Raw genomic sequence first — 108578 nt, forward strand, 5'->3', positions numbered from 1 at the left:
AAGAACTAGTTTCATTAAAAAAAAAAAAAAAAAAAAAAAAAAAACAAAAACAAAAAAAAAAAAACAAAAAAACAAAAAAACAAAAAAAAAAAAAAAAAAAAAAAAAAAAAAAAAACAAAACAAAACAAAACAAAAAAAAAACACCTATAGTGATACTTGCGGTGTTGACCCAAGTTTGCTAGTGTACGTTGATTGAAGCTGTACTACTACTACATATATAAGTTACTAACTAAAAATGGAAAATAAATGATTAAAACAAACAAAACATAATGTAGAGGATGCAAAACAAATAATAAAAATCAAAATCATTCTACTATTTACAAGTACATTGTACAAAAAAATGGGGTTTACCTTTTTGCTCCAAGAACCCTTCCTTAGGTAGATGTACTTTAGTTGTGTAAGATTGAAGTGTAGAATGAAAGATTGATAGAGAAATTTCAATTTCTTGGCTGATTTCCTATGTTTTCCACCTCTTACAGTTGAAATAAGGGGGGGGGGGGAGAGAAGTTGATTTTTGCAAAATGAGCTTTGTTTCCCAGGAAACAAGCCATTTTTATAAGGGGTTGGTTAGACCAAAATGGTCGAAATGTGTTGAAATGGGTCAAAAATTGGGGATTTCTAAAAATACCCTGGTATATCGTTTTAGGCACTTGCGATACGGTCCAAATGGTCAAAATTGTGAACCTAGCCACAAACAACTTGAGTAAGAGTGACAACATCTCACTATAAAAAGAATCAATGGAAATCTTGCTTACGCGATTGATGAAAAAATTAAGAGGGAAAAGAAAGGTCCCCAAATGGTCTTTATTGACTATGAGAAATTACTCGAAGAAAGCATATGACAGGATACCTAGAAGAGATCATTTGCCAGATCTTGGAGAATAAATAATGTTTCAAGAACATGTAATGATGCAATATGGAGTTGATTAAGCTAGGGAGTCAGCTAAATCCTTACCTCTTCACACTAGGTATGGGTTGACTAAACACATACAAGATGCCAATATTATCTAATTTTGATAGGAGAGATCAAAGAAGAAGTTTGACCAAAAAAAAATCAAATAAGTACTAAGATTTATGAAAAAAAGCTTTATATAAAAAGGTTTATAGATAAACAAAACTAAAATGCACATAAAGAGTACAATTTTAGTAAGAATGGCATAAGAATGATAGATTGACAAAACTTGGGGACTAAGTGGTGCAATCCTGTGGTCAAAATACCGTTGGGTTCGCTATGGGCACGCCCCAAAGCCAAATACACAAATACCCAAGTTACTAGGAAGAAGTGGCAAATGTAGTTTATCACAGCTTTTGAAAGGGAAGTGGCAAAATTGTAACAAACCGGAATTTGAAAGGGCTATTAGGAACTTAATAGGAAAGGATACAAGTGGCCAGTGAGGATTATATTTATTAAACTAGGGTTAGACTTGGAATAAAGTTAAAATAAAAGATAAAAGGGGAATAAGGGGTTAAGGGGAGGGTGATGCGGACCCGAGTTCCAAAGACTGAAATCGGATCACTTAGGGCCCACAAGAATGACTAAAAACTCAATGTAATGGTTGAGGGGTATTCTTGTAATTTCAAAAACAATTTAAGAGCTTAAAAGAGAGGAAAATAAATAGTAGGGTCAAACTGGAATAGAAAAATAGAAGAGGGGGGGCATTCTGGAATTACTAAAGTAAGGAGGATTTATTAGAACACAATTTCCTGAACAAAGGGGTTTTCTATAACTATAAATAACTGTCCTTACTTGTGATTTTAGGAAACCAGTCTTTCTTCCTCCCTAGGTCACGATAGAAATAAGAACCAGCGGCAATAGGAGAAGGCTTGCGATGGAGAACTTTGTCACCACAGCTCGAATCACTTCCAGATTTCAGTCGAACATTCTTCCCATTTGAAGGTATGAAGATCAATAGCAGTCTACCCCAAAAGGTGAAGCAACAACTGAGAACCTGTGACACAAACCTGCTACTGGTGGTGACCTGCAGAACCAGCGACGATTCCTTGTGGGTTCTCACATCAGAGAAGGATTTTGGAGGTGATACCCTAGGGTTTGAGTCGTCTACAAGGTACCACCCTTCAACCCAAATCTCAGAGTCAACCGGTAAGAGACAAGGGTTCAACAAGCTGCCCTTTGGTGCTTGGTGTTACCGTCCAGCAGAGAAGATGAACAATATCCAGCAGTTGAAAAACAAAGGAAATATAGAAGAAACTAATGGAGAGGAAGAAGAAGAACTAAAGAGGAAAATAGGAGAGGGAAAAGAAGAGATTAGAAGATTTCAGAGAGGGAGAAAAAAGGGGTCGGCAGCCATGGTTTCAAAACCAAAAATATTTTCAACCAAATTTCTATTCATCAAGTCTAAAAAACTGAGTTCCTCCATCCATTACATGACTAATATAAAGGAAAAATCAAACAATTAATGGAAACTACTTGAAAACGGAAACTAACCTACATAGCAACTAAAATAAAAATCAAATCTAAATTAAAATACCATCAAACTAATTTCTAAACCAAAAAGGAAAGTAAATAGAAAAATTCCCAAATCAAAGATATCTCTTCAATCGCCCAACTGCATCAGCTCTCCTGGTCTTAAAAGAACTCGACTCAATCAAGTTAGGTCGTGCTCCCAAGATACCCTTGTAAGTTGTTCGCCGATGAGGTGGCACATACCTCGAAGTAGAAGACGGGATCATAACACCAAGAGGATGGAGAGTAGGCTGATGGGTCACTGGAGTAGGAGTCAGTCAACGACGTGGCATGTCTGATAATGCGTGTGGCCTCATTAAATATATACGACCTCCTTGCTTCACCTTGATGGTGTTCCGTGTGCCATCATAGAGAATACCAACATATCGTTGCCAAGGTCGCCATAGAAGAATGTCGCAGTGCGCCAATGGGATGACCAAACAGGTGACATGGTACTATAATGGCCCAAATTGTAAGTGTACTCGAACAACTGTAGTGGCCTCTTCTCGAGCTATGGGTCCAAAACCTCACAAGTGAATCTTCTTAAAAAGTTGCTTCTGTGAAAGATTATGTGCTCGAACAAATTCAGCAGGTATAAAATTTACTTCTGCCCCAGTATCAACAACTATATGAACATCAGTAGGTTCAGAACCGGGCAAAAGAGTACCCTTCTGTCTAAAGAGAGGAGCTTTATCAACTAGTCTATTTGAAATGGATGAAAGGCTAGTTGAATGAGCTTCTACATCCTCATCTTCATCATCGACAATATCATCGTCCTCAAGGGGATAAGGATATAAATGAGATTCATCTTCATTCTTCTCTGTCAGTTGTTTCTCTACTATGTTCACAGAACGAGTCCTGTTGGGACACTTGTTGGAATAGTGACCCTTCTCGCCACAACTATGACATATAATATTCTTCACCCCAACACTATCCTTGTTGAACTCTGACCTTTTCTCTTCAACTCTAAGAGCTTCAGGCTTCTTTTCCTCCATACGTGGTGGAGGTCTATAAACTGAAGAAGTCTTGAGCATACCCTCCGATAAATGGACTTCTCTTCAGTTGTCTTGGCATGAGCCGCTACCACATCAATAGACCTGAAATCAGTGCTAGCCAACTCAAGTCGAATCTCAATACTTAGCCCACTGATATATCGCATCACCCGTTGCTGGTATGTTTCCTGAAGTCAACACCTTGAAGACAGTTTGTGGAATTCGAGGGTGTAGGAATCCACATCTTTGTTCTCTTGTTGCAAGTTAAGTAATTTATAAAACATTACCTTTTTATAATTAAGAGGAACAAATTTTTCAGTCAAGATCTACTTCATGACCTCCCAATTGGTAACGGGTCCAAGTCTTCTGAAAAACTTTGCATGCAATACATCATCCCATCATGAACATGCATACCACATAAACTTGATGAGGATGAGTGATGCAGATGCACGATGAATTTAGGATATCTTTTATTTACTTTCCATTTTTAAAGCTAGAATTAGTTGGTAGTAATTTTATTTAGATTGAATTTTTATTTTAGTTGCCAATTAGTTTAGTTTCCATTTTAGTGAACTCCCAATTTTATTGCTTTGGTTTTCTTTTATAAACTGTGTAATACACTAGTAACAGACAGATTTTTGGAATGAATTTGAGAAATTAAGTTTTGGTTGAACAATGGCTGCCGACCCTCTTTTCCTCCTCTTCTGATTTTCTCCCCTCTTCTGATTTTTCCTTATCTTCTTCTTCTTCTTCTTCCCTCTTTATTTTCTGTTTAGTTTTTGAAAGAGAGTGACTTAAGAGTAAGTCGGAGTGTGATTGACGATCCAAGACCAGCCACGTAGTTCAGGTTGAAATACAGGTACAAGCCCAAGATCGGTCTCCATTATCAGGGTTTGAGCTACAGTCGACCTTGGCTGGAACTCTCCAACTGATCAGCCAAAACTCAAGCCCTTTGGAAGGTTTCTTAAGGACCACTAGGGGGCCCTTCGACCAGAATTACAGAGCCATCCAAGGCTTGTTGAAGCAATGGCAGGGAATTTCCTTCTTGCCTGTGAAACCCTTCTCTGCCTAGATCTGATTCAGGTCCTTCGATCTCTCTCACTATTGGATTGATTGGACTGAAGCTTTAACCGAGGAATTTCCACCTATAGGCGACCCCCCTCCAGAAATTCCAGACCAAACCGAGAAGCATTCAAGGAGTTCTCTCCTCTTTTGGTTTTCCCTGGTTCTTCCGCCTTTGCTGGTTAGCATCGTGAGGAAGAAGAAGACTATGTTTATACACATTAATTCTGGTTATTACAAATAAGACCCTCCAACTTCTGAACTCTTAATTAAAGACACCCCTCTTTATTAGTTTGCAAAATAACCCCTCACTCTTGGTTTTATTTCAGTTTAACCCCACTATCATCTTTATTTTCAGAATTGATCCTTCTCTTTGGATTTAATTCCTGTTAAGTCCCTATTCACTTATTTCGCTCTAAAAGGGGTTTAAATTGTACCAGAAATTACAATATTGCCCATGGTCTTGTCTAAAGTGAACTATTTGGTTATTTAGTGGGCCCTAAGCGATCCGATTTCAATCCTTGGAACTCGGATCCGCATCAATGAGTTCACACTTCTTCACGTCTAGAAGAGACTTATATGCAAAAATCCTCTAAACTTTGGTAAGCCAGTCAAGAAATTCCTCAGGTCCTTTTTCACCACTGAACTCTGGAACCTCAACTTTGATGTCATAATCTCTATCAGAAAATTGCCGGGTAACATCTTGGGGAACAACTGGATCACGTTGCACTTGGTGAGGTGTATTTTCTATCCGTAGGGCATTAAACTGAGGAGGTGGTGTAGATGGTCCTTCATCAACTCGTGTTTCAGATTATTGCATAAAGGCAAGAATCTTAGTGAGGGCACCTTGAATCTCGTCCATGAACTTGTCATATTTGGCCTCATTCTTCTCAATCCTAGCATTAGCTTTCTGTTGGTTTTCAAGTACCTCACGATACAATTTGTTTAACTCAGCATTGGTAACGTTACCTGTCATGGTTAGAGAAGTGCAGGAAATTTGCTCTGATACCGCTTGATGCGGATCCGAGTTCCAAAGACTGAAATCGGATCACTTAGGGCCCACAAGAATGACTAAAAACTCAATGTAATGGTTGAGGGATATTCTTGTAATTTCAAAAACAATTTAGGAAAAATTACATGATTACCCACTTTTGGGTTTCTCTTTATAAAATTACCCACCAAAAGTTTCAGATAACAAAAATACCCAAAATTAGGTTTTCCTTTACAAAATTACCCACTTAAAGTTTAAGTTAACAAAAATACCAAAATTGAGTTTGAGTTTACAAAACTACCCACTCAGAGTTTCATTAATAAAAAAAATACATGATTATATGTGGAAGATGAAGACTCATTATTTTGGGTAGTTTTGTAAACCCAAACTTGATTTTAGGTATTTTTGTTAACTGAAATTTTGGGTGGGTAGTTTTGTAAACACAAACCTAATTTTGGGTATTTTTGTTAACCAAAACTTTTGGTGGGTAATTTTGTAAAGGAAAACCCAAAAGTGGGAAATCATGTAATTTTCCCAACAATTTAAGAGCTTAAAAGAGAGGAAAATAAATAGTAGGGTCAAACTGGAATAGAAAAATAAAAGAGGGGGCATTCTGGAATTACTAAAGTAAGGAGGATTTATTAGAACACAATTTCCTGAACAAAGGGGTTTTCTATAATTATAAATAACTATCCTTACTTGCGATTTTAGGAAACCAGTCTTTCTTCCTCCCTAGGTCATGATAGAAATAAGAACCAGCGGCAATAGGAGAAGGCTTGAGATGGAGAACTTTGTCACCACAGCTCGAATCACTTCCAGATTTCAGTTGAACATTCTTCCCTTCTGAAGGTATGAAGATCAATAGCAGTCTATCCCAAAAGGTGAAGCAACAACTGAGAACCTGTGACACAAACCTGCTACTGGCGGTGACCTGCAGAACCAGTGATGATTCCTTGTGGGTTCTCACAGCAGAGAAGGACTTCAAAGGTGATACCCTAGGGTTTGAGTCGTCTACAAGGTACCACCCTTTGACCCAAATCTCAGAGTCAACCAGTAAGAGACAAGGGTTCAACAAGCTGCCCTTTGGTGCTTGGTGTTACCGTCCAGCAGAGAAGATGAACAGTATCCAGCAGTTGAAAAAAAAGGAAATAAAGAAGAAACTAATGCAGATGAAGAAGAAGAACTAAAGAGGAAAATAGGAGAGGTAAAAGAAGAGATTAGAAGATTTCAAAGAGGGAGAAAAAAGGGGTCGGCAGCCATGGTTTCAAAACAAAAAACTATTTCAACCAAATTTCTATTCATCAAGTCTAAAAAACTGAGTTCCTCCATCCATTACATGACTAATATAAAAGAAAAATCAAACAATTAATGGAAACTACTTGAAAACGGAAACTAACCTACATAGCAACTAAAATAAAAATCAAATCTAAATTAAAATACCATCAAACTAATTTCTAAACCAAAAAGGAAAGTAAATAGGAAAATTCCCAAATCAAAGAGATCCCTTCCATCGCCCAACTGCATCAGAGGGTACTTTTGGAAACTAAGAATGAAAGGTTTTAAAACAACAAGAAGAAGTCTTCTTCAAGATGGAAACACCAAGGTGGCAGGCCAAGTCTGTGAGGAAGACTGTAACTTCCTGAAATTAAAACAAATAAGAGCAGGGCTTCTCCAATAGTATATCCCAAGCTTAGAAAGTGATTCCAAATAAAATTGAATTCCAAAACAACCATGGACAATCGATGGGTGAATTACAGAAAGTTTAGAAAACAGAGCAATTATTCTTTCTGGATAGAAACAACTGATTAAATAGAGAACTAAAGCTAGGATCTAATGGGGCAATGCCAACAGAAACCTATCCACCAATACGGAAACAAAAAGCAATTAATCTGTTAGATATGAAAGGCATAGTTGCCATGGCACCAAGGCGTTAGAGGGTTGTCTAAGCGCTTAGGCGAGAAGGCGCCCGCCTTAAGGCTAACAAGGCAACTAATTGTTATTTTCCCCCCCTCTTTTCTAACATTATTTAGTAAGTTACATATACCTTATATCATTAACAGGAAAAAAAAAAACATTAAGCCACATCAAGTCATTAAAAATCATCATTTCAGCCACATCAAATTATAAAAATCAACATTTAGAGAAATGCTCTTGTTCTATAATAAGTTTGACTAGTCAAATGATTTTATTTTTGTATGAGACTTTTTGTATTAGGTATAACATAAAACCAGCTTTCCAACAAGTCTAAGATTATATAAATTTGAGTTGTAATGACAAAATTATGTTCCGATCAAACTTATTTTAAAGTGCACGAATGCTGTTAAAATCACTTTTTATTGTTTCAATTTGTGACCAATGCAAGTGGAAGCCGAGTCAGACGATACCCCATCAGATGGTTGTATAAGGAAAATGGTAGGTAATAGAAATGAATGAAAAATTCAACAAAATTCTTGATTGGATCTGGGATCCCATTTTGGATTCGGTATGGATAAAAGATCTTTCTAATGAAAATAATTTTATGGATATCAAAACAAAATATTTTTTACCAGACTTTGGTTTTTTGGAATGTTTTAACATGATAAGATTTATAAAATTTCATAATTGAAAGAAACCCAACATTTAAAAGTTGAAAATCGCCCCTATAACAAAATTCAGTTTTTGTTCTTGGACTGGGGAGATGACTTTTAATCCTTTTGGAATTTGATTTTTAAACTATTTTTATTGGATTCAAATAAGGGCATTTGCTTATTTACGAATAAATGATATTTTGCATAAATATCATGACAAAACACAAGGCAACATGTAATGCAATAAGGCAACTGTCGCCTAGGCCCCAGGCAAACCGCGACGAAGCCAAGGCGACGCCTTGACAACTATGATGACAAGATTAAGGATGCTGTAATCTAACCCAAAACAGGGGATCCGCCCAGCTCTGAAGAAGAAATGTAAAGGAGACGAAACAAAGGAAGAATAGAACAAGAACGAAGAGTAGTAGAGTAGTTCACACCTGATCGGAAAAAGCCATGGTTTGAAGAGAACCAGAATAGAGAGAGCTCAAATCTGAAATCAGCCAAGAGAGAGGGAGGGAGATGACTAGTTGGGTAGCCTCAAGCTTCATCCAATAGCAACAGCTAAGCAAGAAATAGACCTTGCATTCCATTTTCAAATCTGTCTTTCCAATCGTTGGGTACAAATATATATAAATATATATATATATAAAGACTCCTATACAAACTCTAAAACTAAAATGGAACTCTACTTCCTACGTAACCTATTTGAAGTAAAAGAAAAATGAAATGATACACATAAACCCAAATACATAAATAAACTACTACCAGCGCTTATAAGACCAAAAACCCGGGTTGGGCCAATTCCGTCAGAACTCTGGTTTCCAAACCCGGTCATGTTGGTCTAACCACTATAGTGCCACTGCAGCACTAAGTGATACCTCAAGGTGACCATTTCCAGTGTCTTGGTTCAATCATAAGGATAAAGGAACTCAAAAGGACATTGTCCACAGAATCATATCCGGAAAGAGAAGTGGAGAGGACCTTCTAGATTGTCGAATGATAAATGACCATTAAAACAAAATGAAAAATCAAACCACGGCCATAAGACCAACAATACCATATGGATCTAAACGCTGAAGGCTAAAGAAACACCACCTCTATAAATTAAATGTAATTGAAATAAGGATGTTGAGCTGGATGAAGAACAAGATTAGGAGGGATAAAAAGATTTTAAGTATGGTTGAGGAAACCAAAGAGCGTATCAATAGGTGAAAAGATAAGAATATCATTTGAGATGGTTTAGACATTCAATATAGTGGAATAGCACAAAAGATTCGTCTAACCAGAATCCCAAGCAGTTAATAACCAACAAGAAAGCAAGGATCTTCAAAGCAAGGTCATTCTCACTGAGGGGATTCGTCTAACCAGAATCCCAAGCAGTTTATAACCAACAAGAAAGCAAGGATCTTCGAAGCAAGGGCATTCTCACTGAGGGGTTTGTTTTCAACCTCCAATATCCAAGTCTCCTTTATGATTAACAGAATTGTCTAAAAAGGATGAGGTTGCATAAGTTGAAGTTCCACTCTGAATGTCCTCCTTTTGACCACTTGATGGAGGAATGGAAGTCTTAAGCACCATCAGTATCTAGGGGAACCCAAAGATGAGCAGCTAAGGAATGCCTTTACATAGAGGAATACCTGGAATGTGGAACAGGATGTATGGCAATGAGTATCAGTAGTCGGGTAACATCTAAACTTCCTGCAGATGAATTTCGACCCAATTGTTAATCAAATTACCTTGCTTTTGCAGTCTAGACAGTAAACCAAATTTTAAAAAATTACAGACTGAAACACAAAACTCTTAGTTCAGAAGAAGTTCTTCTGGACTGCAGGATAATGCTGTCAACCACACCCTATCATCTAATACCAATCCAGTTTTTCTAGTCTAAGCATGAAGTGATGCAAATATAAAGTATCCATGGAGGTTTTTTTATCCTTATTTTCTCAAATAAGATTGTTTTCTAAATACCATGCTGCCAACTATAGGCTAAACCATAAGCACGAGGGATGCATCACAGAAACCATATATGAGAAGCAATTTCCAACAAACAATATATAATAGCAAGCAGTAAGTACAGTAGAATTTTCAAAAACTAATTCAACTTGATATAAATTTTAGTTCAAAGATTACCCATTTTCCGGAAGTAAAAGAAATTTGTAATCAGGCGCCAGAACTCATACTGCTTAACGACGAGTTTTGGGTTCAAATACAAATTATATGGGGAAATTATCTGCAACGAACAAGAAAACTATCATTTTATCACAACAATAAGAAGTAAACAAGATTGTAACTTACAAAACACATTTTTGATAACAAAATGTAAGAAATAACCAAAACCCTAGAGTTCATCAAAGATTGAAAGAAATAGAAAGGCAATAGTAGTAGATCGAAGACATAATTAGAAAAAAAAAAGAAAATGAATAATGAATGAATTGATCAAATGTGCAAATCCAAACCTCTAGTGAGCATCCAATGGTTGTGACGATAGCAGCTGTGAGATACGAACGAGTTATGATGGGCATTTGCTTATACCATTCCTCGACAGCTTGAGCCATCCCAAGATTTCAGAGATTCAAAAATGTAAATTCGAAGACCTTACACCCAACCACAACTCTCACAAAAAGCCTAAACAACAATGGAGAGACGAAAGACGCACAGCGAGCGAGTCACAGAAATCAGATGTCGGGAAGAGAGAGAGAGAGAGAGAGGAGCCACGCGGGACGAGCGAGGGGACCCAAAACCAACAGCTAGAGCTTCCGATTGAAGAATCATCTGACGTGTAATATAGTCAATAATATTCTTTGATTTGATGATTTTAAATTTGTACCCATTATTTTAAATTACTAAAGTAACCTTATCATATGCCGAATTTCCGATGAGGAAGAAAAGCAAATCAGAATGTACCTATCTAGTTACGATATGGGGAAAATGGTCATTTCGTAGTAAACTTTCAGGCCAGAGAATCCAGACTGCGGATGACTGCGGCTAGGGGTGTCAACGGTCCGGGTCGGTGCGGTTTCGGTCCGGTTCCACCGGTTTCGGTGTGAGTTTGGAAGTGACCGAAACCGACCCAATAAGGATTTATCGGTTTCGGTGCGGTTTGGGTTCGGGTTGGTACCGGTTTGGATTTATTAGGTTCATTTCGGTTTGGATCGGTTTTTTAAACCGGTATGGAGCCATTAGGAAACAACCAAATGATGAATTGTTGAACTTCGATTTCTTAAATCGATTTGTAACCGGGTTGGTTTTGATTTTTGGTCTAGTTTGAATTCGATTTTCCATACAAATGTATACAAAACTATTCAAATTTTAATTTTTTTAATGAATTTTGGAGTGTTTCGGTTTCTTACCGGTTTGGTTTCGGTTTCGGTCCGGGTTTTGAGCCGGTTTGGTTTCGGGTTCATCCGGTTTTCGGTGCGGTTCGGTTTGGTTTTGGGGTTACAATACTTGAAACCGAACCGAACCGAACCAATAAGGCTTCGGTTCGGTTCGGTCCGGGTTGTTATCGGTTCGGTCCGGCCGGTTTTACCGGTTCGGTTTAGGAATTGACACCCCTAACTGCGGCTAACACTTCTGCTGTTTCGGTCGCTTCATTTGATTCTCACTTTATGTAGAGCTGCTGCTGCTGCAGCATGCCTGCATGTCGACATCGAAGGGTCATTTTAATATCCTTGGGGACACCAATTTACGTAAATACCCTATATTTGAAAGGAATTGGAAGTATGGTTTGTGGAATGGATCAGTTTGAATCAGTTAGATTGTATCAGAATCAACATTGTTCGATCACGATCCTCGGTCAATATCGTATCGGTTGATTATAGTCTGATTAGCCTATTTAAGCTCATTTATCCCAATTATAAATCCCATAAAAGCTCTATTATATCCCGATTAATCCAATTACCTTGGACCCGATTATGATTATAGACTAGTGACCGATCGATTGAATAAAAATATGTTCATGTTCTGACCTACGAGGCTTAATTACCGAAATAGACAAATAACACACAACCTTAAATTCACAGGGACTGATTAAGTCCAACTGAAACCAATCCATCTAAACTTAAGTTTTGCATCAACTGGAAATATATTTTGATTAATTTATCTTTGAAAAAATGGGGAAAAAAAAAAAGAATGCTAGCGAGATGTAATGGAATTAGGTATACTAACAGTGTAGTGACCGTCAAATGAAAAATAAAAGATCTCAACCGTTTATAATCGTTGGCCTACAAAACCGTTATCAATACCGTCACTCCAGCGTCTTTTTTCCTCTTCTGTTTTTTCTTCTACCTTTCCCCTTCCTCTCCATCTCCGACTTGACTCTGCCTCCCTTCCATTTCTCTGGCCTGATTCAATTTCTCGGGGCTATCAAACCACCAACAACCATACCTAAAACAGTATGAGAGAGAACGAAGAGTTGCAGGCTTTTGCTGCAGCCATGCCTCCTAGTTGCTCAGCTCCGACGTCGCACCGAAATGCGGCAGAACAACGTAAAAGCGTATGAAAGTAGAAAAATCCTGGGGTGATATTGAAATCTGAAACCACTGAGACCCTGCTCATCTGTGTGTTTGAGTATCAATTCTTCGAACAACCATGGCCTGCACAATAGTATCAAACCCCTTTCAAATTATGTTTGGCTGCTTAATGGATTTGTAAATTTTTTCCTATTGATTTCTTTAAAAAAAAAAATTAATAAATAACGAAGAGTTGCAGAACTGAGTGACCACTCAGTGTTTATAAACCTCTGTATATCTTCCCTGCGCTCTGACCCCAATAGCTAAGACAAACCTCACGGGCTTAGCTTCGATCTCAATCCGGTAAACAATGGCAACCATCGTCAACATGTCAAGTCAAATTACCAATTTTCTCAACACCACCATCTCGCTAGCAAATCCTTACAAGTCTCCTCCTCTCCACATATCCATATCAGAAGAAAACATTATTTTTCTCTCTAATTTTTTTTCCGAACTTCATCGTTTTTCTCTGAGCTTCGATTCTTTAACTTTGAGATGATCGTTTTTTATTTTTATCCCATTCCCACACTTCAAATCTCTAATCTAGGGCTTCTAGTTATACACATTCTAATAATTAGAACCCTATGATTTCACAATACCAAATTTCGACTAAATGCAAAGCGCCAGTAGTTATGGTGTGTTGTGCCAATAAGGTTTTTTGGTTGATGCTACCAATCCCTCTTTGCTTAGAGACAGTAATAACAAGTTCACTCAGTTATGCAGTAATGCTTTGTCCATCACCAACCTATTGGATGGTTATGCTACCTAATTCCCAACTCCTAATCCTACCTCCATACCCCCAAAAGTGAAAAAAAAAATAATAACGAAGAGTTGCAGAAAAGAGAGAGTGAGGAAGACGAAGCGGGATCTGAGCCGAGCGAAATAGAGGAGAAGGAACCTGAAACCTAAAACCTAAAACCTGAAACTTGAAACTGAGGGCGGGGAGGGAGATCCACGATAGGGCAGCCGTTTCACCGGTCAGGTGCAAAGGGTAGCGGGAAGAGGGGAGAGAAAAGGTGTAGCAATAGTGGATTGAAAGTTTGTATATCTTCTCTCCATCCAACGGTTTAATTATAATTTTTCAAATTCTACGGTCAAAATCTTGCTAGCATTCATAATTCCTTTGTATCCCGTTAGCATGCCCAACCCTCTCTTTTTTCTTTTTTTAACAAAGATAAAAGAGAAAAACCTTAGTTTAAACTCATGTTTAAATCAATTTTCATGATGTATCTCAATCATATGATCCATCTTATGTTAAGTATATCGTATATTGTTTATTTATTAAATTGTAAAGTCAAATTCACAATGTATAGAATCAAATTCTTAACCATTTAAAAATCATAATCAAGATTGACATACTCATTCCAAGTTTTGTAGTCATTATCCTTCACAACAAAGAATTGCATTCAATGATGGAATCAATTTCAACAAAAAAAAAAAATCATTTCCCACCAAAAGATCAGTCGAATAATACCACTCATTAGTGAATAACATAATACTTTTTTTGTGAATATTTTGCTATTTGAATATGGAACATTATAATAACAAATAGAAATGAAACTACAATAACTCCTATATGACTACTGGGAAAATCATAGCAAGCCTTAGCTAGTGATTCAGGTTGTTTCCCTCTTGACAATGAAACTTATCTTCTATCGTCTAGTCTATCATATGTTATTTATTTATGAAGTTATAAAGTCAATTAAACTCAATCCTATAAATTCACTATGTACAGATTCAAATTCTTGATCATCTAACAATCATGATCAAGATTGGTTTATTGATTCCAAATATTTTTTTTGAAATTGATTCCATCATTTGATGCAATGCTTTGTGGAGAAAGATAATAATTGTTACAAAACTTGGAATCCTATCCAACTGCCATGTATCAAACTTTATTACCATTTGTTGGTCTTTTGGTGGGCAAATGTCAAGATGCTAAGCCCTTTTATTTTTCAAATGAAAATCAAGGTAGGCAACCACTAGCGGTGGAATTTAAGAGTCCACATCCTTTGCAGTGAGCAGTAAGGTGCAATAAGAATCAGACAGCTAAAAGCATATGGACACGCGCCCTAAGGGGCTCCCAGCCACCCAATGCTCACTGCACCAGTACAACCACTGCAAATGATTTTTACATGGAATTTAATTCCAATAAAGGGCTTACCAGCTTATTGAAACAAGTTGAATAGATGGGAGAGTTAAATAGATAACACGTTCTCCTAGTTTTGTTCGCTGAGTTGGACAAAAGGGAGGTAGGGTCCACAGGAAATCCCCTTACTCAGGGGTTTTAATTCATGGTATCAGTTAGTATCAAAATGAAACCCACATTTATCATATTACATCAGATGAAAAAAATAAAAAACAAAATACGATCTATTTCATCGATACATGTCGATATTGATCACAGTCGATATTGATACCTTAATCCATGCCGGTCCTGCTGAAGGAAAAAAAAAAAAAAGGCAGATCATCCCAATTGCATTTCAAGAATATCATATTCAACAAGCAAAATACTGTTTACATTTAGACGTACTTAGAATGTAGAATCTTATTTTGATCGCCATTTATCGGTATGGGAATCCTAAAAGTTTTTTATATGGGGGGTGAAAATTTTTTAGAAATTCCTTACCAAAAAAGAAAATTTTTTAGAAATTAAATAGTGTCTTTAATACTCTATCATTTCAAGCCCGAAAGAGAGAGAGAGATAGGGTTCTGGTCCCGAGGGAGCTGCACGTCTGCAACAATGGTGGTGAAGCCGAGTAAGGGTGGAAGAAAAGGAGAGGTGGTTACTAGAGAGTACGGAAACTTCATCCTTAACTTATTAGAAACTTTGCATAAGACAAGGCATGGATTTCTGAAGCAGAGCCTTGGGAATCTTTTCTTTCTCTGATCAATTTCTTTTCTTGATCCAGATAGAGTCTCAGCTCCTTTACCTTCCTTTACAGGAAAATGATCTCTTCTTCAACCATTTTCAATTCTGCAAGAAGCACATGCACCTGCATCAATATCCTATTTGTTATTCTTCCCTCCTAAGGCAAGCAAATAATTCATGGGGTCGAAACAATTACCTGAAGTGGTAGCAACGATGAAAGTGATGGACGAGAAACAACATGTCCATGTAATGCACATTGAATAACCCGATTCAATTTCTGCTCGTCATCTAATTCTGCTTCGAGTACGGCAACCTGGAGATTGCAAAATTGCAAAATCAATTCCTGTTAGAGGTGAACTTCCAATTTTGGTCCATGTAGTTCAGAAGCTCCGTCCTTAACTTTTTTTTTTTTTTTCCTGAATTTTTTTAGATTAATTTTTTTTTTTTTTTTACCGATCCTAGCCATACCATGACCGATCCGAGAAAACGGTACGATTTTGGATCCTTGACCGATCCTGACCGCCGAGTTTTGATACCTTGGTTTCGATTCATTATCTTTTCTCTTTCTAACGATTTGTCTTTCTCGTGTTTTAATCAGAAATATTTGTTGAGGTATTGGTTACGGTTCTATTCTTTTCTTAGGGTTTGCAAATAGGGTTTTGGGGTGATGGAGTAGTGAGAGATCTGAGCCGAGAGTGGAACTTCATGTTTCTTTGGTTTCTTCGGGTCGATTCTGAAACTGCATTTTGAGGTGACGGAGTAGTGAGAGATTGAGAGAAGAAAAGAGGGAGAGATATGGACTGGCAGAGGTTGAGGATAGTTTTGATAACTTTGCCGATAATCTTCAGATTGCGTCGGATCATTTCAGATCGACTCTAACCACTTAGAATACATCTAACTGGTTAGAGTCGATCTGAAGATGATCCGAGGCGAGAGTGGTACTTCATGTTTATTTGGTTTCTTCAGGTCGATTCTCGAACTGCATTTTGAGGTGACGGAGTAGTGAGAGATTGAGAGAAGAAAAGAGGGAGAGATCTGGACTGGCAGAGGTTGAGGATTATCGGCAAAGTTATGAAAACTATCATGAATCACATTGATGCACGGATGGATTCCATGGATCACAATGTGAGTGCGAGGACCACCAAATACACGGATGCCCCTCCTTTGTCAAGGGATGACTTCAATGGGATTGAAGAAGCTGAAATTGATTAGCTACTCCAATTCTACGGCTTACTAATGGCTTGCTAATAGGAGGAACATGTGTGTCCGACTTGGGAAATTTATAGGGTTTCTTTTGACGATTATAGGGTTTTATAGGTTTTTTAGGTAGACTGGAGATTTATAGGAGGATTCGAGTGTAACTTGTGTTGTCTTTACTAATTTCTTTTAATGATTTAGGATTGTTAGGATTTTCATATAACTTGTGTTGTGTTTATTAATTTCTTGTGCTATGAGACACTGGTTATCCCTCTTATTAGGATTTTTTTTTTTATATTTATTTTTTATCTCTTTGCTAAATTCTTATAGTTATTAAGATTGATGGGCAAGAGAGAAAGAAGTAAAGAAAGAAATAAAAACAGGGGGAAAAGGAGAGGGATCTCATTGGTTTGCTCTCATGTTGATAATATTGATGTTCATCATTAAACCCTTGTTGCACACTTGAACTCATTAGCCCACGGCAATAGACTAATATATCAGTCAATATAAGGATTGTAGAAATTCTTTATTTGGCTTAATAAAAATGATATGGAGAGAGTACCATCCCATGTAACAATTCAAATTCCTGATTGTGAACTAAACCAATTCAAACTCCTGATCTGAATACGAATTCAAGTCCCACTTGATCTACTTTCAAGTTAGGCAGATAAGAGACTTTGTGTGAAGGTCTAACTAGAATTGAGCAAGCAATATTGTTTTTATTATTCTATTAATTTTTCTGCTGCCATGCATTATGAGGAAAACCTGAACCCAACCCCTCAGTTGAGCATAGGTTCTTACCAGCTGCCCTAGCCGGCAACTTCCTTTTCATTTATTTACTAAACTGAGAAACCATAAATTCTTTCACTGTTTCTGTCCATTTGGTTCTGGCAGTAGTATGTGCCATTGATTGTTTTTGAATTTGTTTTTATAGGTTGGATATTTCAGAATATAAATTTCTATAGTACTTTTGGGATTGTTGGAACCAGTTGAAGGTACTGATTTGTTTTTCAGTATGGCCTTTTTTTTTTCAGACTTTTAATGGTAGTCTAAATGGATGACTGCTCACTAAATAAGTATTGGGAAAGAGTACACTACCCGCTTGTGTTCCCCACGCTCAGACATATGGTATTAAGAACATATCAGATATATTTCTTCCCAACAAGACTGACCAAGTATGCATAATTACTGAAATGTCACTGATTCTATTAATTGAATCAATCATTATGAATTCAGGAAGTTCATGCAAAAAATCTCCTAATAGAAACCAACAAAACTAAGCCAAAAATACTTGTTGTCTGGCATGGATTTCACATTTTCTAGGGAAGCACCCATGTAGGCCCCCAAAAATCTTGACAGCGTCCAACAAAAATATTAGCCTCAGTTTAAGGTCTTGATGCTTCATTCTACGAAACCTTGGGGGGGGCTGGTTTCTCAAGGTTCTGCGTTATCTCCAGCTTTAAAGCATTTACAGACAATGGGGTGTCTCAAGATGGGTAAGTTGGAATCTTCTCTTTGGGACAGGGTTTAGAGATTGAGTTAGAAATTGTGCAAAACCTTACTAATTACTTCATGATGTATACTTACTGGGTCATGGGGATGAAAGAATAGTTTCTTTAGTTCCAAATATTTATTTTTTGTTTAGTTGAAATTGCTTATCAAGATGATCCCGAGAACCTAGGTATCTTTCTCCTTGTAATGCTAGAAATTCAATGTTACATTGAAGGTTGGGGCATTGGGGTGGGAAGTCTCTCATAGAAAGATCTTTTGATTTCTGATATGTACCAGAACAGATATCCTGGGTGATACCTCCTTTCTCATGTATGTTATATGTGCAAAGAGAATGGTGAGCGAGTTGAATGGTTGTTTTCTTTGGTTTTTCTGGTGATGTCCATATTTCATGTTTAATTGTGGTTTCTTGACTCAGTGGCTAAATTTTAATTACCTGAGTGGTTTCACTCAAAACATTATGTTTTCCAGTTGGTTGCAGATTGAAGACTTATTGACCAGTGCCCCCCTCTTAATAGGAACTCTTATCTTTATTTAAGTACTTTTAGTCTATCTGATCTTTGTTCTACAATCTATTCTCTTTTATTTGTTATGGATTTAGTGTAATTCAATAATTTGACAACTGTTTGTTTCTTCATTTCACTTGTTTAGAAGAAATTATCTTTCCTGTGAAGAATTGTTGTTTACTATCTTATTGTACCCCATCATTGAGAGAAAGGTTGGCTGTTGATAGGTTGATGTTGCAATTATTAAGGTTGGTCTTTGGGGGAGGTGATTTAGACTCAACAAACGTGGTGTGTGTATATATATATATCTTTTCCTTTGGATCAATTAGGTTGATGATTGTGAATTTCTTTCCCCTTCATAGAATATAATTTTTTAAACCTTTGTGAACACAACAGAAGAGTTTGTTGTTTTTCTCTAGACTATAGAAATTGCACAAGTTTGAATTCCATGGTCATGGAATTAGTGGTAAAACTTTACAGATCAAAGAGACTCTTGTTTGTGGCATATCTTCCTTGGGGATGGATCATACAAAAATTTTGAATACGGCTCATTTCTTTTCTAGAATTCTCATCCTTAGCAATTACTCTCATTATGCTTATTTACTGATGTCAGAACCTCATCTTAGTACTTTATTTGTGACACCTTAATGGTACATTGGTATGTCGTTGGGGTGGTACATTTCTGTGCATTTATCAGATGTCATGGTTCTAAGCCCACTTGAATTTTGTTTTGCTTTCATTTTTCTGACTCAACGATGGAACTGTTAGGATGGCAAGAAAACTTGATCCAAAATGGATAATCTGAGGCTAAAAAATAGAAGAGAAGAAAAGGGAAAGTGAGAAAGTACAAGAGTGTAGATTTTGGTGTTCAGTTGGCAAGTTTATTCATTTATTTATGATCAGATAGGACAGAGTTTGCTAGAAAACCTAACATTGTAGGCCCAACATCCATCCCACACATTGGTGTTAACTGGATCTTTAAATATGACAACCATTTTTAAACATTGTGGGGTCTTATAGATGAACAAACTTATGGAAACAGAGGGATTGACGTGATTATATCAGGAGAAAATCTAGATTTTAAAATTTTGAATGGGAAATTTGGTCAAACAACTTTTGGCCATGCTATAAAGTTATTATTTTAGAGAAGGTGCTACTTCTTCAGTAGACAAAACTTGTTGAAACTGTTCTCTCAGGAAAATTAACTCTCTTGCCCAATATCGACCCTAAGCTCAACTCTCTAGTTGAGAACTTTTGGCGATGTTTTTGACATTTTCGAGATCTATTTGTTTGATACATTCTTTTATCTTCTGCATTTAATTGGAAGTTGTGCAATAGTATCTCATCTTATGAAGTCAACTACTATGATATTTGTGTATATTTGGTTTGCTGGGAATGCACCTTTGAGATGTTGTATTTATGCTAGGGACTGCAGATGCGTGCACATTCATTGTTAGTTTTGTCATTTGAAAAAACAAGGACCGGAATTGTTCTTTGCATGGAGAAAGGCTTGGCTCAATCTGGGCTAGCCAGAGAAGACGTCAATTACATTGATGCACATGCTACATCTACCCCTACTAGTGACCTGAAAGAGTAACAAGCTCTAATTCGTTGTTTTGGCCAAAATCCCGAGGCAATATGAATGCAATAATTTATATATCTAATGATGTTCACTTGTCATCACCATATGCAGTGCTTGATGGGATTTTTTAATTTCTGGAGCTGCGATTGAACACTAGAAAATCCATGATTGGTCATCTATTAGGAGCAGCTGGTGCTGTAGAAGCTGTTGCAATAGTGCAGGTAACCAGTTTCTAGCTTTCGAATTTAAATAAATTTGGTGAAATCCTATAATTTTCAAATGATGCGGATCCGGATTCTAAGGACTAAAATCGGATCACTTAGGGCCCACAAGAATGACTAAAAAACTTAATGTAATAGTTGAGGGGTATTCTTGTAATTTTAGAAACAATTTTAAGAGCTTAAAAGAGAGGAAAATAAATAGTAGGGTCAAACTGAAATATAAAAGTAGAAGAGGAGGGGTAATGTGTAATTGCTAAAGTGAGGGGAAGGAATAATAGAACACAATTTCAGGACAGGGGCTTTCATGTAATAACAGGGAATAAACTCTTTTAAAACAAAAGAAAAAACCGGTTTCTTCTTCTTCTTATCGTGAGAACCAGAAACCAGCGGAAACTGAAGAATCGTCAGTTCGAGAGAACTTCTTCACCAGGCCTCGGTTTGGCCTGAAACTTCAAACGAAGGCAGCCAACCCCGTGGCCTCTTGATTCCGGCAGATAGATACCTCAAACAGCAAGCTTCAGTGAGGTAAAACAAGTTCTGAACTTCTCCAGGCGGCAAGCAAGAACCAGATCTGAATCTGAGATCGATTTCTCACAGCAGAACAAAGTTTTTTTTTTTAGGTGATGCTTTAGGGTTTGAATCGCCTATTTATAGCAAACTTACTCACGACCTCTGGTTCAGCAGCTTGGGAGAAAGGTCTTGTCAGTCTGCCTTCTTCAACAATAATACCACTCAGCAGGGTTGAATGGAGTTAAACTCAGGGATTCCAGCAAGGGAAGTACAGCAGAAACAGTAAAGAAAGAAGAGAATGAAAAGAGAAAGAAGAGAAGAAGGTCAGGGAAGGGAAGAAGATCAAAGGGGGATGGAGGGAGTTGCAGGCCTGTCGGCATCCATGGTCCAAAACCAAAAACCTTAATCAATTCATTCATCAAATCTAGCCACCGAGTTCATCCATTATATGACTAATAAAAAGAAAAAATCAAACAATTAATGGAAACTATTTGAAAATGGAAATTATTCTAAAATTAGAAGCTAGCTAATTTAAAAAGAAATTATTTCTAAAACAAAATAAAATCAAATAAGAAGAATTTTTTTTTTCCTAAGTCCATCGTGCAACTGCATCATCAAATATATTGATGAGGTGGAGTTTCATGCCTCTGTTTTATGAGTGGTTTTGATGACCTGTGTATAACTACAGTTGCATCTGGCCTTGGGAATAGTTACCAGTAACTCTTTATGTTCATGATTTTAGTGGATAGCTGCTTACATAAAGAATTTGTATAATCTCTTTTTGGAGAAGCAAGTGACTTGATCCATTATTTATGGTTTTGTAGAATAATATTATTATGTTCTTGTATATAATCACCAAGGCTGGGGATGTTGGTTTCTCTTGGTCATCAGGTGCGGCACAAAAATTCTAGCAGTTCTTGCATCATTTCTCATCTTTATGAAAATGAATCTATCTTCTGTTAGCAATGTAATTATCCATGACCACATTTTGGCTAGAAATTTTGAAGCACAACTCTGATAGTTGCTGGTTGTTTAAGGATAGATATTGTGGTTGATTGCTAACCCACCTTGAAGGATTCAGGCTTAATAGGGATAATACACTCCACTGAAGCTAAGGCTTTGGTCCTTTGTGAGGGATATGAGGGCCCTCTTTGGATTCAAGTTGAGGCATTGTTTGCTTAGATTTGGAAGTAGCTTTATTGCTAGATTTTTTGTTTATTGTTTTGGGGGGGTTTTTTTTTTTGGTGGGGTGGGGGGGGGGGGGGGGGTGAGGAGGGAAGGTGCTATGGCCCCTTGCAAGGCCCTTTGATGATTTTCCTTGGATGGAGGTGACTTCTCTGGCCTTTAGTTATTTATTTATCTGGGCTGGAGATTGATCTGTAATGGTGATCTGTTAATAGGGGCAACTTTTTTGTGAGAGACTTCTAACTAATAAATCTCAAAATTCTGAACAAGGAAGAAAATTCAATAGCCAGGGAGGAGGGTAGCTGGTATCCTTTTATTTTGGATTGCCTAAAATTTTCCCTTTTTGGGAAATTTTGTCTTTAAATTATTTAAGAGGTCTGGATAACCAGGTCTTTTATCTCAGGTCTTTTATATTTTTCCTGTCCAAATTTAGGAGTCTGTAATGGTCATTGCTGATATAAGGGGGGCAGTTATGTACAGTTTTCATAAGATTGTATGGTAAAATGTTGAGAATTTAGCAGCAATTGTGTTAGGCTATGTCAACCCATGGTGTTGAAGGTGGATTCATTAAAATTCTAGTTGGTCTTCTCAGGATCTCCTCAAATCAATGCTCTCCTTTACAACTTTTATGCTTTGGCTATAGAAATCAATCAGTTATAATCTGTTTAATTGACTTTGTATTTTCAATCATTCCTATTGTAGACACCATCATCCTTTACAGTTTACCTCAATCAATCCATGTAACTGCCATCAACAGATCCTTCAAATATCTCAAGAACCTACTAAAACCTTCCAAAATGCGAGTGGGTAAGAGTGTAATCCCACGAGCTCTCTTCCTTTCTCTCACTTTTTTTTTTTTTAATAGCTATCAACTTTATTGGAAAGAGAAGAAAAAAGAGGAGAGAGAATATACAAGGACCTGGAAGAACACAGATCTCTCAGACAAACCCGAGGGACTAAGGATCCCCTGAAACAACGAACTAGAGGCATACTACAGAAGCAAACAACCAGTTAGGCAAACACCTTGAAGCAAAGGATCACAGTCTCAAACACACCATTGAAGATGATTAGTTCCAGTTCCAAAGAACACGAGAGCTCCAACTAGGGATAAGGGAACATGTTAGAGGAAGTCTCTTCCCTTTTGAAGATCACATCCTCGCATTGGTTAAGAACATCAACCCAGATATCTTTCACAACAAGCGCTCTTCTATTCTTCTTCTTCCCTTTCCCTAAACCCTTGACACAAGGCTGCAAAATGAAACTGTGAGACCTTATCACAAACACACGATAAACCTCTTTTTGGCTTATTCTATGGGCATTAGGACTTTTATTTTGGGTTTATTATTGTAATGGGTCTCTTTTATAAGCCCAAAAGTTAGGATTTAAGGGGTTACATGGGATTATCTATCTGGATGATATTGTGTGGTTCCCACGTGCTGTTAAGTAAGTTAATTCAGTTTAGAAAGAGTTCTTTTTAGGTAAGTATTTTGTGTCTTACTGTTCAGGTCTGTTTTCTTTTAGTCAGCATCAGTTTTTTGATATGTTTCTATTCTGGAATAATTTCTATTTTCAGTTTTCTAGGAGGTTTAGGTTTAGGTTTAGATTGGGTCCATGTTGAGTTACTAATATGGGTTGTTTCTATTTTGTTGAAGGACTGCTCACTCTGGTTTTAGAAACTCAAGTTCTGGAAAGTTTCTATTTTCAGATTCCTTGGTTCTTAAGTTTAGGAATTTAGGAATGTTTCTAATTTTTGAGTTTGTGTTAAGAATAAAAAGTTGAGGGATTAGTTAATCTATAAATTAGTGGTCTGAAATGCTATATAATGGAATGATTTGATAATGGAATGAGTTGAGGTTTAGTTTTATTTTGAAATGGAGGTTGGTACCTCTCTCTCTTTATGACCTAAAGCAAGCTGACCTCACACAAAAGAGGATAGAAACTAGAACATATCAGACTAGGCATTGGATATCACATCTCTGCTACCCTATAATCAAGTTAGCATTCCTCACCTTTCCCTAATTTGATCTCTTTCCCAAACCGTATCCTCTCCCCTCTTTTTTTCTTCTAAAATTACTGTTCACAGCCCCATATCTTCTCTTTCTTCTTCTCTTATCCTCTCTGTTAAGCCTACAACAACATATCCTTCTTGATCTGGCATTACATGCCCAACCTAACAGCATGTCTTTTAGGAAGCTCCAAAACATCTACCCAACCAACTGAGACGCAATTACTGGCTATGTTTTATGAGATGAGATGATTTACCTTTGTGGATTCTTTTCCAACATACGATTCCCCTGGTAGCCCTTCCACACCCTCCAAACAATGACATAATTTGTGCTCCCCTCTTCTTGATTGTGTTTGTTCCTCCAACATTTTGAAGTAACTAATGCTACCCCACCCGTCAAGGCCCTCTTTGGTATCATTTTCCTTTTTGATTTTTACCTATTTAACAAAAATCATTAATGAAAACCATTTTTATTAAAACTTAAAAATGGTTCCGTAACTACTTGAGAAAAATGGTTTTTTGTGAGAAATAGTTTGGTATCTTATGTGCAAAATGGTTTTTTGAAGAAATAGGTGAAGAGATGTTCCCTTCACCCATCTTCCTTATAACTTTCTTTCTCCACTTTGGACTGAATGAAGAGGGGGCAAGAGGCTTGGATTTCTAATTACAAAGCAAATTACTACTTTATCTCTCCATATTGGGACTTTAAGCACATGCGCATTAAAGTTCAGCGCAAAGATAACTGAAAATCAATTTGGGCCAAAAGATATAAATGACTCTTGATCTCTTTTTTGTTTTTGTGTTTTATCAATTTTTTTTTTTTAAATTGAAACAAGCTCCATAAATGATACCAAAAGCAACCAAAACTGTCTTAATAAAAAAGAAAAATGATACCAAAGAGGGCCTTATCCACTCCTCTAAAACTATTCTCCATGATTCAACAAAAATTGCTTAAAAACAAAACTATCAAAACTTGAACTGTTACTACCAGTTAATCGTCTCAACAATTGCTACCATGTCCATATTTTCACTGTGGATCCGCCCTCTGTTTCATACCATCTTTTCTGTTTACTTTTAAACTCTTAAGTCGTGCGTTATTTTGATATTATTCTTTGAAATGTTCAAAATAGTTCCAGTTTCAATCTTATCTATACTTACGAGTTGAATTAGGAATGTGTATCTGCAATTTGATTCCTTGATCACAAGTAATTCCTATTCTTATTTACCATTCTCCATGTCTTCACAATCCTCAGACTAATATCCTATCAACCATGTATTTGAGTCCCTAGCCTTCCCAGCTACTGCAGTCAAATGATTCTTTCCTTCCCTTTCCCAGGTCTGTAATATTTGGGTTGTGCTTGATCTCTGCATTGGCTTGGTGCCACCAATTGGACCTGACAACCATGAATCTGAACCTGAGTTGTCTCTAGAAGCACATGTATTCTATAGTTACAAAAACCATGATGAACCACTAATACTATATTTTCACAACAATAGAATGATATCTCTCGACTGCCACCGATATAAACTATATAGAGCCCTGGTTGACAAGAATATCCCTCTTAAACCTAAACACCAAAACTTTACTTTTCTGTCATACTTCCTTTTTAAGTAAATTTATTAACCCCGGAAACCTGGAAAACCCGTCTAACCCTTTCCTTATGAGGTTCTTTGTAGACCAGATGAGTATTCAAAGTTTGAGGCACTAGGTTCTGAGATTGCTCATAAGAAGGCTATGACTGTGGACACTTACCAGCTGAGTAAGTGGGATGATTCCTTTCTGCTGACACTAGTCTCACGTGTATAATGAAATGGAGAAGCTGTTGATTATATGTTTTCTGATTGCTCCTTTGCAACAAGAGTTTGGTTTCCCCTTCTTGGTGGTTAGGATGGATTGTGTGTTCCCGCAAAGATGTAGAGGAGCTGATGTGGTCTAGGCAATTACTGCCCCTTTTAGGGCAGGGGGGATTTTTATAGAAGGTTTTGGCAGACCCATTATACAGAAGTGTGTTACTGGTTATTTAGAAGGTGTTGAATCATTGATGTAGTCCTATTCAGGAGAGGAAGGGGGAGATGTGGACCCCACCTCCCAGAGGTATGGTGAAAGTAGATTTTGATGGCTGCTCTATTTATGATCCTGGCCCATCAGGTGTAGGGGGAGTAATCAGATTTGGAACAATCAAGAGAATATCTTGATGGAGGGAAATTCAACTTAGATAATAGCTTGGATGTCTTCTAGGTAGGCGGGTTCTTGGAGATTTGCACATGTGATCAGATAAATCAGTTTTTTTTCCTTCATGAGTCAATGCTTCCCTCTGTTGGAACCCAAGTGCACCAAATGACTTGGCTAACCTTTTTTGGGATACCTTTTCCTTGAATCGGTTTCTATTTTTTCTCCATCTATTTTGACCCTTGTCCTTTTTCTAGAAGTATTATATGCTTCTGCTAAATAACAGTTGTTACAACAACAACAATCATAACCTTATCCCAACTAAATGGGGTTGGCTACATGGATCCGACATAGAAATAAGAATATAAAGAAGCAAAAAAAAAAAAAAAAAAAAAAGGAGAGTCAAGGACGCATCACAGAAACATTCTCTATAAGGTCTCGGCAACACGGGTCCTTGTCCTCCACAAAAATCTATTCGTGGTCATACTAAAATCGAGCCCTACCATATGCATATCTTTTCTTATCACTTGTTTATTAAAAAACAGTTGTAGTTTATTAGAAAAGAAAAATTAATGCCTTTATTACTGCTACCAAAAGTTCTTGCATCAACAGCCTTAGTTGTCACAACGTGAAGGCAAACCAAGGCGGTGGAGGGTTTTTTAAGCGCTTAGGCGAAAAGGTGACCAAGTGTTATTTTTTATTTTCCTATTTTCTAACATTATTTAGTAAGCTACATATACCTTGTATCATAAAAAATCAAGATTAAGCAACATCAAGTCATTAAAAATCAACATTTAGCCATATTAAATCATAAAAAATTAACATTAAGTCATATTAAGTTATAAAAAAATCAAAATTTGGAGAAATGCTCTTGTTCTACAATAAGTTTGACTGGTCAAATGATTTTATTTTTACATGAGACTTTTTGTATTAGTTATAATATAAAATCAGCTTTCCAACAAGTCTAAGATTACTTAAATCTAAGTTGTAATGACAAAGTTATGCTCCGGTCAAACTTATTTTTAAGTGCACGAATGCTGTTAAAATTGAATTAATGAAAAATAATTTTATAGATATCAAAACAAAAGATTATTTTTTCGGACATTTTACCGGACTTTTAGTTTTTAGCAATGTTTTAACATGATAGAATTTATAAAATTTTCATAATTGAGAAAAATCCCAGCATTTAAAAGTTGAAAATCGCCCCTATAATCTTACCCCAAAAAAAAAAAAAAATCGCCCCTATAACCAAAATCCAGTTTTTGTTCTTGGACTGGGGGGGGGTTGACTTTTTATCCTTTTGGAATTTGATTTTTAAACTATTTTTATCGGATTCAAATAGGGGGTATTTGCTTTTGTTAAGTTTGCCTCGAATTCTTGACCTGTTTTGAAGTTTGACCCGATCCGACATATTTTGGTGGTGACCCAAATGGGAAGTTTTCTGAGATCTGTGATGGAAGCAGAGGGGTTGAGCTGTGACTTGGAGTCTATATAATGTACTGTTGTCATGTTGAGAAAGTCATTATATTTTGGGGGTTTTCGAGTTAGGGTTTCAGGGCGAGTTTTCTCGTCGCTGCTTGGGTGTAATCTCTCTTTTGTATAGTGAAACATCTTCTTCGCCCGAGGACGTAGCACACCACCCTAGTGTGTGAACTCCGTTAAATCTCTGTGTTGTGCAGATCTATTATCTGTTTATTTTCTTATTTTCTTGGTGTTTGATCTAACAGTTTATTTATGAATAAAATCTTAAGTAAATGAAATAACAAATGATATTTGGTATAAATAAGTGCCAAAACACAAGGCCGCATGTAGTGCAACAAGGCGACTGTCGCCTAGGCCTCAGGAAAACCGCAAGGACACCTAGGCGATGCCTTTACAACTATGGCAACAGCCAACTCTAAAGGGGGTATTTTTAACTAATCACTTTTCACAAATAGGGGGTCACTGGGAACCAGAAGGTGGTTGGTTCTGGTCCAGTTTTAGTGGCTAGTCTCTTTCCTTTTGCTTGTCTTCCTTGTGTGTGGGGATGGAACTAACCATGCCCCCGATTCCAAAGGAACTGGGTTCCCTTGAGCAACCAGCTAATTGAGTTTGATGGAAGTCTCTTTTGACAAACCAGGATATGTTACTAGTAACTGCAATAAAAGAGAGATGAGAGAAGAGAGAGAAATTTAGGGAGAGCAAGAGAAGGGATTGTCAAGAATAACATGCATAGTCTGGTTCTTGTATCAGGTATGACCGCAGGTAGAGGCCCTATTGAAGAGCAAGGATCCATGTAGCCGACCCCATTTAGCTGAGATTCTCCCATCTTGCTGGGCTGTCCTCTTATCTTTTACTTTCGTCTTTCATTTTTCATCTTGCATTCTTCATCTTTCTTTTGTCTTTTCAATTTTCATTTATCATCTCATTCCTTATCCCTATTTTTTCATCCCTTCACCCTCCTTTTCTGTTTAGATCTCAGTTTCTTACTTACTTTGTTTGGTCTGGATCCATGTAGCCGACCCCATTAAGTTGGGATAAGGCTGAGTTTGTTGTCGCTGTAAACACTAGTCTACTAGGAAAGAGTAAAACCAAAGATAAGCATAACAACTAATCATGATAGGGACAAACCCCCCCCCCCAATTGTGAAACATGTTTTAACATCACTAATGGGCAGTCAGTGTTCTAAAGTCAGTGGGAGGTTTGAGAAGAAGGAATCTTCTATATAATTGCGCATGGCAGCATTTACTGGAAAGCCTTTAAATATGTCCATACACTGGATGCATGGTGCACTGCACTGGTCATGAATGGCCATACAAGTACAGACTGCCATCTGTTAGGATATTTTTGTCCCCAACACTGTACGAATGCAAGATATTTTTACGAATATACAGTTGAATCTCTGTATTAAAGGTAAGGTTAGGACAGTCCAGTAGTTGCTGATCCCCACTGAATTCGTAGGACTTTGTGCAAACTGCTAGAAATTGGGGATTATTAATTATACACTATGAAGTGGAGTCTGATCTTACAATATCTGTATTTGAGATGAACATGGGGGAGTCCTAATTGTACACACTATTTGAATGGATTCAAGGGGAATATCTGTTTATGTACTTATGAAGCAAGAGGGTGAGGGAGAGGGCCCAAGGGTGGAGTGAAAGCAAAAGGGTCTTTGAACATTTATGGATTCAATAATCAACTACCATTTAATGAGTTGTAATTTTGGTGAGAATTTGTTACTATTATTGAATCTTCTTTATGGCACTGGGTCATTCCGTAGGGCATTTTGGATTTTTTCTGAAGCCTGTTAGGTTTTTTGTAATCAAAAGGGTAAAGCTTCTGTTCAGGAGGGTGGTTCTCCCATGGGAGATAATTTGATATGGGAGGGTGACAGTCAAGGTTATTTCAGAATAGCTTCTGCGTAATGCAGTAGGTGCTACATAGATAATTGTTAGAGTCATTCTATGACAGTAACTTCAGATATTCTTGGAGATCTTCTGAACACTTTTATGAGGAACTGGTCTGTAGGGGTCAAGTCCATCTTCTCCACCTCTGAATTTGCTCCCTCACTTGGTTAGGAAACGTGGAACCCATAGGTATGGGTTTTTCTTTCTAATGCCATATATGTTTTCTCAGTCCCTACAGCAATCATAAGACTACATACACCAAGAGTCTAGCCCCTGTCAAAGGCCTTTTATGATGTAGTCCATGATGTAAGGCTAGATCACATAGGACCTAACCCAAACATGATCTGAAAATCTGGGTTGAAATAGGAGAAGTTTGAGAACTCACACACCGGGGCTCGGATGAGCCTGAAATTTGGGACGAAAGTGGCCAATAATATCCTCAAACTATTCCCACCAAATTTGGTTTGAACCCACCAAATAGGCACGGAACCAATCATCATCACAGATACCACAGATAGGAGAAAATAGGGTTTAGGATCAGACTTGGGAGAAAACTGCGGCTAGCTGATGGCGTCCCAGATGGGGTTGAAACCTTGATCGAAGGAGCCTCCTAGGATGCTCTTCAAACCCTCCAAAGGCCCTTGGAAGATGGCAGCTGGATTGGAAGATCTAGCCAAGGTCGATCACTTCACAAAACCCTGATAGAAAGCTGATTTTGATTGTTCTTTTGGTTGATGTTCAAATTGGTTTGGTTGATGGTCTTCAGGTCTTCAAGTCTTCAAATAACTTGTAACAACTGTCAATCACTCAATAAACAAAGCTGAAACAGAAAATAAGAAAGGGAAGAGGGTAAGAGGGTAAGAGATTGTAGGGGAATGGCTATCTCAGCCTGGGTCTCTCACCCTCAACTCCCTCGGTTGATAAACAAACCTATCTCAGGGCTAGGAGTAAGCAATTTTCACGATTAAACTTCATTATTCTTGTTTAAAGCATTAAAATCAATTCTAGCCTCTTATATAGGCTCTGAAACTTATTACAAAGAAGAAACTTCTAAATTAGGCAACTTTTGGAAAATAGAAAAAGAAAAACTTAAAAACTTCTTCCTAAACCAAATTACTTGATAACCAAACACACATAAATGGAAACTAATATTAGTCTATTATCTTCTAACAATGGAAACTAACTTGCCATCCAAGACAAACCCAAAAAGGAAACAAATCCTAGGAATTAAACTTCCGAGATTGATGGGCAGATCTGCTTCTTATGGAGACTTCTTCTTTTCAAATTGCTGGGACAGATTGTAGGTTTCTTCTAGAAGGACATATGAGGCACCAGCACTGTTCACGCGAATAGTAATCATGAACAGTATTTTCTGTTCACTCTTCCTTCTCATGCTTTGATCTACTCAGTCCAAGCTATCAGAGACTTACGGTGGAGTATTTCTCATTGGTCATGGAGTCGTTCACTTGGGTTAGCAATCATTCTGCCTCGGCTCTGAATATCTAGAGGCCAATGCTTTACCTGATTTCTCTCATCCTAGTGTCCTAGTCTTAGTTGTTGGCTATTGTTTAGCCCAATATGATTAATTCAAGGCTCTTTTATTTATGCCTACTTGTTGGGCTGGTGCTTCTTTTCTCTTCTATAGATGTGCTTTTCTGGGCTCTTCATCCATTGATTTTCTCATGATCTTTGGTTTTTTCGTGATAAACTATGTTATTTAACAAAATTAAAACAAAAAATAAAATTAACTTCACTAATATTCCTCTCTGAGGCTTGTGAAGCTCAAGAAAACTCACCCACTGATCCCTTTGCTGGTCCAGCTCGTATGGTGATCCCTGTCTCAATGGTTCCCATTGGTGGCACCCTGTCACAATTTCATTTGGGACCATTGACTGTAGAATATGGATCTACACAAACAAATGTTTGTTCTCCTATGGTGGTGAACCTGCCTCTCCCAATGAACCAACCCCCATCAGATAGTGACATTGCTTTAACCCCCTTCCAAAACCTTACAGCTGATGAGATCTTACTGTTGCAGCAACTTCTCTCCATGGACCCAAAACCTGGCATTCTCCCTTACCCTTCGATGAATTTACTAAACACTCCACTTCGACCTAGCCCTATTGGAGGTGATATCCCTTTCGTCGACTTGACTGGTGCAAACCCCAATGCCTCAACAACGATCCATGCCCCAGGTTTGGCTCCGGTTCCGATTGATGCCACCCGCACCTCAATACCACAGACCTTCCACCCTACTGAAGACACCAACCCTGCTGCCATAAACCCAAGCAAAAATAATCCCATGTATGATGCAGTTGCACGATGGACTTAGGAAAAAAAAATATATCTTTGATTTGGTTTTCTTTTGTTTTAGAAACAATTTCCTTTGAATTTAGCTAACTTCTAATTTTAAAATAGTTTCCTTTTCAGTAGTTGCCATTAATTGTTTGATTTTACCTTTATATTGGATATGTAAACGATGGAGAAGTTTAGTTTTGAGATTTTTGAAGTTTGAAGAATATAAATTTTGATATGAAACCATGGTTGTCGTGAATTATTCTCCCCTCTCCTGACTCTCTTTTCTTTTCTCTCTATCATTCTGCTTCTTTATTTCTTCTTCCTTATTTCTCCATATCCATTATTTTCTGGTTAGTTTCCCTACCCTGTTTCTGGCGACCGTTGCTGTCTCCTTGAAGCTGATTGATCTCGCTCATGCATGGGTTTGTTGGACTGAGACTTAGGGCGTGAGAACCTCTCTCCTAGGCGGCCTGAACCCTAGAGTTTCAGCCTCAAAGGTCTTTCCAATGGTGGGGAACAAGACCTGCAATTAAGCTGAACCCAAACCTGCCGCCTGATCTAAGTTGCAGGTGCAATTGAACCCCTTTGTGTGTTGTTTTTGTGACACCTGCCTGTTGGATTCAAGAGAGCACTCGGTGCTCAGCCTACGCCTGAAGTTTCATGGCCAGTCGACAAGATTTGAAGGAGTTCTCTGCATCAAAGCCTTGCTGGTCTACTGCCCTAGCCTGGTGTTCCATTGAGAAGAAGAAGAAAGGTTCTCCTATGGGTTTTAAATAAACAATTGCTGTTATTACAGATAAGCCCTCTAACTTTAAGTTCTTTATTAATACACCCCCTCTTTACTAGTTTGCACAATTACCCTTCATTCTTGGGTTTTATTTCTGTTTAACCCCACTATTATTTTTATTTCTAGAATTGATCATTCTCTTTGGGAATAATTCCTGATAAGTCCTTAGTCAATTATTTCATTCTATAAAGCTCCTCAATCTTATCAGAAATTACAATATTGCCCCTGGTTTGTCTAGAGTGAACTATTTGGTTATTTAGTGGGCCCTAAGCGAACCGATTTCAGTCCTTGGAATCCGGTTCCGCATCAATGTGCCAATTCACCAAGGCCAAAAATGTAACAATCCAGTATGTTTTTAACCCACCTCCACCACAAAACCCTACTCCCATCACTGCCTTCAACACTTTTTGGGAGGGATCATCTCGAGCTAGGCCTTATAAAAGGCCACGGTTGGACACCATGGAATAGCCCCTTGTTGAAAGTGTGTGTGACCTGGTTCTGGAAGCAATGACACAAATTGAGGACCCAAACCGATTTATGACCCAGCTACTTGATCGGCTTAAGGAGTGGGATGGTTTCACTGGTCATGCTCACACCCAGATTGAGGAAGACAATAGTGAAAGGTGATATTAATCAAGACCGGGTAATCTTTATTCACTGTTTTCATCCAAATTCTATTTATCTTTCATGCTTTTTCTGTGTTCTATTGAGCTTGGTTTTATCTTGGTTTGATCTTCATTCACGTTACATGTGTAGAGAGTTTATTCCAAGGTACTTGTAGTGCATATCTTTTGATTTCATTTGTTTTTTTGAAATTCCTGTCTTAAGGCGCCCATCCTAAATCCCTTGTATATAAACCACCTGCAACAACACACTCACCCGCTTAAGGATCTTATTGTTTTAGCTTTCTTGGTTTTTCTACGCACTGTTCGTATATGTTAAGCTATGTACCCCTACTGAAGATTTCCTACTGATACCGTTTTGAGTGAGACAACATTTTCATTCCCCGTGTCACACCCTTGAACTAGTGGCAGAGGCATCATGAAGATTCTATTTTGGAATGAGGACTACATACCAAAACCACAAGAATGTGTCTCAATAAACACATTTCTGATACCTTGACTGACTGTCTCTTCCTATGTGAAACAAAAATTTCTGACCATGCCAATTTCAATCCACTAAAGCACTCAAGCCACTTTGTCTTAGACATTTTTACCAATAGTTTTGGCTCAGCGGGAAGAAAAGGTGGGATCTAGCTGCTTATCAAAAAGCATGTGAAATTCTCCATTTTACATATCAACCAATAGAGCATTTCAGTTCAATTCGAGCCCTCCATAGATCTCCCTTTATCCTGGACCCTTGTCTGTATTTATGCTCCACCACAACCCGCATGTAGATTAGAATTTTAGCATGAACTTGACCTTTTCCTGCAAATGCTTTCTTCACCTACCCTTCTTCTTGGTGATTTTAATGAAGTTCTTTCACAAGAACACAAGTTTGGAGGAAAACCCTTTAAACACTCACCATCATCCTTGAAACTTGAAGAGGTGATTTCCAAGTACAGCTTCCAAAGTATCCCACTGAAGGGGAACCCATACACCTGGTCCAACAGACAGCACCCACCGAATCTGATCAAAGAAACCTTAACAGAGCCTATGCCAATAACCTGTGGATTTCCCTGTGCCCAATGGTCACCCTCACCAAGAAACCATCCTTGGGATCAGACCATAACCCCATTCTCTTAAACACTGCTCAAGCGGCCTCATCTTGTAGAAAGTTGTTTCATTACCACCATGCTTGAAGACATCACCTGGAATTCATGTCCTTCTGTTCAAGCAAACGTCTCTCTCTCGACTCCAATGACAATATCATGACTAAACTTGCCTCTCTAAATCGATCCCTCTCACTTTGGAACTGAAATGTCTTTGGTCGCATTGAGCACATTAAGAGCAACCTGACCTCTCAACATCTTGTCTCTGAGAACAATCATTGCACTCTTAATCTCAGTGACATTGAAAGTAAATTCTCATGGATTGTGGATGCTGAGGAGAAATTTTGGTGCCAGAAGTCTAGACATGACTTCATTCTTTTAGGTGACCGCAACACAAAATTCTTTCACACTATAGCCAAGGTCAACCAATACAAAAGACAAATCAATTTCATTCTAGATCTAAATGGGAACAAAATCGAGGATCCTTGTGGGATGGCTGCGACCTTTGCGGCCTTTCCTAAAGAACTAGTCACAACCTAACCCTTTGGATCCTCACTTTGTAGAGTGTCTTTTCCCCCATTAGATGAGTTGGATGTGACTTCCCTCATTGCTCCACCATCCTTGGAGGACATTAAGACTGCAGTCTTCTCCATTGGCCCTTTCAAGGCCCCAGGAAATGACGAATTCCAAGCTATATTTTTCCAAAAGTTCTGGGGCCAACTCCATGTTGACATCTCTTCCTTTGTCCAAAATTTCTTCCAATCAGGATCCCTCCCCCCCAAATGTCAATCACACTCTGCTCTGCATGATTCCAAAAAAGGATAATGCCCTGGAGGTCACTGATTTTTGACCCATCAGTCTTTGTAATGTCACATACAAATTTGTGGCAAAAATCATGGCCTCTCGTTGAAAGCCAATTCTTTGGAAAATTATTTCCCCATACCAGGCTGCTTGTCCTTGGGCGACAAATCACTGATAATATTGTCATTGTCCAGGAAATCTTTCACTTCCTCAAAAGGAAAAAAGGTAGGTCAGGATTTGTTGCCATTAAATTGGACATGTCTAAGGCATATGATAAAATAGAATGGGGTTTCCTTACAACCATTTTTCACTTTATGGGTTTTGGTAAAATGTAGACCAAGCTTGTTCACCACTTGGTAAGTACTTCTTCATTTTCCTTGAAATTAAATTGTTCAGCTCTCAATTTTTCTCAAACCATCAAGGGGGATCCGATAGGGGTGCCCCTTAAGCCCTTTTCTGTTTATAATAGTGATGGAAGGGCTCTCAAGACTCTTGACAATGTATAGAGAGCTAAACATGTTTAAAGGTATCAATATTACTAGATCCGCCCCTGAGGTGTCACACTTATTCTTTGCGGATGATACCTTTATTTTATGTCGGGCCACTAAAGAAGACCTTACCACAATAAATGCATTCTTGACCTATTTTTTGATCTCTCCGGGCTAACAATTAACTTTGACAAAAATGGCCTTCTATTTAGCTCCAATTTGGATGATCGTACAAAAATTCCCTTTGTAAGATAATCGGTATTCGGGAAATGGGACCCGATTCACAATATTTGGGTACATGTATTGTCCATTCTAGAAATAAATCTAGGATTTTCACCAATGTTGTAAAGAGAGTAAAAAATAAGCTTGGTTTGTGGAAATCAAAATCATTGTCTTTTTCTGGTCGAGGTATACTTCTTCAATCTTCCCTAGCCTCTATACCATCTTATCTCATGTCATGTTTTACATTTCCTAAAAATGTCTGCAAATCTTTAGACTCAATTCTATTACATTTTTGGAATGGTGATGGTGAAAACAAAAGGAAAACCCATCTTATTGGATGGAACAAGATCTGTCGACCAAAAAATGATGGTGGCCTTGGATTCAGAGATGCTGAAACTTAAAATAAGGCACTGCTACTTAAACTTGGTTGGTGGCTCCTCTCCAACATGAACAACCTTTGGGCGAAAATCCTTAAATGTAAGTACTTTGCTAAGAGATCCATCTTTCACCCCAAAACTTTAAAAGCTAGGGGATCTCCATGTTGGAATAGCATCACCATAATTCTCCCAATACTGAAAACAATGGTTGTTCGAAAGATTGGGAATGGAGCTACCACCTCTTTCTGATTCGACCCATGGGTCCACTCACAAAACAAAACAAAATTGAATTGCATGAAACTTGTATTACCAGCAATGCATCCAACCTTCCTAACATCCCCATACGTTCTGTCTTTCTGGACAATACTTGGAATTTGGATCTGTTAAATACTATGCTTCCTGCCAACCTTACCACTATAATTGCTCAAACCCCATTATCTCGTCTACTTGACAAGAGGTGGTGGTCTCCTCTCGAAGGATGGTTCCTTCTCAACTAAGTTAGCAGCAACATTTCTTAAAACTGGATCACTAACTAGCTTCAATGGCTGCTCAAACAGGTGTTGTTGCTCTTCTCCTTGCTCTCGATGATGGCGATTCTTTTGGAGAATCAATATCCACCCGAAGTTTAAGTTATTTTTCTGGAGAATGATCAACAAAGGACTCCCGACAAAGGATATTTTGTCAAAATGGGTGGATATTGACCCTCTTTGTTCCTTTTGCCTCTCTCAGAGAGAATCTACTTTTCATATTTTGTTTGAATGTGAGCTAGCAAAAAAGATCTGGACATCAGGGACCCTAGGCTTCAAACCGTTTCGTCTTCCATGCAACTCCACTAACGAGTTAATCTCTTTTTGCTTCTCATCAGGTTTTATCCCCAAAAAAGATCTGAAATGGTTTTTTTCTGCACTAATAATAACATGTTACTTTATTTGGAGTTACAGAAATAAAACCTTGTTCTCCACCCATAAACACGATGTCACAGGAATCTCTAAGGAAATCGAATTTTGGATTGCGAACGGTACCACAATAAATTCAAAAGCCCAGGTGGTATCAATTCCAACCCTTTTGTCAGCTACTCTATCAAGCCCATCAACTTTACAATACACATCAAATGTTCTTATCATCACAAGTATCAATGATGAAAAATCAAAGCTGTCTACATGGGCTTTTATATTTGTATCTCAAAACACCGATATCTTATGGGAAGCAAATTATGTGTTGACAGGAAAAAGTGGTGAGGCGGAGGCTCTCGGACTCCATCAAGGAGCGAGAATAAACAATTGGGTCGTGGATCAAGTATGGAGTGATGCGATGGAGATTGATCTCCTTTTTGCAAAGCAATTTCAAGAACTTTTGGAGTTATGGCCTACTATTCTAGTTATGCTATGCCATGAAATAGAGATTCACCCCAAGTACCCTACATTTTGTAATATAACGGGACACTCGTCTCTAGTTGAACTTAAGTATCTAGCGTATGAAACTATAACTACTTGATCACCTATAGTTAGATATGATCCAGTATGTAACCTAATTTCTAAGAACTAATGCTTGCTTTTCTTTTGCTTATCAAAAAAAAAAAAAAAGTTAAATTTAATGACCAAATATGGAATAATTTGAAGTTGATGGTATAGTCACATGGGTAATGATTATGGGCATTTCTTTTTTTAGTATGAAAATTTTACTTTCCCTTGCAACCAGATGGAGCCTAAACAATTCCAAGATTAGGATTCAATCTCGTTAAATAATAGGGTTGTCCAACTCTAAATTTTTGGACTCCTTAACATTGGTTCTAGGAACTTAAAATACTATTTTTTTGTTTTTTTGTTTTTTTGTTTTTTTGTCTTTTTGGGGTGAAGAGTGGAATATATATGTTAAAAAGGAAATATCATTCCCCTCCCCTGAATTATGGTGAAATATCAAGTTTCTCCTACACTTTTTGAAAATATCATTCCCCTCCCCACAAATTCAAAGGTTCTTTCTATCGTCCTTCACTGTTATTGACTGTTAAGTCATCAAATAAAAAATTTTATCACCCAAATTAACCCCACACATCCTTAACAATTTCCCTTTTTTCAAGTCTTTTTCAGTATTCCCTCAACGAATGGCGCTAATAGGTTAATAAGGCTTCTAAGGGACTTGCTTCTCTGGTTCGAGGATCTCTTCGATGTACTGGAACTTTTTCGAATTGGCGAGTTGACGAACAATGATCTCATAGACACGGGGATTGCAGCGGAATTGGTAGACTTCGCAAGAATTTTTTTAACAACTTGATGAGTTTTTTGAAGTTCCATACCTTGACGACATGTTGAAGGAGAATTTTGTTGAGAATAGATGAAGATGGAGATAGGCTAGCAATGGCAGGTGAAGTACAGAAGCTCCGATAGAGAAGGTGAGTGAAAGATGACATTTTGCTTGATGAGGAGTCTTTAACCTCCTGAAACTTCTCCCCCTGCAGTGCCTCCTGTTGCAACCATTTTTGCTTCTTCACGTTCGGATCTCTACCTATGTGAGGGCTCCCTCTTCTAGGGTACAACCCCTTTCTGTGCGGAGCACTGCCATGTCATGGGGAGGGGATGCGGTGAGAGAAGACCATTCGCATCATGGAGTAACAATACTTTATGATACATTTTATTTTATTTTTTTTTCCATTTTACTTGATGATTTGACAAATGTGGAGTTATATTAATATTTAATTAATAAACGACTAGTGTGCTTGGGTGAGAGTGGGAGGGGCGGATAGCCGATGGGGGATGTCGGTGGGATGCACCATAAGAGAATGAGGGGGTATAACCTTGGTGGGTTTGATCATACTAGCACTAATGCACTTGATCCCATTAGACCTCTGCAGTTAATTGTGTTTGAGCGAGAGTAGTACTAAGATGGATGACTTGGGAAGTCCTCACATTGCACCTTTTTTTGTTTTTGACCATTTTCTGTGCAGAGCACCGCAGTGTCATGGTGTGGGGATGCGGTGGGAGAAACCCATTCGTGCCATGGAGTAACAATATTTTATGATATATTTTATTTTTTTCCATTTTATTTGATGATTTTACAAAGGTAAAATTATAATAATATTTAATTAATAGGCGACTAGCGTGCTTGGGCGAGAGTGGAAGGAGGGGATGGCCAATGGGGGATGTCGGCATGATGCACCATAAGAGAATGAGGGGCATAACCTTGGCAAATGCGTTCATACCAGCACAACTAGAAGAACTTAAGCCTAAATCCACTATGCCACTAAATCTCCATGAACCTCTTATCGTCACATGCATGAAAATAGAAAAATAAAAACCATGAGACTTCATTGGTTCATGTTGGAAGATTTTGAAAGGAATTGATACATTGAGGTTCATGAAACTTCTTGCATCAACAATATTATACTTTAGGCTCCAGTTGAAGAATCATCCAACATAGAATATAGTCAATATTATTTGCATTGGAAAAATTACATCCCCCTCCCCTATAGTTTGTTGAAATTACATGTGGATCCAAGGGTTTGAAGGAATTACGCCCCCTCCCCTGGCTATGACGATGTTAGTATGTTAGTTTTAAATCTGAAAAGACAATATTACCCTTTAATGAAAAAATAACTTAATCTTGAACGACCATTATACCCTTATGTTGTCTTATACCCAAACACTCAAATCCCTTTCGTGAAACCCTAAACCAGGCCTAAACCAGGGAGAAGAGCTAAGATGTTAGTCAGAGAAATCACTTGCAGGTGGTGGTGCCGCCACAATTGCTCATCTCCCCTACCACCTTCAAACTCAATGTTGCATACCATAACAATCTTGGTCCGAATAAAAAATGAGGAAATTGTGATAACCATGAGAGAGCACTAGCAGTCGGCAAAGTGAATAGCTCGTTCTCCTTCTTCTCATCTTCCGCCTGATTCTAGTCGTTATTTTGAAATCGCTTGGTTCACCGCTTGATATTCCCCCCTCTCCAAAAGAACCCGATACTGAGACCTGAACCTAGAAATCACTTGCATCGACATCAGCTTTCCCCTCAAATTTCCCTTCTTCTTCTTTCTTCTTCTTCTCCTCCTCTACTTCTACCTCATATTCTTCATCATCATATGCAGGTGCTCCACCTTCACCCTCCGATTCACCCTCCAAACCGGTCCTAGGACTCAAATCCTTCCTCAGCAGCCTCTCTCTCTCCTCTCCATCTCCTTCCTCATCATCACTCGCTTCCCCCCTTCGCATCGCCTCCTCTGGGTCGCTCTCATAATCAACTTCTTCCTCACATTCGACCGCCATCTACTCTTCATTTAACCTAAACCAGAAATCTCAAATCCAATCCAACAGAACAACACCCTCAAAATACGAATTTTATACCAAAAAAAAAAAAAACTCACAACTTCTTAACAATTTCACTAAAAAGAAACTCTAAATTTCTTGATTCAGAACAAATGGAAGCCAACCTGGAAAGATTGAAAACCAAATTTAAAGACCTAAGTTTTAATGTCTATATTTTGCATATAAATGCACATGAAGCAGATAGACGATGCTTCCATAGCAATTTCATCATATAAAATTGCTAATTGTAGTGGCCATATGGTTAAATTATCCAATCCATAGACCCTTGTATAAACAATCCCTATAGACAAGCAATACAGGGGAGGGGTCCATCAAGGCCACCGTCGGAGAAACTGCTGAAACCCTTGGCCCATCCAGCCAAGGCCCTTAAGCTGCAATCAACATTGGCGTAGGGAAGAGAAGCCATTGAAGTTAATGTTGAACTAGGCGGAGGCTGAAAACCAGAGGTTGAAGACGATAAGGGAGGTTGGCTTCCTTTTTTTGTTTTAGTCGAAGGGCACATAGGTAATTTCACCTATAAAGAAGGGCATTTTGGGTATTAAATGTTAGTGATATTAGGTGATGTCATCAATTAACAGTCTCATTTGACATGCACTAAAGGATTGGACTTAATTGTAAGAATTTTATAAAATTCAGGGGGGGCGTAATTTCCGTCAAATCCTTGGATCTATGTGTAATTTCGATAAACTACAGAGAGGCAATTTGATTGATGATTTTAAATTTGTACCCATTATGATTTAAATTACTAGATTAACCTTATCAAATGCTGAATTTCCAACGCGAAAGGAAAACAAAATAAGAAGGTACTCATATAGTTACGATATGGGGAAAATGGTCGTTTCGTAGTATACTCGCATCATCTCATTCTCACTTTAGTGCTGCTGCCTGCACGTCGACATCGAAGGGTCATTTCAATATCCTTGGGAGTTGGGGCAACCAATTTACGTAAATACCCTCTGTCGTAAATGTATAAGAAAGATCTAATCGGTCTGAATCAGTCACATCGTACCAGTATCGGCCCTGTCCAGTCATGATCGATTGATTATAGTCCATGGTTTCAAATATCGACCTGGGATCGGTCGTATTGACCAAATCGGATCAATATCAGCTGAGACCGAACCCCAATCCAATACCAATCTGAATCGATTATCCAGATCATTTCAAGGGTAAAATAGTAAAAAAATAAATAAATAAAAAGCAAGGGAAAAATAGATCGATACCCTAAATCCTTGTTATAGTCAGATTTTGGCATGTTTAAGCCCATTTATTCAGGAAAGACTCATCTATTGCACACAAGAGGCCGTAGTCAAATCCATCGTCTTAGAGCACCTCGAAGTGTGTGTTCGTGTGTTAGATTTCATGACAAAATGCTTCAGGGCATTGGATTGAAGCTGCCGCCTCTTGTGCATAGTAGAGGAGTCGGATCCCAATTATAATTCCCATTTAAAGCCTTATCATATCCCGATTAATCCAATTACCCTTGACCCGATTATGGACTAGTAATTGATCAACCGAATAGAAATATGTCAATGTTTTAACTTACGAGGCTTAATTACCTAAATAGACAAAAACAATACAAAACCTTAAATTGGTGGGACCGATTAAACCCGACTGAAGCCGACCGATTTGGACTTAAGTTTTGCGTCAGCTGGAAATATATTTTGGTTAATTTATCTATGGATTTTTTTTATTTTTTTATTTTTTTACCAAAGATAAATTTATTAAATTATAAAATCAAAAATTTTTTTTGGTAAAGAATTGTAAAGTCAAATTCAACCCCATAAATTCACAATGTAAAGAATCAAATTCTTAACCATCTAAAAATCATGATCAAGATTGATTTATTGATTCCAAGTCTTGTAGTCATTATCCTTCGTAAGAAAGCATTACATCAAATGATGGAATCAATTTCAACAAAAAATAAAAAACACATTTCTCACCAAAAGTTCAGTCTAATAATACCACTCACTAGTGAATAGCATAATTCTTTTGCTACTTGAATATAGAATATTATAATAACGAATAGGTATAAAACTGCAATAACTTCTATATGAACTACTGGGAAGATCATAGCAGGCTAGTGATTCAGGTTGTTTCCATCTCGACGATGAAGCTTATTTCCCTTCATCTAGTCTATCATATATTGTTTATTTATTAAATTGTGAAGTCAAATTCGACCCTATAAATTCACATTGTATAGAATCAAATTCTTAACCATCCAAAAATCATGATCAAGATTTGTTTTATTGATTCCATATATTTTTGTTGGGAAATTTACCGCGTCACCCCCTAGAGAATGCCACAATTATAAGACCCCCCCCTCTGTTTCACCAAATTATTTGCAGATCCCCTACCGTCAGTCATTGTTAAGGAATATACTATAGTTGCTGATGTCAGCAACTATATTTTACTTTAAATACTAAAATGCCCTTATGAAATAGGAAGTACCAAAAATACCCTTACCATAGATTAATATTTCTTTTCCCAAATCGATAGCCCATTCCAAGACCTATTTCATCTTTCTCTCAAATCGCCGTAGTTGGACCACCGGCGATCGTTCATAGCAGCGGCAACATCATCAGCGATGGAGGACGACCTTACGACAATTAAAGGGGCCTCGCGGCGACCCGTAGGACCTCGTGGCGACCTATTGGGCTTTGTGGAGGTGTGATTGTGTGTGTTTTGTACATATAATTAAAAGCTCTCTCAATCCTCTTAAATTACCAAAAGCCTGAGAATCTAAGATTGAAAAAGCCTTTTCCTTTGATTTTGCTTAAACTAAAAAAGAATGAATGTCGATGAGAGAAAGAAAGTTGTGCATCCGAATATGAAAGTTCGCCATCACCGGAACAAGGGAGATCACGGCTGAGGTGTGCGTGCATGGCCGATTCTGGGTCGATGTGAATCTGTGCCGATTCCATGACCGATTTCTGGTTTTAAAACCCAATATAGCAACGGTCATCTTTGACCTTCTCTCTCTCTCTTTTTGGGGTACTGGTTCGTCTTTGAGCTTACTAGGAACGAAATAGAATGGAAAGGAAGGGAGGGTTAGGCGTGTCGAGGCTGAAGAGAGAAGTTTAAACGCACCAAACACGACTCCATCTTTTCTAAATTGAAGGTTTGTTCTTCTGCCTCTAAGCTCTCTCTCTTTCTCTGAAATTACCATCGTAGATGAGACCAACCATCAACCAGATCTTCTCCGCTGCTTTGCTTCCATTCGGTTTCTTAAACTTTGCTTCTGTTAAGCCCTAATCTTTTACTCATAAGGCATTACCAAAGTGAGTGAAAGAGAGAGATACCTCGCCGGTGATGAACGTTCTTTCTCAGTCCTTCATCAGCGATGGGAATGTCATCGTCTCTTGGTGAAGGTAAGTATAATGGGTTAAAAATTGAATCGATAGGTTTTTTTGGTATAATGGTTAAAACAAGAGTTTTTTAATGGTAAGGATATAATGGTCATTTTAACTCCACACTTAACATTGACGGGCGGTGAAGGGTCTGAGAATAATTTGGTGAAACAAAGGGGGTGATCTTATCATTGTGGCATTCTCCAGGGGGTGATGTGGTAAATTTCCCTTTTTTTTTTTTTAAATTGATTCTTCATTTGATCCAATGCTTTGTTCGTTGAGTTGGACAAAAGGAGGTAGGGTCCGATCCCCATTGGACATGGAAACCCCTTACCCAGGGTTTTAATTCATGGCATTGGGTAATATAAATTTTCAAAAATTGAATAGTGTCTTTAATATTATATTATTTTAAAAACTGTTATTATGTCACACACATTTTAGTTATAGATATGAAATGATACGATATTACATTTGTTAAAAGGTGTGTAACGTCAAGAAAGCAAAATAATAATATCACAAATTATTTGACGATGAGGTTCCATTTGATTGCAACAGAAATTGAAGGAAAGGAAAGTAGAATCTCCAAATCTGATGTAAAAATTTTTGTTATCATTATCCCCACATTGTCATGTCACTAATTCCATATCATTCCATATTTACTGATTAAATTTTACATTTAAAAATCTTTTGGATTCAAAAAGTAAGATAAAAATTGGGTAAGAAATCGTTACCTAGCCACGTGGCACATGGATCAATGAGAAAACATGTAGGGATATCAACATGAATGGGATTTTGATTTAACATGGGTTGGATGATAAGTTTGCACGTCACCATGTCAATGAATGGGCCATACGATTATGCAATTTTTTTTTTCCCATAAAATAATGCATATAAAAATTATCATTATTAAATATGATAAGAAATTTAAGTAGTCAGTCAATCGTGTTGAGTAATGATTCCCTTCTAAGTTTGAACTTAGAAAGTTTTCTCTTTCTTCTAATTTTCTTGCAACCGGTCAATCGTGTTGAGTAATGATTCCCTTCTAAGTTTGAACTTAGAAAGTTTTTCTCTTTCTTCTAATTTTCTTGCAACCAAACAGAGTAGTAAGGGTTGTTGTTAAGAAGAAATCCCATGAATAAAAGGTAAAGTGCTTGCCGTGTCATATCACTGATTTTTTTTTATTTTTTTTTATCTTTTTATTTTTTTATTTTTTATTTTTTTTAATTTTTTAACTTTTTATTTTTTTATTTTTTTATCTTTTTATTTTTTAATTTTTTAATTTTTTAATTTTTTTATTTTTTTATTTTTTTATAGAAGCAGTAAAGGCACTAGAAAAAGTTAGAAACAGTTTACATCATTAGTTAGGGCGGCCTAGTTGGGAGTAATGATTATCTGTCGTGGGTGCGACGGTGCAATGAGTATCGGACGATCGAGAGGACATCGACACGTGCTCTGATATCGTTTTGGCCATCGGATGTTCATTGTACCACCGCATCTGCAGTAGAGAATGTTTTCACCCTAGTTGATGGTATTACTTGCCGCCATTGCATCCCTAACTAAGGATACAAAATGTAGAACTAGATTAGAATCAGGAATATATCTACAAGTAGTACTCTGTAGTGACTTATATACAAACAAAAACAGTGAGGCCACACTAATGGGCCAGCAAAAAGTGTCCAAGTCGAAAGAAAGACTCTTGATCAAATCGGAATTGGTCCATATTTCCTTTAAAAACCATCCTCTCCTTTGTGCATGTTGTGCTCCAATAAGAATGGCCATGGTGCATCCTTTAATATAGTTTATTGTCAACAAATAGTGTTATGAGTAGTTGAATTTTCCTTTGAACCACAATGCCCATAGCTAGGGGTGTCAATCGGTCGGTTCAACTCGGTTTCGGTCTGGGTTGAGTCGGTTTCGGTGTGGGAAAGCTGAAACCGAAACCGAACCAATAAGGAAATTCCGGTTTCGATTTGGTTTTGGTGCGGTTTGGTATCGGCTTGTTTTCGATTTCTTAAATCAATTTGTAATCGGGTTGGTTTTGGTTTTTGGTCCAGTTTGGATTCGACTTTCCATACAAATGTATACAAAACTACGCAAATTTTGATTTTTTTTTAATGAATTTTGGAGTGTTTCGGTTTCTTACCGGTTTGATTTCAGTTTTGGTCCGGGTTTTGAGCCGGTTTCGGTTTGGTTTCAGGTTCATCCGGTTTTTGGTGCAGTTCGATTTGGTTTTGGGGTTGCAATACTCCAAAACAAACCAAACCAATAAAGCATCAGTTCGATTTGATCCGTGTTGTTATTGGTTTGGTCTGACCGATTTTACCAGTTTGGTTTAGGAATTGACACCCCTACCCATAGCCCAACATGTAGTATTTTCGGAAGTGTCAGTCAGGATGTCACATACCAGAAATTAATGCTTCGGAAAGTGTTTATCGATTGTATTCGGTTGGTGCAATTTGCAACCAAGCAAAAACATTTCTTTTTTGATAAACAACCGAAAAAAGAAAATGTTAACATGAATCATAAAACTCATAAAGGCGTGATTATCGCTTAAATACAAGGATTAGTGGATAACCATCGTTGTATATTAAAATCACTTCTTAAACCTAAAAAACTGTGTACACAACTAGAAGATATTTAAGTCTAAATCTACATTGTTATCTCCATAAACCTCTTATGGTCACATGAAAAATAGAAAAATGAAAACCATTAGACTTTATTGGGCTATAGTCATTTTGGAAGATTTCAAACGGAATTGATACATTTGGAGTTCATGAAACTTTCTTGCATCAACAATATAATCCACTAGGCTCCACTAAATTGCAAGAAAAATAAAAGAAAAGGAAATCAAATCATCACAAATAATATTATCTCATATGAAATGATGTAGTTAACTTTAAAACATATCAAATTTGGTTAATAAATTTTATTTAAATTTCAATCAAATTCCTTTGATATGGAAATTAAAATAATTTTTACATCTATAATTTTTTTTTTTTTTCCTGAGGGCCATTGGCACTGGGTCATCTTTATATGGGACAAATAGATAAACCCTATCATCAGATTGTTTTATACCGATTCTTGTACCGGGGTTCTAACCGGATATCAAAACACGGTAAGGGCTCATATAGAACCTTAAGCATGGTGAGAATTGGTTTGTTTGCCCAACTTCCATTAATTTCCTATATCCACGTAACTCAACCCTCATGGTTTATCCCAAAAGCAAATAAAATGTATCCTTTGACCGTTCTAAAAATTGTGCTTAATAATATCCGATCTATTTCATCGATACATATCGATATTGATCACAGTATGTTTACCATTGATGAATGATAATGTGAACACTATGTTCATTAAGCTTAGAAACAAAACAAATTACGACATTACAATGGATTTAGGTATTAATACGTATCGATTGTATTGGTATTAGTGATACTTGATACTAATACATGATTGATACCTTCAGAGTTGACTGTATCGGTTATGTTATCAAGCATATCGGCCGGATCATCCATGATGAGCTGATACAGGTTATAAACATGTAATAAATTTCGTATTTTTAATTTATTTTTTACTTACTGGTACAATAGTTAATATAATTAATGGCCAATCCTAAATAGTGGCCCACAACAGCCATATTGCATCAATTCTAATATTCCATTGATACATATTGGTATCGCTAATGATATCGGGCTTCGCCGATACCGTGATTTAAAACCTTTGCCATAATAAGAAGATTTTAAACTTGTGGATTATATAATTCCTTAATCTATGGCTTGTTTTTATCATCTTATAAATGAGAAATCAATCTTAGAATGCATTCCGAAAATGCATACCATGTTAGGTCATGGTTGACATTGAGAGGGGGTGAATATGTGTCAATTTATTTTTCTTTTTTCAGTTGTATCCCTAATGTGACAATCATTGTTGGCACTTTAACAAATTTACACAATATACTGATGCTGCCCAAAGCTGCTACATATACTGTTGTTTATTCTCAATGCTGCACAAAGTTCACTCACACAATTTGTATTGTTGTCTAAAGTTGTCTCACAAACCTTATACGACAATCATTGTCGTATACACACAGTCGTAAGTATATCACACTGCAACTACCAAGTGGTCGGGTCAACCAGATGTACACACATATCCTATAGACAAGCCCATAGTCAGACTCAGTTACCTACATGCATATAGTAATGCCCATAGTCAGGCTTAGCATCTACTCAATACCAATTATAACCACACTTATAACTAGGGGACACATTCATAGTTTCCACCCTTAACATACAAAGGCTAGGTCTTTACTCCTGTTTTCCCATAATGATCTAAGAAGCGACACCCATGGAAAAAAGGTTTAAGAAACACATTTCCCTATGTCCAACACCCATTGGACACCAAACACAAAATTAGGGTTGGGCTTATATCAGTGCCATACAATGAAATCTCATATAACATAGGTCTATGACAATATAATCTAGCCAAGCATGCAATGAAAGTACAATAAGTCAAATGCACAGGTCAATAAGTGTATAATAGTTTACAACCTTGCATGTCTTTGATCATTGGTTTCCAAAGATAGAATCAACAACTCTGATTGCCCATCGGAATCTCCACTTCACCCAATTCGACAGAGAAACTAGAATATTCAAGTGTACTCTCTCTCTCTCTCTCTCTCTCTCTCTCTCTCTCTCTCTCTCTCTCTCTCTTCTTTTCTTCTCTTCGTCCCCTTTACTTTCTTGCAAAGGAAACATTTTGTTATCAATTAATTCACAAACACTTCAAGGTGGCTTCAATGGATTCTATGAATGTCAAGGAAGATAGGTTAGTAACGGCAAATGCATCAAAGCATTTCAACCAATTTCTTCTTCAATTTCCACACTTGCATCTCTCCCTTCTTTTCCCTTTCTTCCCCTATTCTCACTTTCTTATCTTACCTGCAAAGACACATTGATGGAGCATCAATGGGCACAACCATCATCTCCAACCTCCATAAATGAAGCTTAGGCACCCTTCTCTTGAAGTGAAAATAAGCATACATAAATACACCTTCTTGTCTTCTTCTTCTTCTTCAATGCACAAAGAGACATAACCCTAACTCCTCCTCTCTCTTTTTCTTTCTTCTTGTTTTTATTTCAATAAGCATTCATTCCCACACTCCTACTATCACTAACACTATTAATGGAAGTGTGAAGCCTCTTTTAAAGTGAAAATGGGCATTCCAAACACAAACAAAGAAAGTGGGAGCTTCTTCTCTATTTTCCCTTTTATTTTCTTTTTTCTTCTCTTTTCAATCTCTTTTTCTTGGCTACCACCAACGGAGGTTGTTGCCCTAGTTTCCAACAACTTCACAAGGCTCCAGTGGAGGCATTAGACCAAATGCATGAGGTTGAGTGTATTTCTTTCAAACCCAAGGCCTCACACGAGATTCAACTTGATTTTTTGGACGCCTATGCAACACCCCACTTTGATTTTTCATTCAGATGTGTAGAGCTTGGAGAGATGAAGATTCCCCAACTTGAATCACCAGCTCGGAGTTAAGATGACCAAGTTATGGCCTTTTGAAGTCAAATCAATAAGAAAGACCTATCTAGAATCTTCTCTAGTGGCGTAGGGTACATTGGCAGTGTGCAGGTCACAGGGAGCATCTCAGCCATTGGATTAAGTCTCAAAGGGGAATCCTTGATCTGATCCGTTTGATGAGCCTAACGGACAATAAATCTTGGCCTTAGGATCGGTATTAGATCTCTGACACATCTGTCGAGCTGACATCATGAGGGGGTGACGTATCAAGCTTCTATTGGTGGGTAGGTGCGAAGATCATCAAGGCCATCAAATCAAGATCTACAAACTAAGTCTTCAAAAACTATTTCTAAAAGTCCCAATCACAATTTACATGTAGGTCCCTCCGCCATTTGAACATATCTATTAAGGGTAGCTGACTTTTGAAATATTACACATGCCCCCTTCTGATCCGAACTTTGACTTCACAAACTCCCCAAAATCCTTATGATCCAATCTGGGCCACCAAATCCAAATCTGATCAATTTTTTGGAAAATACATAAAAGCCTTCAAGTCATAGGAAAAAGTGCTAAAAACCCCTAAGGTTATCAAGAGCACTTTGCAAATTGGATTTTTGGTTTTTTGAACTGGTCTCACACAAAATGCCATGACTCCCTCATATGGATTCAATATGGATCACAACTCGAATCTCTACGAACTTCCCAAACATCCCATTAACATTCTTGGCCATATAAAAGGATCAAAATTCCACTGAACTTTTTATAGGTCGTAACTTCTTCATCCGATATCAAATTGGGAAAATATGTGTGTTGGAAAGAATTTTTTATATTCTTAAAGTTATACACAAAAGTTGACACCAAAAAAAAATTATCTTTAATGCTGAAAATGCCCCTAAGTGAAAATAGGCCAAAATTGATAAGATCGGGTTCAGAAATCCGCACCACACACCGTGGCTTCACCCATATCACTTAAACAACTTTACACACTCCAAATAACAATTTCATGTCATTGGAAATACCATATGCTACCACATAATCTATTCGCCATGTTATCATTGCCATGTGGCAAAGCTGCCAACAAGTGCAACCATAAAACAATATAACAAACATAGGCAATATGATAACAATCGCATATGTTTTCTATCCCATCATAAGTCTTATTAACAAAATATTACAAACAAAAAAAAAATTCCTATTAATAAAATCATATTTTAAGTAAACAAAAAACACTCTGAGAAACTTCCTGTTGACTTGCTGCAAAATATACAGTCCATTTTATCCGTAGGTCAGCAGTGCCAAGGAGATGATCAAGAGAATCAATCAATCCATGACAAGATGAAATCATTGATAATGGCACCTATTGTGGTAAAAATAAATGACCATTGGGAGCGCCCCCGGAAAGGACCGAGCGGACCATGGGTCCTGGCGCAAGGGAGCACTGGCGAGCGGCCTAAGCCCGATGAGGTCACCCAGCCTAAAAGCCTGGGTTAGAAAACTCAATTGGTCGGCCCATCCTCTCAGAGTCACTTTAATAGTCAAACGGCTAAGCTAACACCGACACAAGGGAAGTGTCACACAAAGAACCCATCGCATGGTTATCTGAACTGTTGGATAAGCCAACCCGTCACTCGAACATGCGGCTTCGAGATCAAGCCGCATGACTCAGGTCAATCGGCCTAAGATTCCTATAAGTTTCACCCATCGAGACATGCCCAAAAAAAAAAAAAGGCTTTCCAAACCTAGCACGTAACTAGAGGGTATGAACTACTACTAGTCCATAAAGGACTCTCAACAACATATCAAATCTTCGTTGAAAGGAAGGATATCCCACCACATCCTCCGGGATATGGCCAATACACGAAGCTCCCATAGCTGGGACGCCATCCATGTTCACTTTCTTACTATAACTCTTGCTATATTCAGACTCCCACCAGCATTAGGAAGCTGCCAAAGTGGGACTCTCACTCGATGGCTAGTATTATCAATTATAAATATCCAGGTAAACCTCTTTCCAAGGGACCGATCATTTTTTCCATTATTACTGGAATTGTCTGTTTGTTGAGAAGTCTGACTTAGGCATTAGAGAGTCCCTAGCTGGATCAGCCCCACGCTCACTCTCTCATGTTCATTCTTCTATGCAAGATGCGAAAACTGCCTAGGGCGATTTCTTGTCGCATCAGCACCATTTCAAAACATTGTCGAGTTCAATAATAATGCTACCAAGAAATTCAACAATTTTTTAACAAGGCAAAGAATATGCATAAATCTTGATGACTCAATTGGTATTTTTCTATCATACTTTACTAGTTACATTGCATGAGTTAGTTGGCATATTAGAGTAAACAGAATTAGATTAAAACATTGAGATTTTTTTTTTTATCACGAATACAATTAATTAACATATTTGGGTAGAGAACAAACACTACAATAAGAAATAAGGTTTGAATCAGATTCACTGCAACCCACTAAGTCAAACAGATTAAACAGATATTTTGAGATGAAGAACTCTAGTGGTGTAAGTTTGGTGCATGAACCAACCCTAGCCCGCCCTGAGCCCAAACCCTATCTAACCTGGTTATGAGGGTCAACCCGACCGGCCCAACATGGCTTGATTTTAACCCTGATCTATTATTGTGTTTAGTAATAGTGTTCCCTTTCCCCTAAGCCCACGTCATGTGTTACACAAGTATTACACAAGCTCTTTGTATGACTTTAACCCATATTATGTGTTACACAAGCCACGAACTCTTATCTATTGAGCTATGATGACCAAATGGCCAAACTATTTCTCCCTTTTTCTTTACATAGGTTGTTTTTGTGTCTCCTGTCATGTATTAATATGAACTTTAGATACAGTAGCAATCGTGAAGAATTTAGCTAAAATTTGGCTTGTCCAGATTCTGGGAGATGTAGTGATGTCAGGTGATTAAAATGTCTATCTTATAACCAAATTGACAACCTTGCTTGCTGCAAATTTATGGATTAGGAGTGGACAAGGGTTGGTCATAGTCTTAACATCTCCCCACCCACCCTTTGGCAAGTATAGGCTTAACATTTGTGACCTTTTGTAAGAAAAAAATAACAAAAAATAAAAAAATGGGACCAACCAGGGTCAACCCGGTCCAACCCTGAGCCCGACAGGGTTGGGTTGGGCTTGGGTTGAGTTTTGGGGACCTAGGATTGGGGTGTTAAGAAACACGACCTTGTTTCACCCCAAAAGAAGTTTCCGCGCTTTCTTGTTGACTGCATTTCTCTCTATGAAGAATAGAGTTTTTAGGATTGCAGAGAGAACCTGTACGATGGAAGAAGAGAATTCTTTGGTCCGACAAGATGCGATTCTAAATGATGAAGAACTCATTACCCTTTCTTACTACTCATGTTTCTCTTGACGAAGAACATAGTTTTTAGGATTGCAGAGAGAGAACGAACTTGTATGATGGAAGAAGAGAATTCACCATGGTCCAACAAGGAATAGAGTTTTACTCTTATTTTATTTTATTTTATATTATTTTTTATTGTTTTTATTAACAGTTCTGATGATAGAATAAAACTCCTATGTAATTGTTATTATATTACATTTTTTCTTGCAACCCTTTGATCATCTCCAGTGGCTGGCGAGGGATCATTGGAGGATCCCCAGCCCCCTAGCACTTGAGACTAGGGATGTCAATCTCAATCCTGCATAGGTTGGACAGATTGGCTCGTTTATAAACATGTAGTTCACGATGCAATGGTAAGACCGACGAACTCCCGACCGACCCATTTACAAGCCTGACTGGCCCGACCATATAGAAGTGTATTTTGATTTTTTTTTGGATAGAATAAGGAATATATTGATATTTTTATCAATTATTGAATGTAATTAAATGTAATATTTTTTTTTATAAATTATTGAGCATTTAATAAAATATATTCAAATTTCTTAAATCTAAGACAATTAAAGATCGATCAAAGCTTTATTGGTACATTATCCCATTTAAGTCCCGATTACCTCGATTATGAAAGCTTGGTTAGAGCTCAGAACATGACCGAACTCGACATGAGATCGACTCATTTCTTAAATAGGTAGGTCACAGTGCAAGAGTATTGGCCCGCTAGCCCAGCTAGGGCTGATCGAGACCAGGCCGACCCGACAAATTGACACCCCTACTTGAGACTAGGGGTATCAACGGGTTGGTTCAGCTTGATTTCGATCTAGGTCTAATCGATTTTGGTGTGGAAATGGTGAAACAAAAACCAAACCAATAAGAAAATTTTGGTTTCAATTTGACTTTGGTTTCTTCTATCGGGTTTGTTTGGGTTTGATTTTTCATACAAACTTATACAAAAACCGTGCAAAACTTGGTTTTTCTTAATGCATTTTGAATTGATTTCAGTTTCTTACTGGTTTGATTTCGATTTTGATATGGGTTTTGAGTTGGTTCTGATTTGGTTTTTGATCCATTCAGTTTTTGATGCGGTTTGATTTATTCAGGGGTACAATATCTCAAACCAAAATGATGCTATAAGGTTTCGGTTCGATTTGGTCCGACCTATTTTTGATTCGGTTTAGCTTTTGACACCCAACTCGAGGCCAATCCCACGAGAAACACGTTCAGCCCATAAAGCTTCTCCTCTTCTCCTCTTCTCCTCTTCTCCTCTTCTTATAATGCTTCTCCTCTTCTCGACTAGGTTACACTGTTTTCTTTTTCTCATCGTCGCTCATCACCTACCCTCTTCCCTCCATGGCTGATCAAGCTGAAAACGACTCTCAACCTCTGCCAGTCCAACCCAACCTTCCGATGCTTAGGATTAGTTTTCATAATTTTGCCGATAATTTTCAGAAGGCATCGGACAATCTTCAGAATACGACGCATAGTCTTCAGATGGCGTTGGATCATCTTCAGATCGCTTCCAACCAGTTAGATGTGCTGCCGATTTGTCAGCCAGTGGATGAAGTATTGGAATCAATCAACCACGTACATGCGAATTTGCTGAATCAGCAATTCGACTTACATGGTCATGTGATGAATGTAATGGACGCTGACCGAACCATTCTCATGAATTATATTGATTTCCAGATGAATGCAATGGACCACAATTTGATGGCGAAGATCAACAACTCTTCAGCACGGGGGGTGACAATGACTATCTAGCCACGCAACAAAAATGGGTATGCTCCAGATGTCCCTCCTATGTCAAAGAATGACTTCAACAGGATTGGAGAAGCTGCAATCGATATGCTACTCCAATTCTACGACTTACCAATAGGAGAAGAAGAAGTACATGCAAAGCGTGTCCGACTTGGAGAATTTATAGGGTTTCTTAACGTGACTTGAAGATTATAGGGTTTTATAGGTATTTTTTAGGTAGACTGAAGATTTATAGGGGATACGAGTTTAACTTGTGTTGTCTTTACCAATTTCTTATAATGATTTCTGATTATTAGGATTCTCTTTTAACTTGTGTTGTGTTTATTAATTTCTTGTGTTGTGAGACACCGGTTATCCCTCTTATTAGGATTCTGTTTTATATATTGTTTCTCTATTTGCTAAATTCTTATATTTATTAGGATTCTTGTGTTTTATATATATTGTTTCTCTTTTATTTATTTCTTTTGCCCATCAATCCTAATAAATATAAGCATTTAGTAAATAGAGAAACAATATATATAAAACAGAATCCTAATAAGAGGGATAACCGGTGTCTCACGACACAAGAAATTAATAAACACAACACAAGTTACAAGAAAATCCTAATAATCAGAAATCATTACAAGAAATTGGTAAAGACAACACAAGTTAAACTCGAATCTCCCTATAAATCTTCAGTCTACCTAAAAAAAACCTATAAAACCCTATAATCTTCAAGTCACCTTAAGAAACCCTATAAATTCTCCAAGTCGGACACACTTCGCATGTACTTCTTCTTCTCCCAAGTATGACATCTAACAGAGCTGCCTGGAGGGCTAGGATTCGAGTTGCAGACTAGTTTCTGCATAAATGGAACTGTCTTATTTCCTTTTTGTTTTTTTTAGAAATTTCTCTATTCTGAAATTATATTCCTAGGATTAACCTTTTCTTTTTTTTTTAGTAACTATTTCTCTATTTATGTGTAAGGCCATTGGCCATCTTTTTTAGTCAATGAAAATTTATTGAATGAAGAAAAAAAATCCCTCTCTCGCTCTCTCTCTTCCTCGACTTTCTTTCTCTTTTTCTCGCCTTCTCTCTCTGTCTCTCTCTCTCTCTCACCCCCTTTGTTTTGGTTGATATTGCTGGTTGCCCCTACTGTTCGTAAGCTACTGACAACTCCTACACACACACAAGATCCACCTGCAGCAATCAAGAACACTTCTCTGTAGGCTGGACTTTCTTTATTAATTACTGAGGACTGCATCTCTTTATTTTGGAGGACCTTGGGTTCTTCTTTTCTCCTCAGATTTTGGACAGCGTTAAGGTAAGTAAAATCCCCCCCCCCGCCCCACTTCCAGTGGTTGTTTATTACCCCTGTTATCTCCCCCACTAAAACCTGAAATTAGTCTCTGTTTTCAAGTCATCTATTTGCTGTTATCCTAAAAGAATTCCCTGCTATTTTACCTTATTAATTGGCTGCTTTTGGAGAACTGCATGGTTTACTTATTATGTTTAGTGTCTTGATTGATCCATGCTAAACCTAACACATATTTGCTGCCATGCTCCCTTCCTCATATCCCCATTTGACGCTTGAGCAGTTTTAAGTGTTTTTTCATGCTTAGACTATTATTGGCGACTGCTGCCCTGTTAATTAGTTTGTTATTCTTGCATGTTAAATCTGTATTTTGCTGAGTAACTTTGAACCCAACCCAATTCAAGACCTATTGAGTATCCCTTGTCTAGTGGATCGACCCCTTGTAGGAAACCTAGTTGTCTAGGCACCCTCCCTAAATCACATATACTTATCCAATGGAATCCTATTGATTGTACTGTCTTGGTGTGGGTAATGCTGATGCCATAATTGATGCTGAAGTTGATGGAAAATCAATGCAATGTCCTCCTTTTTCTGTTTCCTTTCTTTTAGCAACTTTTGTCTCACTCTTCATTGTCCTATGACAACTAAGAGTGATCTCATCATTTTTCTCTCTGGTCATAATTTTCAAGGCGATAAGGACGGGTTGGGTCCATCCAAATATCAATCTTGAAAACCTTGATGAATGCTTTGGTATGGTTTTTTATCCTGTTGTCTTTTCATATTCATCAATTACTGTTCTCTTCCCACCCCTCCCCCCAACCCCCCCCCCCCCAAAAAAAAAAAAACCCAACAATATTGTAAACTATGCTCAACATTCCATTGTGGTGTTATATCACATGCATTTGTTTGACTTTTCAAATTAGGATATGAATGTGCTGGTGGGCTCCAAGAAGGACTGGCTGGACATAAAGGTGGCATACTATCTAGTTCATTTGGCTTCGGAGGTCACAATTCCAGCATTCTATTTGCTCCCTACAAGTAACTTTGGGAGGTGTAGGTATGGAGATTGTTGGCTTAATGTATTATTATTTGAATTTGAATTTTGAAATTTTAAGGAAGAAGGAATTTTAGGTGTTGTACTTGGAGGCTTGGAGAGTTTATGAGCTTATCTCCCCTATGATTGATAGTTCTTTGCATGACAATGGTAGAGGCTACTCACTGGTAACATTTGTTTTGAATTCCTAAGAACTAAAAATGAAAAAGGGTTTGTACAAAAAATCGATACTCCATTCTTTGGATTGTCTGGTACCCTGAGAATTGCCTCAGCAGATGGTCAAAATTGATTGGATTCTGTAACCAGCCCGGAAAATGCAATTTTTGGGATGATTATTGATCCTTTAATCAAGAGTACTGCTGGGAGATGTAAATGAGATGGTTTACTGATTGGATGGGTTGTATGTGCTATATCTGAGATGCTACACTTGTTTCTTGTGAGGTTATTGATTATTCCATAAAGCATCTATGAAGCCAATTCTATGCTCTAAATGGTACAATCTGCACCTTTCTAATCTATGCAGCACTTGTGAATTAAGTGTGTTCTATTAATTTATTGCTTAAACCTTTGTCTTTAAAGATGCCTGGGGATCAGTTGTCTACCGTTCGTTGGTCTTATGGATGACTGATAAGTTTATGGTGTCCAGATCTTCTGCAATTCTCCATTTTGCAATTCTTATGCAATGCTACCTGTAGAGTGCGACACCAGGTGCTGCTGACGTGAACAATCCCGATGAAGAGAGAGGAGTGTATGTTACCCTGTACCGGTTTATGTGCGATTAAACCAGTCTGAACCAAAAGACATATGACCCAACCCAATCAGGTCGTACGGTTGTTATTTTGAATTTCAAATCGTGAAACCCAAGAATCGTTCTTAACCTTTCTCTTCTCTCTTCACTCTCTGTATCTTCTCTTCTGCTAGCTCTATTCTCTTTCTTCCATGCTCTCGTTGTTCTTTCTTTTACATGCTCTCGCACTCTCTCTTGGTTTTCTTCATTTGGTGAGCTATTTTGAAGATTGTGGCTGATTCCAATCTCGTGCACATGCTATTTCTATCAGGAACTCTTGCAACTGATCTCTTTCTTACACGCTCCTGCAATTGATTTCTCTCTTACACCCCCTTGTTACCATTCGCGAGCCCTAAGGTATGAAGTGTGGTTTCTTTCCTTGTTTATCACCCTTTTTTTTTTTTTTTGTGCTACAGAGGAATTTGTCATCTCTCTGTTCTCTCTCTTACATGCTCTCACTGTTCTCTCTTTTGAAGGCTCTCGCTCTCTCTCGGTTAAGCCTAGAATTTGTGAGCGATTTCGAAACTTGGCAAAGCCCTCTGGTTCTTTCACCTTCCTGCGCAACTGATCTCTCTCAGCTCTTGCAACTGGTTTCCCTCCTGCAACTGATCTCTCTTTTACACCCCCTGTTACCATTCGCGAACCCTAAGGTATGAAGTACCCTTTTTTTTGGTATTTTGTTTATACATTCACCTTCCTTTAAATTATTCCATATCAACCTTACAAGGCTATCCATAACTGTTTGAACTTTTGTAGATGTGAAGTTCTTAGAAATGTTACTAAAAAGTTTTTTGCAGGTAAGGAATCTTTAGCTCAAAATGACAGAGCACCTGGGGCAATGCCCAGTTTATGGTGGTTCGAATCCACCAAGACTCTAAACAAAATACCTAAAGTGTTTTAACTTATATATCTTGTTCTTGTTCTTGACATTTAGTGATTCTTGGATTTTTTGTGATTAGATCACTGAGTTTTTAGATCTGCTTTCCTTTGCTACAGTTAACATTGTTAGCACATGTTAAGAGTAAATGCCCATCAATGGTTGTGCAAGGGATATTGAATTAGATGTTGAACAGAAAAATAAAATTCTGAACATGTCTTCAATCTATAATGTCTGCCTATGTTCTTTTGGTCATGTTCCAGCTTGGTGTCATACCCTACAAATCAATTACCTTTTTCAACCTTGATGCCATGATCATAACAAAATTCAAGGAAAATTTTATATGAATGATCAAGAAAAATAAAGAGCAGAGTTCTGTAATTGGCCTCTGTTTTTGTCTGAAAATGACAGCTTGAGCTATCTCATTCTCTTTGAAGGGCTTCCTCTGCTTTTCATGCATTGCCTTTTTTGATTAAAAGTTGAGAATTAATTAATTTGTTTTGGATGGTATTTTGTCGTCTTAAGCTATTAAATAAGTGGTTAGAATTGAAAGTTGTGGAGGTGGGTTTGAACTGAAGGGTGTAATGCCCTATTTCTTACAAATGTTCAGAATTGAAGTTCTGGAGTCATGGGTGGACTTGGGAATTTGCAACTCAGAACAATGTGACTGGAAAGTATGAGGAGATTTTCATAGGCTCTAGTATCTATTATCTTGTTTCCATTCAATTTGTGATGCATCCATATTTTTTCAGCAGATGTGTTGTAAAAAAATTTACACTTTTATTAGTTTTCTTGATTTATATAACATGGAACATCCATTTGGCTGCATTGGATGGTAATACATATGAAGCAAGTGATCTTGGATATATATAGTAGTTATAATTTGGTAGAGAAAATGTTAGGTCTTGATGTAGCAAAATTTGTTGTTTCAATGTTTCTGTGCAGGTTGTATCACAATTAAGGAGCTGGGAACTGTAATGAGATCACTGGGACAGAACCCAACAGAAGCTGAGGCCCAGGACGTGATAAATGAGGTGGATGCAGATGGGAATGGGACCATTGACTTCCTAGAGTTCCTCAACCTTTTGGCTCGGAAGATGGAGGACACAGACTCTAAGGAGCTTAAGGAGACCTTCAGGGTATTCGACAAGGATTAGAATGGTTTCATTTTCCTATTAGGAACTAATTTGATAGTTCTTAAAATTTCACTGTCAAGTACAGCCTCTCTTACTCCTGTCCTTCATACAAAACAAATCTAAAATCATTCTTAGAAAGTGTCCATTATATCAGAGTAAATTCCATAAAGATTTGAGGCAGAGTTCAATGCTGATTTGGCCTTAAGACTTCTGCTCCAATGCTGTTCATGTCTTCCATTTGGGTTTCAGATGAGTGTGGAAGGAGAAACAGATGGGTATCATCTTTAGTCTGTGGCAATCCAAGTCAGGAAGAGTTCTGGAAATTGGAAGAAGCAACTCCAGAAGTGGCTGCAATTTTCAGAGTATAGTTGGTGAGAAGAGGGTACAAAAAGTAGGAAGTAATAGAAGGATCAATGGTTGGGTAAGTTCCAGAACTCAGGGATTCAAAACAAAATAGATTTTTTTTTAAGAAACAGAGCATAGGAAAGTGGTGAAAAATAAAGAATAAAGACAATAGGTGCATTGGCAAAGCTATCAATAAGAAAAGAAGAAGAAGATGATGAGCCTCGATGAAACGGGCTACCTACTTCATTACCACTCACCAGGCCACCAGGGGTATTGTTGGACATGTATTTGATGATGTAGTATTCAGTATTTCCATACCTCTTTTATTTAAGATGACCTTTGGCAGTATGGAGAGACCTTTGGCTCCAGTTAAAGATTGGAGCAAGGAATTGCTTTGAAGGAGCAGAAGGGGAAGTATTCCTTTTAGCAGAGAAGAACTGGGACTGGTAGTAGCCAGATTGATAAACCAAGACATTTTGAGGTATGCCTCATTCTCAGCACAAAGTGCAAGTCTTCTGGTATCTGAGGATAGATATTATGTTCCAGTAGCTTCCATTGTTTCAAGGATTAAATGAGCTCCAAAAACACAAGTAACTTTAAGCATTCATGAGAGAATTTAAAAATTAAATAGAAAAAGGCCATGGCCAGCTTGAATCACAGCTATAGTCTTTTCAACAGATATAATGAAAAACTGAGAAAAACCAAGGTGACCAAAAGAATAAAAAATTGCAAGCAAGACAAATAAAATAACAGTTCCATGAACAATTTTATTCTTTACCTGGATGCCTGAGTTAAACTGATCAGTCGATTCAGGAGGAAGCTGCAATTTATCATGGCATTGGATAATAGAATATCATCAATGAATATGATAGTTATGTCTAAGCAATGCCATTGGATGAAACCATGTAAGCTAGATAGTATGATTATGCCTCTAGTTCTGATGTCGTATGGATATAATCTCATTTTATATTAAATCTAGTCCTATAAAAATTCTAGATTATCTGTGTATTTCATGAATAGCCTTAGCACATACATACAGCATCAAAAGAACTTTCCCATCAATCTGTTCAAACCATTCAACCAATCAAATCATAGAAAAATTAGACAAATTCTAATTTGTTTCTCACTTTAACCTGAATTCATGAAGTGACATATTCTTTTCACAAGGAAAAAGAAATTGTAGGGAAAAAAAAATGAACCAGTGATCTAATCCCAAAAATCCAAGAATCACTATATGTCAAGAACAAGATATAATAAGTTAAAACCCTTTTGGTATTTTGTTCAGAGTCCTGGTGGATTCGAACCACCATAACTTGGGCATTACCCAGGTGCTCTACCATTTTGAGCTGAAGACTCCTTACCTGCAAAAAAACTTGTTAGTAACTGTGAGATAAGATCATAAAATAACTCCAAAACCACGGTTGTGCTTCCATATCTTTTTCAAATCCAATACATACATTTGCAAACCAGTTCAAACATAAAAAATAAAACCATGAAAAATTATTCAATTAGAAGCTAAGATGAATTCTGGTTACTTTCTTGTACTAATTTTCAATAAATTGGTTCCAGAATGGTTATCTAGTTGGAAATAGGATCTGACACATCACAAACTCATGGTATACATCAAGATCTAGTTCAGACCAAAGTGTTGATAGATTGGGTTGAATAATAAGCTGCATAACTAGTTTGGTAGTCCAATTTCAATGAATGGGTTGGGGTTAAAAGCTCAAGCTACTAGCAATGATTTCAATTATGAGAATGCCTACTTCCAGCAAATACTGCTATAGTTGGGGATCAACTCAGCCCAAAAGAGAGTTCTACCAGGTTTCAAAAATCGGGAATCAGATTGGTGAATCAGCCACAACTAATTCTGATTCCCACCGATTCATTGCAACCGAGTCACCCACAAAAAAGCTCACCAAAAACCCTAGAATCACTGTGGTTTTTGGATATGAGGGTGTTTCTAGGGTTCTTGTGACTGATTCTGGATGGATCAGAATCAGAATGGACCAATTCCGTTTTCCAAAATCTTGGTTAGAACCCTTTGATCAGGCCATTTTAGGTTACCCTTAGGATTGGTTGCATTTTCCAAAATCTTGGTTACAACCCTTTGCTCACCAAATGAAGATAACCGAGAGAAAGAGCGAAAGCATGTAAGAGAGAGAATAGTGAGAGCATGTAAAAGAGAGAATAGAGCTAGAAGAAGAGAAGATACAGAGAATGAAGAGAGAAGAGAAGGGTTAAGAGCTATTCTAGGGTTTCACGATTTGAAATTCAAAATAACGGCCGTACGACCTCGTTGGGTTGGGTCATATGTATTTTGGTTCAGACCGGTTTAATCGCACAAACCGATATAGGGTAACATACACTCCTCTCTCTTCATTTGGACTGTCCACATCAGCGCCATCAGGTGTCGCACTTTGCAGGTAGCATTGCACAAGAATTGCAAGATGGAGGATTGCAGAGGATCTATATCCGTATTGGACTTAAGCGGCTGGTGGTGGTGGTTTGGATGGGACCCAAATTTTGTGGAGAGATGAACTATATGCTTTTATAAGAATAAAAAATACATTGCTTTGCGTAGGGAGCATGGTTTGAGGAATCGAATTGGATCGGTTGGATCAGATCAGTATGGGCCTTGATTGATCCTAATTCTTGACAATATCATTTTTTTTGGGGGGGGTGGTTTAATATATTCTTCACTATCTTAACATGGATGCTCGTCCAACATCATGAATTCCCTCATCAATAAGGATTGGAATGGCTGATTCTCCCTGTTCTGGCTTGGTCGATCCTGTATGGACGAACCCTAGATGCTTGGAATGTGTCGATTCCAAGGCTGATCTGGATTCCGATTATGGGTTTTAAAACTTTGAAGCTACGATGCTAAAATGATTCATCAAATAAAATGTTTTTTGTTAGAATATAAGGGTCTTGGAAGTGCCAAAGAGACGTAATAAAAGACCAAATCAGGAAGGAAAAACTTGATACTGTATTGGTTTAAGAAACAACGTTGCCGGAGGTGGATGCTAGTGTTAGTGACATTGCCATGTGGCCTCATCCTTATCTCAAAGACCAGGTCAAAGAGACCTCAACAAATTGGAGATTTTGGGGGAAGGACGATTCCACGTTGTTGAATGGAGCCTTATAGTCTCCAATAATGGCTCTATCGACTCCTATATATTCTCGAGTATGGAGTTGGAATGTTTATCCAAAAGCACACGTATGAAGAGCCCTAAAAGCACCCAACTTTTGAATTTGTGTTAAGACTCTATCTTTCTTCTCTTTTTGCCTTCAATTTAAAATCAGGATATTCACTAGGGGAGAGCATCGTCAATCACACACTCGCAAGCAATGAAACATCAAGCTGGATAAAAAGCATATGGTCGGCCTGGAATGAAAAGTGTACATGTACATCTAATTAATAATATGGGATGTGAGGATTTGGGTGCCTTGGAAGAATTGATGGGGTGCTACACCATATTAGTGATCAGGCTGAAAAATATGAGAGAGAAAGGGGAACGGGATCAAGAACAGTTTGCAGCACATGTGTGCATCAATCATGGTTTAAGGAATCAGATTGGTCAGGATCAGTCGGATCGGATTGGAATCGACCTTGAGCGATCCTAATTCTTGGCCGATACTGTATCGGTGGATCAGTATGGCTGGAGGGTAAAACATTCTAAAAATGGGGTTTTAAGTGAAAGCAGGGGTATTTCTATCTGATCTTGGCCGATTCAGATTGGTATCAGCCTTGACCGATCCCATTCCCAATACCAAGTTCTCAAACCATGGTATCAATAGTGTATTTTTCAACTTTGGTGAATGAGACCCCAACAAGTATTTTAGGGTTAGAAGAGGGATTAAAGTGGGATGGATGAAATGGAGAGATGCATTAGTAGTACTATGTGACAAAAGAATGCCTACTAAGCTTAAGGGAAAATTCTACAGGACAGTGGTACGACTAGTTATGACATATGGAGCGGAGTGTTGGGCAGATAAGAAGAATGATTTGACGAAACTGAGTGTAGCTGAGATGAGAATGTTAAGAGGACTGTGTGGCAAAACCAGAAGAGATACGAGTAATGAATGATTGTATAATAAACGAGTTGGAGGTTGCACCAATCCAGGACAAGCTCCGCGAGAACCGATTGAGGTGGTATGGCCATGTGCAACAGAGACCTATAAATGCCCCAATAAGGAAGAGCGAGCAGATTTTTTTGGAGGGAGCCAAAAAAGGTAGGGGTAGGCCTAAAATGACTATGAATGAAGTTGTGAGAAAAGACATGCATATGGTGGGGCTCGATTCTAGTATTACAATGAATAGAGTTTTTGTGGAGGATAAGGATCCGGATAGCAGACCCCGAGTAAAGGATGTCCATGTGGTGCATTTTTTATTTCTACCTTATCTTCTTCTCTTAATTCATTTTCACTTATTTTTTCTTATTTCTGTTGCTTCTTGATTTTCTTTTTTTTGTATCGGATCTATGTTGCCGACCCCATTTAATTGGGATATGGTTTTGTTTGTTATTGTTGTAAGAGGGATTAGAGAAGGAGATCCACTTTCACCATAGTTCTTCACAATGATAGCAGAGGTGTTCAATAGAGTTGTGGAAAAAACCAAAAGAAAATTACTTACTTGGCTTGGGTATATGAAGACAGGGTGGAAGTGATTGACTTTCACTTTGCACCTAGACAAAAAGTAGGAGCTTTGGGATTAAAATGTTTGAAATGATTAAAAAAGTGTTTAATTTGGACACATCCTAATTGGTTCTGGTCTTAAGGGGGTTAATCTTAGAATCGTTCTTTTTATTAAGGCTATGTTTGGCTGCAAGAAATTTTTAAGGGGAAGGAAAAATCATTACTTCATGTAATCCCATTTGATTGTATAAGCTACTTCAATTTTTTTAACCATATTTAGTAATGACACATTTTACATGTAATTTTTTTTTTTACATATCATAGCAAAGGGTTTTTGATGCAAAACAAGTGAAATTTAATGACCAAATATGGAATAATTTGAAGTTGATGGTATAATCACATGGGGTAATGATTATAGACATTTCTTTTTTAAGTATGAAAATTTCACTTCCCTTCCTTTTAATTCCCTTTGCAACCAAACGGAACCTTAACAATTCCAAGATTAGGATTCGATCCCTTTTAAAATAATAGGGTGGTCCGGCTCCAAATTTTTGGATTCCTTAACAGTGGTTCTAGGGACTTAAAACACTATTTTTTGTTTTTTGTTTGGGGCGAAGAGTGGAATATATATGTTGAAGAGGAAATATCATTCCCCTCCCCTGAATTATGGCGAAATATCAAGTTTCTCCTACACTTTTTCAAAGATATCATTCCCCTCCCCATAAACTCAAAGATCCTTTCTGTAGTCCTTCACCGTCAAAATTGCTTGTTAATTCATCAAATGAAATTTTTTAGCACCCAAAGTAACCCCACACATCTTTAACCATTTCTATTTTTTCAAGTCTCTTTTAGTATTCCCTCAACGAGTAGCGCTAATAGGTTCATCTAATAAGGCTTCTAAGGGACTCGCTTCTCTGGTTCGAGGATATTTTCGATGTACTAGAACTTTTTCGCATTGGCGAGTCGACGAACAGTGATCTTGTAGCGGAGATTGCAACGGAATTGGTAGACTTCCCAAGATTTTTTGAACAACTTGAAGAGTTTTTTGAAGTTCTGTACCACGATTGACGATGTGTTGAAGAAGAATTTTATCGAGAGCAAATGAAGATGGAGATAGGCTAGCAATGGTTGGTGAAGTACAGAATCTTCGATAGAGAAGGCGAATGAAAGATGACATTTTGCTTGACGATGAGTCTTTAACCTCCTGAAACTTTCCCTTGCGGTGCCTCCTGTCGCAACCATTCCGGCTTCTTCACGTCGGATCTCTGCCTATGTAAGGCCCCACTCTTCTAGGGTATGACCCCTTTTGGTGCGGAGCGCCACCGTGTCATGGTGAGGGGATGCAGTGGGAGAAGCCTGTCGCGCCATGGAGTAACAATAATTTATGATACATTTTATTTTCTTCTATTTTACTTGATGATTTTATTAAGGCGAAGTTATATTAATATTTAATTAATAGACGACTTACATGGGAATTTGCTGAATCTGTAATACAACTTACATGGTCATTTGATGAATCAATTGGAGGCTCAGTAAACCGCTGTCATGAATCAGTAAACCGCCGTCATGAATCAGTAAACCGCCGTCATGAATCAGCAAACTGCTATCATGAATCACATTAATTTACGGATGGATACAATGGATCACAATGTGAGGGTGAGGGCCAACAACTCGACAGCATGGGGGGACAAACATGCTTATTTGGCCATGCAACAATCAGGGGAATACACCAGATGTCTCTGCTGTGCTAAGGAATGACTTCAGTAAGATTGAAGAAGCTGTAATCGATGTGCTACTACAATTCTACGGACAACCAATAGGAGAAGAAGCACATATGGAGCATATCCGACTTGGAAACTTTATAGGGTTTCTTTAGGTGACTTTATAGGGTTTTTTTTTACGTAAACTGATTTATATGAAGATTCTGAGTTTAACTTGGGATGTCTTTACTAATTTCTTGTAATGATTTCTGATTATTAGGATTTTCTTGTAACTTGTGTTTATTAATTTCTTGTGCTGTGTGTTGTCTTTATTAATATCTTGTGTTGTTAGTTTTCTCTCCTTTGACATGCCTTTTAATTGTTGATAATATTGATGTTCATCATTATATCCTTGTCTTGCATGAATTTCACATTTTCTAGGGAAGCACCCATGTAGGCCCCCAAAAATCTTGACAGCGTCCAACAAAAATATTAGCCTCAGTTTAAGGTCTTGATGCTTCATTCTACAAAACCTTGGGGGGCTGGCTTCTCAAGGTTCTGCATTATCTCCAGCCTTAAAGCATTTATAGACAATGGGTTGTCTCAAGATGGGTAAGTTGGAATCTTCTCTTTGGGACAGGGTTTAGAGATTGAGTTAGAAATTGTGCAAAACCTTACCAATTATTCATGATGTATGCTCACTGGGTCATCAGGATGAAGGGATAGTTTCTTTAGTTCCAAATATTTATTTTTTGTTTAGTTGAAATTGCTTATCAAGATGATCCCAATAACCTAGGTATCCTTCTCCTTGTAATGCTAGAAATTCAATGTTACATTGAAGTTTGGGGTATTTGGGGTGGGAAGTCTCTCATAGAAAGATCTTTTGATTTCTGATATATACCAGAACAGATATCCTGGGTGATACCTCCTTCTCATGTATGTTATATGTGCAAAGAGAATGGTGAGTGAGTTGAATGGTTGTTTTCTTTGGTTTTTCTGGTGATGTCCATATCTTCCTTGGGGATGGATCATACAAAACTTTTGAGTACGGCTCATTTCTTTTCTAGAATTCTCATCCTTAACAATTACTCTCATCATGCTTATTTACTGATGTCAGACCCTCATCTTAGTACTTTTTTTGTGACACCTTAATGGTACATTGGTATGTCATTGGGGTGGTACATTTCTGTGCATTTATCAGATGTCATTGTTCTAAGCCCACTTGAATTTTGTTTTGCTTTCATTTTTCGACTCAACGATGGAACCGTTAGGATAGCAAGAAAGCTTGATCCAAAATGGATAATCTGAGGTTAAAAAATAGAAGAGAAGAAATGGGAAAGTGAGAGTACAAGAGTGTAGATTTTGGTGTTCAGTTGGGTTGTTTATTCATTTATTTATGATCCGATAGGACAGAGTTTGCTAGAAAACCTAACATTGTAGGCCCAACATCCATCCCACATATTGGTGTTAACTGGATCTTTAAATATGACAACCATTTTTAAACATTGTGGGGTCTTGTAGATGAACAAACTTGTGGAAACAGAGGGATTTACATGGTTATATCAGGAGAAAATCTAGAGTTTCTGAAAATTTTGAATGGGATCTATGACCAAACAACTTTTGGCCATGCTATAAAGTCATTATTTTGGAGAAGGTGTCACTTCTTCGGTAGACAAAACTTGTTGAGACTGTTCTTTCTCAAGAAAATAAATTCTCATGCCCAATATCAACCCTAAGCTCAACTCTATAGTTGAGAACTTTTGGCCATGTTCTTGACAGTTTCGAGATCTATTTCTTTGATACATTCTTTTATCTGCTGCATTTAATTGGAAGTTATGCAATGGTATCTCATCGTATGAAGTCAACTACTATGATATGTATGTATATTGGGTTTGCTGGGAATGCACCTTTAAGATGCTGTATTTATGCTAGGGACTGCAGATGGGTGCACATTCATTGTTAGTTTTGTCATTTGAAAAAACTGGGACCGGAATTGTTCTTTGCATGGAGAAAGCCTTGGCTCAATCTGGGCTAGCCAGTGAAGACGTCAATTACATTAATGCACATGCTGCATCTTCCCCACTGGTGACCTGAAAGAGTACCAAGCTCTAATTCGTTGTTTTGGCCAAAATCCCAAGGCAATATGAATGCAATAATTTATATATCTAATGACATTCACTTTTCATCACCATATCATGTGCTTGATGGAATTTTTTATTTTCTGCAGCTGAGATTGAACTCTAGAAAATCCATGATTTGTCATCTATTAGGAGCAGCTGGCGCTGTAGAAGCTGTTGTAATAGTGCAGGTAACCAGTTTCTAGCTTTCGAATTTAAATAAATTTGGTGAAATCCTATAATTTTCAGATATATTGATGGGGTGGAGTTTCATGCCTCTGTTTTATAAGTGGTTTTGATGACCTGTGTATAACTACTGTTGCATCTGGCCTTGGGAATAGTTACCAGTAACTCTTTATGTTCATGATTTAAGTGGATAGCTGCTTACATAAAGAATTTGTTTAATCTCTTTTTGGAGAAGCAAGTGACTTGATCAATTTCTTTATGGTTTTGTAGAATAATATTATTATGTTCTTTTATATAATCCCCAAGGCTGGGGATGTTGGTTTCTCTTGGTCATCAGGTGCTGCACAAAAATTCTAGCAGTTCTTGCATCATTCTCATCTCTATGAAAATGAATCTATCTTCTGTTAGCAATTTAATTATCCATGACCACATTTTGGCCAGAAATTTTGAATGAAGATATGGCGGATTGCTAACCCTCCTTGAAGGTTTCAGGCTTAGTGGGGATAATACACTCCATTGAAGCTAAGGCTTTGGTCCTTTGTGATGGATATGAGGGCCCTCTTTGGATTCAAGTCGAGGCATTGTTTGCTTAGATTTGGAAGTAGCTTTATTGCTAGATTTTTGTTTATTGTTTTGGGGTTTTTTTTTCTTTGGTGGAGGGAAGGTGTTATGGCCCCTTGCAAGGCCCTTTGATGATTTTCCTTGGATGGGAGGTGACTTCTCTGGCCTTCAGTTATTTATTTATCTTGGCTGGAGATTGACTTGCATTCAACCATGTGGGTGATCTGTTAATAGGGGCAACTTTTTTGTCACAGACTTCTAACTAATGAAGCTTAAAAGTCTGAACAGGGAAGAAAATCCAATAGCTAGGGAGGAGGGTAACTGGTATCCTTTTATTTTGGATTGCCTAAAATTTTACCTTTTTGGGAAATTTAGTCTTTAAATTATTTAAGAGGTCTGGATAACCAGGTCTTTTATCTTTTTCCTGTCCAAATTTAGGAGTCTATAATGGTCGTTGTTGATATAAAGGGGGCTGTTATGTACAGTTTTCATAAGCTTGTATGGTAAAATGTTGAGAATTTAGCAGCAATTGTGTTAGGCTGTGTCAACCCATGGTGTTGAAGGTGGATTCATTAAAACTCTAGTTGGTCTTCTCAGGATCTCCTCAGATCAACGCTCTCCTTTACAAGTTACAACTTTTATGCTTTGGCTATAGAAATCAATCAGTTATAACCTGTTTAATTGACTTTGTGTTTTCAATCATTCCTATCGTAGACCCCATCATCCTTTAGAGTTTACCTCAATCAATCCATGTAACTGCCATCAACAGATCTTTCAAATATCTCAAGAACCTACTAAAACCTTTCAAAATGCGGGTGGGTAAGAGTGCAATCCCGCGAGCTCTCGTTCTTTCTCTCACTTTTTTTTAAATAGCTATCAACTTTATTGGAAAGAGAAGAAAAAATAGGAGAGGGAATATACAAGGAGCTGGAAGAGCACAGATCTCTCAGACAAACCCGAGGGACTAAAAATCCCCAGAAACAACGAACTAATGAGGCATACTACAGAAGCAAACAACCTGTTAGGCAAACACCTTGAAGCAAAGGATCACAGTCTCAAACACACCATTGAAGACGATTAGTTCCAGTTCCAAATAACATGAGAGCTCCAACTAGGGATAAGGGAACGCATTAGATGAAGTCTCTTCCCTTTTGAAGATCACATCTGTGCATCGGTTAAGAACATCAACCTCGATATCTTTCACTATAAGCTCTCTTCTATCTTATTCTTCCACTTTCCCTTGACACAAGTCTGCAAAAGGAAGCTGACACCTTATCACAAACACCCGATAAGCCTCTTTTTGGCTTATTCTATCGGCATTAGGACTTTTATTTTTGGGTTTATTATTGTAATGGTTATAAGCCCAAAAGTTAGGATTTAAGGGGGTACATGGGATTATCTATCTAGACATAATTGGTGCTCCCCTCTTCTTGATTGTGTCTGTTCCTCCAACATTTTGAAGTAACTAATGCAACCCCACCCGTCAAGGTAATAAATACTACTTGTTCATTTCTTACTATTTAAACAGCTGTTTGTTAAGGCCCTGAGCTTGAGATGGTGACAGCAGTATATTACCTTGATTGTGTATGTATTAAAACTATAGCTCCACATATAGAAGAGATTTAAGATTTACATTAACAATATATGCATAAGACCTTACCAATTCCTTATAAACTCCACCAACCTATGCCTTGAATTCTTTAACCTAGACACCTTATACATTGCATTAAGTCCAATAATTCTGCATACTCCATTACTAGGTCTTGGTCCTTCTCTACTCAATCTACTGAAATCGCAGATCTATGAAGCCCACTTATTGTGAGTAGAAACTGACTGTTTGTCTAATAAAGGAATCTGTCAAAATTATTGAGGCGGACTTTTGAAAGGCTGATCGCTGCTTACTGGTAAATCTATCTAACTCAACTATTTAAAAACCTGTACCTCAGTATTAGTCTATTTTAAAAACCTGTGTATCGAGATGAGATCCGTGTTGTGCTTCCTAGTTATATTTCTAACATAACCTCTGTTAAAGGGTGAAGTATGTGTGTCGTGGGCCTATCGTGGACACTAACTAATAAACCCCCCTGACTTCACCTTTTAACAACCTCGATGTGGGAGTCCCAAGCTTATGTATAATCCTTGGTGGAAGCTTCATTTTCAAACAGTAACTAGTTGAGGCCCTCTTTGGTATCATTTTTCTTTTTGATTTTTATATATTTAACAAGAATCATTAATGAAAACCATTTTTATCAAAACTTAAAAATGGTTCCGTAACTAATTGAGAAAAATGGTTTTTTGTTAGAAATAGTTTAGTATCCCTATGTGCAACATGGTTTTTTGAAGAAATTGGTGAAGAGATGTTTCCTTCACCCATCTTCCTTATAACTCTCTTTCTCCACTTTGGACTAAAGAAGAGGGGGCAAGGGTCTTGGATTTCTAATTACAAAGCAAATTACTACTTTATCTCTCCATATTGGGACTTTAAGCACGTGCTCATTAAAGTTCAGCGTAAAGATAACTAAAAATCAATTTTGGCCAAAACACATAAATGACTCTTGATCTCTTTTTGGTTTTTGTGTTTTAACAATTTTTTTTTTTTAAATTGAAACAAGCTCTATAAATGATACCAAATGCAACCAAAACCGTTTTTGTGAACAAAAATAAAAAAAAAGGAAAATGATACCAAAGAGGGCCTTATCCACTCCTCTAAAACTATTCTCCATGATTCAACAAAAATTGCTTAAAAACAAAACTATCAAAACTTGAACTGTTACTACCAGTTAATCTTCTCAACAATCGCTACCATGTCCATATTTTCACTGTGGATCCGCCCTCGGTTCCATACCATCTTCGTTGTTTCTGTTTAAACTCTCGAGTCTTGCGTTATCTTGATGTTAGTCTTTGAAATGTTTTAAATAGTTCCAGTTCCAATCATATCTATACTTACAAGTTGAATTAGGAACGTGCATCTGCAGTTTGATTCCTTGATCACAAGTAATTCCTATTCTTATTTACCATTCTCCAAGTCTTCACAATCCGCAGACTAATTTCCTATCAACCATGTATTTGAGTCCCTAGGCTCCCCAGCTACTGCAGTCAAATGATTCTTTCCTTCCCTTTCCCAGGTCTGTAATGCTTGGGTTGTGCTTGATCTCTGCATTGGTTTGGTGCCACCAATTGGACCTGACAACTCCTGAATCTGAACCTGAGCTGTCTCAAGAAGCACATGCAACCCATAGTTACAAAAACCATAATGGACCACTAATACTATATTTTCACAACAATAGAATAATATCTCGACTGCCACCGATATAAATTATATAGAGCTCTGGTTGACAAACCTAAACACCAAAACTCAACTTTTCTGTCATACACTTTTTATGTAAATTTATCAACCCCGGAAGCCTGGAAAACCCGCCTAACCCTTTCCTTATAAGGTTCTTTGTAGACCAGATGAGTATTCAAAGTCTGAGGCACTAGGTTCTGAGATTGCTTATAAGAAGGCTATGACCGTGGTCACTTACCAGCTGAGTAAGTGGGATGATTCCTTTCTCCTGACACTAGTCTCATGTGTATAATGAAATGGAGAATCTGCTGATTACATGTTTTCTGATTGCTCCTTCGTAGCACGAGTTTGGTTTCCACTTGTCGGTGGTTTTGATGGATTGTGTGTTACCCCAAAGATGTAGAGGAGCTGATGTGGTCTAGGCATTACTGCCCCTTTCAGGGCGAGGGGGAGATTTTTATAGAAGGTGTTGGCAAACCCATTATACAGAAGTGCGCTACTGGTTGTTTAGAAGGTGTTGAATCATTGTTGCAGTCCTACTCAGGGGAGGAAGGAGGAGATGTGGACCCCACCTCCCGGAGGTATGGTTAAAGTAGATTTTGATGGCTGCTCTATTTATGATCCTGGCCCATCAGGTGTAGGGGGAGTAATCAGGTTTGGAACAATCAAGAGAATATCTTGATGGAGGGAAATTCAACTTAGGTAATAATAGCTTGGATGTCTTCTAGGTAGGCGGGTTCCTAGAGATTTGCACAGGCGATCAGAGAAATCAGTTTTTTTTTTTTCTTCATGAGTCGATGCTTCCCTCTGTTGGAACCCAAGTGCACCAAATGACTTGGCTGACCTTTTTGGGGATACATTTTCCTTGTATCAGTTTCTATTTTTTCTCCATTTATTTTGACCCTTGCCCTTTGCTAAATAACAGTTGTTACCACAACAACAATCATAACCTTATCCCAACTAAATGGGGTTGGCTACATGGATCCGACATGGAAATAAGAATATAAAAAAGCGAAAAAAAAAAAAAGGGAAGAGTCAAGGACGCATCACAGAAACATCTCCTATAAGGTGTCAGCAATACTAGTCCTTGTCCTCCACAAAAATCTATTCGTGGTCATACTAGAATTGAGCTCTACCATATGCATATCTTTTCTTACCACTTCTTTATTAGAAAACAGCTGTTGTTTATTAGAAAAAAAAAAATGGATGCCTTTATTGCTGCTACCAAAAGCTCCTTTGCATCAATAGCCAACTCTAAAGAGGGTATTTTTAACTGGTCACTTTTCACAAATAGGGGGTCATTGGGAACCAGAAAGGTGGTTGGTACTGGTCCAGTTTTAGTGGCTAGTCTCTTTCCTTTTGCTTGTCTTCCTTATGTGTGGGGATGGAACTAACCATGCCCTGATCCCAAAGGACCTGGGTTCCCTTGAGCAACCAGCTAATTGAGTTTGATGGATGTCTCTTTTGACAAACCAGGATCTGTTACTAGTAACTGCAATAAAAGATAGATGAGAGAAGAGAGAGAAATTTAGGGAGAGTAAGAGAGGGGACTGTCAAGAATGACATGCGTAGTTTGGTTCTTGTATCAAGTATGACCACGGATAGAGGCCCTATTGGAGAGCAAGGATCCATGTAGCCGACCCTGTTTAGCTGAGATTCTCATGTCTTGCGGGCTGTGCTCTTATCTCTTACTTTCTTCTTTCATTTTTCGTCTTGTATTCTTCATCTTTCTTTTGTCTTTTCCATTTTCATTTATCATCTCATTCCTTATCCTCATTCCTTATCCCTATTTTTTCATCCCTTTACCCTCCTTTTTTGTTTAGACCCCAGTTTTTTACTTACTTTGTTTGGTCTGGATCGATTTAGCCGACCCCATTAAATTGGGAGAAGTCTGAGTTTGTTGTTGCTGTAAACACTAGTCTACTCGAAAAGAATAAAACCAAAGATAAATATAACAACTAATCATGATAGGGACAAACCCCCTCATTGTGACACATGTTTTAACATCACTAGTGGGGAGACCGTGTTCTAAATTCAGTGGGATGTTTGAGAAGAAGGAATCTTCTATATAATTGCACATGGCAGCATTTACTGGAAAGCCTTTAAATATGTTCATACACTGGATGCGTGGTGCACTGCACTGGTCATGCACAACCATACAAGTACCGACTGCCATCTGTTAGGATTTTTTTGTCCCCAACACTGTAAGAATGCAAGATATTTTTAGGAATTTACGGTTGAATCTCTGTATTAAAAGTAAGGTTAGGACAGCCCAGTAGTTGCTGATCCCCACTGAATTTGTAGGAGTTTGTGCAAACTCCTACAAATTGGGGATTATTAATTATACACTATGAAGTGGAGTCTGATATTACAATATCTGTATTTGATATGAACATGGGGGAGTCCTAATTGTACACACTATTTGAATGAATTCAAGGGGAATATCTGTTTGTGTACTTACGAAGCAAGAGGGTGAGGGAGAGGGCCCCAGGGTGGAGTGAAAGCAAAATGGTCTTTGAACATTTATGGATTTAATAATCAACTACCATTTAGTGAGTTGTAATTTTGGTGAGAATTTGTTACTATTATTGAATCTTCTTTATGGCACTGGGTCATTTCAGAGGGCATTTTGGATTTTTTCTGATGCTTGTTAGGTTGTTTTTAATCAAAAGGGTAAGCTTCTGTGCCGGAGGGTGGTTCTCCTATGGGAGATAATTTGATATGGGAGGGTGACAGTAAAGGTTATTTCATAATAGCTTCTGCATAATGCAGTAGGTGCTACATAGCTAATTGTTAGTGTCATTCTGTGATAGTAACTTCAGATATTCTTGGAGATCTTCTGAACACTTTTATGAGGAACTGGTCTGTAGGGGTCAAGTCCATCTTCTCCACCTCTGAATTTGCTCCCTCACTTGATTAGGAAACGTGGAACATGTAGGTATATGTTTTTCGTTCTAGTGCTATATATGCTTTCTCAGTCCCTACAGTGATCATAAGACTACATACACCAAGAGTCTAGCTCCTGTCAAAGGCCTTTTATGATGCAGTCCATGATGTAAGGCTAGATCACATAGGACCTAACCCAAGCAGTATCTGAAAATCTGGGCTGAAATTGGAGAAATTTGAGAATTCACACACCGGGGCTTGGATGAGCCTGAAATTTGGGGTGAAAGTGGCCAATAATATCTTCAAACTATTCCCGCCAAATTTGTTTTGAACCCACCAAATAGGTACGAAACCAATCACTATCACAGATACCACAGATAGGAGAAAATAGGGTTTAGGATCAGATTTGGGAGAGAACCTGCTAGCTGATGGCGGCCCAGATGGGGTTGAAACCTTGATCAAAGGAGCATCCTAGGATACTCTTCAAACCCTCCAAAGGGCCTTACAAGATGGCAGCTGGATTGGGAGATCTAGCCAAGGTCGATCAGGTCACAAAACCCTGACAGAAAGCTGATTTCGATCGTTCTTTTGGCTGATTTTCAAACTGGTTTGGTTGATGGTCTTCAAGTCTTCAAATAACTTGTAAACAACTGTCAATCACTCAATAAACAAAGCTGAAACAGAAAATAAGAAAGGGAAGAGGGTAAGTGATTGTAGAAGAAGGGGGTAGGGAATGGTTATCTCAGCCTAGGTCTCTCACCCTTAACTCTCTTGGTTGATAAACAAACCTATCTTTGGTCTAGGAGTAAGCAATTTTCACAATTAAACTTCATTATTTTTGTCTAAAGCATTAAAGTCAATTCTAGCCTCTTATATAGGCTCTGAAGCTTATTACAAATAAGAAACTTCTAAATTAGGTAACTTTTGAAAAATATAAACTAAGACTTAAAAGCTACTTCTTCCTAAACCAAATTACTTGATAACCAAACAAACATATAAATGGAAACTAATATTAATCTAATTTCTCCGAAGAATGGAAACTAACTTGCCATCCAAGGCAAACCCAAAAAGGAATCAAATCCTAGGTACTAAACTTCCGAAATCGATGGGCAGATCTGGGCTTCTTATGTAGACGAATTCTTTTCAAATTGCTGGGACAGATTGTAGGTTTCTTCTAGAAGGACCATATGAGGCACCAGCACTGTTCATGTGAACAGTAACTCATGAACAGTATTTTCTGTTCACTCTCTTCCTTCTCATGCTTTGATCTACTCAGTCCAAGCTATCAGAGGCATACGGTGGAGTATTTCTCATTGGTCATGGAGTCGTTCACTTGGGTTAGCAATCATTCTGCCTCGGCTCTGAATATCTAGAGGTCAATGCTTTACCTGATTTCTCTTATCCTAGTGTCCTAGTCTTAGTTGTTGGCTATTGTTTAGCCCAATATGATTAATTCAGGGCTCTTTTATTTATGCCTACTTGTTGGGCTGGTGCTTCTTTTCTCTTCTGTAGATGTGCTTTTCTGGGCTCTTCGTCCATTGATTTTCTTATGATCTTTGGTTTTTTCTTGATAAACTACGTTATTTAACAAAATTAAAACAAAAAATAAAATTAACTTCTTCCAGAGACTAATATTCCTCTCTCAGGCTTGTGAAGCTCAAGAAAACTCGCTCACTCGCTCTTAGTTATGGAACTTGGTTGCAATTAAGCCGAGCCAAGGCCATTATAAAGCCTGCTCATGTCACTGCTACATTCATGTTCCATTGGGATTGTTGCATATACGTATCCAAGGGAATCCTATTAATTGTACTGTCTTGCTGTGGGTAATGCTGATGCCATAATTGATGATGAATATAGTTGATGGAAAATCAATGCAATGTGCTCCTTTGTTTCCTTTCTTTTAGCAGCTTTTGTCTCACTCTTCATTGTCCTATGAAAACTAGGAGTGATCTTATCATTTTCCTCTCTGGTCATAATTTTCAAGGCGATAAGGACGGGGTGGGTCCATCCAAATATCAATCTTGAAAACCCTGATGAAGGCTTTGGTATGGTTTTTTATTCTCACTGGTAACATTTGTTTAGAAATTCCTAAGAACTAAAAATGAAAGAAAATTTGTACAAAAAATCGAAACTCCATTCTTTGGATTGTCTGGTACCCTGACAATTGCTTCAGTAGATGGTCAAAATTGATTAGATTCTGTAACCAGCCAGGAAATTACAATTTTTGGGATGGTTATTGATCCTTTAATCAACAGTACTACTGGGAGATATAAATGAGATGGGTTGTGTGTGCTATCTGAAATGCTGCACATGTTTCTTGTGAGGTTAATGATTATTCCATAAGCATCTATGAAGCCAATTCTATGCTCTAAATGGTACAATCTGTACCTTTCTAATCTATGCAGCACTTGTGAATTAAGTGTGTTCTGTTAATTTATTGCTTAAAACTTTATCTTTAAAGATGCCTTAGGATCAGCTGTCTACTGTTCGTTGGTCTTATGGATGACTGATAAATTTATGGTGTATTCGACCAGAGCGGCTGGTGGTGGTGGTTTGGATGGGACCCAAATTTTGTGGAAAGGTGAACTTTATGGTTTGAAATTGCCCATGCGGCCCCTTAGCCAACTCTTTGACAGAGGCCAACTTAACACTATTCAAGCCTTATTAGCATTTAACCAACCATGCTTTTATAAGAATCGAAAAGGCATTGCTATGTGTACGGAGTATGGTTTGAGGAATCAGATTGGATCGGTTGGATAAGTATGTGCCTTGGTCGATATTGTATTGTTGGATTAGTATGGTCGAGGAGTAAAATGATCAAAAAATTGATTTTTAAAGTGAAACCAGGGGTATTTGTGTCGATCTATGCTGGTCCAGATCGGTATCCTCTCCCTACAAGATTCAAATGTTTTGATCATTGTCTTTCTCTTTGTTAGTCTAGGGCCTAATGTCTCTTGTGGCATCTTGTCTTGTAATATTATTTATTTATTTATTCTTTTTTTTTTTGGGGGGTGGGGTTGGTGTTTAATATATTCTTCACTATCTCAACATGGATGCTCGTCCAACATCATGAGTTCCCTTATCAATAAGGATCGGAATGGCCGATTCTCTTTGTTCTGGCTTGGTCGATCCTGTAGGGACAAACCCTAGATGCTTGGAATTTGCCGACTCCAAGGCTGATCTGGATTTCTATGTTTTAAAACTTTTAAGCTACAATACTAAAATGATTCATCAAATGAATTTTTTTTTTGTTAGAATATAAGGGTCTTGGAAGTGCCAGAGAGGTAATAAAAGACCAAATCAGGAAGGCAAAACTTGATAATTTACAACTTTAAGAAACGAAGCTGCTGGAGGTGGATGCTAGAAGCATATGGTCGGCCTAGAATGAATAGTGGACAACAACAACACAACTTAGCCTTATCCCAACTGAATGGGGGGTTGGCTACATAGATCCAAGAGATTTAAAAAAAAAGGGCTTAGGACATCCCACTCATGAATAGTCGGCAATCCGGATCTTAATCCTCCAAGCAGCTCTGTCAGATACCATACTTGGGTGAAAGCTTAACTTTTGCATGTCTCTTTTTTACTTCCTCTTCAATGGTCATTTAATTATAATATGGGACCTAAGGGTTTGGGTGCGTTGGAAGAATTGGTGGGGTTACACCATATTAGTGATCAGGCTGAAAAATATGAGAGAGAGGAACAGGAAACAGGTTGGACATGTGTGTATCAATCATGGTTTGAGGAATCGGATCGGTCAGGATCAATTGGATTGGATTGGAATTGGCTTTGACCGATCCCAATTCTTGGTTGATACAATATTGGTGGATCAATATAACTTAAGGGTAAAACATTCCAAAACTGGGGTTTTAAGTGAAAGGAGTATCTCTGTCTGATCTTGGTTGATTCAGATTGGAATCAGCCTTGATCAAACCCATTTCCAATACCAAGTTCTCAAACCATGGTATCAACAGGGTATTTTTCAACTTTGGTGAATGAGACCCCAACAGGTAGTTTAGGGTTAGAGGAGGGATTAGAGAAGGAGATCCACTTTCACCATAGTTCTTCACAATGATAGCAGAGGTGTTCAAAAGAGTTCTGGAAAAAAGCAAAAGAGTACTTACGTGGCTTGGGTATAGGAAGAGACACGGTGGAAGTGATTTGACTTTCAATATCCACCTAGACAAAAAGTAGGAGCTTTGGAATTAAAATGTTTGAAATGATTAAAAAAGTGTTTAATTCGAACACTTTCTAATTGGTTATGGGGGTTAATTCCTAGAATCCTTCTATTTATTTCGGCTTTGTTTGGTTGCAAGGGATATTTAAGAGGAAGAGAAGTGAAAATTTATACCTAAAAAGATATTTTTATAATCATTACCATAGTTAGTAAAATATGTGTATTATACGTATATAATACACGCATATGAACGTTTAATTCAAAAATTTGTAATTTGACGTATAAATTCAAAAAAACCATTTAATACGCGAATTTTAAAGATAATTGTATTTTACACGAATAATACTGGTATAATACGTTACATACTCAATAAAACTTTTGGGTTCCCGAATAAAAAAAAAAGAGATTAACCCAAATGGGTCAAATCCCGATTACCGACCCTTGTCTTCTATCAGGAACCCTAATCGATCGAAACTATAACCCTTCTTCTTCCCTCATCTAAGTAAACAAAAAAAATGAGGAACCCTTACCCCAGTGACCCCTTCTCCTCCATCTCCATTCTTTGCGACCAATGACCAAGGGCAATTGGTAAGACATCAATGCCCCTCTCTCATTCTCTTTTCCATTTCTCTTCCTATCGATTGTTGAAAATCAATCAACCCTTCCTCTCCTCCGGTTCTCTTCCCATTGGTAGTTGAAAATCCAATCGAGGGCGATTGCATTTGTAAATAATTTTTAACGAGAAGCAAGAAAGATTCAAAAGAGATAACTCACATGGATAAAGATGGCCAAGGGCGGGATTTTCCAAAAGGGGTTGAAATGAAAACCTTTCTAGGAAATTTAGCATACAATCACTATTTGAATTGGACAGATTATTATTTACAAACAGTTGCAGTCGAACAATGTGAAGAATTAGAAAGAGGGAAACACGGGTGTTCTCCTGCATTTGAGAAATCAAAGAAGTTGAAGGGAGGAGGTTCGTGAGCCTTAAAATTGATCCATGACCGGTCTTAGATTGTACCCCCATGGAAATTTGAAGAAAATTCAAGCGCATCTCTGGGATGAACGATTGCAAACACTTATTCTCCATCTTCTTGAACCTTGTTTTCGTACCAAGAAGAAGAAGAGAACATGTAAAAGCTACGAGAGGAGATGAGGTTTGATTCTCTTCTTATTTCTTTCTACCATACCCTTTTTAGGGGTTAAGAAAATTCAAAAGAATGGGAAACGATTTCAAATTGGAAAATCAGATTGGATTTTAGTGTCCATAAAAGCATGGTAGATTAGAATTTAGTTTCAAACAATCATTTTTAATCATGGATTTTTACAAAGCAACCGTGTTATTGCCATACGTGTTTTATTGCACCATATTTTTTGAAACGTATTATTACCGTATGATCCATTTAATTGCCATACATATCCGTTCCTATATTATTGCTGTCCCTGAACTTACTAACTATGATCATTACTCCATGTGATTGTATAAATTACTTCAATTTTTTAACTATATTTAGTAATGACACATTTTATATGTAATTTTTATTTTACATATTATAGCAAAAGGTTTTGGATGCAAAGTAAAGTGAAATTTAATAACTAAATATGAAATAATTTGAAGTTGATGGTATAGTCACATGGGGTAATGATTATAAACATTTATTTTCTAAGTATGAAAATTTTACTTCCCTTCCTTTTACTTTCCCTTGCAACCAAATAGAGCTTAAACAATTCTAAGATTAGGATTCAATCTCATTAAATAATAGGGTGGTCCAGCTCCAAATTTTTGGATTCCTTATCAGTGGTTCTATGAACTTAAAACATTTGTTTTGTTTTGTTTTTGTTTTTTTTTTTCCTAGGTGAAGAGTGGAATATATATATATATATATGTTAAAAGGAAATATCATTCCCCTCCCCTGAATTAGGGCGAAATATCAAGTTTCTCCTACACTTTTTCAAAAATATCACTCTCCTCCCCATAAATCTGAGAAAGCAAGTCAAATAAAACGTGACTCCCTACATTGCTCCACCCGGGAGGAGGGGAAGTAGAGGAAAATCCATCACAATTAGAAACACAATAAAAAGAGAACATACTGTGGGTCCGTTTGATAACGTTTCAAGAAACGCGTTTTTGCTGTTTCTGTATCCAGAAACGATAGAAATAGAACAAAAAGCTTTTAACAAAATTGTTTCGTTTCACTTGTTTTCAGAAACAAAAATTGAAATTTCTACCTATTTATTGTTCTAGAAACGCCCCAAACGAAACAAGTTGAACTTGTTTATGCGTTTCTGGAAACGACTACCATCAACAAAAATCCAGTGCTCTTGTTTGGGTGAACTCATCCCAGATGACCTCAGTAAAGAGTCCTGCGTTCGATGGGTGTCTGCAACTCCTTCGCGAGCATTTCCTCAGGGGCGGCATCATCGGAGCTTAATGATGCCGGTCAGATTGCACGTCAGGCAGGCAAACTTCGCTGGATTCTGGACATCTTCATCGATTGTCGGATCGCGGAGGATTTCTTCAAGACTTGAGCATCTTAGGGGGAATTGTCAAAAGCCCAACTTAGGGTTCCTGCGAAATCCTCCTCGCCACCACCACCACCACCACCTACGATGCTTCCTTCGCCTTCGCTGCCGCTCTCGTTGGATTTCTGGGAGAAGCTGATGATAGACTCCCTGCGACGAGAGACTCCCTGCAACGAGAGACTCCTTGCGACGGTTTCCATTGCTCCTGGAGGTGGAAGCTGATGAGACTCCCTATGACGGTAGGGGCCGACATGGAGGTAGTTGAACCGAGTGGTGATGGGCGATTTCTAGGAGAAGCGGTATTTCTTAGACTGAGTCTCCGATAGGACTGCGAATAGGCCGGTTGTCGTCGCCATTTCCTTTGCGAGCTTCTTCCATCTGAAGATTCCAGCTTCAATGGCGGTCCATCGATTAAGCATAGAGGAATGGAAAGAGATATTTTTCCATTATATTGTCTAAAAAAAAATCTACAAGAAACATTTCCAGAAACAAGGTTTGTCAAACATCTAAAAATCCGTTTCTGTTCCCAGAGACGTGAATTTATGTTTCTGGCATTTTTGGACACAGAAACAGCAGAAACGTTATCAAACGGGCCCTGGGTATGCTTCACGTTCATACAAACTACCATTACACAGTTTTCCTATTATAGTTGAAACACTTCAAAGTAGTATATGCATCTCATATGTACTACCTATTATAAGCGAAGTATCTGTATCTCTAAAGTACGTATTATATATGTATCATGTATGTAGAAGTGAAAGTCTTAGAAATTGTACTCAAGGTGTTAGCGTAGTTGGCTTGGAGGGGACACATTACTCCACCTTAGGAAGCGAGGTCTTGTGATCAAACCTTCATTATTGTACCTAACTTCTTAGGGCCACCGCACAACAGTTTTTGTTTCGGACTGACCCGATCCTGTGTCAGTGATATCACCTTGACCCCAAAGGCTAATTGGGTTAAAAAAAAAAAAAAAAAAATTACAGTCCTAGAAGAGCCGCAACATTTACTGAATTACGGCTTGTGCAAGTACATCAGGAAAACAAAAACTATTCTAACGGGCAAGTAATTACTTGTTGGTCAACCTTTTCTTTATCCACTTTAACATCTTGAAAAGCTGAGAATTTATTTGGATTTTCATTATCCTCAAACTGTGAATAATATTAGGCTAGCTTGTCAATTTGTTTACAAGAAATCTACCTATCAGGATCACATTTGTGGGACCAGTTGTAACCTTGCAATGGTTATTCTATGACACCATTAAAGTATTAACTGGACTTTAAGTTCATATATCTTTCTTGTTTTTTGTGAAATATCTCATAGCCTCATTCATTAAAAAAACAAAAACAAAAACAAAAACAAAAACCAAAAAACCAAAAACAAAACTATAGTCTCTGTTTACTGTTTTAGTGACTAAATTTGGGGTCCATGGTTTGACCAAGGTCAGGCTGGAATCCAATTTTCAGTGGGAATCTATTGGAATAGATTGTTGCAAATTTTCACCTGGCTTATGTGAAAAAAGTTTCAGTTCTCAAGTTATTCATCCAAAAGAGGATCTTTATCTCAAAATTTCCTCCACAATGAAATGACCTAAGATTCTATTGTTATCACTATTAAGCTTGCCAATGAAAATGCAAATTGGGTTGATCAAATCATTGGCTGTTGATACTACTACAGTAGTGGCACTTTTCCTTGACTACTATCAATTTTTCTTGGTGCAGTTACTGTGGTGACAAACTTATCTCCATTTACTCATTTGAAATAAAGTATCTCCGATACCGATACGATATCCTTTGATACGTATCTTAAATTTAGTCAACCGACCGATACAATACACACCGATACGATACATTGAATTTTTAAAATCCTTTCGTATCGATATATATCTTACAATACATACCAATATGCATCGATACACACTGATACGATACGCATTGATACTCTATGAAAAATATAAAATCGAGGTGAAATATTCGTTTTGGTATGTATCAGTATGTATCAGTGAGTATCGGTATGTATCGATGAGTATATATACGTATCGGTATGTATAGGTGAGTATCGGTATGTAACGATACAGTGCGCTATGGTCATATAATGGCCAAGATGGGTAATTTTTCAGAAAAACAAGATTTTTTGAGGGGTTTTTGTTCCAGAGTTGCTGTTAGCCATATTTCTCTCAAACTAAAGTGGAAATCACGGTTGGGACCAAGAATTTTACATTTATGGGACAACTACAAACCTTAAATTCTTAATGCGATACCCTCAATTTATTGTTTATGCATAATACATGTTATCAATAGCTTTTTTTAACAAATTTTTTATGCAAAAATGTTTAAAAAAGTGTTTCCTATCCATTTATGTAGGTATCTTTGGCGTATCTTAGCATATCTCATGTACAATACAATACTCTCCGATACGTATCTTAATTTTGGCTGACCGATACGGCGACTGATACCGATACTTTAATCCTTGTGCATGATAACTCGATTATTTCTGTTGTTTCTTTGCTGAAGCAGTGTTCATTTGGAGTGAAAGGAAAGGTATGCTCCAATCTTCCACTAGTACATTTCTGGCTGATATACATGCCTCAAGAAAAATTCACATTTCTTCTTTTAATGAAGCGTCAATTTAAGGATGATTTCGTCACTGCTGGAGGCATCCCACTATCTAAATTCCTTCATTGTTTAAATTTGTTCCTCATCTTTCATTAAGATCTCCTTGAACGCCATGGAAAGCAGGAAACAACCAAATCTGCTCTTCGCAGCAGAGGTAGTACAGTTATTGTTGGTGCTCTCTTGGTTACTATTTACCCTCACTTATGCAGCCCATGAACTTATAAGCAAGAATTCTAGCTATGTGTGTGATAGGACCTATCTACGGCCATAATTGTGATTAATAATCACTTATTTTCTCCCTAGCTATGTCTGTGATCCTTATAATCATCATCATCATTATAATTTTATTGTGTTCCTCTCATCTTCTGAATCTGCCAGAGGTATCATAATTGTTAATGTCCTTGTTGGGTATTGCGTAGTTTTCAGTAATACTATAAATTGTTTCCATCACAAGTACTTTAAACAATTGTGAAAATAAATGAAACTTATTGTGCATAAAAGCAGTATTAATATTTGTAAACTAAATTGTAGCCTAAGTGACAAGCTCACTCCATTTTCTGAATTTTGGTCTTTTCCAAACTAAATTGGATTGGCCGCACAAACCCTGTTTATCCATTGGCTCACTGCTACATCTGGAGTTAATGTTCCATGCTTAGAACTTTCAAATGTGTAAGAACAAAGCTTGGGAAATTGGAACAGTGAACCAAGATTGTGCAGAACATTATTATGATTTAAAATACATGTAGATGATTTGCTTATCTGCTGCTGAGCTAATATCAGCCAAATATTGATAACATTTTATTTGTAGTGTTTATCTAATGATTTGCCTATTGGCCCAATCCCTCTACTACCATCACAGATCTCAAAAAAAAATCTCATTTGGATCGCCACCAAAATATGTCGGAGAGGGTCAATCTTCAAAACAGGTCAAGAATTCGAGACAAACATAACAGTTTTTCTTACATGTTTTGATTGTTAAAAATTTGCATATCATGTACATGCTTTTCTTACGAGTATGTCGATTCCCATAGGAAGAGTTTGGTGTCAGCAAAATACAAACCTCCCAAGTACTATTCATCAAAGTTAGCAAAATGTTTAATTCTCCCTTGCAGACTTAATTTGAAGTGTGTTTGAAATATGAAAGACATTTTGATGCTACTTCCAATCTCCTCATAAATTTACATATTCTTGGATTCTGATATCGTTATCAAATTTTCACAGATAAATCCTCCTGTATTGGCATAATTGACTTCTATCCCCCTGGTAAGCTTTAGATGATAATTCTTATACTTGCAGCTCTCTCTAAATCTCTTGTTGTAGTGACTGGTTAATAAAATGTTCAAACTGTATCATCAATTATTATTATTCTTATCAGTTTAGCAAATACTACGCTATTCTGTCTGCAAATAAGTTGTGATCAGTTCACAGGTCTCTCGGGCATTTTGGAGAGGGGAAATTTTCTTTGGCAGAATACGTCTCCACTTTAAAACCTGACCAGCATTGTGATGGAGCCAATAAGTCCAATTAAGTTATTTCTGTTCGTCCTGAAATACCAATTGGCAAGGCATGCTCATCTCTTACATCTGGGACATCATCAGGTTTCTAACAGGAGACTTCTGGTTAAGCAAAGCCCGGTCAAATGCTCTTTTGGGGAGCCATTTGGCCCTGTTTACTAGCAAAAGAGTGGCACTCTGAGCGGCCTAAGAATCATGATTGTGCTGGTTCCAAGCATGCTCTGGTGTTAAAGTTCTCAAGGGGACCTGTGAAAGGAAACCACTACTTTGATTCTGTAAGTGATGTCTTGAACAAAGTTGCATCAGATCCAAAGCATCTGGAGCTTGAGGTTGAAGCACTTAAAAGCAATGTCCAGGAAGAATGTAAGTAGGACTCACAGCAGAAAGTGGATGAAGATGGATTCTCTGATCGTCAACGTCATTGTTATTTTCGACCATGCCTTTCAAATTGCAAGTTGGAGCTCATTAAGTTTACCGGATACCAGTTTTTCTCGTGGAGTAAAACCATCAAAGTTGAGAGAATTAAGAAGTATACCTGGCGACAATACTAATACTTCCATCCAAACTAACATTTCGAGAGATCCTGAAAGGGATAGCTCCGAGGAGAAAGTGGATGACCCAGACATGGCTCCTTCTAATGGACCATTGGACAATCATGAGAATTCATATGCCAATATTGAGAAGCAACAGAGGAAGACAAAGTGCCAATTTGGCCAGAGGGTCAAACCCTTTCTGTGGCTCCTGTCTGGAAACAAGAGGAGCCTTCTTTCCATTTAGATCCACCTGATGCAAATGAGACCATGGTTTCTGTCAAGTGGTTGAGTCTCTGGATAAGGTATCTTCTACAAGTTCTGCTAAAGGTAGTCCATATGATAGCAATGAAGGGATTCTCAGTGGGAATGTATTTGGTGAACTACCTAATGAGAAACCTCAACCACGGAGTTTGATTGACCTTAATCTACCCCATGTTCCACCAGATTTTGAAACTGATGAACCCTTTACTATGGAGGAGGTAGACAGCCACAACACTCCAGCGCAAAGTGGACATTGTTACCATCTGAAACTAGCCGTGAGGATATGGGAACAAATACTGCTGAGCAGAAGCCTACTGTAAATACCAAGAGGCAGAGGACAAGAAACTGGCAATTGACAACAAAAGCATTGGAGGCTCTTGCTTCTGGGTTCCTTGACACAAAGCGAAGGAAGAAGGGTGCAGAAACTCTTTCAGGAGAGAAGATAATATCAAGGCTTTCCAGGCAAGCCCGTGGCAGGGTAGGAGTTAATGGAAATTGGGGTGTTGGAGCTGGAGTTGTGGATTCCAAGGTTGTGGAGATAATGGTTATATTGTGAGTGTAGTGATAATGCAGTTGGCAAGCCTCAGGTTGGGTCTGAGAAGAAAGGGACTCATGAGTAATTGGGTATAACTAATCCTACATATCATCCTGAAGTTTTGATGTGTAAAGATGATTGCTATGGTTAGATAGTGATATCAGTTGCATGTTGCAGATGAAGATGCAAGAAATTTTGGTAGAGTGGTCCCCTAGTTGGCATGCCCAAGAACTTGCTTCACTGTTTTTAATATAATCTGGGGAGAACAAATTTTTTTTGTTGGCTTTCATCTCATCATATACAAAGGAGAAGAACAGTGTTCCCCTTTCCGCAACAAATATGTTTTTAACCTTGTGATTTTAGAGGTTATACTTCATGATCTGTATCAAATTGGAGTTTATATTTTGTAATTCTTTATTCTTTTTTTTTTTGGAGGGTGGGGGTGGAGTGTTTCTGCTATATTTTTTACTAATATGGATGATTCAAGTAAATATCCTCTTGAGGGAAGGAGGCCCTTCGGCCTTTTGGAGAGGTTGGACTGGGAAACTTCTTGGATATGGTGTTCAAGGCAGCTGCAGATTTGGTCGATATGTATATTTCAAGAAGCTTTACTCTGATATATATATAAATATAAATATATATATATATATATATGTATATATATATTTATGTTGGTAGACCAGAATAGGAGCCTTATCTACTTCATCAATTTTATGTAACCGAAGGCCCCTCTGGTTAAAATCTTGATCTACATGGTCAACTCATCTCTGTGTTTGGTCATAGTCTACGATGATACCAATTTGTTGCCCTAATTATCTTGGGGATATACAATTATATCAATCATATTGTCTGTTCGTAATTTTGTAATGTAATGTGTCAATGTTTTCCATCAGACATCTGTTGGACAACTAACAGCCTCTTTGTGTGGTCATAGTCCAATTGAAATAAGAAACTGGGCTACTTCTCCGACGGCCCCAGTCCCTCTTCCTTTTTTAACTCCTACTTGGGGACCTAACTGTTTACTAGATTTGCTGGGTTTTTCTGTCTGATGGCCGATTCTAGGTTTTTTGGATCGATTCTGGCCAATTCCACCTAGGTATCAATAGATCGGTTTGCTTTGATTGTTGATCTGGTTGAACCAGTTTCAATCCAGTATTAGACCAAACTGAAACCAAACAATTAAACAAGAGTTTAGATTCGATTTTCGGTTTCTAGCTTCAGTCAGTCTGGTCTCCTTTAGTTTTCACGTTTGAACCGCGAGGTAGAAGATCAAAAGGTTCCTTGAAACAAAGTTTTTTTTTTTTTAAATGAAAAAAAGAAACAAACAAAGACTTTGAAAGATGGGTTTCTAGTGAGAAATTGAGAGGAGAGGAATTGAGATGTTTCTGGATGGGTCATTGGGAAATGGGTTCAATGAAGATGGAATTTCATTTGCACCCTTACCCCTTTAATACTTATCACAAAAAATGGATGCAGCAGCTTCTCAGAAAGGAAACATATGAGGCAGCATTGGTCCGTAGTCATTTGATTCAAAAAGGAATTGATACATTGGGAGTACATGAAACTTCTTGCATTCACAAATCACGATATCATTCTTTAAACTCCATTAGATTGCAAAGAAAATAATAGGAAAGGAAATTAAATTAATCCTTACAAATATCCATTTTTTATATGAAATGGTACAATTAAATCTAAAACATAATAAATTTAGTTAATAAATTTCATTATACTTTCAATCAAATTCTTTTGATTTGAAAAATAAAATAATTCTTACATCTGTAAAATATATCAACAGATAATGATCAGGCCTCATCATCAAAATCGATGTCTCAATTAGTAATTTGATATGTCCTCTTTTGGAATCCAAAGACTGATTTATGATATGGCAGAGAATAGCAAAGGTCTTTTCCCTTCCATCAAAATAGAACCACATGAAAATATGAAATGTGAAAGGCACTCAAATCAAACGTGGACTGCCGACATTGCTCTACTCGGGGGAGGGGAAGAAAAGGAAATCAGATCCTCTCCATCCATCCGGCTGTACCATTCGAACCCCATCTCACAACAAAGGTGGTCCCCACACCCATGGATGGTGTGAGTTGCGGTTGCAGGGTACGCCCGGATGGAGAGATCCAAATTCGAAATCCATATCACAATTAAAAAAGACAATAAAAGAGAACAGTGTATGCTTCACGTTCATGCAAACTGCCATTACACAGTTGTCCTTGTCCTATTATAGTTGGAAACACTACAAAGTAGTATATGCATCTCATATGTACTGCGTATTATAACCGAAGTATCTGTATCTCTAAAGTATGTATTATGAACCAATGTACGTAGAAGTGAAACAGTCCTGGAAGAGCCGCAACATTTACACAATTACCGCTTGTGTAAGTACATTAGGAAAACAAGAACTATTCCAACCAACCAGCCCAGAAATTCCACTGTTCGCATTTTCTCCAGTGTTGGCTAACTCTATGGCTCGTTCTCGCCTATCTGCAACAAACCAAAACCGATAAATTACAAATGAACAATTGTAACAGTAGACAGGTAATGCCTAAGCAAATATAATGAAAATTGATTTCAAGGTATCAATAACAGAAGCAATTTCACTTCCCTGAATGATCAAACATGCTTGGAAAGATTTAATCTCAATTAAGAAATGAACAGTACTTTACAGTTGATTAAGTACTAGAGCAGGTTTTTAAATATGTGTAAATCCAGAGCAGAAAATCTGTGTAAATGCTTACCTCCCCGTTATGGACCTCGGAAGTCGACCTGTCAGAATCGTCATCCTTAGCTCCGTCTCCAGCGCCGTTCTGATGATGCAGAAATTTTAGAACTCTACTTCCGGAATATGAAGAAGGGTAAACAGTCATCATAAACGGAAAAAAGGTGTTACAGCTTTCTGGTTATATGATTTCAGAGCCTTTTCATAATCAGCCTTTCTCTTGTCAGCTTTAGCAACATAAGGAGCCTTCTCCTGATAGAAATATTAACATCATAATAAAATCAGAAACGTACTAAATGAGTACTAGTTGTCAATTGAAGGAAATTAAATAATAGAAGCGACATTATATCTATTTTTCCTAATTCTGCATCCGAAGTTTACTCTAGATCGCTTATAACTAAAAGATCTGGCAATTATTTGCATTTTCTCGCTCGAATTTATACACCTTCTTCCATTGATCGGATCTGTGAGAAAACTTACAGAATCAGACATTGATTTCCATTTTTCTCCGCCGGCTTTCCCAACCTGCACTTAACAAATCTCAGAAACTAATTGACGACAGAAAGCACCGAAACGAACGAAGAAACAGGAAGTACTACCAAAAGTTGCATTTAGGCAAAACATTACAGAGTTTCAAAACTTACAGCAGAAACAGATTTGTTATCAGGAAAGTTCTCTTTATACATCTTCCGGAACTCCTCCCTGTCGTTCGCATCATCACAGAGACAAAATAAATCCGGTCTAAAGTTGAACATAATATGCAGATCTGATGGATCACTTTCATTACATAGCGATAGGAATCTGATCTAGGCAAAGAAAAACTAACATGAAAACGAAGAACGCTCCAGCTGGTCTTTTCGGAGCATCAGGATCTTTCTTCCTTGATTTGTCTTTCTTCACATTAGGATCTGTGTTGAGTTTCTTCGCAACTCTAGAGAAAACGTCGAAGGATCGAGATCAAAATACAAGAATACCAGGAATGGCATATAGAAATTAAAAGATCAAAAACAGAAAATACGAAACCAGTAAAACGGATTTAAAGGAGCTTTACCGCGATTGCGCTTCAGGTTTCTTGTGAGAAATCGAAGTAATTGCTGGTCTTCTCATGGCGTCTTTGCAGTTTGCGATGAGCAGAGAGAGAGAAGGCAAAATGCCAACTGAGGAGACGAAGCGAGAAAGAAAAAACGAGAGTTGAGAAAAGATACAAATGAGAGTGAGCGGAAGGTATTTGTAGAGAATTCGGATCGAATTTCGATTTTCTGGCGGGAATGAATATTTCGTTTTGTTTCTCTCTTATTACCACTCTCCACCAATAAGATAAAGCCACGTAGCGTGATTCTGTTACGAGCAGAAAAAAGATATCTATAGTCGTTTCACGGAAACTTCTCTCCCCTATCAGGCCGAAAGGCCAACGATATAGTCCCATTCGGAATCTCGGATAGTTGACTTGGATCAACCTATTCCAGAGTCAAATCTTTCTCGAATTGGTCTCGACTAGGCCTAACTTGGTTAGACCGGTTTGTATAGAATCGTGGGTCTGGGAAGAGGTAGATATGTAATGGTGTCAGCCTGTCGGTTCGGTCTGGTTTTTATTTGGCTGAATCGATTTCAGGGTGACACTGGTTGAATCCGAAACCAAACCAAAAACGTAAGGTTCGTTTTGGTTGACTTTGGTTTGCTTTGGATTCTGTTTTCTCTTATCAGGTAGTAAGCAGTTTGATATCGAGTCCGGATTGGTTTGGGTTCCGTTTGCCTTGTATATATTTACATAATTATGGAATTTCGGGTTGGTATCGGTTTGGGTTCAGCTATGATCCTATTTTCCATGTTTGGTACAGTTTTCGATTGGTCCAATGTGAGATTTTTAACCATTTCCACAATACCTCAAACCAAAGCCAACCAAAGAAGGAATTGGTTCGATTCAATTTGGGCTCTTTTGATCGGTTTAACAAGTTAGTTTAGGATTTGACAACCCTATGTACATAACTTTATCCTTGTTTCGGGGAGATATTGTTTTTCTAATAAAATACGTATTCACCAGGTCATTCCGCTACTCTTCAATTAATTGGGTATTTAATAAGTGATCCAAGGGCTGGGAGGACCCGGACATGCATCCCAATACATGGACACGTGTCCCTAGATCCTCTCAATCCTTACATCATTAATTGGGTACCCAATTAATTAAAGAGGGTATTTTCCATCACAAGATTGTAATAAAGCAACCTTAATTGCCCTTGAGTTGATGCAAGGGCTACATGATCAATCAACAATCTCTTTCTCATTATATTTTAATATTAAATGGGGAGAGAACGTTGTTCGTCTAGCCTTGTTTTCAAGGGGGCTATGAAAAGAATTTACTAACCGCAAACAAATTGCGATTCAAATTTTCTTCATTTACATCACAGGTCTAATGCTACTTCCATCCGGGCATAGAGGTCTTGCCTTGTATTTTGAAATCTAAATACTTCAATTTTCACTTGGGATCTCAAAAGGCACAAATTTAGAAAAGTTAATCCAATTAGCTTGGTAATTTTATTGCGCCCTTAGAAGGACCCTTCAGAAGAAAAGCAAGAATATGTATATCCAGCTTATGCAAATTGATTCCTGAAAGTTTCTATGTACAAACAACTCATGCATGTGTGGTTTAGTTTGGACTTTGGAGCATAGTTAGCAAATTCGGATTCGGGAATTATTCGGGCGGAGAATTATTCGGAATAATTCGGTTGATTAATTTAAGGATTCGGTCAAAAAAGCGGTCAAAAAAGCTTATTGGGTTTTTTTTTATTATTATTATTTTTTTTTGGTTTTTTTTTTAAATACTATTTAAGTGGACCGAATAATTCGGTTTTATTCGGATTCGGTCCGAATTATTCGCGTTTTATATTCGCTTTTGAAAAAAACGCGAATTTTACCGAATTTTATTTTTAATTCGGATTCGGTCAGAATTTTTGATAAAATTCGAAAAAATTCGGTTCGGCCGAATAATTCGCGAATTATTCGGCCGAATTGATAACACTGGTTTGGAGAGAAGCAATTATGGGTGTGAAATGTAAATTGAAATTGTTCACCAAAATTAAATCGAATCGTTTAAAAAAAAAAAAAAAACTAGATCCGTTTTGATTTTAAGAAGTGAAACCATTTATTAAACGGTTCAATTTTAATTTTAAGAAGTAAAACCATTTAAGCTGTCGAGTTTGAATCGATTAAAAACTATTAAAACTGGTATGCTATTGAACTAATAATACATACAAAAACAATTAAAAAAAAAAAGTTAGTCATAGCATCCTATATACGCTTTCCAGTGTTTTGAAGGGGATTTATACCGTGTAAATTATTTTAAACTGTTTTTATTATTAGATCACAGTTTTTGCAGAGATGTTCAGGCTGTGTTTGGAATGCATTATGGACCAAGAACACATTTTGGACGGTTAAAAACATTGTTTGGTAAACATTCCATTCTCAAAATTCTAGAACATGGTCAACAATGCAACCCATTCTGGAATGGGATATTTTTCTATTTTGCATTCTCCATTCTCCAATTCTCAGTACAACCCGATGAAAATAGCTCTGCCACTAATCTTATGAAAGACACCTTCTCTCCTAAGGAATAACGTCTCATTCTTTCAAATCTCTAAAAACTACTTTTCTTTCTCTCTAAAAATCACTTCTCCCAATAAACTCCAACGAATGTCGATGTGAAAGCGGAGAGTTTTCACCAACCCTTGGCACTTGAGGGATTGATTCAAGCAATACTATCTAAGGAACCATTCAAAATTTTTTATTTTTATTTGTGAGTCATTGATATAATGTTATCGAAGAGATTCTGCCCATGAGGTGTTTGATAAAATGTCTGAGCATTCTAACATCAAAAAATACATTATAAATAATCATTTTATCCAAACAATGTTCTCATTCTCAGTTAAGAACACATTCTGTATTTTCAGAAAGGAAATGCATATTCTCAGAATGGGAATACATTCCAAACACAACCTCAATTTTTTAGCCCAAAAGCAAAAGCTTTATTTATTGGGCTTAAAAGTCGATTTATTCTAGATTGGGTCCAAAACTATTAAAACAAACCAGCAAATAATAAAAAACAAAACCTGTAAAAATCATTTAGCCCGAATAAACGGCTCGGATATGGTTTCAATCTCCCTTAATTTCTTCAGTCGAGTCAGAGCTGGGCTCGTTCCAGGACCGTGGTCGCACCCCAAACTTAAGGAACAATTCCATTTCCAGCTTCTCAAACACCCTTTTCCTTTCCAGAAACTCGTTCCATACTCCACTCACTGAGCAGTAACTGTTGTTATGAGGTGGGTGATGGTGGTCATGTTGTGAGGGTGAGATGAGCACACTAGCATCTTGCAACGCCACCACTAATGGAGGGAGACGACTCTTGGTCCCATGGGCCCATGCATGGATCTGTAGGCTAAACATGATACACCCAAAGTAGACTCCTACAAAGGCATGGACAACCATATCTTTGCTTACAAAGTCTATGGGAACAACCACGAATGCCAACGCCCGTGCAAACTTGTGGATATTGTTGGCGAACTGGATCCTTGTGACCATCCATGGCCACTTGTGGTGGTGCTGGAAGGCCTCGATTTGAGACCCAAACAAGGGGGTCGAGGCATCGCCGTAGTTGTCGAACGCCCAATGGTAGAATCCGGAAGTAAGGTCCATAAGTAGGTAGCCGAAGTAGCCAGCGAGAAGGGGCACAAACCACATGACTGGGCTCCTCTCTGAAGCGGCCATGACCGACTTTGCTAGACAAACAAGCACGGAAGTGCACCCAATCGCAACCCACGCGCGGTGAGTCCATGTTGATTGAAAATCACGATCGGTTGGCGTTGCCACAGCCGAGATGGGTTTGGAGGTTCCGATAGGCATGGTGGTGGTCATTTGGGCTTGATGGTTGTGTAAGATGGGCTTGGGATGGGGTGATTGAAGAGTGGTTCGCAATGGAAGCTATGATGTGCGAAGGGCAATATAAGTAAGCAGCAGTAGTCGAGGAGTAAAAAGTAAGGGAAGAGACCAATGATGTGATCGGAGATTTGAGTTCGTCACTGGGGTCGTGCCAGGGAAAACATTGTCCGTGGAGACGATATGTGGCGGAGACCAACCGAGAGCCCTTAGGCTGCTTATATATTGGAGTATGTGGAAAAAATTTAGCTGTTGCCTGGGTTGCAGCTAAGTAGCTGCTACCATGGGATGGAATCTCTGGGACAGTTTTGAAAATACCCAATTTGGGTGAATTTCTCCACCCTACTCTTGAGATTCCATTCTCTTGGCTGGTACCAGGGATTGCAACCTAGGCAATAGCCAAGTTTCGCTCGAAGTAACTGATCTATATGTCCTCTGCTTCCATTAATGTTCCTCTACGTACATGTACCTTTTAGATGGCAACACGTTGGATAGATGTTGACACCTGATTCATATGTTGAGGTGAACATGGGACCAAATGAAGTTGAGAAGGAAAAAGTGAGTGGCTGCTGGGGGGCTTCCAACCAGATAATATCTCTTGATATGATAGAGGCAATTAAATATGAATCACATGTTATAGGCATTTTGGAGTTCTTGAGTTCAATTCCTCTGCTCATACTTTCACTGTTTCACATGAACATACATGGCTGAGTTCAACACCTATTCATTTTCTTCTAAAAAATACCCTTCATCACTCTAGAAGGCTGTGTTTGATAGCCAATAGAAGAAAAGAAAAAAAAAAAATCTGGGTTTAAGAAGTTCTCTTTGTGCTTAGCATGTCCTCAGCTGAGCTGTCAAGAAAAGATTTTTTTTTTTTTTTTTTAAATTCATCTTTGGTAATGGTGAAGTCTTTTTCTGCTACCAAAAAAAAATTCTTGTCCAAAACACAAGAAAACAAAAGAAAATACAAAAACTTTTCTTTTTTGCTCTTCTCTTCTAATGATAGTCAAACATACATACTTTTTTTTCTATTTTCTTCCCATTTCATTTATTTTCTACTATTTTCTTCTCTTCTCTTTTCTAGATTCTTTTTTTTTTTTTCCCTTCTTCTGCCTACCAAATATAGCTTGAATGGCAGATATGATGTTGACTTGGAGATGAGTTCTAACTACCTTCTAGGTTGTTATGCTTGGTCGGTCATGTTGATTGGGACTGAAGAAAAGTAGAAGCCTCAACCATGTCGGTGACAGAATAACTAAAGTACACGACCTCCAACATCAACATCTACATCCTGTTGTTACCCTTTCAGCCCATTCAATGTTCATATTCCTACGTGAGGGTGATCAGGACAATTGTTGACCCCTGACACATATGTGCATGTGAAAGTATAGTGCAAGAGGACCAATTCTTAGAGTTTTCGAAAGTGTCTTGATAACTTTTTTTGCATATAACCATAAAGGCATAAAGTGCGTGTCGGAGAGGCTATTTCTTTACTCTAACCCATGACTATCTGATCACAATGGAGAAATCTTACAGTTGCACCAAAATCCTGGTAAATCCTTACAATGCGTGATAGTTAGTTTGTGATATTCATTCATTTGCTACATCGTTTAAAGTTTTCTTTTTTTATAGCTGGTGGAGTCATGCTCCTGCCCTGCGATTTCATGCTTGATGGTTCTCTCCCTCTCTGGCTCTCCTTTAATTATTTTTTTAACCCAGGAAAGTGGACAACACTATGCTAAGCAATGTTTCAACCACAATAAAGCAACTATATCTCTTAGTGACAACGGTAGGTGCATAGTTTTCCCTTTGGACCAATCATGAAAGACAGAGAGAAGATGTTGAATAAGAGGAGAGATTATATGGATTGATTTGGCTTAATAAGGAAGAAGCCAAGTCTCATCTCATTTTTCTAACAAAAAAAAAAAAAAAAATGTCTCATCTCATTAGAGACCTTTTAGAGAATTCAACACTACCTCTTCCTAAAATAATACAACCAACTAGCACTACTCTACATATCTTCTTCTCTTTCTTTTTTTTTTCCCTAACGACAGGTAATCACGCCTTCGGCCTGATTAGTCTTATCGGTCCATTTGACCCCACAATCTCATAGATCAAGTCATATTAGGGTTGAATGAGAATCACTCAACTTTCACTGAAAACAGTAAAAAATACTGAACAACCCCGTCCCTTCTCTTGAGTTAAATAACTAATGACAACTCCTAATAACCGACTCAACTAACCTAATAATATAATCATGCTAACTTTTAATCATAACTACTTAATGGGTGAGTGATAGCAGGATGTACGTATTGCAATCTTATTTTCACTTTTTTTTAATATTAACCGTCTATTTAATATTAGATTAATCTAAACGCTCTATTAGTTTTTTATATTGTAACTGATTTCTAGTTTTTAGGGTGGAGAAATGACGGACGTGGTTACTTAACTTGTCTAATATTTTTTTATATAAATAAATAAATAAAAAATAAAAATCCAACCTAAGTGGACTCCTCCTTCAATTTTGTTGGGAAATCTCAATTCTCTCTCTATCTCTCCTTGCAAATCAACATAACTATTTTCAGGCATTGAGCATGTGAGAGACTTGGCCACACATATCCAAATACCATGTTTACATATTAATCATCAGGGAAGGGATTTGGACAGTAAAGTTTGCATGTATGGCAGAGGAAAAATTTGAATGTATAAAGTAAATAAAGCTGTTGAATATCTAGGATTTTATTATTACTTATTTGGTAGATATTATTAACCTATGAGAATTTACCATGGATGCAAATCTTCAGTGAGATTGGTAAACAAAACTTCAACTAGATTATAGAGCGCTGAAAAATAAAGAAGAAAGAAGGAACGACTTTGAAGAAGAAGCAAAAGAGAGAGAGAGAGAAGATCGAGATTTTTAAGCGAAATCAAAGGAGGAGTCCGCTTATATTGGGATTTTTATTGTTTTTTTATTTAAATATTAATAATATTAAACAGAGTTGTAACTATTTATAACTCTGTTAGCAGGATTAACATATTTAACACGTGTCAATCATATCAATTACGTGAATATTCACCGGGCTCCAGACGTTTCGTATTCCTATTTTTTTGCATGTACCGTGACCATTTTGCCCTACTTAATATATTCCATATTCAACCTAACATAACCCCCACCCTACCTACCATTTACCTAATACATGTATGGATAACATGGTAGCAGAAAATGGTCCCCTGATGTGTGATACATTTTTCCCTACGCAAGGTACTAGCAATGATGGAAGACCCAGGCAGCCACTCTTTCACTAGTCATTCAGCTCCTCTCCTGTTCACCTACATGTACGGATCAGGGGCCAACAACTGCCCTACCTATTTTCATTTTTGGCCATGGCCTTTTTTTCTTTTCGTTTTTTTTTTGGGTAAAGGCCATGGCCACTTTTAAGGAGGAGAATGATCATTTGATTTGAGCCTATTCTCATTGGCTACTTCGGGTACCTGATTGATGACCCGCTATTTATTTATTTACATGACTACCTTTGTGTTTACATGTTTAAATGTTGAGGTTGTGAAGCTGAGATGTGAAATATAAAAAATAAGGGGAAAGATTAGGTATGCTAGTTGATTATCTAGGAATAAGGTATGTTAGCACCAAGGATGTGAATTTGAAATCGAAATTGTTTATCAAAATCGAATCGAGCCGTTTACACCGAAATCGTAAAATCGTTTAGTAAATGATTCGGTTATGGTTTTAAGTTTCAGGCCAATTAGCTAAACGGATTTAAATCAAACCGAGCTGTTTAACCCATTGGTTTCAAACAGATTTGAAACCGTGAAAATTGAACCATTTAAACCATCAAAACCAATCCTATTAAACCGTTTAAAGATTAAATAAGGTGGTTGCAAAATTTCATTAGTATCTCATTTGATTCAAAGATTGAGTGTTGCAAGCCTGCGAGTAATTATAGAGGTAGCTTGCTCATTGTTTGGAATGCTGTTTAAATTAATCCAATGCACTAAGTAGAATATATACAGATAAAAATACAATTTTTGCTTATACCATAGCATAATAAATATATATTTTTCAATATTATAACACATAAATTTGGGGGGGAGAAGAAAAAAAATTCCCTACTGTAAACATTACTTACTGACTTGTTAGATGCGCTTGAGACTATTTTCTATCAAAATATTTTCTTTTGCTTAGTTGTTTGGTTGTTTTAACAAAACATAATGGTTTGCATTTCACATTCTCAAGATTGAATCGTTTATCACCAAAAGCAAGTTTTAGTAAACATGTGAATAAACTAGCAAACCGATTGCTAATCGTTTAGAAACCATATGAAATAAACCGAAATCGAAACCATGAAACTGAAACCGTTTAAAAACCGTTGAAACCGAAACCATTTACTAAATGGTTGCAGTTTCAGAAAGTGGAACAGTTTAGTAAATGATGCACTTTTGATTTTAGCTAAATATATGTGAACCGAACCGAATTGAATCATTTAAACCAAAGCCAAGCTGATTAACACCCTTAGTTATCACTTACTAGCGGTTAGATGAAACATAAAAAATCTCATTTATTTGTAGCCGTTGTCTTACATGATATGCCCAATACAGCGGCTCCACGGTCTTCCTCCTCCTTCTTCGTCTTCTACCTTTCTCCTTCCTTTCCGTCTCCGGCTCCCCCTCCCTTCCAGAAAAGTTTGTCAATCCCCTCTCTTTCTCTCTCTCTCGATCTCTCTCGACAAAAGATGCTACCACGCCAGCAATCTTTGCCCAAATTTCAAGACCGTCTATTACTTCTACTCCTACAAGATGATAGTGCTAAAAGCGGTTTTATATAAAATGAAAGCCCTGATCTCCTCCTTCAGTTTCTTTCTCAGTTAAAATTCTGGCTTGTGTTCCAGTTGCATCTCATTCTCCTTCTTACTCACAAATATAAAGAGGGAAAAACGAGGAGAGAGAGAAAATAAGCGTACCAGATCAGAGGAGAAAAATAATGAAGTTGCAGGGTAGATGAGGACTTCAGCAAGGTGGTTGATCTAATGAAGTACTGCCCATGGCCCGTGGGATGAATGAATGTAAACTTTTGATGTCAATTTACTTCATTGCTTCTTCAATTTGTAGACTGGATTTTGGTCACCAAAAACAGAAAACAGAGGATGTGGGATTGCCAGCAGGGTGGTGCGAGGTCACCTTGACTGGGATGTTAATTAGCAGAGGGAGGGAAGGGATGCCAATGATGGTCAGTCAGGGTGGAGGGAGTGGGATTTCGGTAAAAAAAGGGGGTGAAGGTCAGGTTGTGATGGCAATGGCAGGGGCGGCAAATTATAGAGAGACGAACAAGAAGGAGAAAGGTAGGACTGTGGAGCGGCAGTGTTGGGAAGGGACGGCAAGTTGCGTAAAGGGAAGAGATGCAGCGGTTTGAAGGATTCAGGTGAAGCTGCGTGACCCATTTTTTTTTTCCATCATAGAATAGTTGCAGAGCGGGTAGGAGAGTGAGGATAGAAAGGGGAGACAAAAAGGTACAGCAGCGGTGGATTGATGGTTTGGATTTCTTCTCTCAATTTAATGGTTTTATTTAACCAAATCGTACAGTTAAAATTCCGCTGGCACATAAGATTCCAAGCAAACCCGTTAGCATACCTATCCTTCTCCCAATAAATAAATAACGGATCAAGTTTTTTAAGATCATGGGTGGAAAACTAAGGCTTATGATTTTTGGCATGCGGTATCAAATTAGAATATATTCCAAGAATGCATACCAAACGTAGCCTAATTTCAATAACATATTTTCTAACCACAAATAAATTGGTACACAAAATTTCTTCATTTATGTCACTAATTTATGCTACTTCCATCTAGGGTAGGGGTGTCAAATGGTTAGCTCGGCTTGGTTTTGGTCAGGTTGAATCGATTTCGGTCTGGGAATGAGAGAGACCAAAATCAATCTGTTAAGGAACTTCGATTTTGGCCAATTTCGTTTTCGATCTGATTTTTTGGTTTTGGTTCATTTCAGTTTTTCAATATCGGCTTAGTACTGGTTTAGATCGATTTATTATCGAGCTTGAACCATATTGAAATCTTACATCGATAACCTATAGTGATAAAGATTTGGTGAAAACACTTTACATTTGTGACAAAATCATGGTTTATTTTTGTAAGGGAAAAATAACTAATATTGAAACCAATTAATAACTAACTACTAAGAAGATAACTAATATCGAAATTACAAAATGGCCCTTACCATCCAATCATTAATTTAACTATCTAACTATTTTTTTTATTTTTTTATTTTTTATTTTTTATTTTTTTGATTTTTTTTAACTAAGGTGTCCGGGCTAGCTTACGCGCACCTCGACTAATCCTCGGGGAGAATAGCACAACAACCCACCACTCGACTAAGCCTCGGGGAGACTAGCACAACAACCCACCGTCCCCAGTTTTCCCTAACCATCTGGACAACAATGCATATGACAAGGTTTGATCCCATGACCTCCCCTGAGTGCCGGCTCCACAAGCCGAAGCTACCACCACTAGGCTATCCTAATGTTCGTTCTAACTAACTTTGTACAGTGAACAAGGTCATCAATGAAAGCATTGTTACAATTTACAAAACTAATTCCCTATTCACGATTCGTTGATTTGAAACAATTCCCTTACAACAAAAAATATTCTCACTAATATTATAAAAAATGAATAATCAATTCACCTATTTATAACCTCATAATTACTTTTTTTTTTTTCATTTCTCTCTATTTGGTTATTGATCGGTTCGATTTGATCCGATTTTTAGACAATCCCAACATACCTCAGTCTAAAAGGATCGATTTGATTTGGTCTAGGGTTTTTTCAGTTGGTTCCAGTCGGTTTTATGGATTGGGTGCATTTCCGTGCTTGTTTCACTAGCAAAGTCAGCCATGGCCTCTTCAAATGGGTGGGGTTTTGGACTCCGCTTTTCTGATGGATCTCATCCATGAATGAAATAGTTTTTGCCTCTTGTGGATGAATTTAAATAGGACCAATTACATAGATGCGTGAGTTAAATAAATAATAATAATAATAATAATTTTAAATGTGTGTTGGCACTTGATCTGAAAGTGCAGAGAAACTAACCACTCGTGCTGGGAAGAGTGGCTGCATGGGATTTCCAAGGTCGCTAATTCCTTGTGACATAGGCAAATATGTATCATACATTACATGTAACTTGGAATTGTATTGATAAAGTTTAGAAGTAAAGCCATTGAGGCATAAAGTGTGTGCGGATGGAGGTTTGGTTCAATGGACTGGATCAATATTATTCCGGTTGACACCGATGTATCAATAATTACCATGTATTCTTTAAATCTATTATCTCAATTTCATCAAAATCATTATCATTTTATTTCATTTTTACAAGTTTGATTAAGATGTTCAAATTTTATCTAAATATCCCTAAATATTCTGCAACTTGACCAATCTGACTATAAGATTTAGTTCCTACATAGTTTTGGTTCAATTTTGTTTCCGATTAGGTGTCGACACCTGTCTCACTTAAGTCAGAAATCTCCACATATGTGGAATTTGGATCCACTGCATGTTGCATGTCTCTGAAGTGATTTAATCACTTCACGTGTGTTGTTAACAACAACAACAACAACAACAACTCAACCTTTTCCTGACCAAATGGAGTCACTTCGACTCCAAGCTCTTATCTATTACATCAGGGACAAAATCTAGTAATCCGTCGATTGAAGTTTCTGTGGTACAGTGACATCAAGTCAGTCAGTTCTAAGTATATTTGTCGAGATTTTAACTCTCATGCGCATCCCTTCTATAAAGAAAATTTTGCACCTTGTGGATGATCAAGGTTTGCACCTTGAGTGGATGTGTAAAAGGGTTAAAAAAAAAAAAATAATAAATAAATAATAATTTGGATCACATTATTAATTTACATAAATGTGTGTTGGCACTTGTTTTGTAAGCGTAGAAAAACTGAACTCGCGGTGGCAATAGTGGCTGCATGGGGCTTCAACGTCATTATAACCTTGTAATATATTGGCAAATATGTAGCACACATTATACATAACTTGGAATTCTCCAAGGCGTATTGATAAAGCTTTAAAATAAAGCCATTAAGGCTTCTACCAAAAATAAATAAATAAATAAAGCCATTAAGGCATAAAGTGCTTGCAGATGGGAGTTTATTTCAAATTGACCGGATTTAGTATTATTCCGGTTGTCGATCCATGTAAATTAACAATTGGGCTAGGGCTAAGATAATTTTTGCTCTTTGGTTACATAGTTTATTTTTCTTATATGTGAAATAAATACATAAATAAATAAAATTATAAGTTTAATATTATAAGGGTGCAAGTTTGGCCCTAACGGCTCAAACCTGCCCTGAGCCCAAACAGGGTGAGGCCCAGAAATTTTTTGCCCTGAGTCAGGGTTTGGTCCGTTCAGGTCAAGGGCATCACCTCTGGCCAGCCCATCCCAACCCTAATTTTGACCATAGTTTTTTGCTCGGTCTAACCCAATTTTTTGTCCTACTTTGGCCTGGCTTGGCCTTGATTTTTTACCTTGTGTTTTACCCTTATTTTGGCCCTAATGTTGACCTTGGTCGTGACCTTGATTTTAACCTTAAATTTGACCATGATTTTATATATTGTTATCAAATTATAATAAAAAACCTAATTTCTCTTTGAAAACAACAGTAAGTGATGCCCTAATTTGTGGTAGGTAGTCATGTTATCAATATTAATTCTCACAACAAAGTATGTTGCTTTGAATTATCTGTTATTTTGTTTGAAGGAATTTCATTTGATCTCTATTATTTGTTTTTTGTTTCAACCAAAGAAAAAAAGAAAGTTGCTTTTTGTTGAGTTCCACTTTTAACAATGTTAATATTTTAATCTTGGAATTTAATACTTTTTTCTATTTCTAATGTTCTTCTACTGCTATCTTATTAGATTATGTACTCTTTTAATTGACTTTATAATATTTGATAGAAAGAGCGTGCTAGTCTTTTTTGGGTTCATATATTTTCTTGGCAATGTTTCATGAAATGAAATCTTCGTATTGAATTTCAATGAAATTTGTTAGTCGTGAATTTTGATGGCTGTACTTATTCAATCATAGTTGTTTTCATTTACATTTTTCGTTTGTGAGTCTTTAGCTCAAATAAGTAGAACACTTGGCGAATTCGATTCATCCATACTTATTGAATTAGACTATAATAACCAAATATTCTAGATTTGATCAAATTATCTCTATTCCAACTAGAATTATCACCGGTCAGCCCTAAATGACCACAGTGTCTCATGTTTGAACCCAGTACACCAAGTTTAATAAATCTAAATAATTCTAATTTCATCAAAAGCTCCATCATTTGAGCTAACTTTCACAAGTTTGACCAAAATGCCCTAAATTTATCTAAATATGTGTAATTTCTCTTCAATTTGACCAAAATTAACTAAAAATCTATAAGTTTGACAACAAAAAAAGCATAAGTTTGACCAAGTACCCAAATATTTTGAATTAAATCAAATTATCCATTTTCATAATAGAAATATTACTATTATGCACTAAATAGTCATAGTATCCCATGCTTGAACATAGTATGCCACTATGTCATTGACAAAAGTAAAAATGGTATCCCTAGTTTAATAAATTTGTTTGACCTAATTTTCAAAAGTTAGGTTTTCGATGTCTAGATTTTATCTAAATATCCATAAATATTCTTTAGTTTGACCAATTTGACCATAACATTCTGTTCCTACACGGTTTCAATTCCTATTTGGTTCCAAAATTCATTACTACACGATTTGATTACATTTCCTGTTGCTATACATGGTTTATACTATATAATTTTATATTATTTATCTAACATAATATACTATTATACTATAATTTAATAGTATTATAAAATCTAATCATAATATTAGTAATTTATATCATAATATAGGACGAGAGAAGGCTACCCACCGGTGCAAATATATGCATGTATGCATAGCTAATGGGAGGGTATACGTAAGTATCTTCAATGTAGGGGTAGCACAGTCATTCCACACTGCTGTGTTTAGACATGTACTTGCTCTAGCGAGTAGCGTACTTTCTTCATATAATAATATATTAGTATTATACTATTATGGTGTAATAATATGTTATAATATATTTATATACTATATAATATTAGTATCTAAATTCGGTTCAGTAATCTAATAATAATATTAGTAATTTATATTATAATATAGTACGAGAGATGGCTACTTGTTGGCGCAGATACTACTTGCTTAGCCAATTAGAGTGCACACACAAGCATCTTCAGGGCGGAGGCAGCACGGTCATTCTACACTTTTGTGTTTAGGAGTGTACCCGTGCTAGCAGGTAGCGTACTTTCTTCATAAGATATATTAGTGTTATACTATTATAGTGCATTAATATACTATAAAATATTTTTACTCAAATACGGTTCGATTTTGGTTCTAATCATCAGTTCCATTCCTTAGTTTTCTTTGTAATCAAATTCTATTTGATTTTATATGATTCCAAATATAAAAGAGTCTACTTAAAACTAGGGGTGCAAGTTTGGCCCTAGCGGCCTAAACTCGCCCTTGGGTTGCCCTGAGCCCTCATAGAGCTAGGCCAAAATTCTAGCCCTGAAAACTTTCTTCCCAGTCAATGTCAGGGTGGATAAGGATTGATGTCTATGACCCGCCCGACTTGCCCTGAGTCTGACCCTGATTTGTTGAGTGTCCAATGGAAAATTTTAAATTTGGTAATCATTATGGTTGTATAAACTACTTAAATTTCTTATCTAATCATGTTTTTTAGATTAAATTCTAATTTTACTTTTCAATTCCAATGGATTTAGATGCAAGTCAAATCAATTTTTAGTTATTTTATATTTTGTAGGGTCAAGGTATACCCGACTCTTGTTGGCAAATCAGACTCAGAGTATACCCAACCCTAGATGACAAACTATAGTCAAAGCCAATCATGGACATCCCGGCCTGGCCCTATCCAATCAGGGTCAATCAAGGCAGGCTTGGGCTGGCTGAGCTTTGTAGGGTTAAGCCTGGCTTGAAAATTTTAGGCCCTGAGTCAAGGTTCAGGGCGAGCTTGGGCCCAACTACTAGGATTCATGATTGGGCTAAAGTTTTAAGAAGCCTGGCCCAGCCTGACCATATTGTCCTACTTAAAACAATAGTGAGAAATAAAATAAATGTGCAAAAAAGAAAGAAAAATATAACACCTCCATATTAGGATCCTCTTGAATGCCCCAATATTTTTATCTTATGTTCACAGGCCGTCAATTCAGTTCTATCCAAAGCTGTTGAGACTAACCTCATCCAAAGTGTTAAAGTTCGCAATAGAGCATCTCCTATCTCTCATCTTTTGTTTGCTGATGACTACCTTCTGTTCTCTGAGGTTCAGCTCCAAGAAATTCATCACCTGAAGGCATGCCTTGATTTATGTTGTAGAGCTAGTGGCCAATCGATCAATCTTCAGAAGTCTAGCCTCACTTTTAGCCCCAATACCCCTCCTAGGAACAAGAGACGGTTCTCTAGAATTCTTAAGAATTCATATAATGACAGTCCTTCAAAATATTTGGGCCTTCCCACAGATTTTGGGGCTTCCAAATCTCAATTGTTCAGAGATGTTAAAGACAAGGTGTGTAATATAGTTCAAGGGTGGAAAAATTACCTTCTCTGTCATGCTGAAAAAGAAGTTTTGGTGAAATCAGTTGTTTGCTCCATTTCTAACTATGCGGGGTCTCACTTTAAACTTCCAATATTCCATCATAATAAGATTAGGAAGGCGGTCTCAAATTTCTTTTGGTTCTTTTGGTGTCAGTCGGAAGAAAAACAAAAATCTCATTGGATCTCTTAGTCCAGGCTTTGTAGATCCAAGCAAAAGGGTGGTCTTGTGTTAAGAGATCCCTTCATTCAGAATCGAGCTCTTCTCTCCAAGGTGGCATGGAGGCTATGGTCGAATCCTGGCTCCTTATGGGCTAAGTTTCTCAAGGCTATCTACTTTCCTAATTGTGATTTTCTTCAAGCAAGGAACGATAACAACCCATCTTGGGCATGGAGGAATATCCTGGAGGGTAGAGAAGTTCTCAAAAGCGGCTTAGTTTGGCGAGTGGGAACTGGATCTAATATTTCTATTTGGGATGATAAATGGATCCCAACTATTGAGAATTTCCAACTCCCCCACATTAAACCATCGGGCTGCTTGCTTTCCTTAATCTCGAATCTCATTGACCATAACAATCACTGCTGAAATTTGGAACTCCTCAACACATGGTTTCATCCAACTGAGATTTCTGAGATCATTAAGATGCAGATCTGTTTTTTTCCACGGGAAGACAAATTGGTTTGGGGTGGATCTTGCAATGGCCACTTTTCGGTTAAAACTGCATACCATCTCCTTGATGATCAATGGGCTTTTAAATCAAGGCAACAAGCTTCCTCCTCTCGACTTCGGTTGGGGTAGAACAGTAATTTTGTGTGCCCCTATTTCATGGTCGAGTTGTCGTCACGGTGCGTGCCCGAAAATAGGCGCATAGTTATTAATAAGGGGCAGTTTGGGTAAAGCAATATCTCAGGTTGGAGGTCTTGATATTATTATTTGGGATTGTCGAGGCACCCAACTATTTGCTTTATTGGAAAAGACTCAATGTTGCTCTAGTTCTATTGGAGAAGCTATGACCATTAGAGCTAGGCTGATTCAGGCCTCTATTTTGGGTTTCTCTCACATCCAAGTTGAATAAAAAAGTAGGGAGATCAATCTACTTCTTCAACCATCAACCTCTCTGCCTCCAACTTAGTTAGCTCCAATTATTGAAGATATTGTTCAGATGCTTTTAATGATTGTTGTTTCAATCATATTCCAAGGGATGTAAACATTGTTTCGCATTCCCTTGCTCAGGAGGCCCTGTCATCGACTTGTAAGACAGTGTGACCAGTTTTCACTCCTTGGCTTCATGACCTCTGTGTAAATGTTGCCTTGCGTTCCTCTTGTCATTAATAAGTTTTTTTTTTTTTATAAAAAAAAAAAAAAAAAGAATACCCCAACACGCTCAATGCAAATGGGATGGTTAGGAGTACCTTGGGGTGTGTGCCAAGATTTCCCGGCCTTCTGATGCAAGATGAACTTTTTTTTTTTTTGGGT

General features: G+C 37.5%; 4 protein-coding genes, 1 long non-coding RNA gene and 1 pseudogene across 39 annotated transcripts in view; 3 read left to right on the forward strand and 3 right to left on the reverse strand.

Annotated features, from left to right (window-relative positions):
* LOC122059991 (derlin-2.2) overlaps window positions 1-10812 on the reverse strand; it is a 17484-nt gene extending 6672 nt beyond the window's left edge. The window contains exons 1-2 of the mRNA XM_042623109.1: window positions 10536-10812; window positions 10210-10309 (exon numbers count right to left, since the gene is read on the reverse strand). Coding sequence (XP_042479043.1) covers window positions 10210-10309; window positions 10536-10634 — 199 coding nt within the window. The 5' untranslated portion in view covers window positions 10635-10812. The remainder of the gene's footprint in view (window positions 1-10209; window positions 10310-10535) is intronic.
* Window positions 10813-15131: 4319 nt separating this feature from the next.
* Window positions 15132-39004, forward strand: LOC122060076. Of its 33 annotated transcripts, none has more exons than XR_006134228.1 (6): window positions 15143-15386; window positions 15503-15814; window positions 20110-20477; window positions 21812-21878; window positions 36975-37256; window positions 37359-38038. XR_006134228.1 is itself a non-coding variant. In XM_042623245.1 (5 exons), the coding sequence occupies exons 2-5, from the start codon at window positions 15640-15642 to the stop codon at window positions 37064-37066; spliced, it is 309 nt and encodes a 102-aa protein (XP_042479179.1). In that variant the 5' UTR covers window positions 15132-15386; window positions 15503-15639; the 3' UTR covers window positions 37067-38038. The 33 variants fall into 33 exon arrangements, 4 of the variants coding, with proteins under 4 accessions (XP_042479179.1, XP_042479176.1, XP_042479178.1 ...); XR_006134225.1 differs by having other exon boundaries at window positions 15144-15386; window positions 36975-37461; window positions 37643-38038; XM_042623245.1 differs by having other exon boundaries at window positions 15132-15386; window positions 15503-15708; window positions 20397-20477; window positions 36975-38038.
* Window positions 39005-54236: 15232 nt separating this feature from the next.
* LOC122059385 lies at window positions 54237-58455 on the forward strand. Of its 3 annotated transcripts, none has more exons than XR_006134033.1 (5): window positions 54238-56785; window positions 56959-57092; window positions 57736-57911; window positions 58148-58233; window positions 58353-58455. It is a non-coding gene; the product is annotated as an uncharacterized LOC122059385 (long non-coding RNA). The 3 variants fall into 3 exon arrangements; XR_006134032.1 differs by having other exon boundaries at window positions 54238-56044; window positions 56725-56785; window positions 56959-57911; XR_006134031.1 differs by having other exon boundaries at window positions 54237-56785; window positions 56959-57911.
* A 17-nt stretch (window positions 58456-58472) lies between these two features.
* Window positions 58473-78612, forward strand: LOC122059386 (annotated as a pseudogene).
* An 11323-nt stretch (window positions 78613-89935) lies between these two features.
* LOC122060024 (high mobility group B protein 3-like) lies at window positions 89936-91718 on the reverse strand. Its single transcript, XM_042623155.1, has 7 exons — window positions 91549-91718; window positions 91324-91428; window positions 91142-91199; window positions 90978-91022; window positions 90669-90749; window positions 90517-90585; window positions 89936-90262 (listed from the first exon to the last, which is right to left on the reverse strand). The coding sequence occupies exons 1-7, from the start codon at window positions 91602-91604 to the stop codon at window positions 90242-90244; spliced, it is 435 nt and encodes a 144-aa protein (XP_042479089.1). The 5' UTR covers window positions 91605-91718; the 3' UTR covers window positions 89936-90241.
* Window positions 91719-94561: 2843 nt separating this feature from the next.
* LOC122060224 (fatty acid desaturase 4, chloroplastic-like) lies at window positions 94562-95791 on the reverse strand. Its single transcript, XM_042623415.1, has one exon. The coding sequence runs from the start codon at window positions 95400-95402 to the stop codon at window positions 94644-94646; it is 759 nt and encodes a 252-aa protein (XP_042479349.1). The 5' UTR covers window positions 95403-95791; the 3' UTR covers window positions 94562-94643.
* Between the last annotated feature and the right edge of the window lie 12787 nt (window positions 95792-108578).

This window comes from Macadamia integrifolia, chromosome 13, assembly GCF_013358625.1.
Source record: "Macadamia integrifolia cultivar HAES 741 chromosome 13, SCU_Mint_v3, whole genome shotgun sequence".
Lineage (NCBI taxonomy): Eukaryota > Viridiplantae > Streptophyta > Magnoliopsida > Proteales > Proteaceae > Macadamia > Macadamia integrifolia.

What these genes read in the sequence shown, in the direction of transcription:
- LOC122060024 (XM_042623155.1), bottom strand. Translation starts at nt 91,604, where the DNA reads ATGAGAAGACCAGCAATTACTTCGATTTCTCACAAGAAACCTGAAGCG. An exon ending in GGAAATCAATGTCTGATTCT is followed by an intron (nt 90,750 to 90,977) that starts GTAAGTTTTCTC and finishes TATTTCTATCAG; the next exon opens with GAGAAGGCTCCTTATGTTGC. An exon ending in AATCATATAACCAGAAAGCT is followed by an intron (nt 90,586 to 90,668) that starts GTAACACCTTTT and finishes CTGCATCATCAG; the next exon opens with AACGGCGCTGGAGACGGAGC.
- LOC122060224 (XM_042623415.1), bottom strand. Translation starts at nt 95,402, where the DNA reads ATGACCACCACCATGCCTATCGGAACCTCCAAACCCATCTCGGCTGTG.
- LOC122060076 (XM_042623242.1), top strand. Translation starts at nt 15,640, where the DNA reads ATGGGGTCGAAACAATTACCTGAAGTGGTAGCAACGATGAAAGTGATG. An exon ending in AAGCTGTTGCAATAGTGCAG is followed by an intron (nt 20,478 to 21,811) that starts GTAACCAGTTTC and finishes ATGGTTTTGTAG; the next exon opens with AATAATATTATTATGTTCTT. An exon ending in TGGTTTCTCTTGGTCATCAG is followed by an intron (nt 21,879 to 37,642) that starts GTGCGGCACAAA and finishes ATGTGTTGACAG; the next exon opens with GAAAAAGTGGTGAGGCGGAG.